Genomic DNA, 144,179 nt, shown 5'->3' with positions numbered 1-144,179 from the left:
TTTGCAAATATCTTCTCTCATTTAGTAGGTCGTCTTTTTGTTTCATTGATGGTTTATTCTGCTGTGCAAAAGCTTTTAATTTTGGTATAGTCCCAATACTTTCTTTTTGCTTTTACTTCCCTTGCCTTAGGAGACCTATCTCTAAAAATGTTACTACAGCTGATGTCAGAGAAATTACTACTTATGTTCTCTTCTAGGATTTTTAGTTTCAGGTCTTGCATTTAAGTTTTTAAGCCATTTTGAGGGTTTTTTTGTGTGTGTGTGTGCTGTTAAAAAAGTAGTCCTGTTTTATGATCTTACATGTAGCTGTCCAGTTTTCCCAGCACCATTTATTAAAAAGACCATCTTTTCCTCCATTGTATATTTTTGCCTCCTTTGTCATAGATTGATTGACCATATGTATATATGTGGGTTTATTTCTGGGGACTTCATCTTGTTTTATTGATCTATGTGTCTATCTTTGTGCCAGTGCCATAAGGTTTTGACTCTGTACAGCTCTGTAGTATATCTTGAAATCTGGAATTGTGATACTTCCAGGCTTCTTCTTTCTCAGAAGTGCTCTGGCTATTCAGGGTCTTAGGTGGTTCCATACAAATTTTAGTATTATTTGTTCTAGATTTGTGAAAAATGCTGTTGGTATTTTGATAGTGATTGCATTAAATCTGTAGATTCCTTTGGATAATATGGACATTTTTACAATATTGGCTCTTCTACTCCATAAGCATGCAATATTTTTCCATTTGTTTGTGTCATCTTTGATTTCTTTCATTTGTATTTTATAGTTATCAGAATACAGGTATTTCAGCTCTTATGATTAAGTTTTTTCCTCTGATGCAATTGTAAATGGTATTGTTATTTTAATTTTTCTTTCTGTGAATTCATTTTTAGTGTATAGAAATTATTTCTGGGTGTTGTTTGGATCCTTTCACTTTACTGAATTTGTTTCTTTTTTCATAGTCTTTTGGTGGAATCTGTAGGATTTTCCATATATAGTATCATGTCATCTGCAAAAAATGATAGTTTAACTTCTTCCTTACCCTTATGGATGCCTCTTTTTTCTTTTTCTGGTTTAATAAGCACTGTGGCTAGGATTTCTAGTACTATGTTGTTAAGGTGGTGAGAGTGGGTATCCTTGCTTTGTTCCTGACCTTAGAGGAAACGATCTCCATTTTTCACCATGGAATATGATGGTAGCTGTATTTTGTTTTGTTTTGTTTTGTTTTGTTTTCACATATAGCCTTTACTATGTTGAGGTATGTTCTCTCTAACCCCATTTTTTTGAGAACTTTTATCAGTTATCAAATGCTTTTCCTGCATCTATTGCGATGATCATATTATTTTTATTTTTTTAAAGATTTTTTATTTATTCATTTGAGAGAAAGAGACAGAGAGAGCACAAGCAGAAGGAGAGGGAGAAGCAGACTCCCCGCTGAGGTGGGAGCCTAATGTTGGACTCAATCCCAGGACCTGGAGATCATGACCTCAGTCAAAGGCAGGCACTTAACCATCTGAGCCACCCAGGCACCCCTATCCTTTGTTTTGTTGATGTAGTGTATGACATTGATTTCTGAATACATAATGCTATATTTTTTTATTTTTTTTCATAATGCTATATTTTAAATGCCCCCTCCAACATTTAGTACTGGAGAATGGTTTCAAATGCATCTTAATTCCCTTCTTTACCCTCAGTCCATCCAACTCCACTCTCTACTTCTTTTTCATCCTTCTATTTCCAGTGCTTCTATGTCCGTGTAGACCATCAGATTCTCTCATGTGAACATTGCACATTTTTCTCACTGTTCCAATTTCTCACACAATCAATCCACCTTTTAAAATATTTGAAACTTAATTGGCTATACCAATAAATGCCCTTACCTATGATCCAAACTCCTTAGGCTAGCAAACCTAGTCTTAGTGATATCATTCCTGCCTGTCTTTCTAGTCTCTCCTCCTTTCACTCCCCATACAGGCCTCATTGCCATTTATAATACAGCTGTAACAAATCATCTTTGCAGACTAAAGAATGAATACACACCCACACCTCCACACACACACAAACAACACTACCAACATCAGAGTTAATACCCACAAGAGACGGGTAATAGTGTTGTCTTCCTTTTTTTTTCCATTTTAATTAAGAAATGTGACTTTTCTTCCTTTAAACAACAAATAGAAATGATATGTTTCAAAACATATGAAGATGACTTTGTGCATGGCAATTTTGTCAGGTTTGTCCTTAGAGTTACAATTTTTTTCCCCTAAGACTTTGGGCCATAATGTTATGATTAGGTATTCCTTATTGCCTCTAAGAATATGCTTTTTCACTCCCAGTTTCTTCCTCAAGAGATAATCCTTCCCTCAAGGGTGTGGCATTATCCATAAGACATGACTACTATCTCACAATAAAACAGAAATCATAACTTTGTATAACAGGACATGCATACTTATAATAATGTGTAATTAGAGGCTTTGGGAGAACAGGTACGCATTGTATTTCTTTAGAACTATTTGCTGGTATTGCTAGAAAGAATGGAGTTTCACATTTGATCTGCTCAAAGTAATTTACTTTGCTTAAGAACAATTATTCCCACATACATGAAATATCCTTGTGTATTTTATGACTTTACAAAGACATTCAGAAGAATGGCAGAATTTTAATCACTTACATCAGCATATTCTTTTGTGGTAAAGGAACTTGAAGCAGTTTCAACTTAACTTCAACACTACAAAGCATTCCTTAAATTTACAGTTTCTGTCTTGCAGCTTTGGATAACCAAAGAAAAATAACACAAGCAAGTTTAGATGTGTTTGTTCTCCCCATTAGTGATACAGTTCACCTTTATAGAATGCTGAAGTTTCTTGTGGAAATTTTTGAATTACAGATTCCTTAGACCACCTTGTATATTCTCTGGGAACCCTTAGCCTGCATTAGGCTGCTTGGGAAGCTGCGAGTTGCATCTCTGAAAAGGTTTGATGTTTGTCAGAATAAGTACATTTTGGTGTTTATATCATAAAGGGCTTTTCAAAGCGCATTACAATGACTTGTTTGCATGTAGAACTTTTCTCTTAACTATTGAGCTTTGTGTTTAGCAGAATAGCTGGCAAAGTAGAAGTCCCTAAACACCTGTTTATTGTGAAATTAAGTAAATTACCCTCAGAATTTAGACATAAAATCACCCTCTGCAAGTTTACTAAAAATTGACACTGAATTGGATAAAAGTAGGCAGGAATAAAAGTGACCAAACTAAAAGTAGATTTATAGATGTGTTGCTTCAGAAAGCTTGGGAAACACTCAAAGCCAACCACGGAAACCAGGATGTGTACTTAAATTTGGACTATGACTACATAAAGCTCAAGGAAAGATTATCTCCATGCTTCTTCACCAAAACTGAGGGCTGAAGGTCTTCAACAGCAGTCCCTCCCTCCTAGAGATCCTGCTAAAGCTGCATTGTCCATTTAGATCCACATTAGCGGGATCCCTGGGTGGCTCAGCGGTTTAGTGCCTGCCTTTGGTCCAGGGTGTGATCCTGGAGTCCCGGGATCGAGTCCCACATCGGGCTCCCTGCATGGAGCCTGCTTCTCCCTCTGCCTGTGTCTCTGCCTCTCTCTCTCAGTCTGTGTCTCTCATGAATAAATAAATAAAATATTAAAAAAAAATAAAAACTATAAAAATAAAATAGATCCACATTAGCTTGCTATGACAAGCCAAGGCTGAATCTGGCAGGATAATTACCTAGAGAAACTAGAAGCCAGTTGATCCTAAAGTGTACAAATTATCATGGGACAAAAACAAATTCAGACACCATCTCAGCTATCAAATACAAGATTAAATATGGAACTGAATACAAGAAAGGAAGTAAACAGCCTCACGCCATAAATTCAGGGGTAGGATGTGAAATTGAAGAATTGAAAAAGGCATATAAAGATGGTAAGGTACTTACGGTAAGGGTAAGAGTTTTTCAGAGCATCCTCCTCGTGGATATTGGGTCGGCTGTGCTCAGATCCACTGGCCTGAGTTAAATACTTAGACGTCAGATGAGTATAGAGAGAGATGCCCCTAGCTGTTTTACATAAGTTAAACCTTTAACTAAGCTGGTCAAAACAAACTTTATTTTTTTAAAAGACTACATTTATTTATTCACAATAGACACACAGAGAAAGAGGCAGAGACATAGGCAGAGGGAGAAGCAGGCCCCCTGCAGGGAGCTGGATGTGGGACTTGATCCCAGGACCCCAGGATCACGCCTTGAGCCAAAGACAGATGCTCAACCTCTGAGCCACCCAGGCATCCCATCAAAACAAACTTTAAGACCAGGAGTGTTACCTGTGAGAAACAGGACATTTAATAAAGACAGGAGGGTCAGTTCATCAGGAGGACATCAAAATAATAAATGTGCAATGAAAACAATCTGTGGTGGTGGTTAGATGGGTATGTGCATATATCAATATCCATCAGAATCTACAATTAAAATCTGTGAATTTCACTTTATGACAAGTTTACCTTAATACAGTCATACAAAATGAGACATATTTGTAGCTATAATAATCCTAATAATTTAACATATGAAGTAGTATAAATGTGTTAAAGGGGGGGGAGCACAATTAAAATTTTAATCCTACCTAGAAAGGTCCCCCTGACTCCACCCCAGAATGTAAGAAACATGAAGGCAGGAACAGCATGATTTCAGTGTATTTCTTGGTCTCCAAAGCCTGGAACAGAGTCGGATGCATGGCAGTGAGTCCGTAGGTATTTACAGAGTATTTACTGACTGATCAATGTGTTGCTGCCTAGTTTCTTAGGAAAAATGGCTTCTCTTTCTTTGGATTCTTGAAGATAAATTCTGTGCTCCTCCTATGTCAACAGCAGCAGACGAATCCTGGTGTTTGATATTTTTAAAAATTTAAATGCTCATTTCATCCTTGTCTTTAAAATTTAGCCGTCCTTTTGCATATGCATCAGTTACTCTTGACCCTAAGATCCCTAAATCTTCAACTGAATGGGAAAATTTGCCATCGTATCAAGATTTCTACAATACTTTCTGAGTGTCAGAAAATTTCTTCTATGAGCTCTCACTCCCACTGTGAGAGCCATTAAATTTAGGAAGATTTAGTTCTTTTGCACTACAAAATGAATGTTTGTTTGAGGGAGTCAGTGATAGGTAGCTTTAGGCCTCCATACATTTGGTGTTTGATTCTTTTGGTTTTAATTAATCCTCTAATTCATTTATACAATCATTCATTCATTTTGCAAACATCCATTGAATACCTAAGTGCTGGAAGTACAGCAATAAACATGAGAGAATAGTCCCTACTTTCAAGAGACTTATATTGTAGTGGGTGAGTCCATTAGTGAATAAACAAATACACAGCTATTTATTTAAAAAAATAAAACTAAGAGCACGTGGGTGGCTTAGGCATCTTACTGGTTGGTTAAGCATCTAACTCTTGATTCCAGCTGGGGTCATGATCTCAGGATCCTAAGATCAAGTATGGGGCTCTGTGCTCAGCAGGGAATCTGCTTGAGATTCTCTCTCTCACTCTGTCTCTCCTCCACCTCTCTCTCTCAAATAAGTAAATCTTCTTAAAAAATAAAACTATGACATATAACATGTCAGTGTCACGTAGTGACATATGATAAAAATTAAAGTAAAGGGGAATGAGAGGGCAGGTATCTTGGATAGGGAGGTCTTGGGTCTTTCTGCAGAGGTGATATGTGAGCACAGACTAGAATGAAGTGAGGGAGTAGGTGTAGGTATCTGGAGAAGAGCTTCCAAGGCAGAATCATGAGCCAGGGCAAAGTCTCTACAACTGAAACATGTTTCCTGTATTCAGAAACAGGCACCTCACTACAACATAATGACTGGGGAAGGAGAGATGAGGAGAGATGAGATGTGAAAGGTAGCAAAGAAACAAAGGTCCAGGTCAGATCAGAACCCACAGCAAGGGCTAAATTAGGTCAAAGATCTGTTTTAGCACATCCTGATTAAAGTCATTAATGGTTCTAGATCAATGTTCCTCAAAGTTTAACGTATATAAGAACTACCTGAGGGTCTTATTACAATGCCAATTCTGATTAGATAAGTCAGATGGGGCTGTACATGGAATAAGCTTCCATGCTTAGGTTGCTGGTTCAGTCTAAGATGCAAGGCTCTAGAGTCTACATCACCATCACGTTCAAGTCCAAACTCCTTTATGTGACATTTACAGCCTTGTCCCTGATTATGTCTTCAGCTTCTTTTCCTACTACCCCTCTTTCCACCTCCAACACCCTCCTTACTTTACATGTTCCAGATATATCCTTCATTTCTTGGGCACACTGCGAACTCTCCCATCCCTTGGTCTTTACCAATCAATGTCTCTCTTAGAGCAAACATCTCCCCCTCCACCCCTCTTCACCCCGCTCTTGCTCATTGATCAGTGCCTAGTTAGTTCTTACCCTTAGCCTTTTTGATCCCCAAAGTATGGATTAGCTGCCTTCCCAAGTGTTACCAAAGCAATCTGTTCTCTATAACACTCACCTCACTGTCTGATTGCTGGGATGTATCTTATTTAGCTGGGTCCATGGAAGAGAAGAAGGGTCCCTGTTCTCACTGTTGTAATCCTTAGAGCATAGCCCAATGCCTATAATGAAACCCGATAAACATTTGATAAATAAATGTAGGATTGAAGGAATCGATCAAACCACAAGGCACATTGGCATATCAATCTACAGAAAAGGAGTGTTCACTTAAAACATACCAGGATCTGGTGGTCATATGGGCTAAAAATATAATGACTAATTCTCAGTAGAAAACTCAGCATCATAACAAAATTTTCCTGTTAATCCAGGTTAATTAATCTTTTTAATTGAGTGACATATTATGAGTTATTTTTGAATTTTCATAAAATCTGATAAATAAGGAAGAGGAATTGCTTCAATTAAAATTCTTCAATTTAAGGGCTTTCTTTGTGCATAAACAAATCATTGTCACATAGATATGATCCATAAATTTTATAGATGTATCAACTTTTTACTTTTCTAAAATGTTTCAAACTTCTGGCTACCAAACACATTGTCTATTAACCAAGTCAGCACATTGATTTTTTTCTTTTTTTTGAAGTTTTTATTTAAATTACAGTTAGCCAACATGCATATGAGAAAATGCTCTGCATCGCTTGCCATCAGGGAAATACAAATCAAAACCACAATGAGATACCACCTCACACCAGTGAGAATGGGGAAAATTAACAAGGCAGGAAACCACAAATGTTGGAGAGGATGCGGAGAAAAGGGAACCCTCTTACACTGTTGGTGGGAATGTGAACTGGTGCAGCCACTCTGGAAAACTGTGTGGAGGTTCCTCAAAGAGTTAAAAATAGACCTGCCCTACGACCCAGCAATTGCACTGTTGGGGATTTACCCCAAAGACACAGATGCAGTGAAACGCCGGGACACCTGCACCCCGATGTTTATGGCAGCAATGGCCACAATAGCCAAACTGTGGAAGGAGCCTCGGTGTCCAACAAAAGATGAATGGATAAAGAAGATGTGGTTTATGTATACAATGGAATATTACTCAGCTATTAGAAACGACAAATACCCACCATTTGCTTCGACGTGGATGGAACTGGAGGGTATTGTGCTGAGTGAAGTAAGTCAATCGGAGAAGGGCAAACATTATATGTTCTCATTCATTTGGGGAATATAAATAATAGTGAAAGGGAACATAAGGGAAGGGAGAAGAAATGTGTGGGAAATATCAGAAAGGGAGACAGAACATAAAGACTCCTAACTCTGGGAAACGAACTAGGGGTGGTGGAAGGGGAGGAGGATGGGGGGTGGGGGTGACTGGGTGGTGGGCACTGAGGGGGGCACTTGACAGGATGAGCACTGGGTGTTATTCTGTATGTTGGTAAATTGAACACCAATAAAAAATAAATTTATCAAAAAATAAATAAATTACAGTTAGTTACCATACAGTGTAATATTAGTTTCAGATGCACAATATAGTGATTCAGCACTTCTATACAACACTCAGTACTTATCAAAAGTGCCCTCCTTAATCACATCACCTATTTAACCAAACCCCCCAGTAAACTGCCCCCCTTCCCTCAGTAACCATCAGTCTGTTCTTTATAGTTAACAGTATGTTTCTTGGTTTGCCTGTCTCTCTCTGTTTTTTTTTCCCACTTTGCTCATTTGTTTTCTTAAATTCCATAGATGAGTGGAATCATATGGTATTTGTCTTCCTCTAATTTATTTTGCTCAGCAGAGTATCCTCTACTTCCATCCATGTTGTTCCAATGGCAAAGTTTTATTCTTTTATGGCTAAGTAATATTCCATTGTGTATATACACCCCATCTTCTTTGTCCATTCATCAGTTGATGGACTCTTGAGCTGTTTCCATAATCTGGCTATTTTAGATAATGCTGCTATAAATATAGGGGTTCATGCATCCCTTTGAATTAGCATTTTTGTATTCTTTGGGTAAATACCTAGTAATGCAATTGCTGGATCATAGGATAATTCTATTTTTAACTTTTTGAGGAACCTCCATACTGTTTTCCACAGTGGCTGTAGCAGTTTACATTCCCACCAACAGTGCAAGAGAGTTCTTATTTCTTCATATCCTCTGCCACATTTGTTCCTTGTGCTGTTGCTGTTGATTTTTAGCCATTCTAACAGATGTGAGGTGTTTCATTGTAGTTTTGATATGCATTTCTTGATGATGAGTGATGTTGAGCATCTTTTCATGTGTCTATTGGCCATCTGGATATCTTTGGAAAAATATCTGTTCACGTCTTCTGCCCATTTTTAATTGGATTATTTGTTTTGGGGGTGTTGAGATTTATAAGTTCTTTATATATTTTGGATACTAATCTTTCATCGGATATGTCATTTGTAAATATCTTGTCCCATTCTGAAGATTGCCTTTTAGTTTTGTTGACTGTTTCCTTCACTGTGCAGAAGCTTTTTATTTCAATGTAGTCCCAATAGTTTATTTTTGCTTTTGTTTCCCTTGCCTCAGGATATATATCTAGAAAGAAGTTGCTATGGCCAATGTCAAAGAAGGTGTCCTTGTGTTCTATTTTAGGAGTTTTATGGTTTCAGGGCTCACATTTAGATGATTAATCCATTTTGAGTTTATTTTTGTGTATGGTATAAAAAAGTAGTCTAGTTTCATTGTTTGCATGTAGCTGTCCAGTTTTCCACCACTATTTTTGAAGAGACTCTTTTTCCCATTGGATATTCTTTCCTCCTTTGTCAAAGATTAATTGACTATATAACTGTAGGCTTATTTCTGGGCTCTCTATTCTATTCCATCAAGATGTGCCTATTTTTGTGCCAGTACTATATTGTTTTGATTACTATATCTTCATAGTATATGTTGAAATCTGGGATTGTGATACCTTCAGTTTTGTTCTTTTTCAAAATTGCTTCGATTATTTGGGGTCTTTTGAGATTCTACACAAATTTTAGGATTATTTGTTCTAGTTCTGTGAAAAAATGCTAATAGTATTTTGATAGGGATTGCATTAAATCTGTAGATTGCTTTGGATATTATAGACACTTTGATAATATTTGTTCTTTCAGTCCATGAGCATGGAATGTTTTTCCATTTGTTTGTGTCATCTTCAATTTCTTTCATCAATGTTTTATACTTTTTAGAGTACAGGTCTTTTGCCTCTTTGGCTAAGGTTATTCCTAGGTAGTTTATTATTTTTGGTGCAATTGTAAATGGGATTCTTTTCTTCATTTCTCTTTCTACTGTTTCATTATTGGTGTATAGAAAGGCAACGGACTTCTGCACATTGATTTTATATCCTGTAACTTCATTGAATCATTTGAGTTCTAGCAGTTTTTTGGTGGAATCTTTAGGGTTTTCTATATATATTACCATGTAATCTGCAAATAGTGAAGGTTGCACTTCTTCTTTGCCAATTTGGATGCTTTTATTTGTTTTTTTGATGTCTGATTGCTGTGGCTAGAACTCCCACCACTATGTAGAATATAAGTGGCGAGAGTGGACATCTTTGTCTTGTTCCAGACATTACATTAAAAGCTCTCAGTTTTTCACCATTGAGTATGATGTTAGCTGTGGGTTTTTCATAGATGTCCCTTATTTTGTTGAGATATCTTCCCTTGAAACCTACTTTGCTTGAGAGTTTTTATCATGAATGGATGCTGTACTTTGTCATATATTTTCTGCTGCATTTATTGATCATATTATTTTTATCCTTTCTCTTCTTGATGTGATGTATTGAAACTGCAGTCTTGAGGCAGAACCTCTCCTAAAAACCTATTTAGGAGGTTAAGGGTGTAAATTGCTCTTAAGGGTGTAAATTGATTGGATGAGGCCCACCTACAATCCCAAGGGCAATCTCTTTTAAAATAAATTGACTGTAGATGTTAACCACATCTCCAAAATTCTTTTACAGTAGCACCTAGATTGGTGTCTGATTAAATGACTGGGTACCGTAGCCTAGCCAGGTTAACACATAAAATTAACCATCACACATGCTAAACCACAGATCTCAGCTGTCTCAGAGCAAAAGAAGCAAATGATTGGTAATGTTCCAAAGTGCAAGCCAGCAGTCACCTCTGAGTAGTAATAGGGAGACTCAGGTTTAGAGGAAGGACATCTAAGAACTAAGTAGAAGGTAAAAAATATAGCCTCTAAAAGGAATTGGAGAACATGGCAGGCACTGAGTCACTGTGGTACGGGGAAAAGGGGCAGAGGTTTTGTCACTGGATACTTGCTGTGAAAGAAGACACAGCATGTCAAATGAGCAGTTTTATTATTATTTTTTTGTATTTTTCTTATTGGAGTTCGATTTGCCAACATATAGCATAACACCCAGTGCTCACCCAGTCAAGTGCCCCCCTCAGTGCAGTTTTAAAATCAAAAAGCTCTGGGTTTATATTTCAGCTCTGCACTTACTGGGAAAGCTCTACTTTGTAAGTGTTAAATTTTCACCACTATTATGGATGTTATGAAGCCAAATGGAAGGAATATGATGAAAATGAAATACCATCATTTAAAATATGTGCTTAGTAGTCACTGCAACATGATAGGTGCTCAACATTTTTTAAAACGTTTTCTTTTCTCTTCACATGTTGGGAAGTAAAATGGGATCTGGGAAACTGAGGTCCCTAAGATCAGAGTGAAATCAACAACAAGCAACCTCAAATCAGAGCTGCAAACATTAGGCCAACAACTCAAGCCTTCCCTTTCCATTTTCCTGAGGCCTACAGCTGATTCTGCATTTAGTAAAGGAAAAGACCTGATTCTGGGAAAATCTGAGGACTTAAAGTATCCTACCACTTATGAAATTCATTGGGTCAAGTTTTGCACTTGTAAGCATTAAGATAAATTCCATATATCTCACAGCCATGAGGTCCCAGGTCATTATTTAGCACTTGCTTTGCAATCCTGTAATTCTTGTAACATCATCATCATAATAACACAGATGGTGAGCTACACTTCTAACAACCTGACTAAAAGGCTCATTTCATTGATGAACACCACTGGGGTCATTTAAGGGTTACCTACCAGAGTTAATTCCTTCAACCTGTGCCCCAGCCTGGCCATATGGTTCCAGACTTTCTGAAAGGATCCTTCCAGGGCAAATGTACAGGGTCAATTCAATTCAAAACAAAACAAAACAAAACAAAACAACAGTATCTTTATCACCTGGAGATTCAAAGTATAGTTGATTCATTAGAATACTGGTGTCAGATACAAAAAACAACAACAACAACAACAACAACAACAAAAAACAACCCTCCAGCAAATCAGCTATGATTAAATGACTTTGGTACTTGGATACAGGCATTTTTTAGAGGTTTAGGACATTTACAAAAGCCATAGAGATAGGAAGTGAGGGAGTCTGTTTCCCCACCCCCTTGAAATCTTAACCAAGTCCCCAAAAGGACATGTAACAGTTTTCACAAAAGAAGCCAAGAGCCAATCAGAAAAGTCATAGGGCAAGTAAGTGTTATTATAATACTGCAAATTAACAGAGGAAGCACAAGTATTGTGAATTGGTAAAGAAAGGATTTAAAAAAAAATGGAAACCACAATGAGATACCACTTTTACACCAGTGAGAATGGCTAAAACTAACAAGACAAGACACAATAAATGTTGGTGAGAATGTGGAGAAAGGGGAATCCTCTTGCACTGTTGTTGGGAATGCAAGTTGGTACAGTCATTCTGGAAAACAGCATGGAGGCTCCTCAAGAAGTTAAAAATAGAGCTATCCTGTGACCTAGAAATTGCACTACTCGGTATTTACCCCAAAGATACAGATGTAGTGAAATGAAGGGGCACTCCAATGTTCATAGCAGCAATGTCCACAACAGCCAAAGTGTAGAAGGAGCTAAGATGTCCCTCAACAGGTGAGTGGATAAAGAAGATATGGCCTATATATACAATGGAATATTAGCCATCAGAAAGGATGAATACCTACCATTTACATTGTTGTGGATGGAACTGGAGGGTGTTATGCTGAGTGAAATAAGTTAATCAGAGAAAGACAATTATCATATGGTCTCATTCATATGTAGAATATAAGAACATAGTGCAATGGTCCATAAGGAAAGGAGAAGAACTAAGTGGGAAAAATCAGAGAGAGGGACAAACCATCAGAGACTCTTAACTCTGGGAAACAAACTGAGTGTTACTGAAGGGGAGGTGGGTTGGAGGGATGAAGTAACTGGCTGATGGGCATTAAGGAGAGCCCATGATGTGATGAGCACTGGGTGTTATACTATATGTTAGCAAATTTAATTTAAATAAAAATAAAAAATAAAAATAAAATAAAAGTAGACTAGCTCGGCAAGAATGTAACTTAACAAATTTAGTGTGTGAGATCTTTGCTGCTTTTTTGCCAAAGATATACAAGAAGATAATTTCCTCGTTGGTTTTAAGAGAAATTTTCTGAAATATTAGGGGAAATGAACCATAATTACCCTTTCCAGATAATCTATTTGTCATATTTTGCCATCCAGTGTTTGTCTTCATACATCATATTTTAGAGTTGCAGTCAGTATAAGTACCACTTTATACTGGCAAGTCAATTACTGTGCTAACATAGCAAGTTTTCCATATGACTAAAGAGTTTTTAATGTTATTATTTTTTCTCAATACTTTCTTATTTTATAGCTATCCAAAAAATAGGAGGTAAGTCCTACAGATATTAATGGCTTATCACATCTATAAAATGTTTAGGGCAGTTATCAGGAGCACAGTGGGGCATCCCTTCAAAAAGTAAAATCATGGGCACCTGAGTAGCTCAGTTGGTTGAGAGTCTGACTCTTGATTTCAGCTCAAATCATGATTTCAGAGCTGTGAGACTGAGCCCTGAGTCGGGCTCCCATGCTATGTGTGAGCCTGCTTGAGATTCTCTCTCTCTCTCTCTCTCTCTCTCTCTCCCCCTCAGCTCACCCCCCCAAACTCTCTCTCTCTTAAAATACATATATATGTATATGTATATATATAGTGTATATATATGTATATATATTATGTATATAAAATCAAATTATTGCACAGTGCATCTTCTGACACAAAGGAGGAAGTCCAATGTGAGCAAGCCACTCTGGGTTCTGGAAGTAGCATATTTCAAGCTGTGAATACTACTTAGACATCTTTACTACAAATTTAAAATCAAAAGCAAACAAACAAAAAAAAACTTACCATTTTGAGTGGGGCTCAGAATAGGAAAGTCTGCAAGAAGACCAGGTTATTGTTTAAGAACTCCTTCCATGAGGGCAGTAAAATCTGGAAGACTCAATGGCAGATCACATAGGGTATGAGTTATATGAAACATGACTACCCTTTTAGATAGCTTTTAATATGAAAGTTTGTCATAAGATTTTGTAGTGCTAATAGTTGCTTTATGAGAATCCCAATCTACATGTCCACCTATTCGTCTAATTCCTACTTATTTCTCAGATCTAACTTGAAATGTCATTTTGTGATAGAAGACTTTTCTGATTCAATTTAAATTATTCCATCCCCCCACTCATCCAGAGATCTTCTTTCATAGACCTCGTTATTTTCCTTCATAATAGTGGTCATACTTGATAACTATATTTGTGTGTATCATTGTTTTATATTTGTATCCTTCTATATATCTATATCAATCCATCATGAGAACTCTGATCACCAAGTCTGTTTTGTTCATCACAATATACTCAGTGCCAGCATGGTGCCTAGCAATTAATAAATGTTGAATGAATGAATGAATGTTTAAAGATGTTTTTTTCTTTTCTCCTTTGTATGAAGTGTTCAATAAATAAATATGATTAAAGTTTGGCAATTTAATGGAAATGGAAGATGAACTTGTTAGACTCCTGGCTCTCATGGAGCTTTCATTCTGGTCATGGAGCCTCTGTAAGAATGTAACATCTAAGCTAACTTTTAAATTATTATATAGAGGCCTACCCTGAAAAGAGAATGGGGGAAGGGAGGTTATTATATACAAAGAGGGGAGCAAATGCAGAGATTTCATGGTGGAATTAGGTTTGGAAAATATGGTAAACAGAGAGGTGTCCAATGGGTCTATCAAGCATAGTAAGAAGATCATTATAGAAGACAAGGTTGGGAAGTTAGGCAGGAACAAAAATCAAAGGATCTTTTGAGCTTTGGTAGGAAAATTTTACCTCATTTTAAGGAAGTGGAAGATCATGGGAAGTTTTAAGCAGAGAAACAATATCTAATTCACACTTAAAAATGCCATTTCTTGTGGAAAATAGTTTGGGGATGAAAGTGGATGGAAAGAAGGGAAACAGGGGTACCAGTTAGGAGACAACTACTTAAGTATAGGAAAAATATGGTGGCTTGAATGAAAGTGGTAGTTTGAAGGCAGAGAAACAAGAGAGGACTTAGTACATTTTTTCAATTCTAACACGAATTGAGTTGATTGTGAGATAATGAGGAAAGGAAAGAAATCAAAGTTGACTCCTACATTTTGGTTCAAGACAGTAGGTGGAAAGTGGGGTCATTTATAGGCAGTAAGGGCAGTTTTGGTGGGGGGCAGGGTCCAAAATCAAACGTTCTCTTACTTTTGAAATGCTTACTAGAAATCTAGCTGGAGAGATCCAATAGACAATTGGATAGCTGAGTTTGAATACAGGGAAGAGATCAGCACTGTGAGGACACAGGGAAGAGAGGAGTCAGTATTTATAACCAGTTGCGATCAAGGGGCTGTGATTAGAGAACAAAGGGAAAAAAGGAAAGAATATTGGTTACCAAGCCCACCAACATTTTCAATTTAATTAGTAGAAGAGACACCAACACAGGAAACTGAGAGCAAACAGAATAATATTTTGTCATTGAAGCAAAGAAAATAATTTCAGGAAAGGAAGAACAATCTAGCCTACCAACAACTGTAAAACAGAGTAAAATAAAGGCCACCAGATCCGGCAAGCTAGAGACCATCGATGATCACGGCAAAAGTAGTTTTGATGGAACAGAAAGAATGGAAGCTTAATTAGAGTAGGTTAATGAGAGAACACCTTAATGGTATTGGCAGTATCATTACTTCACCGTAATACCTATTCAGCAGATTAGATATGTAATCAATAAATTCCCAATTTATTTATTCAGTCATTTCGCAGTTTTGCCTAGCTAAAGCCTAAAATTTCAAAGTAATTAAGGACGGTTTCTTTCCTTAAGGATATTACTTTTGGGACACCTGGGTGGCTCAGTGGTTGAGTGTCTGCCTTTGGCCCAGGGAGTGATCTGGAGTCCCAGGATCAAGTCCCACATCAGGCTCCCTCTATGGAGCCTGCTGCTCCCTCTGTCTATGTCTCTGCCTCTCTGTCTCTCATGAATAAATAAATAAAATCTTAAAAATAATAAAAAAAGGATATTACTTTTTAGATATCTCAGAAACTCCCAAGAATATATAATTCAGTTCTGAGCATTTTCCTATTGTAATTGTTCAATTCTGTATCTGCCAAAATATGATTTAAAATTATACACTTCCCTGATGCTTTACTCATAAGGAAGAAGGTAAGACTTGATTTAGTCATATGCCTCTTAAAATTCTTCACCCTGGCAGAGTGTTTTCATTCATTTTACAATATCTTTTCCATGTTCAGTATATTTAAAAAAATCTTTTTATGGGCTTAAATAAAGGAGAGGGTGGCTATTCATACTCGTAACTTCTTTAACAAGTTACTTCATTTGGCCTATATTCTTGTCCTAAATGACTTGGCAGTTTGAGGTCAATAAATGACTATGAATAGATACTCTTATTAAATTTCTAGTTCTTCAATAACAGCAGAGAAATCATTACAATGAATGAGTTTCTTAGTGCAATAATTAGAGAGTTTGATATTGGTTTCCCATGCTATGACAATTGCTGGCATTTCTGTGACAAAAATAACCATTATATTTAGAGAATCCTTCAAATACTGGATAAAAAAAAAGTCTGAAGCTTAAATACATCCATTATTATACCAGAAGTAGTTAAATTTTTTCCCTTTTACTATAATGCAAAGATACAGAACTGTTCTTTTACTTTATTGACCAGAAGTACAGGTTAGAATGTCTTTTCATGTTATTCTACTTTCCAAGCAGAAGGTATTTACTGTTATCACTGATGCAGGGTTGGATTTTTTTAAAAAATGATCATACAGAAATTTTTAACGTAAAAGAAATCCATGATCCCACTATCCAAACATAATTATTGTTAATATTTTATATATAACCCCTTGCAAACATCTTCTAAGCGTATATCTCTAAAATTAATGCCTAGCTGAGAGTAGATCTGGCTGGTACAGCAGCACCTCATGCTTTTCACCTCATGCTTTTCTATCTATCTGCTTTCAAAGAAAATAGTTTTTGTAGAAAATTGAAGTGCTATCGAGTAAAAAGAACCCCCTCACTATCATTACTACCAGACTCATCAGCCAGATTTCAAAAGAGCTGCTATCAACATTTGGGTGGTTATCCTTCCAGAATGCATTTGACATTTGTGGTTAGTTTATGTTAGTAGAGAGTTTGCTGTGAATAATTTTATATAAATTAAAGCATATCACCCATCCTATTCTTCAGCTTTCTTTTTCAAAAAATTGAAGTCGTGATATCTTTGAATGGCAATGAATGCAGATATGTCCTTACATGGTTTTAAGTTATTTAAACAACCACTTATTAATGAGCACTTAAGTTTTTCTCAATTATTTTTCTCTGTTTCAAGTTGCAGTGAACATCCTTGTAACTTCACATTTGCACTCTTGTCAATTTATCTCCTTTTCTACGCTTAATCTCAAAGTAGTATTCTCTCAGAATATGATTCAGGTGTTCTTGCAGTATAAATGGTGTGGCCATAAGTACATATGATGTTAATGATCTCTCTCTCTCTCTTTCTCTCAGGGTGTTCTGGCCCCCTATATCTCCCCTTGATTTTCTTTTATGAGGAAGTCAGCAGGGTCAGATGGGCTCATAAGACATCATTTAACAAGTGAGAAGGAAACTAGGGCATTGCAACCCCATCCTGTGAGACCTGGATAATTCTACACTGAATAATTCTACATACTGAATAATTCTACTTACATAAAGTTCTAGAAAATGCAAACAAAACTCTGAGACAGAAAGCCTATCATCGTTTGCTAGTGATGGTAGTGGGGTGGGTACGAAGGCAATAAGGAAGCTTTTGGAGGTGATGTTCATCATCTTGATGGTAATGTATACACATGCCAAAGCTTAATAAATTGTATAGGTTAAACACGTGCAGCTATTATGTGGGCTATATTGACAAATTCTTGGTAAATCTGTTAAAAACAAGACAAAAATAAGTACTAATAATGGACATTAAAGAGCTTTTGAAGACAAATAGTTGCAGAACTATCACCTAATATTACATATATATGTTTTACTTTTTCAATTTTTAAAGTATTTTGATTACATTTTCCCATTTGATTCTCATAACAGTTTCGTGGTGGACATTTAGTTTAGGTGGACCTTTTTTTTTTAAAGATTTTATTTATTTATTCATAAGAGACACAGAAAGAGAGGCAGAGACACAGGTAGAGGGAGTAGTAGGCTCCTTGCAGGGACCCTTATGTGGGACTCAATCCCGAACCCAAGATCATGCCCTGAGCTGAAGGCAGACGCTCAACCACAGAGCCACCCAGGCATCCCAAGGTGGGCATTTTTATTCCATTTTAGAGATGAGAAAACTGAGACTCAGAAAAATTGACTTGCCCAAGGTCAAAAAGCTACAAAGAGTTGGATCTAGACTTTCACTCATGCTATGCTGAATTTACATTATGTACAGTTTTCTATGACATCACACTGTTTCCCTCATCGGTTATACCTTAGATCCCTCATTTTCATGATCTCTAATTTGATAACATGCATTAAGCAGTACAAGAATTTGGAGCTGTGACTACGGAAAAAAATCAATATCAAAACATGTGAAGTTTTTAACCCCAAAGAATTGAAAGCAGGAATTCAAAGTGATATTGAACTCATGTTCATAGCAGTTTATTCATAGTAGCCAAAAGACAGAAGCAACTTCTGTTGTCCATTGATGGATGAATGGATGAACAAATTACTATATATACACACACAATGGAATATTATTCAACCTTAAAATGGAAGGATATTCTGACACATGCTGTATCAGGGATGAACCTTGAGGACGTTATGCTAAGTGAAATAAGCCAATCACAAAGGGAAAAGTATTGTACAATTCCACTTATGTGAAGTGCCAAGAATAGTCAAACTTATAAAGATAGAAAGTAATGGTGTTTTCCAGGGACTTGAGGGAGAGGAGAATAGAGACTTATTATGTAATGGGTACAGATTCTCATCTTTGAATGATAAAAAGAGTTCTGGAGATGGATGTAGGTAATGGTTGCACAACCATGTAACTATACTTAATGCCACTGAACTGTATGCTTAAAAATAGATGATGAATTTAATGTTATATATATTTTACTACAATTTAAAATTTTTAAACTAAGTTTTTAATGTACTCTTTATATTTATTTGAAAACTTGGAAACCCTAGAAGCATGTGTGAGCTTATTACAAAAGAAACCCAAAGTGTCAAGTATTTACTTTGTCACCATTCTCAAAATGTGCCTGTGAGACACAATATAACCCTCTAGCAAACTCAGGCTAAGTGAGCCTATCTGCAAACAGAGGTGGAATGAAATATAGCACATGAGATGTTCTCTGCCCGAGGCTGGCACTCTGACTGAGAATCTCATAATTTGGAGCCTTGCTGACTTGGAAAAGTCAATGACTGTATTTGGTCAATTCTACAATAATTTTTAACTGCAATCACCCTTCTTAGTTTTCCCTCTTGACTCCTAGTTCATTCTCTACGTAGCAGCCAAATACCTTCTTTAAAAATACATTATAGTATTATGCTAAGTGAAATAAGTCAGACAGAGAAAGACAAATACTGTATGATCTCACTTATATTTGGGATCTTAAAAAGCTGAACTCCTAGAAGCAATGAGTAGAACGATGGTTACCGGGGGCTGAAGGCTGGGGGACATGGAAAGATGTTAGTCACCTGGGAAAAATTCCAGTTATGAGATGAATTAGTTTTGGGGATCTAATGTTTAGCATAGAGACTACAGTTAACAGGATCATATATTACTTAAAAGTTGCTGAGAGGGTAGATCTTAAATGTTCTCTCCACACACACAAGAAAGGTAATTATGTGAAGTGCTAGAGATAGTAACCTTATTGTGGTGATCATTTTGCAATACATTCATGTATCAAATTATCATGTTGTATACCTTAAATTTACATAATATGTCAGTTATAGATCAGTAAAGCTAGAAAAAAAGACATCATGTCATGGCAATCCACTACTTAATGGTTTCCCATTTCATTTAGGATAAGATCTAAACGCCTTACTGTGGCATATGAGGTACTGTGCCATCTGGTCCCTTTGCAATAGCTTGTAGCTCTCTGCCTCTCTCAGCACCCCCAGACCACTGGCATTCTTTCACTTTTTGAACATGCCCAGCTCTTGCCACAGAACATACGCACATGCTATCCGTAGGCTTGAAGGGCTCTTTTCTCCACCTTTCAAATGGATGCTCCTTTGTCCTTAGGATGTCAAATACTTCCTCACCAAAGTCCCTCCTGAATACTTTATTTAACATGGAAACTTCCATTATTCTCTATCTCTTTATCATCTTTGTTGATTTCATGGCATTGAACTCCATTTGTAAGTATGTCACTTTATGTCTGATTGACTTTTTTTGTGTGCGTTCCCTCACATGAATCTGTGTTCTTGAAGGGCTAGGACTGTATTTGATTTGTTCACTATTAGCTGAGCCCCTAGCAGAAATCTGGCATATAATAGGAAATCAATAAAAATTTGTTGAACGATTGAGTGAATAAAAATCAGGACTAAATATAACCTACGTGTCCATCAATAGAAAAATTGTTTTCTTATAAAATACACTTCAATTGTTGAAAAGAATGATAGATTTTTGTGTACTATTGTTAAATGCAAAAATCAGATTGCCTAACAGTGCATTAATTACAGTAGTATTTTTATAAAAAGTGTATATTTATGTGTGAGTATAAGTACAGCTACAGTTATACACATGGGTATCTATGTGTGCATGTGTCCAGTTCTGAGCACCTATCGAAGAAACTATTAACATGGCTATAACCCAGGAAGGATATAGTACTGTGAAATTTGGGAATTGGGTGCTAGGAGGCTTTAGTTCTTATTTTATTTACTTTTGTCAGAGATCAGATTTTTACCTCTGGGTGCATATTGAGGTTTTTTTGTGTGTGTAATTTAAAAATAACCATTTTGTTGTTTGCTGATGCCTTTATTTGCTATGTTGCAAATCAATTTTGAAAATTGAATGATCAAATAGGTGTGAAAGGTTACCAGAATCAATATATGGTGCAAATAGGGATGTTATATGTAGAGATTAAGTAATTTCCAGCCCTTAAACTGAAATTGTTAGACGAGAATAAATTTTTGATGTTGGGAGCACTAGGGGGAAAACACACATTTTTGCTCTTTCAAGGAAATAAGTGGTTTGCTATTGTCATGAGTTTTAAGGCCTGAAATATTTTTTTTTATCCTGCTAAAGACACTGGAGAGTTTTATATTTTTTTCAGCAGTGTTGCAATTGATAATGAACTGAGACAAGACATCAGAAGATTTCACAACCAAGCACAATTGTAGACATCACATTTGTACATTTGACCAGCTCTGTCACAATTTCTCAATGTCTGAAAAACAAAGCAAGCAAACAAACAAAGAGTTTTGTTTCTTCTTATAGGCTCCTGGATCAATGTGGTCAGAAAGCATACATCCTTTAGGTAACTGCAAATTCAAACAGAAATGATGGCAGAAATGCAATCTAAGGTTTCCTGAAAGAACTATCATGAAATACAGGTCAAAGGCAACCTCAAGAATTCCAACCTACTTAACACGGTAGTTGACAGCGTGTGTTTTCTCACCTGGAGTAGGCACAGGTGCAAGACAGCTTCAGGTTCTCAACAATGAGCATTGGAGCAGAAAGCCTTGAGGACTTTCTCAGTGTTGAGCTTGAGGCCTCTTTTTCTTCCAAGTTCTGCCTTCATCGTTTGCCTCTGGTGTTAAGAGTCTCTTCCTGCATCACTGTCATCTTGAACATCATTGTCACCACACGTGTGCTTCTTGTCCCACCCTACCTGCAGAGTAGAGCACAGTCTCCCAAGACCCTACACTCCTTGCTTGTCCGAAAAGAGTACAGCCCTTGGGCATGAAGCAACTCAGCAAAAATACTTCAGAGTTGCAGGCGGAGCAGGAGCAGGCATGGAGAACATCCTAATGGAATGGTGTATAAGGATTATGGCATAAAACCTTGGTATAAAATTTTAAGTCTCTGTCGGTTCCAGATGGAGACTTTCCAAGACAGTCTGGATGACTGCCATCTCACTGGTATATAATTTCACCAACACAGATTTACAAAAGGCATTTTCTCATTGAGACAATAAGCACAGTAAAAGGTTTTTTTCATGCAACCCCTTATTATAAGGAAGACAGGCTTATCTCTCACTTTGTGGTCCCTGCATCTGACCCTAAAATAGGAACTGCCATCCTCTTGAAAATATAAGCAAAAATTGTTCTGTCTTTTCGTTGTCACTCATGCTCTGCAACGAAGGGAGGCCTTAACTAAATGGAAGGTGATCACCAGGAGAAAGGCCACTGACTTTCTCTAAAGATCCACTTGCCCTATGGGTTACACATATTCATTGCCTTTTCCTCTCCTAGCTCCTCTCTGTAGTAAGCCTAATAGAATATTTACTTAAAGCCGGTACTTTGATCCTTGGTTTCAAAGTCTATTTGTTAATTGTTTCAGAAATGTAAGGGAGAAAGTTCTCATAGAAATGTTCAGTGCCTTCTTGGTTTAAGTTGCAGATGGATGGATGTCTGTCTCTGATCCACAAGCTGCTGAGTAATGTGGGTGTTCGAGAAAGAAGCAGGTAACACTATAAATTTATGTAACACTGATTGAACTGAGCACAAGGAAGACACATGTACTAAATAAGCCTGACAAAAGAATGAATGAAGATAAGAATGGTTGATATTTAATGAGGATAAACTACATGCCAGATGTACACTCAACTGGTAACATGCTACATCAGCCAAGGTCCTGCAAGAAACAAAATTCCACTCAGATAATTTCAACTCAAGGGCCTTTAAAGAAGGTACTCTTTACAGAGGACTGGGCAGAGACACTGAACAACAGATGCTGAAGGGCCCAGGGGCTACAAACAGGATAAAGCCATCAATTATGGCTCTTAAACCCAAAGGACAAGAGGTAGAAGTGTTGCTAAGAGCTGGTGCAGTGGAAGAGGGGCCATGGGGCAGGAAGAGGGTCAAATCTCTTGCCATAATGTGCCAGAACAAGGACATGTAAGGAGGGAGAAAGCCAAAAAGAAAGACCAACTTCCTTCTCCTCTTCTCCTGTCTCCTGTCAGTGCCTTGCACTGGCCAGAAGCAACCAGAAACCAGCCAGCCCCGGGGCGTGTGGGCATTGCAGTGTGTAGGGATCAACATTGAGGCACAGAAGAGGGTGGAGAAGGCAGAGAAGTCGGACAGAACAGGGAGGGAGAAAGCAACCAACACGAGTGCATTGTAAGAATTATCTTTTAATTTTCAAAACTATCGTGAGAGATAGATACAGTCATTCTCATTTTTAAAAGCAAAAAAAGTGGGAGGTAGAGATGGTAAGAATAATATGTTCAGTTCCTGAGTTCAAGGGCCGAATGATGGAACTATTCTCGATGCAGCGTATGTGCCCCAAAACATTTGCTTCAATAATTAATTGGTTGAATGGGGGCTATATTTGATGTAATTAGGCACGCACTGTCTTTATAAATGTAAGCTAATTAACTACAGTAATAATTGGTCTGTAAAAAAGAGATGACTTTTCTCCCCCGAGTTACCAAATGCCACTTAATTAGGATTAGGAACAACTGGAGGAACATTCAGGATTAGAGTTGAAAGGCAGAGGAGCAGAGATTCAGTAGAAATGAAGAACTCCGTGTGGCAGGCTTCCCTCAGGCAGCCAACCGAGCATAAACTAGCTGAGCTCCCCGAAAACACTTCTGTTCATGCCTCCCGGGGGGTTCAGGCCACCCCAACAATCTAGCCTCAGTGTGCACTGTCCCGGCTCCAACTCTGAGCTGTTCCCTGGGCCTGAAATACCTTTCCTCCTTTCTCCTGATCTAGTTATCCAGCTTATGGATAACTTTCAAAGCCTTTTCCTCTATGAAGTCCTCCGGAAGGCAGGGGTGGTGTCTCACACCTCCATGTGTTCTTCATGCCTTACAAATAGCCCGAAACACAAGGCACTCTGTACTTGTGTGCAAATTAATTAAAACAAGGAGAAGTGAGAATTGGGTTCTAAGGATTGTAGACTTTGGAGGAAGCAATGTGGTGGGACACAGGACTGAAGTAGGATAGATGTTAGAAGTAGAGCAGAGAGATAGAAAATAAAGAGCCATCAATAAAGTCAAAGCCCTGCTAGAGCCAGACACTATCCCCCACAATTGGCCACAACACCGTGTGCACATCTGCTCAGAGTCCACAACCCGAAGCCTCCTTGTGTGTCTCTTCGTTTCTCTTTGAAGAATTCTGCACCTATGTCTCCTTACTTTTCTCACTTTTCCATTTTATCCTTTCTTTTATGATACACAGCTAGCATGGGCTTGAATCATTTTGCCTACAAATAAACATACATTATTCCTCCCCTAACAGAAGGGCCCCATTTTAATAGAACCTTTCCATATTAGGCATTATTCATCTCAAATTTGATTAGTCTTGAAACCCACTGTTAAAAGTTTCTCTTGCTCCCAAGTCTACCCTTCCCTCTCCCCTCCCAGATTTATATGAAGTTGATTGCTATAATATTATTTAAGGTATCACGCAAGACATGGAAGAGGCTATGAAAATGATGAAGATTATGGTTTCTGATGCTAGGAAGTTTAAGCTATAGAAGAAAGAGTAAGAAAAATACACAGTAATCTCAAAAGTAGATTTTTGAGGTGCAAAAATAATTGCTAGGGGGGTAAAGAGATGAGAGAACTCATTTCTAATACGCAGAATAGGAAGGGCTTCATGAAGAGCATAACATATTTTTATTTTTATCCAGTTTTCGAAGTGCCACAGACCTTATGTTTATGAACCAAGGAGAAGATAGAAGAATGGTGAAGGTTTTTTCCCATCTCTTTTAACGGGATAAGAAAAGAAATAGTATTCCATAGTGACAGTGACACTAGAAGAAAGATGGGCAGCATGCATGCCATGGAGGAATGATCTAGAAAATTATCCAATTCAAGGGAAGCAGAAGCTCAGAAATTGCATGACTCAGGAGAGTCATAAATCCTTTCCCTTTCCACCCAGAATTACCATGTTGTAAAACAACATGAGGTGCCATGCATATCACAGTCTATATAGACGTAAAACAGAGGGAGTCTTTTTAGATATTTTTTTCCTTATTGCCTTCTCATGGAATTTGAAGGCCACATATATGCCACATGGCCCTTTTTGTACTGTATGTATGTCTGTGCTTCACACATAAAAGAGTAAGAATTTGTTTCTTCCCTTAACCCCCTCCAATAAGAACAAACGTTCACCCTCTTGGAAATGAAATCATCTGTGTTGAGAATGTGTGATGGATAAGAGGTACCCATTTGTGTTACAATGGCTACCGGTAATCAGACCATAACGTGAATGGTTCTCCAGCTCCCTCATGGCACTTGGAATCTCCTGAGAAAGTAGATAATCATTTAGAAGTCTTGTGGCAGGTATATTTCACATTGAGTCATTTTAATTCCAATCTCAAATGTTAGTTTATCCCAGTTGACATCTAAGTCACATCATGAATAACAACAAAAGCCATTGCCAGATCCAGAGGAGAATTCTCCCATTTTTACAAAGCTAATGGAACTTTTCTGAAAAGCTCTAAATCATCAGTCACATAGGCATTTGAGTGGGTAGCAGCTTGTAATGAAAGATTAGGGCTGCTCGTACTCAGACTTTCTCACCCAACACAATCTCCCCCCACTTTATTATGTGGGCCGATTGGCCCTTCCGGATTCTTCATCTCCAGCACCTTCGGATCATTATTGGTGTTACCTTCATTAGGGCTGTTATTATGAACTGGCAAAGACTTTGAAATATCATTTGTTTATTCTCACTCCTCCTATTAAACTTTTCCATAGAAGAGGACAGTGTAGAGCCTTGTTTTTATTCTGATATGAATTGTCTCCACAATACACAAAGATATTAAAAGGTTGAAGTGGTTATTGTTCATTATAGTTTTAAGTGACTTTCTCTTCCCATTAAGGCGAGTCATGTATCATTATAGGTATTTTAGTTTAAAATGGAAAAGGCTCTATTTGGGGTTGTTAGCCAGACTCTCATCTTTCTTCCCATTTTTCAAGTATCATTTTTTGTAATGGCAAACAACAGCAAGACGCTTTCACTATTTTTTAATGGAATGATCTGTCCTGAGAATAAATTAGATTCTCAAGGGCCTATTCAAGCATAAGACTCAATGGCCACTTTCAAGTTTATTAAATATAAGGAAAATTCTCACATGGAAAACAAGTGTGGACCTTGAAACCCCTCAAGTTTCATCTAACCCTTAAGATTCCAAAAACAGTATATATATATTTTTAATACTGCAGGAAACTTGGAGGGTGTCAATGTACCAGTTTCAAGTGATAAGCTAGAACTATAGTAAATATTTCACCAGCCACTTTCCTCCCCAAAATCAGCCAGAGTCCAGTCTATACCATACCCATTGATGTCTTTTCTTGCCTAAGGTTTTGTGATATTTGATTACTTTAAGTTTGGGAGATTTTATTGCATAGTTTAAAGAATGTGTCCATATTGAAAAGAAACTCTTCTTTAAAACATCCAGTATTTCCTACAGCATGATTCCTTCCTCATTCCCTAAAGACAGATCTGATCCCATCACACCAGGCCTTCAGTAATTTCAAATTGCCATCAGCAAAAAAGTGACAATTGCTTAGCATGACATAAAAAGTCATCTCTAGCCTGATCCCATCTATATTTATGACCTCATTTCAAGCTAGCCTTTTTCTTACTCTTTCTGTATTAGGCTTTTCTAAACAAGGCTCCCTTCCTCATTTTTATGCTTCTTTGCATGTCATTCCTTCTGTCTAGAAATTAGTTACTTTCTCCTTGCAACGACCATTAACAAAATTAACAACTGACACCTCCCTTAACAAGCTCTTATATAACCAGTCATTGCTTTCTTCTCTGTTGCCATGACGTTTTGCACACATTTCTGTCACAGTTCTCCTCTGAATGAATTGCAGTTATTTGTATGCAGACTTGCTCCTGCTGATAGGCAGTCTCTCTTTTGAGGGCAAGGACAGTGTTAACTCAGTAAAATGCTTATGACATTATGCATTTATTTATTAGGCTGAACTATATAAAACTGCTGATATTTAACCATTTTTGACCTACAAAAATGACAATATTTATATTATTTATAATCTACTTTATTCTAAAACTACTTCTCAAAATCCTGTCAAAACTACACTGTGATGGGGGCACCTGGGTGGCTCAGTCACTTAAGTTTCAGCATCAACTCAGGTCATGATCTCAGGGATCTGGGATTGAGCCCCATGTTGGGTTCCCTGCTCAGCGGGGAGTCTGCTTCTCCTTCTGCCTCTCCCCACTCCTCATGCTTCCTCCTGCTGTCTCTCTCAAATAAATAAGTAAAATCTTTAAAAAAAATTCCACCAAGACAGAGTCAAAACCTTACTTTTCCTGGCTCCTCTGCCATTGCGTTGGGCCGTGAAGCCAAGTATGGTCAATAAAGCAACAAAAAGGTGAACTGAAGTATGTTACTTGTTGGCTAAAACAATGAAAATAGCATGTGCATCTTTCCAGACTCTTCTTCCCTTGCTACAATGACCAGATGGTGCAGCTACAGATGGTAAAACTTTAGCATGGGTTGTTGACTGACATATGGAGCAGACCCCTAACCTATAATGTGCATAAACAAGAAACAAACCATTGTTGAGGCTAGCCACTAGGATTTCAGCTTTAAATCTGGCTAATCTTATATACAACCAAGTTAAATAACATAGACAAGGAAATGAGGGGAAGGGACATAAAGATAGAGAAATAAGGCAGGATAAGATTAAACGCAAAGTTCAAGCCATTAATTATGTCTTCTATGTACTAAAGGCATGATACCAATTTGATTTGAGCTTCCCTGTGATCGAGAAAAAAAGATGAACCATCTCTTGCAGAGTTCAACATCTCCAAAAAATGAGAAATAACTTAAAACAATTCTTTAAATTTTACATATATTGGAGGAATAAACTTAAATCATTTTTTATGTAGATGCTATATATCAGGAAAATAGAGACAGTAACATTAGCTCTGGAAAGATTAAAGATCTTTTTTGAGAGTGGATCAGAGAAACCTCTCAACACTGTTGAACCTAGGCTAACATCAGATCAATTACCTTTCTATCTCCAGAAGTATTAACTTCAAATTTCCTTTTTTTTTAACTTCAACTTTCCAATTAGCAAATGATTCTAAGCAAAAGAAGCCTGATATTGAGGCAAACCACTCGATTTGTGCATGCATCTTTAACAAGCGCTTTTAAAAAATATTATTTTAGATAATGCTCAAATGCATATTAACAAATCCACAACAAAGGATTTTATATTAATAAATTCTTAGCTCAGAGGTGAGAATAACACTTCCAATAATTTTGTGAGAATCATAGGGCACAAAGACTGATAACAAGATAAGAATAAATTTATCCTTCAAACTTCTGGTGCAACTAAGTAATTATTTGAGTTGTTATCACTCCTGTACATATTTCCAAATTAAGATATAAAGTTAAAATGTGTATGTATATACAATATATGATGTATAAGCATTTGAATCAAAAGGCTTGTGAGATGATGGATAATTTGTATTATCTTCTTTATACTTAGACTTTTTTCCAAATATTTAAAAACTATTATTTTTACAGTCAGAGAAATGCATTTTTCAGAATATATACATTCAAACATTTTGGCATTTTGATCCAGCCTCTTCTCAATACTCTCTACCCACCCGCACTTCCTCATTCACAGCCTTGAGCTGAAGTTTCTTTAAAGACAGGGATATCATCTCATACTTACCATTTTTTACCCCTTTACTGTCTCTATCATTGAAAGCTTCTCTGAGGACAGAAATTCTTATTATAAATAAGCCCAACAGGTCTATGAATACAAAACCTCTGCATTCACACCGGCAAAATTCATAAAGAAACCTACTCCTAGTTCACTTTAGAAACTCCTGCTTCATATAATGTGTGCCAGCATCTCATCCTCAATAATGCAATGTTCTTGTTTATTTAATAAGATCTTGGGTCTGTTCTGTTGTGTCTTTTCTCAAAGCCAAAGTCATTCAAACACTTTCTTTCTATGCCCTCTTTATCCACCATTGAAGCCACACGACTCATTTCCAGAAATGCAAGTCCAGTTTTATTATTCTATTCAAAGCACATGGTGTCTCTGCACAGCAGTTAATTTCTCATACAATGCTTTACTAAATTGGAAAGAAAGAAAACTATGAGTGCTTTTTCATATTAGTTGATTTAAAATCTTGAACACCAATCTTTTCACTTGGTGTTTAATATGCCATTTTAAAACCAATCTATTAATAAATTATGCTGTATTGCAATAATATCTTGCTTTACCTAAAATTTAGGAAAGGAAATTTAGAAAAATAAAAGGAATACTTCCCTGTTCAAACCATTGGACCCTCCATGTTTTGAGAAAACAACATTTTGCGTGCACACACACACACACAAACACACACATGCACACACAACCCTCCAGGTAGCACTGAGCAGCTCACCGAAAGCCCTCATTTTGTCCTCCCAAATCTTTAGATTCACCTTCTCCTTAAGTGTAGTTCTCACAAATAATCCAAAATAATGTTTTTATATTCCCAAAGTTCAGTTCCTATTATTTCCATGATTCCTGAGACCCAGTTTATCTCCACCATAAAGGAGCTATCTGGTGTTTTCCTGAAGAAATGCAAAAGACTACATTATTAATACTTTGATAGAGCTGGTAGTAATGTTAGTTCACCTAGTCTTTTGGAGGGAAGTCTTGCAGCATATCCAAAGTGTTCAATTTCTGCATAAACGCTGACTCCAGTTTTTAACTTCTAATAAGTTATCCTAAGGAAATAATAATGGATGCATATAAAGTTTACTTAAAAGAATGCTTATTATAAAATTATGATGTTCCTGGAAAAAAAATCAACAGCTTTTATTTCAAGGTTAACAGCTTTTTATTTCAAGGTAATGTGATTATGCGTTCTATTTTCTTCTTGATAGTTCTTTTTATGTATTTAAATTTTCCTATAATAAAAATGGAGTCAGACATAAGAGTTCCAGTTTCCCATCTGAGGATAGGCCTTGTTTACAGGCGGTTGGCAGATCAAAATGACTGACATGAATAATTTCACCTTTCATGTAAGACTTTTTCCTCCAGAATCAGAGAGAGGGCTTAGTCAAAGCCAACATTCAGGAAGCATTCATCTAAAGTAAAAGGAGGGTCCTTTATCCACATTGCCATAACAAGCAAGTTTTTGAAAAAAATCACATCCCTTTTGAACTATGTGACGCAATTTCTGCTAAAGTCCTTTCTTAGCTGTCCAGTTTAATAATCTATATTTGTTTTCTTCGACAGTTATAATTCATCAGCCCCCTGGTTTAGTTTGAATTATTGAAAATGCCCCAGTAGTGTTGCAAATATAGAAATATTGCTTTCATGTGTTAATGTTCCAGGGAATAATCCTGGCCAAAGGCTGTAGCTGACACCCAGTAGCTGGTTGATGCCAGACATTTGCCAACAAATGTCTGAAACACTTGCTTCAATTCATAAAAATCTCTGAATTGCTATTTAAACTCAGGAGTTCCCTATGAAGCTGACTGGGGCAGCTGTATACTGGAGCCAGGTCAGACTTACTCATAAAACCCAATTTTTAAATATTCAGAGAAGACTCACTGGACTTGGCATCTGGAGAAAAGTTATTTAACCTCTTGGAGCCACAGTGTCATTATTAAAAAATTCAGTAATTCTTACCTCACAAGAACATTGTGAGGATTAAATAAGAAGGTGCCTGGCTCATGGTAAATATTTGCTAAATTAAGAATATGCTGGCAAAAATTGTCCATGATCACAGGAAGATTCTCCAGTGAGCTCCTGGCCATTTTCCTTTACAATGCACTTTTTGTTTTGTTTTGTTTTTGTTTTGTTTTGTTTTGTTTTGTTTGGTATTGTCTCTAGCATTTCCTGGACTGGAAAAAAACATGTTACAATAGGAATAAAAAGGACTTGGGTTTCAGTCCAAGCTCTGATCCTGTGATGTGGAGCAACATTCTCTGGGTTACAGTGACCATAACTGATACAAAGCAGGATGGTTATTTAAGGTCCCTATAAGTTACAAGATTGTATGTTCTTATTATTTCTTATCTCACTTTTCCATACAAACTTTCCTTGTGGATCAAGCTTGAACCCTTCTGGTTCTTCCATTTGTCACAAAACAGCATCTGTTCCAAAGTAGTTTTAAATATTGTAGTCCCAGCTCAGCCGTGAGAATGTAATAAAGGTTCAAAGAGACACCAAGGATGTTGTGATACAAAATGAGCTTACATTGCCAGTGAAGGAAGCCATTGCCAAATGCCACTTGCTCTCCTTACTATTGCAGTCATGCATCGGGAACTAAATGGCTTTGATTTACTGCACGTCTCCACTGACCTTGCAGCCCACTGGCTAAGCTGTGAGGTTTGCCTTGAAGTCAGTAAACCTTGGGTTCCTCTTGTTCTCAGTCCAGACCTTGGGCATCATACAGGCATCATTCACCTGGATTGCCTTAGTGACCTTTCCCTTTCACTCACTGGAGCCTCTGGGATGTTTTCTTTTTATCCTCCACAGTGATATATCTTTCACAATTGAGATCTCAGAGCCTCAGATAAGAAACCAGTTAAAGTATCTTGGGCCATTTTTCTGTACCTTGGAAAGATACTGCTATAATATATTGTTTGTTAGTATTTTCAACAGAATTTGCCTTCTGAGATCCCTGTGTATCTTCTGTTGTCTCTAATTATTCCTGATGTTGAATAGCAGCATTATAGATTTAAGGCAATAAATGATATTGGCAGTCTGTGCTAAAAGCCCAAATTGCTTTAGAGACCATGTATGTAAATTTAACTGGTACCTAAAATATATAAAATGTTACTTTTTAATTACGAGGCCAATATTTTATTTTCAATATTTATTTCACAACAGAATTTTGTGATTCACTTAAGAGGCAACCTCGTAAGGAGGAAATAACCTATTAGACTTTTGAGCTGTAAGTTGGATCCGGGTTTCTATGGGTTCCAGAAAGTCTCCATAAGAGAAACCCCTATACAAACCATGGAATAGCTTGAAACTTCTTTTTTCTAGGGAAGCTTGCATGGTATGTATTTTAAGAGAAAAAATCCAAGAAAGCTGTTGAACTACCAATTGAGGAGCAAGTACCTGAATAAATCGTAAGGTTTAGTAGCTTCTGCTACATATATAAGTGCTCTTCAGCCATTCGTTGGGGGCAAAGCTCTTGCTAGCCAAGGAAGATTTTTATGAATACCAGAGAGCTCAGCAAGATTGGTGGCTCCCTGGAAGCAGCTGAGGTTGTAGCAGTGACTGGTATATAGCAACAGAGTTATTAAGTGCAAGCCTAAGTGGAAGACATGCCCATGTGGTTGATGAGTGATGTCCTACAGATGCTGAACAAAACTCAAGGGGATTGTAAAACCATGGAGGGGTTGGCATTGAGCCTGTTGGCATTGAGACTGTAGCTCACCTGGTCCCTCATTGTGGTCCCCACAATACTATCCAAAGGTCATATGTTTAGGAGACAATACAAAATGTATGAGAGGATCTTGAGTTGTGTTGATATAACCTGAAGTAAAGCAAACAGAAATAGAGTAGTCATGGCTTCTTTTTGGTCCTTGTTGGATAGAAGTAGGTTCCAATTCTAGTGCCAACATTCACCAGCAAGAAGATTTGAGGCAAGTTCCCTCAACTTTGTAAGCCTTGCCTTCTCTCATCAATAAATTAGGCAAAATAATGTATACCTCATAAAGGCATTGTAGGGATAACATTTAATAGCATATGTAAAGTTCTTACTGTGTAACAGGTCCTTAGTTAATGGCAGCTGGCTTTTATGTTAGGCTGATGATGAGATGATGATGGTCATACTGATTTTTAAACAAATACTTATCACAGAGTTTGGAACACAGGAAAAAAATCAATATTCATTTCATTCCTTCTCAAGATTTCTTTGTTAAATATTTATAGTGCAGTCTACCTGTGACTTTTCTCTCTGGTGCCCTGAAGAAAAATGTACTGTGTCTTTCTCTCAAGAACTACTACTATTCTTCCCTCCTTAAGACACTCTATTGTGTTTTGTGCTAAGATGTGGGGAACAATGGCCTTTGGAGTCAGAATATCTGAATTTCTCCTTTTTATTTTTTAAGTATTAACGAACATTTGTGTTAGAGTCATTTTTTCTTATTAATATAGAAAAAATTAAATAATAGAAAGCTTTAATTGTACCACAGCTCCTGAATCTTACTCCATCCAAACTATAATGACCATTTGAGAACACTTATGGTATATAGGTGTACTATCTCATTTAATGCTTACAATTTTATTAAGTGAATAGTACTGCCATTCTGATTTTACAAATGAGAAAAACTTGGCTGATGAAGGTAAAATAAAACTGGACCAAGGTCACATAGCTAATAGGCAGCACAGTTGGGATTTAAACTTCTGTCTGACTCTAAAGCCTATACTTGTATCTGTTATGCCATACATCTCCTTGTCAAAGATGGAAACTCGTGGAAAGCTTACTCTCTTAGTGAACTATGAAATAATAAAAATCGAGTGAACAAAATGTCAACTTGTTCATTAAGATAGGAAGTACACACAATATAAAAATGATAAATCAGTTGACTTTTTTTTTATAACCTCAATGTTCCATGAGAAAACTAAACTCATCAATCTTCTTCCCAGCTAATCTTTTCAACATTAATAATTTCCTAAAGTAAATTAGGAACTGGGAATTAATTTAATGAGTTTTTCTTCCTAATGACATAAGCCTCATATCATTGTAGTGTCCAAAGCAAATTGCCATTTAAGTTATCAAAAGCCGAGGATTTCAGCCCTCCATGGAACTTAGAGTGAATTTAATAATTAGAGTTTCTCATTGAAGTGGACACTTTTCATTCTCAAAACAGAAAATTATGTGTGTTAACATAGATAGCAGCCTGATTTCCTTAACAACCTAGGGATGTTTGTTTCTTGTCATGTGTTACCTGCTCTGCAAAACACATGCTACCAATATAAAATACGGCTTGTATACATTTTTAAATACACGATTATAATTTTCAATGAGCCATGTACAAGAGATATATTGGTTCATGTCACTTGCATAAAATGTCAGTCAAGTTGGCAGCTAGTTCACCCTTTTGCTGTCCTTGAAGCAGAGCACAGAATGCTGAATCTCACACTACCATTAGTGATGCCAATCAGAATAAGAATCAGTCACTCACTTTTAACTAAAAGAATGAAAAATTGAATTACCTCTGATTTGTCAAATCAATCCACGAAGTAAGGATACCATTAATAAATCATATTAGTCCTACAAAGGGACCAGAATTCCCACCATAACATTTATGGGCACATCATTATATTTATGGATTAGGAGGATTAAATCAAAAGGTTTGGATATTTCTTTATGTATCTTAGTACTCAAAAAATGATCAAATAACTCGAAATATTATCTGTCCAGTCAATCTACATTTGTTTGTTTGCTTGTGCAAATATCCTCCCTGGACAAGATGCTTCTGATAAGGGGATGACAGGACAATACAAAAAGCTGAGTTATCTCTAGGCTAAAGAATGAGTAGTTCACAAAGTTTGCAGGAGAGGCGAAACCATGGTGGGAAGGGATCTTGAAACATATAAGGAGTGGTTAAGGAAACTGGATTTCCTCCGGCCTCAAGAAGATTCAGCAGAGGTCATGCTAGATGTTTTCATTTATTTGAAGCTGTCATTTGGAAGTTGATTAATAACCAAAGGCAAATGAGTAGCGGACACGAGCAGGCAGATTTCTAGTCATCATAGGAGGAGACGTAAACATTACAGCTGTGCATTATCGTTTAATCTGGTAACCACTGAAAATATTCAACAGATTGAGGTTGGGAACATTAGAGGGGGAAAGTGTACACAAGAAGAAAACTAGGTAGATGGACAGTAATGTCTCTTTCAGTCCTAGATTTCTCCAATCTAGAGAATAAGACACAAAGAAATTACCCAAGAATAATTTTAAAAGAAAATGAGAGAAATTAACAAACACAAAAAAGAAAAAAATTAAACTGAGTGTGAAGTGTAGTCACAGGTTGTCTTCCTCCAGAAGCTGACTCTAAGATGGGGTTACTTTCCTGAGTGCTTATTAAGGAGCTCCCTTAAAGGCCTCCCTGTGGAAAGGAGAAGGAAGTAGAACTGAGAAGACACATAGGTCAAGCTAAGAGGCAGCCAGGACCAATGGCAGCCTCAGGCTACTCCCAGAATTTCTCTGGAGCTAGAACACCCCTTAACAGTTGTCCTGAGTGGGTCAAGATGGCCAGGCCTTTATATACTTTTAGCAATTGTTCCTTAGATGTAGACTCCCCCAGGAAGGAACGCACCCTTGGGCAAGGTGACTCCCGGTGGTTGAGCCAGACCCTGAGTAGCCTTCAGCTGTCAATCGTCAGCACTCCCAACAGTTGGGTTAATAAGTCCTTCATTGAAGGGACTTCTGGGTGATATATGGTGTCTACAAATCACCCCTTGTTCAAGTTGAATCTACTTTTTCTTATATAATTTGGGAGCGACTTCTATAGGATTCTAGTAGACCTTTCTTCTTAAATGAATTTTACAGGGGGGAAAGTTGGTGGGACAAACTACAGACACTTCAGCTGGTCTCAGAGCCACAACTGATACTCATTATCTCCCTCCACCAGTGGCCAGCACTCTTCATTGTAAATATCCCTCCGTACCAGAATTAGCTCAATCAGCATTGGTAACTGAAAATTCATACTACTGGTCATAAGCACGGACCCTGCTGTACTAAGTCCTATTGTGTCAGGTGGGAAAAGCCAAACTAAGGAGCCAAAGGAGGAGTCTGGGATGGGGGATCTCTGGAACCTGGGGCACCCAGGTGTTTCCCATCCCAGGCCTCCCTTGCCACCCTTATATTTATATTTTCCCTTGGGAAATATAACTCCCTTATATTTCCCAAGATTCCCCAAGATTGGGCTTTCTCTGTGAAGAATCATCATGGTAGCAGCACCTTGTGTCCAATTCTGCCATTCTCTGAGCTAATGCTCGGTGCATCCCAGCCCATCCTCTCCCTATGTCTCCATTGGACCCACACTTGCTCCCCCACATACCCTAAGCCACGTAGTCCACCCTTTGGGCTCCTGTTTGCCTTCCTGGGAAGGCTCACATTCCCTTCCCTTCCTTGGTTCTGGCTTTCCAGTGTCACTCATGGTATTTAAAAGAGAAACTTTCCTGATGGACTGGCTTGGGTGGAGGGGCTATCTCCTGCATTTCAGGGAGTTGGCAGTTAGGCTGGGTAGAAAGAGAGAACAATGAGCTGATGCTGTCCTGGGGAGGGCCAGAGGAGCAGACCACAAAGGTCTCCTGTGATGAAATCAAGACATCTTGTAGCTGCTGGGAGGAAAAATTGACCCCAAGGACAGTGTAACCATGTGATCATGATGCCACAGACTTTGACCTTACTACCAGAGGTTAAGTGTTTCACCCCTGGAACCTGTGCTGTATCCTGGGACTTTGGCCACCAAGGACCTGGGCATCCTGGAAGGTGAGACTCTGGCTACTTGCCTGTGTCCTTCACTCCTTGCCAGGCCCCGGGATGAGCCATCATTACAGTGTGACTCTGATCATTGGGTTGGGGGAAATTTGGTGTATGAAAATCATTTGACGTGGTCTCCTGAGATTGAACAGGTGAGAATGAGATTGACCAGATGTGCACAAAGAGGGGAGTGTAACAGTGGTGAATTACATGGGGGTGGTGAGGTAGCTGATAAGGGACTTGTGCTTGATTCTTGATGTTGCAATATTGTCTTAAAATGGATTGTTGCTGGGCCCACCTGACTTTATGACTTGGTAAGTCTGACAAAACTGAGCTAATGAAAGGCAACTGGGGCTGTGTGGTCACTTGATGCCCCATGGCTCAGTACTCCATCTCTACGGGGACTCAGTAGCACACCAGGAGTTGTTTTTCAGAAGATATTGGGGTTTCTGCTGCAGGTGGCTGGCCCTGGCCTGTGGGTCTCTGTTGTGAGTTCCAACAAGCTGGTTTGTTTGTTTGTTTGTTTGTTTGTTTGTTTGTTTTACCACAGCTGGTAATAGCACAGGATCTGCCTGGTTATATGCTCCAGGTGGCAAAGCTATTTTCACCATACCTTGGCTTTGCTAAAGAGCTTTTCCTGTTTGGGGCCTGGCTCAAAGCTTCTATGTCACTTGTCAATGCGGTATTCCTAGTTGTTGAATACACTGCCTTCAGAATCTGAAGAGGCCTATTAGTCCCTGTTCTTCATATTAGAAGGTAAATATGTATTAATTTATCTTTTACCTTGCATGGTATGTCCTGGAATACCTGTGACCACGAAAGCACTACAATTTTACTAATGTGGTGTACTGGAGCCATCATAGGGTTTACCTTCCATGCTCTGGAGTATATATATCTTAACAAGTTCCCTAATACGTTAGCCCTTCTTGCTCCTCTAGCATAATACACATGGTGTCTTTGATAGAGTAGATCGATGTGGTATTTTGCAAGATATTTAGATGATTCAGATCTCTCTGCAATATATTATGACAGCAGAAGGAAAACTTAACATAAACCTGGAACTAAATTGTGAATATATACCGTTGCCTGTTATCTGAATTCAAGCCATTTCTGATCCCCTAAGCTGATTCTGATGGAAAAGAATACATTTGATAAATCAGTGGCTACATTTCAGGTGACCAGGACTGTTTTATTTTTTATTTTTTATTTTTTTTATTTTTATTTTTTTTTAGGACTGTTTTAAATAAAGATATTGTAGTGGCTGTAATTAGGACAACTTTTCAGTTCAATTTTCCATAATGTAATGCCAGTTTCTAGGATCCATCTGGTTTTTCCAGGAGCCAGACTAGTGAAAGGTCTGGACCACCAACCCTACATCATTCTGTAGATTAAGACTGACAGTAATTGCTACCTATCCCATGGGATATGGTACTTTTGATTGTTTTTTTGTTTTTGTTTTTTTGTTTTTTGTTTTTTACTGCTATACTGGATTTAAACCGCTGACAAGGGATGCCTGGATGGCTCAGCGGCTGAACATCTGCCTTTGGCTCAGGGTGTGATCCCAGTCCTGGGATTGAGTCCCATATCGGGCTCCCTGCAAGGGGCCTGCTCATCCCTTTGCCTGTGTCTCTGACTCTCTCTGTGTATCTCTCACGAATAAATAAATAAAATCTTTAAAAAATAATAAAAATAAACCACGGACCAGTTCCCATATTGGCACAAATAGTACTGCATAAACTTTGAAAATTGATATGTAAACTACAGCCCACAAAGGACAGGTTAAAACTTGCATGTGGACCTAATGGTTGCTGCTAAAATATCAACGTTCTCTGAAGAATTTAACAAGCTCACAACATGGTTTAAACTATGGGGTGACAGCACACTTTGGGTCAGTTTTTCGCTTGTGCTGTTTGGAGGGTGAGTGCCAGTCGTTATACATGGATTTAGAGATCTCTTACTATAAATCATTCCTCCCTATGAATGCCCTTCCTCCCACCATGCACACACTGTGTCTCCAGGAGATCCTTTCTATTGATCCTCTGGCCATTAAGCTGAAGGTTTTAGTGTCCTGTGCTATCATGCACTTCCTAGGATTGGGTCTACCTCAGCAAGAGAATGGTGTGAGGAAAAAAAGAAAAATAACTGAGTCCCATGGAGGGATTAGACCATGGAGGCTTCTTTTCTGGGTTCTCTTGGTCAAAAAGAAGGATCTTATTTCACAGTTTTAGGTGCCTGAGTGGTCATCACTGTTGTCCTTGCTAAGGACGAGACTCTTCATGGCTGGGGCTTTGCATAGGGCTGGGCTGGGGGAGTTTTGTTTTTAAAACTAGAATTCCCTTCAACTATTGGACAGGGTTTCCTTTCCTCAACCTTTGGCCAGAAAAGGAGAGAGAATTTCTTGGTGATTTTTTTCTGTTCATACTCACAGACTTGGGGAGTCCTAAAACCTAGAATAAGGAGTCCTGGGAGTAAAAACCAAAACAGGAGACTCAAGGATGTATTGGTTATTCTTTGTGTTTTAATTTCTCTCTGAAATTGGCTTGCTGTTATTTACTTTCCAGACTTCTTAGTTAGTGCCTTTATGTATTTGGTCTAGAGTTTTTATTAAGTATTAATAAGTGGGAAAAATAGGGTGGAGTGTGTTTACTCCATCCTAATTGGAATTTGAACTCCAAAACCAGTCTAAAAAATTTAGATTATTGTGAACCTCACAAAAGAATGTAAGCATTACTAAGTCATTACTATTCTGATAAATTACGGTCATGATATTTAAGAAACTCAAAAAATAACAGTACGGAACATTCAGTAGCTTTTTTTTATTAGACCATTTTTACTTGGTTGGCTTTTGAATTATCCTGTGGCTTCTGTTCTTCTCATGCATTAAATGATTTTACCACTCCTCGACATAATAAAGACTTTAAATGTTTGTTTGACAAATGGTTCATTTGACCTATTTATGAATAAACGCAGTTGTTTGTCATTTCTACTACAAAGAGTAAAGATCTCTTAATTTCTCCTTATTTTTCTTCCTAAGTGTAATGACTCCTTAAATGTTAAGGGTTTTAGTCATTTTTGATAATAAATTGCTTTATTGCAAAAATGATTTTAAGGTCTGCATCACAATAAATTATATAATAGCTTCTATATGCTCTTTGCACAACTAAAATTTTTTTAAATCGTCCTACCAGGCAAGAATGTTGACCATAGTACTGTGGCTTGGTGATGCACTAAATTAGTTTTCATGATAAAAAGGAGCAACTTAGTTTCTAATCATTGTTGTGCTTCCTAAAAATTCCTACCTTATCAAATTCTCATAAATATTTTAGTCTTGGTTGTGACATTTATATTAAAAAATAAAAACCCTTTTCTGTTCCACCTTTTACTAACCATTCTAACCAAGTTACTTCACCTGTCTCTGTTGCAGCTTCCCCAAGTGGTGGTTTTGTGACCTATTCTTTCCTCAGCGCTTCTCAGTTTTCTCTCATGTAAAAAACTTGCCAGAACAACACACTATCATTACACTGAACAAAAATCACACTCTATTCTTTGTCACATTTTTTTTTTAAATAGTGAGAGTCAGAGGCCTGCCATGCAACCAGAAAAGAATTAAGGATGCTATCTGCCCTGAAAGCATATGTAGTCCTAGCAGCTCCCACAAAGTCTCTCCGACCGGAGGGAAGGACCCTTCTATGGCAGATTTTCTTAAGCCTCTCTGCTTGCCTATGGTTTCTGTGAGTGTGTTTCGGTGAGATATTGTAAATCCCAGTCGCATCTATTCTCTCTCCAATTCCTCATTTTAATCCATATAGCTCAGAATTCTCATCTCTAAGTGTTCTAGAGGAACAAATACAAATAGAGGGTGAGAGCAAGTTAAGCCTGTTTCTAAGGGGATAGTGAGAAATAATTGAGTCTGAAATAAGAATGTTGATTAAAATATATTACATATTTAAATGTGTTGTAAACTGCTGAGCACAGCCTCTAGCCTTGCCTGACCTGGAAGCCTGGTTAGAGACCCCAGGCAGACAGGACCCGTCCTACAGCCAGGCTACTGCATGAGCCAACGCAGAAGCCCTGCCCAGCTGTGGAGCAGGGACTCCAGCCCCACCTGACCTGGGGAAACATGACTCAGGCACCCATGGGGCCCAGACTGTGGTACTGCTTCAATGCATATTTTTTCCAACACCACCAAGCAATTAACTCAATTCTCTGCAGGCACTGACCCCGTGTGTCACAAATTTAACTCCACTCTGACACTATCTACCTGGGGATGGTGTCAGATTCCACAGGTTAAGGGTTCAATCCCACAAGACTGTCCCCACTTCGGATATCAATTTCAGGTCCAGATTGTTACCTGTGTTTCTGACCACTGGTTATAAAGATCCCACAACCTTCTCCTTAAGTTAATTTGCTAGAGCAGTTTACTTACTAGATTATGGGTTTATTACAAAGGCTTTAAAGGATCTGAATGAACTGCCATATTATTACAAAGGCTTTAAAGGATCTGAATGAACAGCTATATGGGGGAGATCCAAAGGTGGGGAAGAGGCTGGAGCCCTTCCTCAGGGCAGGGAGGGAGTCGGGTATGAGGAATGAAAGTTCAGACCCTCTAATCCTGCTCTTGGTTCCCCTAGCAACCAGCCCCAACCCTTAGGTTACCCAAGGGTGGTTCAAAAGTCATGTCATTGACGTAACAAAAGACACCTTTATCATTCTCATCACTTAGCAAATTCCAAGACTTTTAGGAGCTCAGTTCCAATAACAGGGACAGGGCCAATTACAGAGGTCCAATAATCACAATATTACAAACACCCACTCTTGGGAGAGCCGGGCCTACAGCTACCCCCTGTAGCCAGTCCAGTCTAAGGCCCTGCCCAAGTGTGAAGCCAAGCCCCTGGCCCCTGTCAGGCATGGAGCCCAGCCACTGACCCCACCCAACCGTAAACCCTAGCGTCCATCCCCACTAAATTGCATGGTATAGCAGAAACCAGGTCCAAATGCAGAGCCTAAGCAGCTGTCTCCCCCTCCAGCAAGCGCTGGCTGTGGCTCTGCCCAACTACTAGGTGTACCCCATGGCCCCATCTGATCCCTGAGCACAGCCTGTGTCCCTGTCCAATTGGGAAGCCCTGCCTGCAGTCATACCTGAATGTGGAGTACCACCAGTGGGGGAGCACAGCCTGCGGTCCCACCCACCAAGAGTAACTGTGGAGCGCTATACAATTTTGGAATTCCACTGAGGGCACCACCAGGCCAGGGAACACTGTCTGCCATTCCCACCCATCAGCTGTGATTGAGGAGTCCAGTGAGGGCCCCTGGCTGACTACAGAACCCAGCCAGGAAGCTCACCAGCCAAGGAGACCAGCAAGTGGTGGTGCCCTACCAGTCCCCTACCTCAGAACATGGGTAGCATCCTCACCTGACTAGAGACCCCAAACGCAAGCCCTGCCTGCTTGTAGATGCTACTAGCTGACCCATCCAGCATCCCATGTTGAGCTGACAGATGGTCTTTCCCTTTTTTCCCCTCTGTCCTCTCAATCCCCACTTTCCAGAACCTTCTCCATTGTTTCTTCCCCCCTCCCCACATACCAGCTCTCAACAACTGCTAGCATTGGTCTTCTCTGAGGCTTCCTTGGTAGCCAGACTACCTTAGTAGATCAGTGGTAAACCCTGGTGGTCCCGTAGATGCTGAATTATAACACTCCTTATTCACTCCCTCCTTGATCCAGATCTTAGGACTGTTTCTTTCTTATTTACTATTCATGTTCTGCTTTCCTGGAAATGGAACTGTATAATTTCAACCTCAAGTCATATCCCCAGGACTACCTCCCTTCCTGATAATATTTTCAGTCCTAACTGCTCCTATACAGATATTTCTGGAGCCAACATGTCATCAATCCCTTGGGTACATGCATTCATTCTAATTCATCAAGCTATACTCTTATGATTTGTATACTTTTCTATACCACGTTACATTTAACAAGATGTTTATTAAAATAAAAAATATAAACAAAAAACAAGAGGGCTTAGTACAAAACACCAAGGATGTGGAAAAAATGGTTATATATCTTAGCGGAAATAAAATTTGGGAAGAGAAAGTCTACATGGTTGAGGGGACTGATAAACATTGCTCCCAGTGGTTGGATAAATTGATCTGTTTGGCATGGAGGGTGTGTTTGTGTGTGTGTGTACACAAAGAAGCCAAACAGCTAGAAAAGCCCCCCAAAAATTGGTGAGTCTTGCCTCTTAGTTAAACCCAGCAATGATTTTTATAAAATGGCTACCCCGTACTTCTCTGATAAGATGTTTCCAGAACTCCTTTGGGACTCCAGGTCTACCATCATGCCTGGATTTTCCTTGCTATGTCCATAACTGCCTAATTGGCATCTCCAGTTGACAGAATAAGGACTCTTCCACCCCAGAGCTTTCTCAAAAATCAGCTTGTTTCAGGGTCCGTTTCTGGAGGCGGTGCCCCACTTCCTGTGCCCTCCTGAACACCCATCTTGTATTGACCTCAATAGGCCTAAATCAGCAGCCTGTTATAGCCATGTCACATGTTTTCACACATAATATAAATGTTTCTGTTCTCTAATGTAGAGGCAGGTCATAAAACATTCAGCACTGTTATTTAAAGTTCGTCTTGATCTGGCTCCCCAGTTGACCTGGGGTGACAAAATTCAGAGCACGAAAAGGTTACTCATTTCTGTGTATCAGGAAAGCTCATTTAAATGATAAATGTGAAGGACAAGAGAAAAATTTGTCTATAGACTAGTTATAGCATGACAAGACTAAATAACCCTGAACTACCTAAACTGTGCTACCCTGGAAGAAACTTTAATTCTTTTTTCCTTTATAAAGGACACTCTGAGGTTGCTCTAAGCCATACTTTCTAAATATTGTGGAGTTTTGTTTGTTTGTAGACTTCTCTCCTTTTCACACAAAGAGGAATACTGAGCTTGAGCAAAGAAAAAGTGAAACCATATTATAGAGGTTACATTTTAAATTCATCTTGTTTGAAACGAGAGAGAAGTGAATTACAGAAGTCAGTCATAGTGTCTATCTTTGCCCAAAAATGGACTTTGTAAATGCCAATTTCCTGAGACTACCAGTTCTGTTCTGTAAAGTGTAATAGGATTTGGTCACTTTGATTACTGAAAGCTAGGTGCTAAAAATCAGCAGATGTGTGTGAAGCATTGCAGTTACTGCCTGTATTCTGAACCCACACCGAAGAAAATGGATTATTCACTAATTGTCATTAAGGTGCCAGGGAAACACAGGTGAAAATATTTTTCTTGAACTCAAGAAGTTGATGGTCTAATTTAGGATATAGAAATATAAATGAATAGATATAGTTCAGAGTCGTGAGAGCTATAATGGAAGAACTAGCTTCTTGGAAGCCTACGTGCGTGGAGAAATGCATGACGCAAAGAAACTCAGGCTCACATAGGGCTTTAGAGAATGAGTGTTCAGCAGGAAGAAATGCTGCCTGAGGTGTGGGGCGAGAATGAGCACATGCAGCACGCTGCACTCACAGCAAGGTGAGAGGGAGCCAAGGAATCCTGCGGTGGAGGCTGGTCTGACAGTGTAGACCACAGTTTAAATAAGACTGCCCTTGTAGACTTAGTTTGTGGCTAGTGGGTAATAAAATTGAGAGTTTTAAGAGTGAGATGGTCGGATCTGCATTTTAGGATACTGGAAGTAGAGTGAACAATGTACACACACAAAAAAAAATAGACAAAAGACAAGACCTGTTACCAAGCCCTAGCAAAAATCTCAGAAATAAAACTATCATATTTAACATATTTTCTTTTTTTTTTTTTTAAGATTTTATTTATTTATTCATGAGAGACACAGAGAGAGGCAGAGACATAGGCAGAGAGAGAAGCAGGCTCCACGAAGGGAGCCTGTTGTGGGACTCGATCCCGGGACTCCAGGACCATGCCCTGGGCCGAAGGCGGGCACTAAACCGCTGAGACATCCAGGGATCCCTTAACATATTTTCAGTGTTGGGAAGATCTTAGCAAAGGCGGTATATATTTGAAATGACATCTATAAAGGCTTGGAAAATTATTCATTTAATAAACACTTGTGTCAAGCATTGAAATAGCAGATATATAGGATGTGTGCAAAGATTTCTTTATAGCACTGTTCATTGCAAAGTAAGTTACAGCTAATAAAATCTGCAAATAATCAAAGGACCCACAATTCTTAAATTGCCTAAAATATCTATTTTATACATACACACTATACATATATAGTATGCATACAGTTTCTTTTTTAAAAAAGGCATGACTTTTGTACATCTTTTTTTATATAAAATATGAACAATTTCCATTATTATTTGCTATTTAAATGGTGAATGCACTCCATCATTGTGTTACCAGATAGAGAACTGGTTCCAAACTCAGGTTCAGCTGCTTACTGCTTGAAAAATCAATACCCAAGAAACAAGTGATGGTGGGAAAGAAAAGATTGCTTTATTTATTATTGATTTTTAAGATTTATTTATTTATTTATTCATGATAGACATAGAGAGAGGCAGAGACTCAGGAGGAGGGAGAAGCAGGCCCCATGCTGGGAGCCGGACGTGGGACTCGATCCCGGGATCCAGGATCGCGCCCTGGACCAAAGGCAGGCGCCAAACCGCTGAGCCACCCAGGGATCCTGAAAAGATTGCTTTATTCAGGAAACTGGCAACCTGGGAAGATGGTAGAGTAATGTCTCAAAGGCCATCTTCCCTCTCCAGGCGAAGTTTTAAAGGGGAAGACATGGGAAAACGGGAGGGGTTATGTGCAGGACAAGCAGGTGCCCAGGTGGTGAGTGGAATGTGGACATGACCCTGAACAGATTTGCTGGCATCTGTGGCAGCTGTTGGAGAATGGAGTCAGGCTCATCTTCTGGGGAAGTCTGGTCCTTCATCCTCAAAGGCCAGTGCACTGCAAATCTCAAAGACAGTAAGTTCTGCTACAGATGAAGAGACTCAGGTCAAGGAATGCATCAACTTGAAGCAAGTTAACCCGCAGAGACTAGTTGGAGGGCTGTTATGATAGTTACAGCACAGACGTAGACTGTAACATGTATGTTATAGTAAGAGTCACATATAAAAATAAATGCTCTGATGGAATGCATTTAATTATACATATCATTTTAAATTGTGTAGTAAAAGAACATTTAAAGATATGAAATTTTGTCCATATGTTGTTAAAGAAAGAATAATGTTGCAAAAACACACACCTTTAAAAAAAGAGAAAAAGAATGTATATGCCATGCATATAATGAAGTACCAAAAAAAAAAAAAAAAAAGATAGAAGTACCAAAACGTGACCGTATGGAGTGTCCTAACTGGGGAATGACAGGCACTGCAAGTGATTTTTATTATCTTTCATGTATTTTAAATAATGAACCATATATTTTTATAAAAAGAAAAACACTGTTAAGAATATATGATCCAAAAGAAAAAGAACATATGGTCAAAACTTGTCCTTTTTATAAAGTTGCAAAGGCCAATAAAAATTTGTACCATCTATTTTATGATGCGTGTATGCAGGATAGAATGTGAATGTTTGCCTGTGTTTGAACTGGTGACTGTACATGATGATTACTTATAAATCTTTTGAGCTTGTCAGGTAGCAGTATCTGAGTTTCCATTTTGTCCATGCTTTTCCTGTACTTCTGAATGTTACCTTAGCTTTAGACCAGAGTGGTTTGTACCAGACTGTGACTGTCTCCAGGTTCATGGCATAAAGGATTCATCCTAAATCCAGATCCATGGGCACCAATCGGAACCACATCCACTTAATTAACATAAATGCACACATGGAGTCAATTTGGCCTGTGAAGTTGACATTTTCTTTAACAGTATGTCAGTATATTGGGAGCTAAATTATTTCTAATTTCATTTTAATGCTTCTAATAAAATTTAAAGCCCCAACAAATTTAGGGTAGTATAATTATAATATATTATGATTATAAAAAATTTTTATTTTCATAAAATCCAGATTTGTGACCACTTAATAATTAGAATATAGACTTCTAATGGAAATGTAGTAAACGTTACTGTGCTGTATGGCTTCTCTCTTTTATGAAACTCAGTTGTACACTGTAAATCTAACCTATTTGAATTCTGTTCTGGTAGTTTGTTAAATTTAAAACTCAGGAGGAAAAACTTTTAAGTTGGGCCCCCCTGGGATATAATAAAGACTACATGCAATTAAAAAAAATTAATTCTGGTATAATTAACACACAGGGCTATCTTAGTTTTAAGTGTACAATACAGTGATTCAACAATTCTATACATTACTTACTGCACATAATGAAAAGTGTATTGTTAATCCCTTTCATCTACTTGAGCTATCACTACCACCTGCCTCTCCTTTGGTTACCATAAGTTTGTTCTCTATAGTTAAAAATCTGTTTTTTGGTCTCGTTTTTCTTTATTTGTTTCTTAAATTACACATATGAGTGAAACCATGTGTTATTTGACTTTCTCTGACTTATTTCACTTAGCATTATACTCTAGCTCCATATATGATGTTGCAAATGGCAAGATTTGATTCTTTTTTTTAGCTGAGTAATATTGTGTGTGTGTGTGCGTGTGTGTGTGTGTTGAGATTTTCTTTATCCATTCATCTATCAATAGACCCTTGGGCTGTTTTCATAATTTGATTATTGTAAATAATGCTGCAATAAAGATAGGGGTGCATATCTTTTTGAATTGGTGTTTTTGTATTCTTTTGGGAATTACTGGATCATATAATAGTTTTATTTTTAATTTTTTGAGGAACCTCCATACTATTTTCCCACTATAGTGGCTACAACCAGTTTGCATTCCCAACAACAGCGTATGAGGGTTCCTTTTGCTCTGCATTGTCACCAACACTTGCTATCTCTTACGTTTTTAATTTTAGCCTTTCTGATAGGTTTGAGGTGATCTCATCGTGGTTTTGATTTACATTTCCCTGCTGATGAGTGATATTGAGCATCTTTTCATTGTCTGTTGGCCATCTATATGTTGTCTTTGGGGAAATGTCTGTTCATGTCTTCTGCCCATTTTTAACTTGGAAGATCTGGTTTTTTGGTGTTGTATAAGTTCTTTATACATTTTGGATATTAACCCTTTGTTGGATATGTCATTTACAAATATCTTCTCCCATTCAGTAGGCTGTCTTTTAGTTCTGTTGTTTCCTTCGCTGCGCAAAAGCTTTTTATCTTGATGTAGCCCCAATAGTTTATTTTTGCTTCTATTTCCCTTGTCTCAGGAGACCTATCTAGAAAATGTTGCTGTGGCCAATTTCGAAGAAATTAATGCCTGTTCTCTCTTCCAGGACTTTTTTTGGTCTCAGATCTCACATTTAGGTCCTTAATCCATTTTGAGTTTATTTTTGCATATGACATAAAAAAGTGGCTCTGTTTTGTTCTTTTGCATGTAGCTATCCAGTTTTCCCAACACTATTAAGCAGACTGTTTTTTCCCCATTGCGTATTCTTGCCTCCTTTATTGAGGATGAATTTACCATATAATCATGGGTCTATTTCTGAGCTTTCTGTTCTGTTCTACTGGTCAATGTGTTTATTTATTTATTTTTTTGCCAGTACCATACTGTTTTGATTATTACAGCTTTGTAGTATACGTTGAGATCTGATATTGTGATATCTCAGTTTTGTTCTTCTTTTTCAAGATTCCTTTGGCTATTTGGGGTTATCTGTGGTTCCACACAAATTTTAGGATCATTTGTTCTAATTCTGTGAAAAATGCTGTTGGTATTTTAATAGGGATTGCATTACATGCAGATTGTGGACTATATGCAAATTTAAATGGAAACATTGATTTGGAATTATTTTGCTGTGTGAAATCACAAATAGGTCATGTTTATTGTGGGGTTTTCTTGTTTTAAAAGGTGATATGTATAGCATATGGTTCTCTGTGATGATTCATGACAACAATCCTCATGGATTTTTAAACTGATTAAACAGGTGTAATCTGAGAATAATTTATACATTACACATTGTATATTAAAAGGCAGCCATTCAATGTTAAACTGCTAAGCTTAGCCTAGGAAGAGATGAAGATAAAAAGTTTCCAAGTGGTGAAACCATTTAAACAGACATTGATGGGAATGGTATAATGTGGACAGGGAATGCCCAGGCTTTGGAATGATGTGACCTGCATTCAAATCTCAGCTCTATCTTTTATTATCCATACAACCTTGGCTATATTACTTAAACTGCCTGATTCTTCTTGTCACATAATAGACTTGGTACTACCTATCAACATGTTATAAGAATTAAGTATGCAAAAATAGCACCCAGTAGAGATAGAAAAGTGCCTAGTGGAGATATTACACAAATATGAACTAAAACAATTGTTTTCTGTCTACTTTATCCCATTTCCTATGGACAAATAGGACATCATGGAAGCAGGATTAAAGCCTCTTTCCCTGCAACATCCAACTAATGTTCCTGATAAATAATTTTTTAATAAAAGTATGTGATATTTTGGCACAACTCAAAGATTGATTCTACCTACAGTGCTCCATATGTTGGTCAGGTACATCTCATGGTTAACAGATGGCTTTCTTTCAGTAATTATTTTTACACTTGCATTATTTTGTAATCTTACTTAAAAAATATTTCCAACAATGTCCATTTCAGTGGTCACCATTAAACATCTTAAACTGTACCTTCCCTATTTGAGTCTGTATTTTGATCCATCCTTTGTGTAGCTGGGCTATTTATTGGAAATGTTGTTGTTGGTTTGTTTGGCTCTCCCAGAAAGACCAAATAGGTGATACTTTTTAAACTTTGCATACTAGAGATGCTATTCTATTCCTTTCTCACCTGATTAACAAATTGGTTGAATATAAAATTCATGTTACAACTTTTTCCCATGTAGATTCTAAATATCCTGATATATAATATCGTGAAGTTGTTAAAACCAGAGTTTTTCCCTTTGTACAGCATCTTTGCCAAAATGCTTATGAAATTCTTTATATTTTAAATGAAGTAATATTTATTTTTTAAAAATTTTTGAGAAAAGAGAGAGAGAGAGAGAAAAAAAACAAGCAAGGAGGAGGGGCAGAGAGGGAGAAGTAGGTTCCCTGCTAAGCAGGGAGCTCAAAGCAGGACTCAGGATCACAACCCGAGCCGAAGGCAACGCCCAACCAACTGAACCACCCCACATGCCCCTGAAGCAATATTTTTATATTATCTATTTACATTTAAATTATATATATTTATATTATGTATTTAAAGGATTTATCCATGTGTTCTTCTCTTTATTAAGCATTAAACACTCAGTGAGAACTTTTCAGCTCAAATCTTTCTTCACCTCAGGAAAATATTCATCTATTTTTTGTGTGTGTCCATTTGTTCTGGACACCTCTTCAAGAAGTAATTATTGTGTTCTAAGTCTCATTTTGGTTAAACTCTAAGTTATTTTAATTCTTTCCTTTTTCTTTGTTCTTTTCTTTTCTGTAACTGAAAGAGTACCTCATATTTTTTTCCATAATACCGATTTGATTTTTCAGACTGGTTTTAATTGCTGGTAATGTAAATTTTAATTCTATTTGCTTTCAGTGTCACCACTAAATTCTGTTCTGTTTCTTTTGATTTGCCTGCCTCTCAGCACTGTTTTATTTCAGGCTCTTGTTTCATTTAATTGAATACTGTTTTATATATTTTATCTTGTTTCATAAATACTGGGAAAAGGAATTGCTTAATTCCTAATTTTTTGAGTATAGTTTTTAAAAAGTTTTAAAGCATATTTTCTCTGTACTGTGAGTACTTTATTCTATAGATTGCAGGATCATGTCATATGCAATATTCTAGGTGATTTTTTTTTTTTTTTGGTTATTTTAACTACTAGAAGCTTCTGACAGCCTAGTGCTTACTCATATGTAGGTTATTTTTTAGACATTCTCTCTATCCAGTTTTTTAAAAAATATTTATTTATGAGAGAGAGAGAGAGAGAGAGAGAGAGAGAGAGAGAGGCAGAGACACAGGCAGAGGGAGAAGCAGGAACCCAAAGTGGGACTCGATCCCAGACCTGGGAACATCCCTGAGCTGAAGGTAGACAACCACTGAGCCACCCAGGCATCTCTCTATCCACTTTCATTGTTGTTAGAATTTTCCTTTCTCTCGATGGCTAATAAATTGCTATAAATGTGTATGGTCAGCTCAGACTAGGCTGATTTGGAAACAAAAATAGATTTAAGGATAGTTCAAGCAGAGAAATTTCATATTAGTCACTAGGCTTCTTCTACACTGAATCCGTTTTGACTTCCTTTGTGTCCCAGCATCCAATTAAGACATAAACTGTGGTTGTTCCTAGACTTTTTCACAATTTTATCCTGAAAAACATTATTTTAAATATTATGAAGTATACCACTATAATAATAATATGGATGAATTATTCAAATATAAAGAATTCATATTACCAGTATCCTGTAAGTGATTTTACATTTTAGCATACCACCTTCTAAACCTTAGTTGGTATAGTAAGGGAAAAAAGTAAACATATGTAGTATTCTTCTAAAAGCTATGACATTTATAAATAATCAAAAATTAGGAATAAGTAAGGAAGAAATCACATTTGTTTTGACCAAGAAAACCCTTATAAGGCACTGGGGACTACAGAGTTTGTTCCTCTCTCAGAATATAACTTTCCTTCTACCCAGAGGAGAGTGAGGTAGGTCAATGACCATGGTAAAACGGACTCCTCATTATCTAGACAAAGTTCACACTATATAGAAACTATACCATTCACTGTTGAAACATAAAAGTGGATACATGAGGAGCAGCAGAAAACCTGACACAAAACATTGCCTTGAATTCTTTTATAAAAATAACTGAATGGGGGTGACAAACTAATGTTCTATGTTTACAGTAAGAGTGAACCAATGTTAGAACACTTAAATCTGAGTCTTAGGTTAGAGTTGATCTGCCATATAGAGCTTGTGAGAACATGATACTTTGAGAGCTTGACACATGATACTAATACAGTGGGATGGGAATATTAATTAGAAAAGAAAGACTAAAACAGAAATTATCTAAAATGATTAGTCTGGAATAGGAATGTAGGTGGAGAAGGGAGAAATAATTTTCTAATTTATAGATCTCGATTTTGCATTTCTTTGGCTGGGCACATCCATTTTTCTTATCACTCAGAATAAATTTTTTAAAATTTAATGATCTTAATGATGTAACTAAAAATTTGAAAAGAATAGGAATACCCTAGAATAATTCTAAAATCCTAGCACTACTAATAGTACTTTTTAATTTTGTTCCACGTGCGTGGGAAAGGAAAAGCTGTATGTTGTCTGAAGCTGTATTGATTTCTTAGGAAATGGCACATAGCACATAGCCTGCCTCCATATTTTCTAATGTAACAGATCCACAAAGTGATGCCTCTCCCTCTCAAAATAACTGCTGCCTACTTATTTTGTATCCTGAATCATAGCAATTAAAAAGAAGTTGCAGGTTTTAATTAAAAAAAAAAACAACCTCATTTTGAAACCTTTTAACATCAAGTAATATATACATGCTATAAGAAAATACAAAATGGAGTGTTTTCTGCAAAAAGGAATTTTCTTATAGCACGTGTATATTACTCGATGTTAGGTTTCAAAATGAGGGTTTTTAAAATTAAGAATGGCTATTTGGGTGAGAAGTTAAAAACTAGAACTGAAAAGCTGTAAGCATGTGTTCTCAGGAAATATGTAAAAACACAGAGACTGCTAATTGCAATTCCAGTGGAATCTGTAACAAACCGCACGTGACTTAAAACAGGCCTTTGTACGAACACATTAATCTGATGTTTTTCACCCTGAATGACTCAGCGCTAAGACGGTCTTCCATTTGTGGAAGTTGCTACGTCTATCAACTTAATGTGCGACAAGATTTTCTATCTGGATTATTTGCTAATATCCCCAGTGGCATGATATCATTGATTTAGGGGACTCTGCAATAACTGTGTTTGCTTAGATTGGTTGGCATTACGCTCAAGTTTTTGATGTTTTTCTTAGAGAAAGGAAAAACATGTAAGACTCAAATTGCTCTTTAGAATATTTTTTGCTAAAAATATTACAAGGATCCAAATTTCCTTCCCAGACAATCAGGGGATCCAAGGCTTAGCCTAGCCTGGGCTATTGTTCAAGAAGCTAAGGAGTGTGGGAGTGTGGAAGGGCTTTGGGAAAATACTGTGGTTCTGGGCAAAAAACAAACAAACAAAAAAACAAAACAAAACAAAATCCTGCAGAAATTCTGGCACAGGACCTACATGAGCTTGCCAGTGATTAAAGACCAAAGGAGGCCGGGTGAAAACGTGAGATCAGGTTTGTCAGCAGGACTTGCCTGGGAGGAAGGAGAGAGGGAGTACCTGGAGGCAGGTTAAAGACACCTATTAATTCCAATTCCGTTTTGTGCATTGACAATTGAAACACCATGAATTCAAGTTCGAATATATCAAGCTTCAATTTAGTTATGGATGATGCCTTTGTGGCAAGGAGCCAATCAGAAGTGGATAGTTTCAGGTGCGTTTTCTTTTCCACTCATTTTGCCAAAAATACATGAATATCTTTTACCTGTGTCTGCAGTGTTTTTCTCCTCATTCAGGAAAATTTTAATCTTGTCTCTGTTTATTGCTTTTGTTAGAATTGTGCTAAATTTTCAAGGTTGGATCTTGGGTCCATATCCACATATTAATGATTTTTGTCACATTGTTTTTCTCCTGTTTGACCATTTAAAAAATTAAATTTATTTTTTAAAAAAGATTTTATCTATCTTGGAGAGAGCTTGAGTGGGGGAGGAGCAGAGGGAGACAATCTCTAGCAGACTCTGTGCTGAGCTCAGAGCCCGACGTGGGGCTCGATCCCAGGATCCTAAGATCATGACTTGAGCTGAAACCAAGAGTTGGATGCTTAACCAACTGAGCCATCCAGGCATCCCTTACCATTTTCCTTTCATATTTTAGGAGGTAGTTTCAATTTTTATTTTCCTGATTTCTGATTAGATTTTTTAGCATCAATTTTCCATTCACATCAGACTTGTTAAGAGGACAGCTTAAAGTAAAATAATTTTCTCAGTCCAGTCCTGGACTGCTTTTCCAGCTTCATTTTCTTTTACTGACTTATAACATTGTATTAGTTTCTGGTATACGCAACATAATGATTCAATATTTGTCTACATTGCAAAATGATCACCACAGTAAGTTAACATCCATCACCATATGTTGTTGGAAATTCTTTTCTTGTGATGGGAACTTTTAAGATATATTTCTTGTGATGGGAACTTTTAAAGATATACTTTTAGATATATTTGTTAGGAACTTTCAAATATACAATACAGTATTGCTAACTAGAGTCACCATGCTGTACATCCCCATGACTAGATATTTGTACCTTTTGACCTCCTTCACCCATTTTGCATACTCCCTGCCTCTGGCAACCATCAATCTGTTCTCTGTATCTATGAGCTTGGAGGTTTTTGTTGGTTTATTTTACATTCCACATATAAATGCGATCATACAATATTTTTCTTTCTCTGACTTATTTCACCTTGCAAAATGCCCTCAAACTCGAGCCATATTGTCACAAACAGCAAGGTTTCCTTTTTTATGGCCACATAATATTCCACTGCATATGTAATATATACACCATATTTTCTTTATCCATTCATCCATTGATAGATGCATAGGCTCTTTTCATATTTTGGATATTATAAATAAACCTGCAGTGAGCATGGGGGTGTAGGTATCTTTTCAATTTTGTTTTTGTTTTCTTCAGACAAATACCCACAAGTATGATTATATGGCAGTTCTTTTAATTTTTTTTTTTTTTTGAGGGACCTCCAAACTATGTTTTCCTTCGTTCCTGCACCAATTTACATTCCCACCAACAGCTACGGCATCTGACTCTGGAATGGTGTCAACTTTTGCTTCCTCTTTTGCTCATGCTCTTCCCAATGTGGAGCCATCACTCTATCACATTCCTATCAACAGCATACCCATTCTTCAAGGTTCTATTCAAAAAACACCATGTGTATAGATTCTTCTCAATTCATATCCTCTTTTCACAAGGCATCAAACAAATTCCATAATAATAGTAGTAACTGAATCCATCTATCTTTTTGAATTAGTGCTTTTGTTTTCTTTGAGTAAATGCCGAGTAGTGGGATGCTGGATCATACAGTAATTCTATTTTTAGTTCTTTGAGGAACCTTCATGCTATTTTCCACAGTGGCTTCACCAATCTACATTCCCCCACCAACAGTGCACGGGGTTTCCTTTTTCTCCACATCCTTATGGACACTTTTTATTTATTTTTTTGATTTTAGCCATTCTGACAGGAGTTAAGATGATCTCATTCTTTTTGGTTTGTAATTTTTTTTTGTAAAAATTCTTTTTGGTTTGTATCTCTCTGATGATGAGTAATGTTGAGCATCTTTTTATGTGTCTGTTGGCTATCTGTAGGTCTTCTTTGAAAAACTGTCTATTCAGGTCCTCTGCCCATTTTTTTTTTAAGAACAAAACAGGTATATTTCTATTGGACTACCTGATACAGAGGATAGTGTGGTATGAATGGATATAGTATGAATGACACATAATACAAATATATTTTATTTGAAATAAACAAAAAAGCTTACACAGCTCAACAGGTCACTTGGAAACAAACTTGCTTGACTGTATTACTGAGCAAAAACAAAGCTGAAGCACAAACACCCTTCTTTTTTGACATTTATTTGGAGATAGGTAGGAAGACACTACTTGGTTTTTTAAAAACTGACCTTCCCTTAAGGCCTGGTCATAGAAGTGTAAACAATGTAAATGAATCCACCATTACCAGTTATCATATCATATCTATGTCACCTGTGTATTCTAAGATCACACATTTACCTGCCAAGGTTTCTATATCACAGTTACACTTGAGTTCTTGGCAGGCAGGACTGAGGAAGAGTAATTTGGAACAAGTTTTACAACCTATTTAGAACGAATCACTAGTATTCCCTTAAATAACAGGTTACAATAGAAAGATACTGCCTGGAACATATCCTTTTCACTTTGGCTCATTTTTAGTTTTTTTGTTTGTGATTTACATAGTTGTTGGACTCATCTGCTTATAGTATAATCCTGCCACAAAGTATTAAAGCATAAGATACCTAGTATTCCTTCAACATCTGCATTTTTTAAGTTTTATACTCTACTACATCCCTAGTAGGTCAGCAGTTTTTGAATAATACAAAATAATAATAAACAGGTAGAACTCTTCTAAAAATGCAGATGTCTCTAACTCTAATGGTACTAGATGGGAAGGAGACAATGAGGGAAGAGAAAAAAAGCAAACACGTTCATGTGCAGGGAATGTGGTTCAAGTCTTTGGATTTAAAAACAACTTCCCCAGAGAAGCTGGCTATAATGGAATTTCCAGAAAACTTCCTTTGCCCTCACGAAAGGACCTGAAAAGCCCAATCTAAACTTTGAAAACTACAATTATGAGATGTTATAAATGATGATCAAAGCAGTCAGAGGGAGAAGGATGAGTGTGTTTTCCATTCAGCTAGTTTGTAGCATAGCCTCTTTAGCTGTTGTTGGTGGATCAGTAAAAACCGCTGAAGTACCAGAAGTGTTTTGAAGGTAAGCGGTAGAAATGTACTGAGCATATTACCTGTCTATATCACTAACAGGGCGTCATGGCTAGGAAAATTTTCTAAACAGTAAAATGACTCCAGGATAGGTCTGTCTGCCTGTCTCTCTTTCCATCATTAAATGTGGCAGAATTAAAAAAAAAAAATTACAAGTACATAGAGTGAAAACAAAAAATTACAAGGCAGAGAACACAAAAGAATCAAGACAATGCTATCGGTTCAACAGTATTCCACAAAACTAGAAAACCTGTTAACTCTGAAAGCCCTAGCAAAATATCACTCTTGTTTATAAATCACTTATTTATCATATGACCGCACGTTGAACCCTTTCTTTCCATGTACTGAAGAATCCTACATTCAGCTCTTAAGCATTCTGCATTTCTTTGCCAATCTTGTAGCTGAGTATCTTGTTCCAGTCGATTTTGGTGCGGGTAACTGGAAGCTGCCGGCGCAAGGCCTTGTATGTGGTGTCTGACATGGTTTGATAGTTCTCACTAATTGCTGTCTGATACTCATTTTCTGCATGCTCTATGATTTTAATAAATTCCTTGGCAGTCTGGACTTCATTCGAAACAGTTACTGAGTCCTGTACATCTTTATGACTAACCAACTGAACACTGCCATCTTCATAATAGTGAACCAGAATCTTTTTTTTTTTTTTTTGTGTGTGAACCTGAATCTTAAGTACTCCAACCACCTGGGCTGTAGGTGGTGTGATGGTGAACTTCCACTCTGATCTCCAACGACCATTCCAGAAGTTTTTAGGCTGAAACTGGTGGCTTTCAATACATGCAATAATGGTCTGTTGCCCATCTATAGCTTTAGCATAAACAGTACAGAAGCCGTTGGAATAATGATATTTCACATAGGCCCTTCAAGCACTGTCACAGGATTCTCTCCAAGACTTCAGACCTCCGTCTACGTCCTCTGGCTGGGGGTCACTTGCATCTTTCCATAAATGGTCAAACTTAAAGGAAATTTTGTTTTTTGGATCTAAAAATCTGCTATTACCCAGGTCACCGTGTTCTGTAATTAAGACCTGATCTTCATATCCTTCTATCTTCACAGGTGTGAACTGATCCATGTTATACGGGGCAAATGCATGTGCTGCCCCTTCCCTGAGGAGATGGTCATTATTAAGTAGTAGTCGGACATCATTGAACACTTCATTAAATTCTCCTGGGGGTGCATGAGTGATGAATTTAGCAGCTATGTGTACCTTCTCCTCTTCCGACACCCGATCCTCGAAGTCGGCCATCTTGGGCTGCTCTCCCTCTGCCCATTTTTTAAGAGGATTGTTATTTTTGGTTTGTTTTTTGGTGTCGAATTGCCTAGGTTCTTTATATATTTTGGATATTAACCACTTATTGGATATATCATTTGCAAATATCTTCTTCCACTCAGTAGATTGCATTTTTGTTTTGCTGATGGTTTCATTCGCTGCGCAAAAGCCTTTTATTTTGGTGTTGTCTCAATTATTTTTGCTTTTGTTTCCCTTGCCTGAGGGAAGAAGAGTTATTCTTAATATGCACATGGTGTATTCCAGGTAGGTGATCACCAAATGCCATTATGGCACACTTACAAGGTTTTAGTGTGGTGCACAGTGAAGGCAGTAGTGGGAAAAATTAGTCATGCCTCACACTAATATGCCAAAATTAAAAGAATTTGCAAGATAGCATCCTAGTCTCAATCTAAGCAACAAGTTTATTTCACCCTTCATCCACATTAGATTAAATGCTAAGTTAAACTTTTGTTTCTGTGGTGGTTTGTACTTATTTTGTATTTTTTTGTTATTTTAGTTTTATGAGATGGAGGCAAAAGGAGTTCATTTCAAAGTTTATTCTCATACATATTTAAATCTCCCATGAAAAGACTTCCCCTATAAATAGTTTTTACATTACTAAATAATGTGTTGGAAACAATGGTGTAGTTGAAAGATCATGAACTTTGGAATGAAAGAGAACCACATTCTGATTGGCTGCACCTTAACTGAGCAAAGTAACTTCTCTGAGCCTGTTTTCTCATCTGTGAGAATGATAATGGCAGCTCTGCTGAGCTGTTAAAATCAGGTCATAGATGAAACTAAGTGCAGGCACTGTATGCTTGTTGTCTTCTTTTCTCTTTATACTCAATCTATTTTGCCGTCTAAATTTTTCAGCAGCAACCAGGGAATAGCATGGGCCATAGGTTAGCAGCACAGTGCATTTTTGGTCCACTTAGCCCTCATAGAAATAATGAGAGAAGCAGTGGAAAATAAAGCTTAAGGTATTGGAATTATTTATAGCAGTAAATTAACTCATGTTCTTTTTGGTTCCCCAAAGCGGAGGTAATCAGGGTGTGTTTAACCTGCTACCTAAGGCTAAGCTGGAAGCAATCTCAGGACAAACATTTTTTTAGATATTGTTTTCCTCTTCTTCAAATTAATATGCCTTCAATCTTTAATCCAAAGTAATTAGCACAAATGCAAACTTCTAGATCTAAACTAGTAAGTTTAAGGGATTTAAAGTTTTGTATATTGCCTCCTTTGTGGCAGATTAATGACTAGACAAGCAGAAGTTTTATTTCTGAGCCCTTTATCCTATTCCATTGACCTGTGGGACTGCTTTTTAACAGTCCCACACTATTTTGATTACTACAGCTCTGTGGTATATCTTGATACTGGGGATTGTGATACCTCCAGCTTTATGCTTTAAGATTGCCTTGGCTATTTTGTGGTTCCATATACATTTTAGTATCATTTGTTCTAGTTCTGTGAAAAATGATGTTGGTATGATAGGAATTGCACCGAATCTGTAGATTGCTTTGGGTAGTATGGACATTTTAACATATTAATCCTTCCGATTCATAAGCATGGAGCATTTCCTTTGTGTCATCTTCAATTTTTCATGAAAGCTGATGGATGTGAAATAAAAACCTTTCGACTTTGGAACACAATAGAGAATTTATAAACTTTGCACACCTACAAAAAATAGAACTGGAAGTAACAAAACATAAAAGGGCTAATAATATAGATTCTTTTAATTCTTTGGAGGAAAAGTCTCTAGCATGAAATCTATGCTTATAAAATTTTACTGTGAGAATACATTACATATGTTATGTTTTACATATGTTAAAACCCTAATAGTAACTTTTCATAGTGAATATGGGTCAAACAATCTCATTTGAGTCAGTTTGCTAATCCATAGTGTGGTACATGAGCTAAATACCATGGGCTATTTCATCTTAACTTTTATGAGTTCTTATACTCTTTCATTGAGGAAATCTTGGAGACCAAGTCATTTAATAGGTTATGGACTCTAGAGTTGCACTTAGCAGTTTACAATCTACTACAACTAGGACGTGTTCAGTTACTAATAGGCAGTATTTTTAAATGCCTTATGAAAGGAGGATGGGAATAGAGAATGATCCATAGAGGTATTTTTTTAATAGAACCTTGAAAGATGGATATGCTATTGATAGGAATGGTATAGAATATTCCACATGAAAAGCATGAGCAAAAACAAAGCAGCATGCTGTGTTCACGAGTGACAATGATTGTAGATTGTGTGGCATGTGGGGTTCACAAAAGCAGCTTAGGATAGGTTGGAACTCCATAAAGTAGGCGTTAGGGGCTTAGAAGTCCAAACTGTTAAACAGAGTAGTAATGTAAACAAGGAATAATATGCAGAAAGGAGCAATGAGCTTTGAGGTAAACGTTAGAAGAAGCTTATGACCATCAAGTAACAGAGCCCATCCTACAAACCACTAAGAAAAGTTGTCTTGGGTAATATGTAAAGCATCAACCCATCAAAGAAAACTCTGGTCCTTAACTGGTGGCTAGAAAAGAGGCAGTTTATGCCTACCAATCTGTCATACAAATAAGGAATAGTAGTAGCCACAGAATCTCTCTGGATTGGTATAAAATGACCAGTGGCATCAGCTTTAGGATTAAACTGCAATCTTTGTTCTCTACAATGGATTTAAATGTAGCTCTTCTTGTTCCTACCCATGCATGGCAAGAAATAAGAGAATTTTGTCAATGCAAGGCAGAATGGGAATGTTAGTTCCAGGCACAAACACAAGAGTATACCTAACTCCTAGTTTGTTATGTTATTATGGCTTAGAGTATGGGATCTTCAGCTAGACAGTCTTAGTTTAAATCCTGGCTCCTGTCTCCCACTCCTCACGTTCTAGCTGTGTAACTTTGGACAAATTATTCAAAATTCATATCTAGAGTTGAGAATAAATATATAGTTGGAAAGGGAGTTTTAGATAATGTAGATATTCTTTCCTGGCACTAAACACAATGCAACAAGTGATTCTTAAGAGTTTGTTGCCATGTGGAATCTGAAACCCTATCAATAAAATTATCGTACTCTAACATTAAAATTAGTGTTTCTTGTACTTAGAAGGGCTATTTTACCTATGCAGGATTTTGTAGCATCATACATTGGTCATGGGAAAATACCATTTATTGGGTTATGCAAATCTTCAAAATATTAAACATTTCATAATATAAAAAAATTGTTTAATATTACCACCAGTATAATCAGAAAAGTCTTTATTGAGAAGATGTCCTGAGAAGATGTCCAGCTCACAATGACAAATAAATACAAGTTTGTCAAAATTCTAATTTTCATTTGAAAGTTACAGTTTTATTATTTGCAACAAATGTCAGGTTAATAGGACAGGCTCACTTTGTTCATTTTTAGGAAATGTCTACCAAATACTATAGACTTATAACCACAGTTTGTCTTAGTTATCTGTTCAAGTAAAAAAGAAGCAGTTACTTCAGACTCCAACTGAAAGAACTGCATTTCTGTAAAATAACCATGTTTTGGTACGCAGAAATGCTTTTTATATAATTCCCATTTTATCAGATTATGAAAGATGGAGGATGGGATAAAAAATTAACTTTTACAGCTTCATCAAGACACTCTTTAAAAGTGAGCCTGTCATTAAAAAATTCAATCAGTATTGCTAATACACTATGCTGCTCTGCCTTGGTTTATGCTACGGTGACAGCAGTTTTACCCACCCTTCATGCAAATGTTAGCATGGGAGTTGCAAATTCTTTTCAGTCTGCACATAATTCTATCAGTTCTGTACATTGCAAATAACTTCTGTGCTTTGTCTTTTCATTTTCTTAAGAGTCTTTTGAAGATATTTTTAAAATTTTAATGTTCGTTTATTTATGTATGTATGTATGTATGTGTGTGTATGTGTGTGTGTGTGTGTGTGTGTGTGTGTGTGTGTGTTCTAGGAAATCTTTCCCTATAAGGTCACAGAGATTTTGTTTTCTTCTAGATGTGTTATAACTATTGCTTTTTGGCATATGACTTATCCTTAGTTATTTTTTGTGTATGTTGTGAAAGGGGGAATGTTTTTCTGTATAAATATCTTGCTGTCAGTAACATCTGTTGGGAAAAAAAAAAAAACCATGAAAACAGTTTATCTTTTACAGATGTTATTAGATTTAGTTTGCTAATACTTTCTGTGTTTTTGCTCCATCTTCTAATTTTGTTTTATAATGTTTGGTCAAGTTTTAGTATTAGAACCCTGGTCTCATAAAACAAGTTGGAAGTGTTCCCCTCTCCCACTATTTTCTAAAAGACTGTAGGACTGGGGTTATTTCTTCCTTGAATGGTAAAATTTATACGTGAAACCAAATGGGAGGAAAGTGTTCCTTGTGGAGGATAGTTAATTATTTGAATTGCATTAATAGATGTGAGGCTATTCTGGTTTTGTCTACTCTGGTAAGTTTTGGTTGAGTTTTATTTTTCAAATTTCCATTTTGTCTAAGTTGCTGCATTTATAGGCATAAAAATCATATTTTTGCAGTCTTTTAATTTAGGTAAGAGCCACAGTAGCAACTCTTCTTTCCTTCCTGATATTAGTGACTTGTAATTTCTCCAGTTTACCTGATTGGTTTAATTAGAGATAGACTGATTTTGTTGTTCTTTTGAGAACTAGATACTAGTTTCACTATTTTTTTTCTCCACTGTTTTTTGGTCCTGTATATGCTGACTTCTACCTTTCTGTTTAATTTGGGTTTACTTTGTTCTTATTTATCTAAAATATAGATTAAATATGTACCTCTTTTTGTTTTCTAACTCTATCATTTAATAATTTAAAAAAGGATTCCTGATCGTAACATAATAAATTAAAATTTGGAAAATCCTCAGCTATCTGGAAATTAAGAAATACATTCCAAAAGAATCCAACAGTGAGAAATGTCCAGGCAAATTAGAATATATTTTGAACTTAAAGATGAAAACACAACATAACTAATCTTTTAGCCTCATCTCACAAATTTTGATAAGAGGACAATGGTAGTATTAAAATACATTCCAAAAGAATCCAACAGTGAGAAATGTCTAGGCAAATTAGAATATATTTTGAACTTAAAGATGAAAACGCAACATAACTAATCTTTTAGCTTCATCTCACAAATTTTGATAAGAGGACAATGGTAGTATTAATTGCTTGCTGGAAGAAAAGGTCTCAAATCAGTAATCTAAACTTCTACCATACAACCAGAAAAGAGCAAGGTAAGCCTAAAGTAAGCAGGAAAAAAAAGAAGAACAGAAATCAAAACTGAAAGACAAAGTCAATGAGACAAAAAAATGGTACTCTGAAAAAATAAAATCGACAAACTTCAGTAAGTTTGACAAAAGAGGAAAAAAACACACAAATTACCTATATCAGGAATGAAAACAAGTGATACACTTTCGAGCTTGAAGACATTAAAAAGATAATGAGGTAATATAATGAACTCTACACACAAATGACAAATTTGACAATTTAGATGAACTAGAACAATTCCACAAAAAAAAAAAAAAAAAACTATCACAAGTCACCCATTATAAAACAGATAATTTAAATAGTCCCATAACTATTGAAGAAATTGTGTGTACTTTACATTCTCCCCATCCTACCCTCCTAATCTCCAGGGCCAGACAGTTTCACAGGAGAATTCTAGTATTCAAAAAAGGACTAATACATTCTATATAATTCTACAAAAAATAGAAGGAACATTTCCCATTTTTATAAAGCTAGTATTACCTTAAAACCAAACAAAGCCAGTAGAAAAAAACCAAAAACCAAAATCCATGACCAAACTATTAGCAAACAGAATCTTGTAATAGGCATACCCTGGAGATATTTCTGGTATGCAGGTATCATAAAGCAAAATTTTGGGTTTTCCAGTGCATATAAAAGTTTTATTTATACTGTAGTCTATTATGTATGTGACTGCATTATGTCTAAAAGAAAGTATATACTTTAAAAAATACCTTATTGCTAAAAAATGCTAACCATCATCTATCTGAGCTTTCAGTGAGCTCATCACAGATCACCATAACAATAATGAAAAAGTTTGAACCTATTGTGAAAATTACCATACTGTGACAGACTCAGAACAAATGCTGTTGGAAAAAAATGGTGCTGGAAGACTTGCTTGCTGCAACGTTGCCACAAACCTTCAATTTGTTTAAAGGAAAAATAACAGGTAGTTATCCATGAAGCATAATAAAACGAAGCATGTCTGTACATAAAAAGAATTATAGACATGACCAAATGGGGTTTAATCTAGGAATACCAGGCTGGTTTAATATTAAAAAATTAAGCAATGTAATTCATAATATTAACAGTTTAAGGAAGTTACATGATCATATCAATCAATGCAGACAAAGCAATGAACAAAATTCAATAACCCATACATGATAAAACTGATCAAAGTAGGAATGGAAGGAAACTTCTTTACTTTGATAAATAATATATACTAAAAGCCTATAGCTAACACAATACCTAGCTGGTGAAAGACTGAATGCTTTCCTCGGAATTCTGGGGAAAAGGCAAATATGCCAGCTCTCATTAGTAATCTTATATAACACAATGCTAGAATTTCAAGCCAGTGTAGTTTAAAAAAAAAAAAAAAAAAAAAAAGGAAATAAAACACAGATCCAAAGGGAAGAAAACCTGCCCTGATTTGCAGATGACATGATTGTGGGAGTAGTCGGCCTATTTGATTACTTTATCATATTGGAAGAGGTTTCTCAAGGTTTTGCTTTTGCCTTCTTAGTGTACCTGAAATGCCCCCACAAAAAGGGGAAGAATCCTTTGCAAGTGTTTGACATTCTTCCTAAAAATAATTTTCTCACATTGTGCATACTGCTCATCCAGGTATGTCTTAAATTTATTATGTACAATAAATACAAATGTTCAAACTGTCAGAAGGGTAATGTATCATAGATTCTGGAGACCAACTGCCAAGATTGGTATCCTGGCTCTGCCTCTCTATTAACTGTATGGTCACTAAAGACAAGTTCCTTAACTTTTCTGCTCAATTCAATTTCTTCAAATATATGATGCTGATCAAAAGTACTTACCTCAAATGTGAAAACATGTGCAAATGAGAATAGCATCTGATGTATAAAAGAGCTTAGTAATAAATGTTACTCCTATTACTGTACATGTATGAAATAAATGTGCCCATTTCCCCTTCATTTCTTCCAAAGAATACGAACAACATGACTCACAAAAATTTAATATGTTTGAGCATTCTCATTAAAGAGTGAGATTATATGACAAATTAGGGGAACAAGTAGATAATTTGTAGTAAAGAAAGTTCATCTGGTAAAATACTCAAGCTCACAAGTTATTTATAAAGTGCTAGTTAAAACAGCAATAAAGTGCCATTTACAACTAGCAAATCAGAAGTAAAAATTACAGCCAGTGCTGACTAGGTTGTGGTCAATAGGTATACGACTTGATGACAAGTGTGAACTGACTGAGCTGTCCTGGCAAACAATCTGCAATACATTTGAAATGAAATAAAAAAACGCATGCCTGCCTCTTATATATGTGATATTATACTTCCTGTAATTCAACATTTACAGCTTTGTCTCCCTCTCCTCCCACAGCAGGCATGAACTAATTCCAGATTCAATCCTTTCTGATATGCCCCATTTTATCAGTTAATCTGGATGTTATCTGACATCCTCAGATATGTATCAGAATGAAGGATAAGAAATCTTAAAGCCAAAAACTATAAGCATATATTAGGGAAAGGATAATATAAAGGAACTAAGTCTTAAGGATAAAGAAGGGATGTGGGGCCCAAAAAACATACTCAAGATCAAACAGGTTAGGTCATGTGAGGGCTTTTAAGATTCAAAATTTGGAGACACTATTCTGGTGATACACTTAGAAATAATAGGAATTATACACAGTAATCTTTTAGCAGTTGGCAGTGCTTCTTTTGAGTTCTTTTGGTAAAATAGATGGATCTAGTTATGTATCTGATTCAAAGAAAAATGTGGTTTAGTCTGTTCACTCTCACATTCTCATTCACTAATAGATTGTTACTGACTGGATTATGAAAAGGCTGACAAAAGTCTCTGAAAACATGAAGAGACTTCAGATAAATGTGGACAGCAGCATGCACCACACCTTCTCCTAGGCTATTAAAAATCTATAAATACTTTTTAAAACCTTCAGATTGCACAGACCAATTACAAAGCATAAAGAAACATGATATCCAAACATGACTGAGTCTAAATCAGGGCTCTGGCACTGTATCTTCATAGAACTAACCACAAATAGCTCAGGGAATGCCTAACAGCTTCCTTTGTGTTCCTTTGTTGGTCCAGATGCTCACTTTCTAAGTCTTCCTTACCTAAATGACTTTCTTAACAGAAAACACACTAATATCACCTTAGGAATTAAACTAATTAAAAGCTGACTATCAGCTATATTTATCCTATAATTTAATTTCATCTGTTTCTTTGTATTTTTGCAAACAGAATCTACCACCAACCAGGTACCTCAGGCTCCCCAACATATATAAAAGAATTGTGTAAGAAAAAGCATTTGAGGACGTGCATAAAATCACAATCACAGTAATTGGACCACAGTTACATTAATTAAGAAAAGGGGAATCTATATTCATTTAGAAGTGATTATATAAAGGAAGAGAAAATACGGGTTAAGTAACAAAACATTACATTTTTACATAAATAAGCCCAAGTTCTTTATGTTTAAAAAAACTGGTCAAGGTGAAGGAGTAAATCTGTACTTTTAACTTCCAGATGTGGTCATTTGGGTCCTTTTGCCTTGGATGTGGTTTCTTTCGGAATCTTTCCATTTTGACACTGAGTAAATCTGGCTACTGTAGAAACACCATCCACAAACTTGGTTTTGAAAAGGACATTTGCATTGTTGAACATACCCTCCTTTAGTGACACGACAATGAACTTAAGGGAAAAAAAAAAAAAACATAAACGCTATTTTTTGTAATCTGAAGAAATGCACTGTTTATTCTGGGGTTAAGAACTGTCTAGAGGTATTCTGATTATTTCTTTCAAAGCTTGGTTCAAAGCAAATGCACATGCTCAAATCCAAGTAACAGTTCTATTATTATTAGGCACCTATATGGATTCTAGCTTTCTATATTTGGGTTTTAGGAGTCTCTTTTACCTTGAGTGCTTCATTAACCAAGTTTACTATTTCCTGCCCGTTGACTGCTTGTTGCTGTCCTCTGCAGCTGGCATCACTGTTTTGTTGCTACAAGTGCTAAATGCCCTGGTGAAATAGCTTTCCCTGTGATATTTTAAAAATATCAGAGAAGGCTACAAGTTCCTGAAAGCACTACCACTAGCTCAAGTGGAACATTTACATAATTAAGAAAAGGTACCACCTCACTGTTACCTGCTAATAAACACAGTCTGTGAGAACTATGAAAAGTGAAGCTCCCAGCGTTGGATTTTGCATGATCTACACAACCACATTTGGAAGCCCCAGTTCCTACAGCAACAGTTCAATAAAAACAAACTGTTCTTAAAGGGCTTTGGGCTTTTATTTCCTACCCAGGAAAAATGATGAGTACCCCCATCAAGTACCCTATGATTTTCTGATTTCTTACTTAGATTGTGTATCCTCTGGCAGCTAGCTAGAGAAAATAATAACGTCAACCATAAATTAATTCCAAATTATGAAAAACTTCGATTCTCCCTCATCGTACAACCAACAATGGTAATGTCTAGATCTTTCTTTAATAGGAAACCAACCCTTTTTTTCCCCTTCTCTATCCATTTGAATGTAAGTTTGTCTAAATATTCACTGTATATTTAAAGAGATACATAATACTTTAATATTCTTCAATCCTAAATATCTTAGTATTGGCCATTACTAAAGAATAGTTTTAGAAAACAAATACTATACTTAAAACTATCATGGAGACATTTTTTCTGGTTCTTACCTGAGAATGTGTGAAATGAGTACGCAGCATCTGTCCAATATTCTGGGTGTGAGAAAGGTCCAAAGCTGCATCTACCTCATCCAGGATATAAATTGGAGCAGGTTTGAAGAGGAGCATGGACAATATTAATGACAAAGCTACTAACGACCTATGAAAAGATCAGAAGAGAAGTCACCAAAACTTGATTTTACCACTCTTTACCAAAACACTAAAGCAAATCTGCTATACTCTTATTATGGGTAATGCAGATTTAGCTGAAAATCACCATAGAAATAAATTTCAAACTTCAACACTTTTATTGTATTAAAATGTTTCTTTTAATTTAGATTCTCCTATTTTCTCTTAAATGAGTTTTATTTTAACAGACCAGGTTTATATTCTTCTTTCCAATCAAATAATCAGGATAATTGGTATTTATCCTTAAGGAAAGATCATGTTAGGTTCTTTCTTTCCTTCCCCAATTGCTATTTAGGTAGAAGGCGACTGAGGGCTATATACTTACCTGTAAAGACAATAGCTACTGTCTTGGTGATAGTATAACAGGTTTAGGTGCCCTCTTTCAAACTTTTACTATGCATGCACTTATGAGTATACACAGATGCACACAAATACCCACTTTTTGTACTGGTACCATTTAAGAGTAAGCTGTATTGACTATGACCCGTTACTTCCCAATGTCAGAAGTTCAAACAATTATTATGTGGTTAATTTTGTGTGTCAACTTAACTGGATCATGGAGTATTCAAATATTTGGCTACACTTTATTTCTGGGTTTGTCTCTGAGGGCATTTCTGGGTGAAATTTGGATTTGAATTGGAAGACTCAGTAAAGCACTTTGCACTCTCCAACGTGGGTAGATATCCGATATCCTACAACTTGCTGAAGGCCTAACAGTAAGAAAGGTAGAGGAAAGAATTTGTTCTTTCCTGCCTTGTTACTTGAGCTGGGACATGGATATTTGGTCTCCATGCTCCTGGTGCTCAGGCCTTCAGGCTCACATTGAATTACACCACTGGTCCCCCTGAATTTCCAACCTGCAGACAAACTGTGGAACTTCTCAGCCCACACAGTAAGATGAGCCAGTTCTGTATTAAAAAATGATCTTTTCATATACATACACAAACATACACCCCCCGCCCACTGGTTCTGTTTCTCTGGAGAACCCTAATACACCTTATCTAAAAGCTGAGTTAGGCACCCCAGATTTTAGAGCTCCTTTTCAGTTCTCTTTTAGCTAGCCATCCCCTGTAACTATATCTGGTTTTGTTCTAATTTTGTATGAAGAATCATATAATAATTCTTACATTTTTTTCTTAAAAATTTTATTTAAAAAAGCTTTTTTTTTTTTTTTTTTTAAAATAGAGAAACCAAACTTTCTAGCAAGGGCATGTAAAAAACAGTGCAATAAACAATACTGAAACTTATATTTACCTCTAAAAGGGGAGTGGAGGTTATTCAAGCAACCTAAAATTATTTTTCATTGGCTCTCTCTGTGCCAAATGTTTACAGCACTGAACTTTCTTTCAACTTAACCTTTCAGGAAAAAAAATCTTTCACCAAGAGTTATACTGTGCTGGATATACAGCTAAAATAATGGTATATATCTAGAAATAATTTTGTATCATCTTAATTATGGAAATAATTTTCAGGTCCCAATAAGAAAATAAGCATTCATTTTAGGTTATCTTCAAAACATTTTCTAAGGCTTTGGCAAAAAAAAAAGTTAGATATTGGGATATGAACCATGGAATTCAATTTTAAAAGTCACTGAAAGGTGTCTTATACTGTTAAAATATTTAGGAATTTTATCATAATGAATTATAATCAGGGGATCACTATTATATCATAAAAATGACAAAGGATTTCATAAGGAAAATTAACAGGTCTTGGTGTTTTCTACATACATAAGAGTTCCATGATGGCATCATAGGGCACATGAGAAAAATTTAACTACTAGGACTATATATCCTGCAGGGGAAAAATGCAAAATTAATAACCATCTTTAATTATGTTAATATTCACAATTTTCTCTCAGTAGGTTTTAATTATTTGGTTCTCTACAGCAGGTAAGGATTTAGGCCACATGACCTCCTAAGTGTGCCGATTGAATCACCGTGTTAAGACTGGGAAAGAGGTCCCTGAAGCCTAGAACATGCCATTTCCAACACTATTCATTCCTTTATGTAGATCCAAATTTCCATCTGGTATCATTTTCCTTTTGCCTGAAAACTTCCTTTAACTTTTAAAGTTCTGCTGGGATCAGACTCCTTCAGCTTTTGCTTTTCTGAAAAAAATATTTATATTGACTTCAATTTAAAGAGTATTTCGAATAGACATAGAATTCTTGGTTGACATGTTTTTCTTTTATCACTTTCTAGATGTTGTTGCAGACTTCTGGCTTGCACTGTTTTTGACAGTAAGCCTGAAGTCCTTTTTATCTTTGTTCCTTGGCACATAATATGTCTTTCTACTTTTGGCTGCTTTTAAATTTTTTTTCTAAAATCACTGGCATATAAAATCACAATTTCATATAACATGGCTTTGCTATGTTAGCCTATGTGTGTGAAGGAGGGGGATATGTTTATCTTACTTAGGGTCACAGAAACGAAGACTGTGGGTTTACAGAACTCATCAAAGGGAAAATTTGGAGCCATTATTTCAAATATTTTTCTATCTTGCCTTTTCCTTTTTGAAATTCCAAGTACATGTATGTTAGATGGCTTGATATTTTCCCATAGGTCACTGAAGCTCAGTTTTATAGTTTTTTCTCAGTTTAGTTTTAATAGTTTCTATTTGCTGTAATTTCAAATTCATTAATTTTTTTTTTACATTGTCTAACTTGTTAATGTCATGCGGTGAATTTTTTTTTTAGGCATATTTATTCTCTCTAGAAATTCCACTAGATTCCTTTTTCCTTGTAATTTTTGGAAATAACTAACATAATTCTATAACTTCCTTGTCTTCCATTTTTATTCACCTGTCATTTCTGGGTCTGTTTCCATTGGAATACTTTTTTTCTAGGCAATGAGTCACATTTTCTTGATTTCTGTCCAGTATTTTTTAATCAGATGCCAGACATTGTGTTATGTTAGAATCTAAATTGTGGTATCTTTCTTTAAAAGCACTGGACTAAAAAAATAAATAAATAAAGCACCGGGCTTTGTTCTGAGAAACAACTACGTTACAGAAGGATCAACTTGCTCTCTTAAAGATTTGCAATGAACTCTGCTGTGTGTGTAAGGTAGCCTTCACTTTGGGGGCAGTATAGACTGAATGCAAAGATGTTGCTTTCTGGGGCCTCCCAAATTTTAATTTTCTTTAATTTAGTGAGTCCACTAGGCTTTGTGTGGATTCCCCTCCCTACACCTATAATCCAGAAACTTCTCCAATGGAGAAAGCTGGAGTAAACACTGAGCTGAGAACTTTTATTTTATTGCTCATAGGTATCATACTCTTGGGCTATTCATTTCCCAAAGTCTAAAAATAATTACTTTTCATATATCTCATCTAGTTTTCTAGTTGCTTATCCTTATTTCTCCTTTGTTGCCTACTACTTTAAAGGTTTATTTAGTCATTTGAGAGAGAGAACACATGCAAGTGGAGAGAGAATCCCAAGTAGACTCCCTGCTGAGCATGGAGTCCAATGTGAAGTTCAATCCCACGACCCCAAGATTATGACCTAAGCCCAAATCAAGAGTGGGACGCTCAAAAAAAAAAAAAAAAAAAAAAAGAGTGGGATGCTCAATTGAGCTACCCACATGCCCCTGTTGCCTACTATTTTAATCAAATGTTCCAAAAAATAAAAATCTTCAATCTTATATACTAAGCTCCTTAAATTCTACATATAAAGATTACCCACCAATTTTCAATTTTGTTTTGCTTAGATTATGGATTATAATAAAATAAGAGGAATGAGAAATTATAATACTGAAAAGGGATTACTCACCTCTGACCACCACTAAGTTCTGTTAGGTTTTCTTTCCAAGTATTTCCTAAAGCAACCTTGAATTCCAGACCATCCAATACAGTTTGGCCCTCTGGTGGTGCAAGCATAGCATTAGCACCAGGCAAGAGAGTAGAAAAAATAGACCCAAAGTCCTTGTTCACCTGGATTTAAAAAACAAAAAGATAAAAAAAAAAAAAAAAAAAAGATATTAAAATATTATAAAAGGCTTTCCAAGAATAGTCAAATATTGGTATGTGTATATTCAATCTAGTAGATACATTTTGTTGTCTCTTACTAACTCAGATATTCACAAATTATGGTCCATGTGATAAATCTGGCCATGCTCATTTGTTTATGTATTGTCTATGGCTGTTAAAACTAAAACAATAGTCTAGTAATTGCAACTATATGGCTTGAAACATCAAAAATACTTACCTGTCCCTTTACAGAAAAAGTTTACTGAGCTCTGCTCTAACTTCTAAGGGAAACTAGAGGCTATACTTCTAACTGTACTCTGAAATTTTGATACTCTTGTAAGCTATATTATAGGAATCTTCAGATTCCAGAATCTTCCTTCAACTATATAATATAGGAGACAGAAGTTGCAGTTGCAAGTGGCAGAAACAAAAAACTCTTGGGTATAAAATGTTCTCTTATAAAACTTGTTTTCTTTTGACTGCTTTGATGGGCCAGTGGTGATCAGCTAACCTTAAAAAGCCTAAGATCACAATGAAGTCTAAGAAAAAAAAAAAAGGCATGAAATCAAACAACCAGATCTGACATTGGATTGTCCTTGTCTGTAGGCTTCTTTTCAGCCAAAGAAGTTGTCAAAAAACAGGAACAGGATTAGACCCCAACAGGAAAGGCTAAAGAAGCTGTTTGGCTTATCCCCATCAAGCCACAGATTACCTAGAGATTTAGGGTCAGTATTCTAATTTTAATTGGGTAATTTTTGTACATACACGTTTGGATCAATGATTTGAGAATTTGGTCATTGGTCTTCAAAAAAATACACAACTAATAATCTTAGAGCGTTCAGTAAATTTGAAAGCGTATACACACACAGGCACAAACCCATGAGGATCTGACAGTCATGTTCCTTGAAGAAATCTCCAAATTCAAGCGCAAATAAACAAGAGATCTAGATACCAAGGAATACAGTTTTAAGAGTAACTGCATACATACTGAGTAATACCCTACACAGAGTTAATAGATTTTAGTTTTATCTGGGATAGATTTCTGGATCTAGGTGAGGTTCATCACAATGGAGAGGGCCACTCTCTTTTTTGGGAATGATGAAGATAGCAAAGTATTTATAAACAACTTTGGTTCTTTTTCCGTTCTTTAATTTTTTGTCCAGGTAGGAGTGAGACACTAAACAGGATTAAAACAGTAGACTGCTACTAAACTCTGAACATGACCATGGATTCCATGTGGAACCTCCTCCAAAGAGTAAAAGAGAAACTTAACAGTTAGTGGGTAAAGAAGAAGATAGTCCTATTCAAGATAGGAAATGCATTACCTTCATGGACATATATAAAGGTGAAATGGGACTGAATTTGAAAATCCAACACAGGTAAGAAGGAAACAGAAAAATAACAGAACCAATGCTGAAAATACTCTGGCTTTCTGAATTGAATGTGCTGGAACCCAGAAGTATACAATGCTGATAATAACACTACTTACCTCAATAGGTTATTTTGAGGATTAAATGAGAACATTAATATGAGAATTGTATCTAACATAATAAGCACTGAATAAATCTACCTGCTTTGAGAGAAACTTAGAAATTGGGGGAACATCAATTTAAAGAAGAAATTTGTACTTGCATTAAATGCAGGAACCATGGAGAAAAGTTCTCTAATCCAGTGTTAAATCCACACTTATACAAAGATAATGGGACCTACTTTTTGCACGCCTTTTAAAAAAGCAAACTCCATAGGGAGATGGAACACTGAAAATAAGTCATAGAGTAAGAACAAGGTGACTAAACGGGATAATTGTGCTGCCATTACTGAAAATGAAGTTTTCAGAATTCCAAATAGTTACAGAATTATTTGGAGGCAAAGTACCCAATTAAATCCCAGAGGCATAGGCTTGCTAAAGTACCAAACAGCACAGTAACTATGTTTGAAGTCTTTTGACTGAGAATCTTTTGCTAGGATGATACAGGAAAACTTCCACATAAGAGGCTATGGAATTTATCCTAAAGCAGACAAATTACATGCAGCCTAGGAAGAGAGATAATAGTAAAGAACCTTGAAATCTGCTAAAGTTGTTATGATACAAGACAAAAAAGTACTTGGGATTTTGCTGAATGACAGTCCAGTGAAAGAGAATTCTAAACTTCCTTGCTTACTGCCCAATTTTTTAAGGGCAACAGCAATTAGCAACTGAAAGGCAATCTTAACTTTGGTTCTAACTTAGGAAGAGAATACTGGTAAATCCTTCCTATTACTTTTCCATCTTTGGCTATATGATCTTAGGCTATTTCACCTTTCTAAGCTTTTATTTCTTCATCTATAAAATATGGATGGTTAACTATCAGTTATGGAATTGTTCATTAAAAGTACAAAATGCTTCACTAAAAACCTACAAAATGCATAACTATGAATTTTGAAATGCAATTAATAACTTCTAAGTGAGGAATGCCTGGGTGGCTCAGTGGTTGAGCGTCTGCCTTCGGCTCAGATGGGATCCCAAGGTCCTAAGGACTGAATCCCACATCAAGTTCCCCAGGGAGAAATCGCTTCTCCCTCTGCCTATGTCTCTGCCTCTCTCTCTATGTCACTCATGAATAAATAAGTGGTAGGGAATATGCCAATCTTTAGATAGAGAAATGCTCTGAGAAGGAATATTTGACCTCTCTGAGTCTAGGCAAGAGAAACCAAGGAAGTTAGAACCAACCAAAGGGGTCCTTGGGAGGTGCTTTCCAGTGATCAGAGCTTCCCAATGCAAATCTGAGAATGCTTCTAGCTTCAAGCAGAAGGTGAGTGGGGTATGGCAGATATTGGACAGAATCTAAGGTTTCAGATAAATAGTATTTTGAAGGTAAGAATGAAAAATAAATCTAGAAAGTTAGAAAGTTAGAAATTTAATATAAGTTAGGACCCAGAGAAGTAGACTAAGAGTATGATGAAGGAACACAAACTTATTACCTTTGCAAATCAGTAGTAGGTAAGTCTAAAAGGACAAATGCATTTAAAAGTCAAGGAGGTTTTAATTAAGGTGTGAATGTGTGTCTCATTCAAACACAAATCATTTCAAATTCATCTTAGCGTATAAACCTATTGACAATATTCTTCATACTTGCCTCATAGAGAATAAATGGCAATATTTTTGGTTCAAATACCTTTTGCCAAGCAATATTTAGGGCTTGGTTTTTCTTCTGGTCAAGGTCTTCTATAGTTGCAAGGATTTTGGATTTGTCATTTTCTACAATTCTTTTCTTCTTCATCAGGTCATTATACTAGTAAGATTAAAAAAAATCATACTTAATTAGAAAAATATAAAATTTTCCTTATATTCTAGAATTCAGTCAGGAATAGAGGTTTAATTTTTATATATAATATACATACTCCTGTTTACCAGAAAGGTATACTGCATTAAGAGTCATGATGTAAACCAAATCATGAAGAAAGTAAATATATCACCTATATGCAAAGTTAAGTTGCTATTATTGAGAATTTATAGGATGAGCTCCTGACGTATTCTGATTCCACTAATACCCCCACCAGAGCTTTCTAGCAGCCAAGGCAAAAAAGAAAATGTCTTATGTAAACTCAAAAGTAGCCCTGGCATGCTTTCTTCTTAAAGTCAGTCTCAGCAGTGACACAAAATTTCAATTCCTCACCATTATATACAAGCCCTACATAATTTGGCCCTTACTTCTCTCTGATTTTTTGGTATCCCACTTCTCCCCAGTCTCCAGCTGTATGGTCTTTTTTCAGTTCCTTGAACATAATAAGCTCATTATAGCCTTACAGCCTCTGCATTCTTCTCTCTTCCTAGAATGCTTTCTCTGTATCTGACATAATTGGTGCCTCAAGTATCATATCTTCAGAGTGGTCTTTCCTGGTTAATGTAGAAACTCACTGATAAAAAAAATTGAGGGAGGCTGCAAAGGGATAATTACACCATGAGTAGCAGCAGAACTTTCTAAAAATCCTCAATTCATTTCTCCTCAAAGCCTCAAAGGAGGTTTCAAATTCTTTAAAAATTCCAGCCAATCCTGCTCATGTCCCCTTGCTGTCTCTCTGCTTTATGGCCAAGCTCCTAAGACTTCCTCTCTATAATTTTCTCTTATTCCTTGCATAATTCCATGTAGTTTCTCATGTGGACAGACACAAAATACAACAAAACAAAAGGCCACCTTGCTTATCAACAACAGAGCCTTCCCCCCTCTGGTAAGGAAATGGGAGCTGGCAAATTCTTTTAAAGAAATATTAGACCCAGTTATCATATCTAATAAAAACAAAGAAGTGAATAAATTTCATGATCATATGCAGCTCAAATTCAGACCAGATTTTCTTCCACATATATGGCATATATTGCAAAGCTTTAATGGAGAAATAAAATCCAGCAGGAACATTTTATAGATAGATCACAACATGAACATTATTAGCCTATTTGGCATCTAACATAATATAGATTCTTTGTAGATACTAATGTCAATAACAATTACAAAAAAGACCCATTATAGAAAAATTTCTTAAAAGTAATTGAGCTCATAAGTATTACCACTTTTAAAGAGCTCTCATAATTCTATGATACAAATTCAAACAGAATTTTGCAAATTTAAAGAAGGTATATGGCATAATATAAAACTACTCAGACTGCTATTTCCTATGGAGCTGTCAAGAATATGGATTGCTTTCCCCTGTAGATTTTTCTAGTAACATGGCAGATTTTAAAAGTTTTGTCAGGGTTGGGGAGATGGATAACATTATCAAGTAAGTGAGCATTAAAACAGAAGATGCAGCTGGATTTACAAGTTAATTAATGAGTGGCTATGCATATAACAATATTAGTCATTATTATGTAATGGTTCCAGGACACCCTTGAGTCAAAAGGGAGACAATAGCTATGGAATGAATGGTAAGGAGGCAGATGGCTGAGTACACCTTATTTTTCAAAGCCCTTTCAAGGCAAGTGAAAGAAAGGATAGAAATATGAGGAGGTAACCAGAACAAACTTGTTTTTATGTACACAGAGAATAAGAAAAGGGTACAATATGTTTATGGCAAAGCCAATAGAAAAGTTATTCAAGGTACAAAAGAATATATAAATAACTGATAATGCAAAACAATGTAATACGAACTGAAAAGAGAGAAAGGGAAAACAGAAAAAAATCCAGTATCAAAGGCATCAAGCAGAAAATTTGCTAATATTTGCTGCAACGGTCACAGAGAGCCATCAATGCTACTCAGGTGGCCAAAGGAAAAGGGTTTACCCGCTCTTCAGCTTCTGTTAGAACATTCATAGCTCTCATGTTGACATTTCTCCCCAGTTTCTCCTTCATTTCTTGCAATTTCTGAAGTCTCTGTCCAGCTTCTTTTGGGTTGTTGGTTTTAAAATCATAGGCGCTATTAGGTTGCCCAAAAAGGTGTTTCTCTGCATTAATCCAGTCATAGTCTTTCAACATTTTGGAGACCTAGTTACAGAGGATAATAGAAGCATCTATCATTGTTTACAAATGGACATTTAAAAACCAGTTTCTTGGGGTGCCTGGGTGGCTCAGTTGATTAAGCCTCCAGACTCTTGGTTTTTGCTCAAGTCATGATCTCAGGACCCTGAGACTGAGCCCCACTATGGGCTCCAAACTCAGCAGAGAGTCTACTTGAGGATTCTCTCCCTCCCCTTCTGCCCTCCTCCTGCTTGTGCATGCTCTCTCAAATAAATAAATCTTTTTAAAAAAAGTTTCTTAAATATTTAGTAATCTTAAATCAACGACTCCTTCATAAAAATGAGGCTCACTGTTAATAGTAAATCTATATTTTTACCTGGAGGATAGGTTCAAAAAAAAGATGTTGTATAGAAAAAATATCTTCCTATTACTTAAGCATTAGGAGAACCAGCCAGCTCAGGCAAGTATAAAGTATATGTGAAACATTTCCATTAGAATAAAATATAAGTCAGATAAGGCTCCTTCAGATTGTATCAAACTCAAGCAATGGCTTCAAAAACAACTTGTGAGGGAACCTCAGGGTGGCTCTTTGGTTGAATGTCTGCCTTTGGCTCAGGTTATGGTCCACGGGTCCGGGGATCAAGTGCTGCATCAGGCTCCCTATGGGGAGCCTGCTTCTCTCTCTGCCTCTCATGAATTAAAACAAAACAAAAACACACAAAACTTATGAAAGTTAGGATTCTTATGGGAATACGTAAGGCATAGACTTAGTAAATTTGTGCAAGCCTAATCCTGATGAACTGATTAATTCTGAGAATTATTAGATGAATAAAAAGATGCCCTAAATGTGACTCCATTTTCTTAGCCACTCTTTTGATAAAGCACAGCAGTATACTTTATATAATATAAACAGTTAAAAATTTTAAATTATGGTGCTTAAGGAGACTTTCTCAACTAAAATTGTTTAGGCTGGTGTTTACTGGTAAAATCTAATCCTTGTCAATATGTTTATCCTTATTAATTCCAGGGGTATGGTCTCTCCTCCAGGCTCTAAAGATGATCACTTCCAGTCAAACTTCCCGCTGATCCATCAGCTCTAGGAAGTGATTCTGGGTACAGGTTACTTAGCCTTATCTCTAGTGCCTTGCCTACCATCTGATACTAGATGGTATTCAATAAGTATTTGATAAACCATATACTTCAAAGAATCCTTGACTTTTTAGCAGTTCTATCTGCAAATCTCCTTTTCACCTCCTTAACTATAAATAAAATCCCCCAGCAATCACCACTACTAGCATTTTCAATTAGCAAAAAAATGTATCTTTTTTTGTTATTTCAGGATGATAACAGTAATATTAACATTGGTAATATTTCAGTGAATCCACTAATATTAGGCTACCAGGCTAAAAGGAAATCAGTAATAAATTAGGATACTAATGATGTGGCTATGAAAAAAAAAAAAAAAAAACAACATTTCTTTTAAAACTCAGTAATGAACCTGAACAGGAACACATGGCTCTTTCAGAGGGTGGGGTAACTATTTTGTATACTCTGAGTTTTCTGAAGTTAAATCTCTTCTACTTTCAAGATGCTAACAAAGATTTAAAAGACACCAAACTATTACACACTCCTCAGAAAACATAATGGGTGAGTTACTAAGACTTCATCAGTGCAGCCTCTTAACCAAGCATGAATTTCTGCAAAAGTATGTATTCTCTTTAAAGTACTTAAGACATTGTGATACAAAGAAGGAAGAAACTTTAAGAGTGACCAAAAAACTGAGATAACTGCAAAAAGATAGCTGGTAGGCAAAACATCAGATTTCAGATGAGGCTGCAAAATTGACTGATTCTCACAAGGACATCCGGAAGCCAATGAAGTCCTTCTTTTAGAATTTGCCTGTATATGTATTTCTGTGAGTTTCCAATTCATTTTGAAATAAGGTAAACAATATATATTATTAGTACTGATCTATTAATAGGTCTATGAATATTTACAGATTAAAAAATGGTCAGTTCCATGAAAAAACACTATTTGGTGAAAACATGTTGGAGATAGGAATAAATACCTGAAATTTAGAAACAAAACATTTATCCTATTTGGTGAAAAGGAACATTGCTGAGAAGCCTTCAAAATAGCTGTAAGCCTCAAAATTATGTTACACAGCAGTTCTGCCATTTATACTGAATTCCTCATTGAGCAGTTTACCAGAATATTTCAACAACTCAGAAGCAAAAATCTGATTACGGGTAAAAATAAACAACACAAACGTGCCTTCGAAGCAGCATCTTCAGCTTCCCGTTTATGTTTGCTGATGTTGTGGTCCAATTCCTTAATTTTAAGCTGAGAATCATTGTTTTGTTCCTTATGTACTGCTACTTCGGCATATTTAGCTTTAATTACATTGTCTTGGGCTATTATCACTTCTTTTTGTTTGGTCACCTCTTCTTGAGCTTTATTTACAGACTCCTGAAACAAATAATTCAAAGACAACATATAGCAAGGTGCTGTGGACATATTTTTAGTTTATTAAAAGATCATCTAACAAACTTTTGGGCAAGATAGAAATATGTTTAGAGGCAGATGGTCACCTAACCCTCTATATTTTACATCCCCATTAAAATGACTAATTTATATACAGGAGAAAACTTGTTTTACTACTAGAAAAAAGATGGGATGCAGTATTCATGCTGGAAGTGACAAAGTTTCTGCTGGGTACAGTTTAGTTGGGATCAACTTGCAGGGATTATAGGAATCTGACTTTTGAGGTCTCAAAAAGGTGGCATTTTTTAGTAGTTAACAAGAAGACAATATGACAGATCCCCAAATATCATTTATCAAGAGTTTGCAGGTTGGTGCTTTCTACTCTTCCCTTTTATAGATATAAGCTATTTTTACCAGTGACAATGGAAGGTCATAATGTTTGGTTCCAGCACAGGGGTCAAAAGAGAAAAAGAAAAGAGAAACTTTTTTGAACAAATAGATCTGTGACACAAAGAAAAAGTTTCTTGCTTTGACTTTTATTATCCTCCTACTTCCCAAGGCTGAAGCTACTCACTCAATCCTCAAAGTGGTAATTAAAACTGCAATTCAGTCTATCAACAACCCCCTGCTCCACAAACCCCTTTCGTTCATCCTAGATCTTAAATCACATTAAATGTTTAAACCAAAAAAACCAGTTCAACTCATGTTTGGGTACAGGGAAAACCTAAGTAGGACAATCTGCTACAAGCCTCTGAGGAAGAGAAAGGTAGAAGGGTGGTTCTTTGTGATGAAAAGCACAAGTAAGGGCAGCCCCGGTGGCGCAGCGGTTTAGTGCCGCCTGCAGCCCAGGGCGTGATCCTGGAGACCCTGGATCGAGTCCCATGTCAGGCTGTCTGCAAGGAGCCTGCTTCTCCCTCTGCCTATGTCTCTGCCTCTCTCTCTCTCTCTCTCTGCATCTCCATGAATAAATTAATAAAATCTTAAAAAAAAAAAAAAGTGTAGCAGTTTTTTAGGCATGCTCATTACAAAATGATCATTTTGAGCAACAAAGAACACTTAATGTTATGGTTAGGTTATTGAATGTGCTCAAAGTGCTTTAATTTCCTAAAATGTTTAATCTGTGTCATTAGAGATCTTCTGAGGAAGGAAAATAAATCAGGGCATTCATATAAAAACCTAAAGATATTTTAGCTTTTTGAAACATTTGAAGAACAAGAAAAGAAAGTGAAAAATAGTTTGGTGATATTAACCAGAGGGAAAAATAACAGATACAGGCCTATTAACTAACACCATATCTTAAAAAAAAAAAAAAAACATGTTTATGAAGATTTTCTCATGCTTACAGGTTAAAAATTGCATTGCAATTTTGACTATTTTAATCTTTTTTATAATGATAGGAAATTGTCACTAAGGTTGAGCAGAAATGAAATTTTAGTTTTGTCTAATTATTTAGTAGGCAGTTTCTTTTCTTAGCCTCTGGGGAGTGTCCTTTGCTATTCTTATCAAAGAGAGGAAACAATTTAGAATGAAGAGCCTGAAAGAACCACCTTTAAGAACGAAGTGATCCATTCTATACTTTTCCATAAAGAAAAATGGAAATATGTATATGTTTGGACTTTGATTTCATTTAGATTGAGAAAGGAGTAGCTTATTTTCACATTTATCTTTATCTTTAGAAACATGTTATCGAATTTTTAAAAAAATTCTCCAACATGAGATCCATGAAAGACAGCATAAAATGTGGAAAATATTTCATATAAAATAAAAAATATAAGATTAAGACATATTAAATAAAATATCTTTAACAACTAAAATTTACTTTGGAGACAAAATAGAAACTGAACAAATCTAGAAAATCTAATCATCACAAAACAGAGCTGAGAAGCATTTTTTCAAAAAAAGTAGTTAAAAATGTTATTCTATTGATTTGACAATGTGTTAAAAACAAAACTTGGGTGCCTGAATGGCTCAGTCGGTTAAGTGTCTACCTTCAGCTCAGGTCATGATCCCAGGGTCCTGGGATCGAGTTGTACTTTGGGCTTCCCACTCAGTGGGGAGTTTGCTTCTCCCTCTCTCTCTGCCCCTCCTCCCCCTGCTTGTGCTCACTCTCTCTCAAATAAAATATTAAAAAAAAACAAAAAACTTGAATTAAGTCATCAAAAGAATTAAGAGCAAGTGCAATGGGGCTGTTTTCCAGATTTGTTCCTTCCATCGGAGGAGTACTTCTCAGTCCTATGGGTCATAATGGCTATTCCCTGTATCTGCTGTTCCTTTATCATTTTGCATTCTCTTTTCTCTTTAGTGATCAATCCCACATCATTCCAAATTCCTACTGTAGTGAATTTTTAATTTAAACTTTGCCTGCTCGAATTACTGTATAATTTGTCTTCAGAGTAGAGCCAGACTAAAACAATTAGTATTATAATTTCAGGACTCTTTCTGGATCACAGTAATCACTGTTTTGGCTCTCATCAAGACAAGAATCAAGAGAGCAAGACCTCTTGGAGTCAAACATCTTCTAGCCAACATTTCATAAGTAGATTCACATTTGCTATTTATCCAATATAGTAAGTAAACGTTACCTTATTTTTAGCCACCTCTACTGCCATTGCTTCAATCTGTACTTCATAGGATTTGATAGCTTCATTTACAGCTTCAAGCTGTTGTTTATAGGATGTGTGCTCTCTCTTGAGCTCTTCCAGCTCCAGGGTGATAGCTTCAACTTCCTAGAAAAAAACATTATCTACACATTCAACAGGCTATTAACTACTGAAAAATGAATACATATATCTCAGCAAAATTAGTAAGATTCTCATGCAAGTAAGACCCACAGCTTCATTATTCAACTACCAGAACACATGTAAGTGGTTTCCCCTAAAAGAGAAAGGAAATTTATTTTCCTACACTTAAAAAAAAAAAAAAATCACATATAGTTTAAATAACTTAGCATAAGCTATTTCCTTTATCCGTTTATTCCTAGAGAAAAATATAGAATTCTACATAAGAGATAAACTAGCAGAGGAAAAATGCTTTTTAAAAACATAATTATGCAATGTCAAAAAAAAAACTAGTTTCTCAATTTTCTTCTTTCCCATTAAACCTTTTAGTTCATTAGAAAATACTTTGTGCAAGCATTTAATGACAGAATATGAAGAAAAATAGATTTAAATAAAATTGTATAGAAAAGTGATTCAGAGCTGTCTTTAAAATAGACAGAAAAGGCTAGGTTCAAATTCCAACTTTGGCACTATCCAAAGGGTAAAATCAGATATCACCAGTTTACAACTGAATGGCACTTTATAAATGTGACATGCTTTGTCCTGTATCAATTTTCACAGCATCCATTCACCAAATGGATGATCACCAAATAGAAATGTCAAAACTCAAGCTGACATGACACAGCTCTACTACATAATAGAAGCTTTGGTCTACTCTTGCGCAAAGCATTTACAATAAGGTAATTTTGCTCGCTCTTTAAAATTAGCAAGACTATGCAACCCATCCTTATAATTATGACCCTCCATTACAAGGTTTTCAGCAAAATGTTTTAATTTGACTTAGAAGATACATAATTTATCTCCTAAAGAAGCATAGTGTGCTTTAGATACTGTGTGAATACTGATGAGTAAGGCCATCAAATATGCTCTACCATCTTCAGCTTTGTATTGATGATAAAAAGTTGGTTTCCACTTCAAGAAAGGTTATTTATTACCTGTTGTTTTTCTTTCATTTTCTTACTAGAAGCATCTGCTTTTGTTTTGGCAAAATCCAGTTTTTTCTGAGCATCCTTCAGTTCTCGGTCTCTCTCAGCCTCTGCATTTTTCATTTTATTCTCCAGTACCTCATATTTTTCTTCTGCTTTTTTCTGAATTTCTTTGGTGTTTTTTAAGGTCTCCTCACTTTCCTCTGTATCATAAAGCAGGCAAATGTGACTAAATGAGTTCCTCCAACAATTAGCAGTTATAGGTAATGGTTTATAAATGTCTTATTAAATTCACCTTTTAATAGAAGAAATGGTCTGAAAAATTGGAAGCTAAAATTTAAAAAAATTAACTGTTCCAACCTTATCCTAGAAATGTTATATTGAAACACAGATCCTACCTAAGAGCCTACTTGAATTATCTACAGATCCGTGAAGAAAGTACTTCCAAGCATATGAAATCTGAGTAACATAAACTTTACTTGTAACTTATTTAAAAGATCACAAGCCATCCTTTTAGTGTACCTTTAAGATGCTTCCTAAACCAGAATCAACAGTATAACTATGGTATTTTTCCTTTTACTTAGTTGCCAAAAAGATTACAGTTAATTTCATAAATAAGCTTATGTTGTATTCTTTGCTTATTTATGCCTTTTCTTAAGGTAGAGAATATGTGAAAACATGTCTAGGATGAAGCATAGAAAAAATAGCTCTAATTTATAAGGAAAAAAAATAAAAGCAAGATCAAAATGAGCACATTACTATTACAACTGCTATACACTGTTTTAGAATGTAGATACAACTATAACCCTGGAGATCATGGCTATACAATGTCCTAACACTGCTTTTCAGTGTATAATATTACTGTAAGAAATCAAAGAAAAAAATTTAAAAATACAAATGAAAATGGAAATAGGATATAAAACTTAATGGGATGCAGCAAAGCAGTTCTAAGAGCAAAGTTTATAGTGATAACTGCCTACGTCAAGAAATAAGAAAAATCTCAATCTACCACCTTACACGTAAAGGAACTAAAAACAAGCAAAAAACAAAAGCTCAAGGTTAAAAGGAAGGAGGAAAAGTAAAATGAAAGAAACCAAAAAATAATAGAAAAGATCAATGAAAGTAAAAGCTAGTTCTTAGAAAGATGGAACTGACCAACTTTAAGCTAGTCTAAGTATAAGAAAGGACTCAAAATCAGAAAAACAAGGGAGACATTATAACTGACACCACAGAAATACAAAGGATCCCAAGAGACTATTATGAATAATTATATGTCAACAAATAGAATAACCCAGAAGAAACAGATTAATTCCTAGAAACCTACTGCCTACAAAGACTGAATCATGAGAAACAGAAAATCTGAACAGACCAATTACTAGTAAGGAGACTGAATCAGTAATCAAAAACCTCTTAAACTGGAGTCCTGGACCAGAGGACTTTACTGGTGAATTCTATCAAACATTCAAAGATTTAATACCTATCCTCAAAGTCTTTCAAAAAACAGAAGAGGTGGGCACTCTGAAACTCCTAAGGCCAGCATTACCCTGGTATCAAAACCAGACAAGGACACCAGAGGGGGGGAAAAAAAATTACAGCCTAATAACCCTGATGAACACAGACCCAAAAATCTTTAGCAAATATTAGTAACCTGAATTAAATTATACATTTGAAGGATAATATACTACGATCAAGTGGATTTATCCCAAGGATGAAAGGCTAGTTTAACTTCTGCAATCAATGTGTTATAACACATTAAACCAAATGAAGAATAAAGAGCATGTTTTCGATAGATACAGGAAAAGCATTAGACCAATTTCAACAACGATTTATAATAAAACTCAACAAAGTAGGTATAAATGAAATGTATCTCAACATAAAAGGCCATACAAGACAAGCCCACACTAACATCACACTCAACACTGAGAAGCTGAAAGTTTATCCTCTAAGATCAGAAACTAGACAAGGATGACTCTTGCCATTTTTACTCAACATAGTACTAGAAGTCCTAGTCAGAGCAATGAGGAGAAAAAAAGAAACCAAACAAACGCATCCACAGAAGAAAGGAGTTAAACTATCTCTATTTGCAGATAACCCTAAAGACGCTACTAAAAAACTGTCAGAACTAAGAGACAAATTCAATGAATTTGTAGTAAGGTATAAAATCAATGTACAAAAATCTGTTGCACTTCTATATACTAATAATGAACTATCAGAGAAATTAAGAAAACAATCTTATTTATAATTGCATCAAAAAGAGTAAATTAAAAAAGAAAAAAAAGTAAATACCTAGGAATAAATTTAACCAAGGAGGTAGAAAGACCTGTACACGGAAAACTATAAAGCACTGATAAAAGAAATTGAAGACACAAATAACTGGAAAGATATGCCATGCTCATGGATTGGGAGAATATTATTAAAATGTCCATACTACCCGAAGCAATCTGCAGATTTGTTGAAATCCTTACCAAAATTCTAATGGCATTTTTTTTCAGAAATAAAACAATCCTAAAATCTGTATGGAACCATAAAAGACCCTGAATAGCCAAAGCTATCTTGAGATAGAATAACAAAGGTGAGGAAATCATACTCCTTGATTTAAACTATAATACAAAGCTAATGTAATCAACACCATATGGGATTGGTATTAAAAACAGACCACATCGATCAATGGAACAAAAGAGAGCGCAGAAATAAACCCATGTGCATATAGTCAATTTATGATAATATAATAATTAAAATATTTAGGGTGATCAAATAGATATAAGATCTAAAATATATAAAGTTAACAGAAATAGATTAAACAGAGAATGTTTTTATCTTACCAATGGTTTTTTTAAGAGCATCTAATTCTTCTTGTTGCTTATGATATGAACTTTGCTGGAGCTTGGTTTGTAATAAATCTGCCTCTTCAGTTTTCATTTCCCACTGCTGTTTTAGTTGGCGATACCTTAGAAAAAGAGAAGATTACAATAAATGATTATAACTTTTCTGATATTTGAGATACGCACTTAAACTATATATAAACTAATATAAACTCACAATATAAACAACATAAGATGCCACTGGTTACAAGAAGAGCTTTGATGACATGTTTTTGAAGCATCAAATTCAAGTCTGATTTGGTCACTTAAGGTAAATGACTCTAAATGACCAATACTGGTAATAACTATAGAAATACTCTTAATTTTAGAAAACACTAAAAATAACCTTGGAATAAATAGGTTTCCTTAAAAAGGGTCTCTCCTACTGATTTGTATCAAGAAGAAAGAGTCCACAGTAGCTCCTTACCAAAAAAATACATTAAAATGTAACAACCACACAAAACTTCAGAAATCTGGTTATCAGTTTCCATTTTCAAGTTATTAGCAAAGTTCCCTATATTTTATAATGAGACAATAGTTTAAAAAGGCACAGTGCTGAACTTTATAACATTATAGCACACTCTTCTTGCAAATCCTGTAATTCTAGCCCATTTCTAGCTGCTGAAAATTCTTTCTTTGGAAAATATTTGTCTAATTCAGCAGTAGTGAAATTTCCAGTTGGCACCAGAAATTCATGAGGTCTGAGTAAAAAAGGAAGGAAGCAACTTATATAACATAAATACTACCTAAGTATTTTTGCCTAAGAATGCTTGACAGCAATTAAAACCATAATTCTCAAGCCATTTCTCAGTTCATTTAAAAATGTGGGGTGTAGGGGATCCCTGGGTGGCTCAGCAGTTTAGCACCTGCCTTCAGCCCAGGGTGTGATCCCAGAGTCCCAGGATCGAGTCCCACATCGGGCTCCCTACATGGAGCCTGCTTCTCTGCCTCTGTCTCTCATGAATAAATAAATTAAATCTTAAAAAATAAAAATAAAAAAATAAAAATGTGGGATGTAGAAACTTGAAAAAAGATATAAGCTTTTTTCTTAATATGGTCCATGAAAGAAGGGCTTTCTACTCTCATTTTTTTTTTTTTTTTTAAAGTAGGCTCCACACCCTGCATGGAGCCTAACATGGGGCTTGAACTCACAACTCTGAGATCAAGACCTGGGCTGAAATCAAGAGTGAGACACTTTACTTACTGAGGCATCTCTCATATTTTTAAAAATCTATTTTCTAAAAAAAAAAAAAAAAAAAAAAAAATCTATTTTCTTTCCTTCACTTCAATGCCATAATCAGCCTACAAGACAATTCTGCAAAATAACTTTATTCAGTGGTATTGGATCATTTAACAGTTCTAAGTCAAGTGCAACTACAAATTCATTGCCTTGCCAAAGCTTCCACAGATCTCAGAAATGTTCTTCCCATCTTTTTCACAGAGAAAAAAGTTCATTCACTTTTTGGTAATTTATGTTAATGAAAGTAAAAGTAGGCTCTACATGTATATGTTTGAAAGTGGACATCTTGATACAATTTCTATCTTGGAATGGCCACTTTGATTATGACCCATCTCTTTCCACATATATAATATTCTAAAAAGTCTTGGCACCATTCCAACTTTTGATAATTTCAGAAGATAAATGCTAATAATTTATATATATTGAAGTTTATCTATGTACAGATTTTAACCTTTATTCAGTATTATGAATTCTGAATAAAATGTTTGATTTTAATTTTAACTCTGTTCCATTTGTCATCTTCAGACTGGAAAAAATTAGAAACTTTCAAATAATGTACTTTTTAAAGTTTGTGACATTTTCCCCCTTAGAACTTAGCATTACCTAACATATGTTTTACCAATTTAACTTTTTTATTGCATTTTCTCAGATTTCATATATATATATACACACACACACACACACAAGAAGAAGGAAGAGATTTATCGGTTTGGGTCACTGCTGTATTCCTGCTCCTAGAAGAATACTTGGCACATAGGAGACACTCAGTAGTAAATGACATTAACTGACAAAAAGAGGTTATATTAAATAGCATGATCCCAATTTCAAAAAATAAAAATATGTATTTACCCATATCATACACAAACAGAAGTAATGTTGAGAGGTACACATATATATCTATATCCACATCCATTGAGAAGAAACACTCTAAGTGTCTGACTCTTAATTTTAGAAATAGTTTAACAGTGAATTCCTGACATGAACTCCTGTACTTCCTCAGCAGGCAACCCAGCAGTCTTTAATATCTATAGGACAGCCATATGCTGCTAATGTTGACATCTGATTGATGCTACATTATATATCATTTCAAATCAGAGACTTTAGTATCCTCTGGTATCAACCTCCAGAGTATCTATGGATTTCCCTATCAATTCCAGGAGAAAGCTAACAGTATATCTTAACAGGGAAAGAAAAATATTTGGCTGATTTTTTTTCCTTCCTTGTTTAATTAGCTTTCCCTATTTTCTTATAACAGAGACCTTATATTTATCAGAAAAAAGTAAGTAACTGATAAGTTATCAACTCACAATTTATTCAGATAATACCAAGGATATTATGAGAAAAGTCAGAAATTATATTCTTTAGATAAAATTCTTTCATTTTTCTACCATACAAATCGTTGACCAAAAAGAAACTTAAAAATACAACTTAATCTGACAGAAATCTTACTTTTCAGCTGTGTTTTTAAGACCTGCTAATTCCTCATCTAGACTCTGTAGCTCATTCTCCTTGATTCTCAGCTCATCTTGAACATTTTTCAGCTCTTGAAACTTGGTTAAAATAGAAGCTGCCTGGGATCGAGCACCTGATAAAAGCAAATTTTAAGAGGACTTAGACATTGGGTTACTACATATTTAGACAATAAATAACTTTCAAAGAATTATACTTGAAAAGGTTCAATAGTAAATCTTATATAGTTAGCTTATAAAGATACAGAGTTCATTTTATCATTGGAATCTTAGGACATACATAGTCGATAAGAAAATACTTCTAAGCAGATGTGAATTGTTTACTCAAAATAATCACTGCTCCTTCTGGGCCCATCCCTCTCAGGGCCATTTTCCTCTCCGATATCAACTTAGCCATGTGATTTGCTCTGGCCAGTGAAATGGATAATGTGCCTCTTTTGAAAGTAAGCTTGAAAAAGCAGCACATAATTCACCATTTGTTTTCCCTCTCCCATTAGAAAAGCAGGTTCAAAGTAGGAGCTATTTTCCCTTCAGCCTGGGTTCCAGAATGAGAATAACATTGAACAGACATAAATGACCTACAGCTAAAGTAGTCTTACTTACGGTAGGTACTTTTTAGAAGCCATTGAGATTCGGGTGCTATTTGTTACTGCATCATAACCTGGCCTAAATTTTGATATAGCAGAGGAAGCAGGAAAAATTGATTTCACTTTATAAGCAATTGTAATTGTGTGACAAAAGATTGAGTTATACTGGCAAGAAAACTCTAGGTTTGATGGGAGAATACAAAGATCAAGTAGCAATGGTATTATGAGCACTTTGGTAATATGATACAGGGATGTGTATTTGCCATCCCTAAAGAAGGAACTTCAAGAACATCCAAATCAATGAAATCTAAAAAGTGTCTTCTATCTTACATATTTAAAAATATCTGATCTCTCTTTATCCTCCAATTACAGATACTAATCCTCTTATTGTATATACTGGGGAATTTGATACTTGCTGATGGAATTCATTTTGTTAGCTATTGTTTTCTTGGCCTAGAAAAAGATTCATTCATGTGATATCTCAACAGGCATTATATATACAGTCTCTTGGTTTGGTTAAAAACACAAACTGTGAAAACAGATAACCTGAATTCAAATCCCGGGCTTTGCCATTTACCCACAAGTTATTAAACTACTCTGTACGTTAGTTTCTACAACGGTATACTGCAGATGATAACAATATACCTATTATACAGTTGCTAAATGATGAAAGGAGTTCATTATTTAAAGCCCTAAAAATAGGTTATCATAAAATGACAGAAATATTCTATATCTGCATTGCCCAGTTACCCGTTAACTACTTGTGGTCACAGAATCCTTGAAATATGACTAGTACAATCGAGTAAATTATTTTTTTAACTCTAATTATCTTAATTAAATGTAAAGAGCCACATATGGCTACTGTACTTGACAGCACAGTCTTATAATGTTGCCTGATACACAGGGAGTACTATTTAGTGTTTGTTAGTACTTGATCACTCAACATGAGATCTGGAAACTCAATGTGGCAAATACTAGAACAAGATGATGATGATCATTATCTTATCTCAAGGGCAGATTTAATTTGTCTTACTTTTGCCAAATACAGTGGCATGTACACAATTTAGAACTCAACATTTCTCAAGCAAGGGTAAAGTAAAAATACTGAATTAAAAAAAAATTTTCCAGTGGCTAGAATATCGTAATAGGGCAAAATGCAAGAGAAAAAAAAAACAAAAACAAAAAGCAGGAACAGATTTACTTGAGAAGAGTAAATAAAGCAACAGAATTGATTACTATAGTATGAACTCCTTGAGGGCTATAACATAATTTCTCAGTTATTATTAAATAGCTGTGATACAGTAGGCATTCAAAAAGAAAATCGAATCCTTAAGTTAGGAATAAACTCTGGATTAAGTCATTCCAAACCCACAATTTCCCATTTTGAAAAACAAAAAGTCTCATCCAACTTTACCACACAGATTTTGAGGACAAAATGATATAAACTAAAACCTACCTCTGAGATTTTCGGGGAAGATGGAAGCAGAATAAGAGGACCCTAGACTCACCTCATACCATGAATACAACTGGATAACTATCAAATCATCCAAAATACTCCAGAAATCAACCTGAAGACTGGTGGAACAAACGCCACAAGTAAAGGCAGAAAAGAAACCATGTCTAAGAAGGTAGGAAGTGTGGAGATGTGGTTAGGGAGAGAAATGGCTACCATGGTGGGGTGGGAGCTATGGCCAGAGACTAGTACCTGGGGGAGGCCACATGGGTGAGGCCACACAGGAGACAAATCCCCATAGCAACTGGCTTTGAATATAAGAAATGGTGAAAAGGGACTATAAGGGAAAGTAAAGAAACTTAGTAGGGAAAAAAATGAGAGAGGAAGACAAACCATGAAGAGACTCCTAACTGGGAAAAACAAAGAGTTGGCAGAAGAGGAGGTGGCTAGGGGAATGGGGTAACTAGGTGACGGGTACTAAGGAGGGCACATGATGAGATGAACCCTGGGTGTTATACTATATGTTGGCAAATTGAATTTAAATATTAAAAAAAAAAGTGAGAGGGGCCAAATTTCATGAGTTGTGGCAATGAGCAGAGCTTAAAATCTAGTTTTAAAGGTCAATGTGCTTGGCTCTGGAAGAGCCCCAAGGGTATTGGAGCTGCTCTTTGGACAGACAGCAGGGTAAACAGCCTAAACAAACAACATGGTAACAGCTTTCTGAAGAGTGCCTGGAGCACACAGTGAGGAAGCAGTGAGCTCATCTGGAAGCAAGTCCCAGAAAGGCAGCATTCATGGAGAGATCTCCCCTTAGAACAAAGGAACAAGCACACCCATCCCTCACCCACCCCTTGTATAAACACAGAGCCATGTATGGGAACCAACCCAGCAGACATTTGCGACCTAAGATGCTTATACTGAACTCCATCTCCCATGCTCAAGTGGATTCCCCCTTCCCAGTCAGGCTTGCCTCAGTCCCAGAACAGCAGGCTCCCACCCCCAGAAGACCAGTCCAAAGCCTTGGCAAGACCATGTCTCCTGGCCTTGGAATTTTACAGGGCCTCAGTTCCACTGGCAATAGGTATCTTTTCAGACCAGAGCACACCTAGTTAGTGCTCCACATTCAGGCCAGAGACTAAACACTGCCCACAATAGGCAAAGAGAGCCTCTGTAGACGACTGGCCTAAAGGATAAAGAGGCCAGGACACAACAGAAGAGCACACGCAAGAGTGGAGTGGAGTGGAGTGATACACTGAAAGTGAATGAGAAAAAGATGCAGCCAAGAATACTCTATCCAGCAAGACTATCATTCAGAATAAAAGGAGAAAGGAGGTTTCCCACAGAAACAAAAATTAAAGGAGTTCATGACCACTAAACCAGATCTACAAGAAACTGGAAAGACCAAAAGTGACAGTATGAAGGTAGGAAACACAAAAGTAATAAAAATGAATATCTCTGTAAAAAAAAAAAAATCAGTCAAGGAATTTACAAAACATAAGGATGTAAAATATCCAAATACCTAAATGTGGGGAGGAGAGCAGTAAAATTGGGTTCAAACTTAAGCAAACTGTTTCCTAATATAGACTGCTATATGCAGAAGATATTACATACAGGGACACCTGGGTGGCTCAGCAGTTGAGCGTCTGCCTTTGGCTCAGGGGATGATCCCAGAGTCCCAGGATCAAGTCCCACTTCAGGCTCCCTGCATGGAGCCTGATTCTCCCTCTGCCTGGGTGTCTGCCTCTCTGTGTGTCTCTCATGAATAAATAGATAAAATCTTAAAAAAAAAAAAAAAAATTACATACAAACCTAAAGGTATTCAAAAACTAAAAACTATTAAATGCAAGGAATAAAAAAAAGAATGCAAATATATCACTAAAGAAAACCAGCATACCATGAAAGAGAAAAGAAGGAGGATGAGGAAAACTTCAGAAATGAAACAAGAAACAAAATGGCAATACATACCTATCAAAAGTTACTCTGAAAGTACTAATGGACTAAATGCTTAAATCAAAAGAAACAGGGTGACAGAATGCATTAACAAACAAACAAACAAGATCTATATGCTGCCTCCAAGACACACTTCAGACCTAGACACCTGAAGGTTGAAAGTGAGAGGATGGAGAAACATTTATTATACTGAATGGATGTCAAAGAAAGCTGAAACAGACATAGTTAGACTCTAACAAGAGTCAAAGACAGACACTATGTAATAATAAAGGGGACTATCCAATGAAAAGACATAACTGTAAATATTTACAAACTCAACATGGGTATCTCAAATATACACAACAGTTAATAACAAACAAAAACGAACAAATCAATATTAACAGAAAAGTAGGAGGGAACTTCAACACTTACATCAATGGATCGATTAGTCAGAAAATCCACAAGGAAACAGTGGCTTTGAAAGACACAATATGGACATACTAAATGGATTTAACAAATATATTCAGAATGTTCTATCCTAAATAGCAGAATACACATTCTATTCAGATACACATGGAAAATTCTCCAGAATAGATTGCATATTAGGCCACAAAGAAGTAAGAAACTAGAAGCTGGTTCTTTTAAAAGATGGATAAAATTGATAAATCTTCAGCCAGAATCATGAAAAAACAAGAGAAAGGACTCAAAATTACAAATGAAAGAGAAGAAACAACCAATTACACAGATAATACAAACAAATCTAAGAGAATATTATGAAGAACTATATGCCAATGAATTAAGCAACCTAGAAGAAATGGATAAATTCCTGGAAACATAAACTACTAAAACCGAAACAGAAAGAAATAAAGAATTTGAATAGACTGAGTACTACTAGCAAGGAGACTGAATCAGTAATGTAACAACTCCCAAGAAGCAAAAGTCCAAGACCAGATAGATGGCTTCACAGGCAAATTCTAACAAACATTTAGAGAACAGTTTATGTCTATTCTTCTCAAACTATTCCAAAAAACAGAACAGGAACGCTTCCAAATTCACTTTATGAGGCCAGCATTACCCTGATACCGAAATCAGACAAAGAAACCACAAAAAAGAGAATAGGCCAGTATTTCTGATGAACATAGAGATAGAACAAAAGATTTTGAAAAACAAAAATCTTCAACTCAAAAAAAAAATCTTCAACAAAATATTAGCAAACTAAATCCACAAATACATTAAAAAAAATCATTCACCCATAAACAAGTGGGATTTATTTCCAGGATGCAAGAGTGGTTCAACATTTGTGTATTAATCATGTGATACATCACATCAAGAGAAAGGACAAAAACCATATAATCATGATCAAGAGAAAGGACAAAAACCATAAAATCATTTCAAAGATGCAAAAAAAAAAAGCATTCCATAGAGCATTCATTCATGACAAAAACCCTCAAAAAAGGAGGTTTAGAGGGAATACACCTCAACATAATAATAGCCATCTATGAAAAACCTACAGTTAATATCCTACTCAATGGGGAAAAACTGAGAGCTTTTACTCTAAGGTCTGAAACATAACAAGGATGCCCACTGTCACCACTTGTGTTCAACATGGTATGAAGTCCTAGCCACAGCAACCGGCCAACATAAAGAAATAAAAGGCATCCAGGTTAATAAAGAAATAAAACTTGCACTATTTGAATTATTCTATATATAGAAACCCTGAAGATGCCACCAAAAAACTACTAGAACTGATCAATTAATTCAGTAAAGATGCAGGATACAAAATCCATGTACAGAAATATGTTGCACTTCTTTGTGTTAACAATGAATCGCCAAAAGAGAAACTAAGAAAATAATCCCATTTACAAAAGTGCACTGAGAATAATAGGATACCTAGAAATAAACTTAATGGGGTGAAAAACCTGTATTTCCAAACACTACGAAAACTGATGAAAGAAATGAAAGATGACGGAAAGGAAAAATATTCCATGTTCATTAAATGGAAGAACAAATATTGTTAAAATGTCCATATTACCCAAAGCAATCTATACATTTAATGTAATACCTATCAAAATGCCAACCAGGGTTTTTCACAGAACTAGAACAATCCTAAAATTTGTATTGACCCCCAAATAGTCAAAACAATCTTGAAATGAAAAGCAAAGCTGGATGCATCACAATTCTAGAATTGACTTCAAGTTATATTACAAAGCTGTAGTAATCAAAACAGTATGGTACTGGCATAAAAATAGACATTATAGATCAATGGAATAGAAACTCAGAAATAAATCCACAATTATATGGTCAACTAATCTCTCACAAAGAAGGAACGAATATCCAATAGGAAAAGGACAGTCTCTTCAACAAATAGTGTTGGGAAACTGGTCAGTAATGCAATAAAAACAAAACAAAACTAGACCACTTTCTTTTGCCATACATCAAAATAAACTTAAAATGGAATAAAGACAGAGCTGTGAAACCTGAAACCATAAAATTTTCCGAAGACAGTACATGCAGTAACGTCACCGACGTAGGTCACAACGATATTTCTCTAGGCACATCTCCCAAGGCAAGGGAAATGGAAGCAAAAATAAACCTTTGAGACTACATGAAAATAAGCTTCCACACAGCAAAGGAAACGATCAACAATACTAAAAGGCAGCCTACATAATGGGAAAAGATATTTGCACCTGACAAAGCTGATAAAGGATTAGTATCCAAAACATATAAAAAACTGATAAAACTCAACAACTCAAACCCAAAAAATTCAATTAAAAAATGAGCACAAGACATGAAGAGATATTTCTCCAAGTAAAAAATACAGATGGTCAATAGACAGGAAAAGATGCTCAACATCACTCATCAGGGAAATGCAAATCAAAACAATAAGGGTATCACCTCATATCTGTCAGAATGGGTAAAATGAGAAACACAACAGACGAATGTGGAAGAAGATGTGAAGAAACAGCAACTTTTGCACTGGTGGCAGGAATGCAAACTAGTGCAACCACTGTGGAAAACAGTGGGGGAGACTCCTCAAAAGGTTAAAAATGGAACTACCGTATGGTCTATCAATCACACTACTGGGTATTTATCCAACAAATATAAAAACACTAATTCAAAAGGATATATAAACCCTTATGGTTATTGCAGCATTATCTACAGTATCCAAATTATGGAACCAGCCCACCTGTCTACTTACTGACTGATGAATGGCTAAAGAGGTCACCTGTGTGTGGGTTAAACACACACACACACACACACACACACGAATTATTCAGCCATAAAAAGGAATGATATAACACCTAGAGCTCATTGAATCAAGTGCCCTCCTTAATGCCAATCTCTGTTAACCGATCCCCCCACCCATCTCCCCTTCCAACAACCCTCAGTTTGTTTTCTATATTTAAGAGTCTCTTATGATTTGCCTTCCTCTCTATTTTCCTCTTATTTTTCCTTGCTTCCCCTATGGTCATGTTTTGTTTCTTAAATTCCACAAGTGAAATCACATATTTGTCTTTCTCTTATTTTGCTCAGCATAATACCCTTTAGTTCTTTTTATCAAAAGACTTCATTCATCTATTCATGAGAGATAGAGAGAAACAGAGACACAGGCAGAGGCAAAAGCAGGCTCCCTGTGGAAAGCCTGATGCAGAACTCGATCCTGGGACTCCAGGATCACACCCTGGGCCAAAGGCAGACACTCAATCACTGAGCCACCCAGGCATCCCAATATCCTTTAGTTCTATCCATGTCATCGCAAATGGCAAGATTTCATTTTTTTGATGGTTGAGTAATATTCCATTATTTGTGTATGTGCATACATATACCGCACACTCACCATCTTTATCCATTCATCTGTTGATGGACATCTGGGCTCTTTCCAGAGTTTGGCTATAGTGGACACTGTGGCTATAAACAGGGGTGCGAGCACCCTTCAGAGCACTGTTTGTAAATTTTGGGTAAATACCTAATAGTGAAATTGATGGGTGGTAGGATACCTCTATTTTTAACTTTTTGAGGACCTCCACAGTCTTCCAAAGTGGCCGCACCAGTCTGCATTCTCACCACAGTATAAGAGGTTCCCCTTTTACTACATCCTTGCCAACATCTCATTTCCCAAGTTGTTAAATTAAGCCATTCTGACTGGTGTGAAGTGGTATTTAATTGTGGATTTGTGTTTCCCTGATGCTGAGTGATGCTAATCATCTTTTCATGTGTCTGTTGGCCATTTGTAGGTCTTCTTTGGAGAAATGTCTGTTCATATCTTCTGCCCATTTGTTAACTGGATTTGTTTTTTTCAGTGTTGAGTGTGGTAAGTTTTTTTTTTTTTTTTAAGATTTTATTTATTTATTCATGAGAGACACGGAGAGAGAGGCAGAGACATAGGCAAAGGGAGAACCAGGCTCCCTGTGGGGGGCCCAATGCAGGACTCAATCCTAGGCCCCCAGAGCCAAAGGCAGACATTCAACCACTGAGCCACCCAGGCTCTGGAGTTTGCTAAGTTCTTTATAGATTTTTGGATACTAGCCCTGTATCTGGTAAGGCATTTGCAAATATCTTCTCCCATGCCCTAGGTTGCCTTTTGGTTTTGTTGACGGTTTCCTTTGCTGTGCAAAAGCTTTTTATCTTGGTGAAGTCCCAATAGTTCATTTTTGCTTTTGCTTCCCGTGCCTTTGGAGACCTGTCTTGAAAGAAGTTGCTGCAGCGAGGTCAGAGGTTGCTGCCTGTGTTTTCCTCTAGGATTTTGATGGATTCCTGTCTCACGTTTAGGTCTTTCATCCATTTTGAGTCTATTTTAGTGTATAGTATAAGAAAGTTCCAGTTCCTTTTTACTTTTAATTCATTTAGTACAGAGTATTTTTTTGGTATTAATCTTGTCTCCTAGACTTTCTTTTCATTGCTATTTGTCTCATATCTTGTGTATCTTTTTAGATATTTATTTTTACCTCTTTTTCATTAGATTTAAGCTCCAAAATAAAGCCCCCCAAAAAATCCCACAACCCTGAAAGTAAATAAAGTCAAATCCAGGGACGCCTGGGTGGCTCAGTGGTTGAGCATCTGCCTTCGGCTCGGGTCATGATCCCGGGGTCCTGGGATTGAGTCCCGCAGAGGGCTTCCTGCATGAAGCCTGCTTCTCCCTCTGCCTGTGTCTCTGCCTCTCTCTGTGTTTCTCAAGAATAAATAAATACAATTTTTTAAAAAGTTAAATCCATAAATCTTTACACTTCAATATAAGATTTTTAAGTCATTAGTAAACTGATATGCTTAATAAATATTTTCTGCTTCTCCTTTTTTAATCTTACGTATTTCCTAGAGCTAAATGAACTAATGGTATGGTTCCTGGCATATCCTAAGTTCTCAACATATAGAGGAAAGAATCTTTAGTAACTTTTCAACATTAGCTCTGAAGTCTAGCTCTCTGAGTTAAAATACTTAGCTCTAACACTATTTGAGTTACTAAATGACTTACTAAATTTTTCGAATTTCAATTTCATTCCCTCTAAAAAAAATGGGAAAAATAATAAAACTACTTTATAGAACAGTTATAAGGAATAAATGAGAAAAAAGGCAAATATGGATAGCACCTAGCACAGAGTGAATTAAATAAATATCAGCTATTTTTATTCTTTGCAAATAAACAAGAAAGCAAGCAACCTACCTCCACTCAATGTCCCATGAGGATCAAATACCTCACCTCCTAGAGTTACAGTTCTAGTCATTATTCTTTTGTCGAAAGCCACCTTTTTTGCATTATCCATATTATTACAAACAAACGTTGTTCCAAAGACAAATTCCATTGCTTTCTGAAGTTCTGGTTTGTATTCAACCAGGGAAAGAGCCACATGAACATTGTTAGGACCAACCTGTGGGAAAACAACAGATATATCACAGTACATACTACTACCTTCCTTACATTATTTTATAAAACAGAACTACTATACTACAAGTTTAATTAACTTACCTAGCACTACAATTCCTTTTGAAATTTCTAAAATACTATGGAAAATCAAGAGTTTTAGAAAAAATTTCAGGTTTAAACAATGAAACTTTTATGGCTAGGTAAAATATTTAACTAAAGTACCAAGCATTATGAGACTGTCTATTAACAGCAGAAGGCAGCACCAAATTTCTAAATCCAAAATGGATTACTTGGACACATCTTAGTTAAAATAAAGCAACTGCTAGATCAACACAATTACACAAAATGTTTTGTTTCAATTATTAGTCATTTGTTTGTTCTAAGAAAATACTTTTTCATTCAAGTTAAACACGGGAGGGCAGCCACCTATCAGTTACAGAAAAACACAACTAACAATTGCCAGGGCAAAAAAAATGTTAAATCTCTGTTTTATTTTGATCCAACTGCCTCTTCTCAACCTTTGTTGATGTGTACTTCTGCCCATCTTTTTAAAACAATTAAGCATCCTTTAAGGAACTTAGTAGCAACAAAAGAAATCAAAATGAAGGCAGTTCTGTGTAATAAATGTTCAGCATTGCCCTCTAACACCGCAGCTACCATTAAAAAGGTCTGGTTAAGGGACCTGCGTAGAAGTATTTTTGTTGTTAGCTGAGATCCCCATTTACTTCTTTGGACTTGTCCAAAAAAATGAAGTAACTTCCAAAACCTTCCAGACCCAATGGTGATTATTCAAAGTAAACAAAATACTAACCAAAACACTACCTTTCAATTACTCTGCACTAATTTTCCTTCTCCTAAGAGTATACATGTCAATACAACTGTATTTTAAAATAATTTTCAGTGAAGGCTGATAACAAGGATTGGCTTCATGTTATTACCCAATATTACACAACTATAATTGCCTTTTAAATGTATTGCCTTGTGTTCCTCTGGAGTTTACTTTTTTGTTATTGTGTTTTTGGTTTTGTCTGTTTTTACTAATATCCATAACACTTTAGATCCACCTCAGCAGCTGACTGGATAGCCTGGTTCTCTGCTTTGCTTGTCCACAGGATGGAAAGCAACCTAGAGAAACTCACAGAGAAGCAGCCCTGTTATGTAAGGCTGATAGATACCCCCTGTAACAGTTGTTACTGTGGGCAGTTAAACTGCGCCTGGCATGAAAAAAACTGAAGAATTCTGGTATTTATAAGCTCTGTAATTCTAGCAACTCAGAGATTAGAAATGTAATACTATCATGTGATAGTCATGTAACCTGACTGAAGATTTAAAGACATTTTAACATTACAACTTTGAAAGATCAAAGGTAGTTTTAGTTTTCTACCACTGCTATTCCCCTTTCATCTAATTTCACAAAAGCCAACTCTTTTTTTGTAAGCTTAAATGTTTAAGGCATGGTAACAACAACATTTTATGGTTCTACATATGATTATGTCCCCCAAGTTAATCTCCTCTAACTAAAACAAAACAAAAAACGAAGATTTAGATAAAACACATAAAGAAGACTTACAAGATTCTGAGCAACCCTCAGAGTTTCTGGAGCAATACATCTGGCTGAAATTTTATTGAGTGGAATTATAGTGTATCGACGTTTCAGTTCCCCCTTTTCTAGTAACTTTTTTCCAGTAACCTAAAACATTGTGCATTTGAAATGAAAACATAAGATATTAATGACAGAAAACATTCAGAGGGAAAGAATGCAAGTTTAGGAATCCATAATTAAATGTTTAGTGCCTACTGAGGGAGGCACTTGACGGGATAAGCACTGGGTGTTATACTATATGTCAGCAAATCAAACTCCAATAAAAAAATATACATACATACATACATAAATAAATAAAATAAATGTTTAGTGCCTACTATGTGAACAATCAAAGGTCTAAAACTGGTAATATGCATTCTGGATTCCTGAGTAAGCATGACACTTCTTTGGGAATACAGTTAATCAAATATAATCAGTAATATAATAAAAAGCCATTAAATGAATAAATGTACCTGTAAAGATAAGCAACCTTACGAATATCTTAAAATATCGAGACATTACTCAATTCTAGCAGCTCATGATATTTTCAACTACAGAACTGTAAGTTTTCTTTAATTAAAATTAATTTACCTCTGTGTCTACTACAACATTGTAGAGCCGTTCCCCAGCTACTAACTCTAAAGCTGTGGTTGTAGAAGTATCTTTCACACTAATCAGAGAAGCTACAAGTCCTTTCACACAATTTCTATTCCAGTTCTTCTCTGGATCTCTAAAATAGAACAGTTGACAAAAATTAATCTGAAATAATAAAACAGAAAAGGTTGTATTTTACTAGGTAAGATTTCTTCCTAACAACACATTAAAAGAGAAGCTTATATGCTTTTAAGAAAAACAAAAATTTTTAAATGTTCCAGCTGACTAGACAACTATTGTTTTCAGTCAAAAGATCTTTCAGTACATACTGTTTTCAATGAAACTAAAATAACTTTGATGTTATGATCTTTAAAAAAAAAAAAAAATTTTCAGAGACAGAGAGGGGGGGAGAGAGAGAGAACATGTGAGAGTGAGAATCAGAGAGAGAGGGGAAGCAGATTCTGCTGGGCTTGGAGCCCCACATGGGGATCAATCTTGGAATCCTGAGATCATGACCTGAACTAAAACTAGGAGTTAGGTGCTCAATCAGCTGAGCCACCCAGGCGCTCCTGATGTTATAATCTTTGTAATACATATACTACTCTAAGTATTCCTTGAAAAATACCCATGTTTTGAAACAAATTGTAAAATGTTAACGTAGATATCTAAAGAAAATTTTGATTGAGATTTAATTTTCTTCATTTTGGTCTTTAGAATTCCTACTGCCAACACTTGAAACATTTCAATAAACATTTAAGAATATAAGAATAAAAAATGCCAATTAAAGGAAAACAGCTTACAATGTTTTTCATACAGAAATCCTGATGTTAATAAAATTTTCAAACTGTCTTCCAGCTTAAAAATATATCTTGGCTATTACCACATTAAAATTTAAGGTTTAAATATCTTACCTGTAGGCAAATTGAATATTAGGAAATCTGGCTAAGAGAGCTTCATATGTTTCTTTCAATCTACTGATATCACGAGATAGCTGCCTGCGCTTTTCCAGAAGTCCTTCCTCCTTGTTTTCTGAACAGTAAATCACAAGTAAATTGGCATAAAGCTTTTAAAAATGCAAACATTCTATAGTTTTAAAGAAGCTAACAGTAATCTCTATTTCCAAAGCATTCCTAGAAGCAAAATACAAATTTCTGGTATGAAATAAAAGGATGCTTAACATGAAAGGTCAAATAGACATTATTACCAACAAATAACAGAAATTTTCATTCTGAAAGCAATATAAGAGTTGAATAACTGAATGGGAACATACAAATGACTTTTTGAGTTTTCAAGTGGCACTTTGGTGACCGAAGCAGGAAATGGTCAGTAGTTGTTTTTAAAAAATTCAGAGCTGGGAAAATGGAGAATCTTAATCTCCCCATGTCCCATGGATTTAACTAGATAACAACCACATCAATGTAAATAACCCAAAAAAAGGTCCCAAAGATTGGCACAACACTCTCCACAGCTAAGTTTAGAGAAGAGACCACGTCAAAGAGGGTAGGAAGGGCATATGCAGAGAGGTTCGGAAGATACTATATACACCAGTCCTACTATGGCCCGAGCAGGAGGCTGGGATCAGGCATCTGGTCTGACTGTAGCCTCACCCACCAAGAAAAGTCTCTCAGGGGACAACATAGGGAAAGCAACAAGCAGTTCCATGCTAATCCATCTCCGGCAAACGCCTAGTCTGACTCAGCTCAAACCCAAAGCAGTCCCAGACTGGCCCACTAACAACACAGGGTACAAACCCTGTCCATGACAGGCAAAGAGACATTCCAGACAACTAGACTGAAGGCAAAAGCAGCTGAGCCATAACAGTAGGCTACACACATGACATAAAACCACTAAAGCATCAGGTTCTGATACCACTAAAGCATCAGGTTCTGGTGAACAGGAGACACTGCACTGCAGGGCACTATAGGTATTCAGCTTCATAAGGTCACTACTTTCAAGATCAGGAGATTTAGCTAATGTTCCTAACATATAAAAACAGACACAAAGTTAGTCAAAATAGGGGATACAGGGATATATCCCAAAGGAAAGAAGAAGACAAAATCATAGTAAGAGAACTAAATGAAACACAAATATGCCTGATAAACAATGTAAAGTAATGATCATAAAGATATTCACTGGACTTGGGAAAGACTGGACTTCAATGAGACCCTTAACAAAGAGACAGAAAACATTAAAAAACAAACAAACAAACAATCAGAGATGAAGAACTCAATAACCAAAATTAAAAATATACAAGTTGGAACAAACAGCAGACTACAGGAGGCAGGAGGACAGATAAGCAACAGAAAGCAATCAAGCTGAACAGGTGATAGAAAAAAAATAAAAAATGAAAACAGACTTACAGAAGTCAGCAATACCATCACGCATAATAACTTTCAGGAACAGAAAATTTGAAGAAATAATAGCTGAAAACTTCCCGAATCTAGGGAAGGAAACAGAAATTGAGATCCGGAGACAGAGCCCCCAACAAAAATCAACCCAGGGAGTCCAGACCAAGACAAAGTAGTGATAAAGAGGAATTTAAAAAATAGCAAGAGAAAATAGTTACAAACAAGGAAACTCCATAGGCTATTAGTTGATTTTTCAGTGCAAATCTTGCAAGCTAGAAGGGCGTGGCATGATACTCTCAAGTGCTGAAAGGCCACCAAGGCCATCTGTCCACCAAGGCCATCATTCTTTTCAAATGCACATGGAACATTTTCCAGAACAGATCCCATATTAGGCCACAAAAGAAGTCTCAACAAATTCATGCCATGCATCTTTTCTGACCACAATGCTATAAACTAGAAATCAACCACAAGAAAAAGTCTGCAAAGAGCACAAACACATGGAGGACAAAAACATGCTACTAAAGAATGAATCAGTCAATCAAGGGGCGGGGGGGGGGGGGAATAAAATACATGGAGACAAATGAAAATGAAAACACAATGGTCCAAAATAGTTGGAATGCAGCAAGCTGTTCTAAGAGGAAAGTTTAAAGCAATAATGGCCTACCTTGAGAAGCAAGAAATACCTCAAATATCCTAACCTTTTACCTAAAGGAGCTAGAAAGAAGACAGACAAAACCCAAAACCAGAAGAAGGAATAATAAAGTTAGAGCAGAAACAAATGAAATAGAACTAAAGAACAGAACAGATAAAAGAAACCAAAACTTTAAGCCAGACTCAATAAGAAAATAAGGAGGACAAAACAAATGAAATCAGAAATGAGGAAAAATAACAACCAAAACCACAGAAATACAAACTGTAAGAGAATATTATGAAGAAATATATACAAACAAACTGAATAACCTAGAATAAACTCCTAGAAACATATAACCTAACCAAACTGGAACAGGAAGAAATAAAAAATTTTAACAGACTGACTACCAGCAGTGAAGCTGAATCAGTAATATAAAAACTCCCAAAAAGCAAAAGTCCAGGACCAGACGCCTTCATAGGCAAATTCTACCAAATATTAAAGAACAGTTAATACCTATTCTTCTCTCAATCTATTCCAAAAAATAGAAAAGGAAAACTTTCTAATTCATTTTATGAGGCCAGCATTACCCTGATTAAAAAAACAAAGATACCACACAAAAAAGAGAACTAATAAGAGCCAGTATCTCTAATGAACATAGATGCAAAAATCTTCAACAAGGTATTAGCAAACCAAATCCTACAATACATTAAAAGAAATCATTCACCACAACCAAGTGTGAATTATTCCTGGTTAAACATTCATAAATCAGTCATCGTAATATGTCACATCAACGGGATCCCTGGGTGGCGCAGCGGTTTGGCGCCTGCCTTTGGCCCAGGGCGCGATCCCGGAGATCCGGGATCGAATCCCACGTCAGGCTCCCGGTGCATGGAGCCTGCTTCTCCCTCTGCCTGTGTCTCTGCCTCTCTCTCTCTCACTGTGTGCCTATCATGAATAAAAAAAAAAAAAAAAAAAAAAAAAAAAAATATGTCACATCAACAAGATAAGGGATAAAAACCGTAAGATCATTTCAATAGATAAAAAGCATTTGACAAAGTACAATATCCATTCATAATAAAAGCCTTCAACAAACTAGGTTTAGAGGATATATACCTCAACATAATAAAGACTCTATAGGAATAAACCACAGCTAACATCATAATGGGGAAAAAAAAATGGAGCTTTCCCCTAAGATCAGGAACAAGACAAGGATGCTCACTCTCACCAATTGTATTCAACAATGGTACTAAAGTCCTATCCACAGTGATCAGCCAAAATGGAAATAAAAGGCATCCAAATTAGTAAAGAAGTAAAACTTTCACTATTTCCAGATGGTATGATACTACGTATAAAAAGACCGAAAGATCCACCAAAAAAACTGCTAAAAACTGATAAGTGAATTCAGTAAAGTTGCAGGATACAGAATCAATGTACAAAAATCTACTGCCTTTCTATGCACCAATAATGAAACAGCAGAAAGATCTATATGCCAATAATTAGACAGCAGAAAGAGAAATTAGGAAAAGATTCCATTTACAATTGCACAAAAAATGATAGAACACCTAGAAATAAACTTAACAAGGAAGTAAAAGATCTATACTCTGAAAACTATAAAACACTGATGAATAAAATTGTAGACAACATAAACAAATGGGAGGATATTCCAGGTTCATGAATTAGAAGAACAAATAGTGTTAAACTCTCCATACTACTCAATCTACAGATTTAATGCAATCTCTACCAAAATAACTATCATTTTTCATAGAACTACAACAAACCATCCTAAAATTTGTATGGAACCACAAAAGACCCTGAATAGCCAAAGCAATCTTGAAAAAAAAAAAAAAAAAAAAGAACTAAACTGGAGGTATTACAATCATAAATTTTAAGATATACTATAAAGATGCAGTATTCATAACAGGCACAAAAGTGGACACATAGATCAATGAAATATAAAAGAGAACCCCCAAATACACCCATTATTATACGGTCAATTAATCTTTGACAAAGCTGGAAAGAATATACAGTAGGAAAAAGCCCCTACAACAAGTGGTGCTAGGAAAACTGGACAGCTGTCTGCAAAAGAATGAAACTGGACACTTTCTTACACCATAAACAAAAATAAACTCAAAATGGGTTAAGGACCTAATAATGTGAGACTTTTTTAAAACCAAAAAATCCTAGAAGAAAGCACAGGCAATAATTTCTCTGATACTGGCCATAAAAACATTTTTCTAGATAGATCTTCTAAGGCAAGGGAAACAAAAGCAAAAATAAACTATTAGGACTATGTCAAAATAGAAAGCTTCAGTACAACAAATGAAACAGCCACCAAAATTAAGACAATCTATGGAATGGGAGAAGGTATTTGCAAATGACATATCCATTAAAGGTTAGTATCCAAAATATGTAAAGAACTTCTACAACTCAACACTAAAAAAATAAATAATCCAGTTAAAAACGGGCAGAAGACAAATAGACATTTCTGCAAGACATACAGATGGCCAACATACACATGAAAAGATGCTCAACATTACTCATCACCAGGCAAATGTAAATCAAAACCACAATGAGATATTAGTTCATACCTATTAGAATAGCTAACTAAAATAAAAAAAACCCAAGAGACAACAAGTGGTAGCAAGGATGTGGAAAAAAGGAACACTTGTGCACTGTTGATGGGGATGCAAAATAGTGTAAACAATTTGGTAAACAAGATGGAGGTTCCTCAAAAAAGTAAAAATAGGATTATCATATAATCCAATAATTCCAATACTGGATATTTACCCAAAGAGAATGAAAACACGAATTAAAAAAAAAAAAATACACACTCCTATGTTTACTGCAGAATTATTTGCAATAGCCAAATTATGGAAGCAGTCCATGTGTCTATCAATAGATGAATGGATAAAGAACATATAGTATAGACAGACAATGGAATATTACTCAGCCACAAAAAAGAATGAAATCTCTCCATTTGCAACATTGGTGAATCTGGTGAGTATAATGCTAAGTGAAATAATTCAATCAGAAAAAGACAATTACCATATGATTTCACTCCTGTGGAATTTAACAAAAGAACAAATAAGGAAAAAGAGAGACAAACCAAAAAACCACTTTTTTAAAAGATTTTATCCACTTATTCATGAAAGATAGAGAGAGGCAGAGAGAGAAGCAGGCTTCCTGTGGGGAACCCAATCCAGGACTTGACCCCAAGACTCTGGGACCACGCCCTGAGCCAAACCAAACACTGAGCCACTCAGGTATCCCCCAAAAACCACTCCTAACTATAGTTAAACTGATGGGGAGGTGATAAGGGGATGGGTGAAATGAAACAAGTGGTTTAACAGTACATTTATGATAAACACGGAGTAATGTATAGAATTGTTGAATCACTACACTGTACACATGAAACTAATATAACACTGTATGTTAAGTATACTGGGATTTAAAATAAAATAAAACAAAACAAAACAGCTGTTTTATACTTAGTTGACCCTTAAACAATGGGATGGTTGTTGCGGGGAGAGGTTGGGGCACTGACACCCCTCTCCCATGAAGTTCTAAATCCATGTTTAACTTTTTTTTAAGTAGTCTCTGGCCCAAAACAGGTTTTGAACTCACAACCTTGAGATCAAGAGCTGTATGCTCTACCAACTGAAGCAGATATCCCTCAATCTGTGTTTAACTTTTGATCCTCAAACTTAAACTTAATGAACCAAACATCGACAAGAAGCTTTACTGATAAGATAAATGGTTAACACATATTTTCTATGTCATATGCGTTATATGTTGTATTATTACAGTTAAGTAAGCTACAGAAAATTGTAAGGAGGGACACCTGGGTGGCTCAGCATTTGAGTGTCTGCCTTTGGCTCAGGACGTGATCCCTGGGTCTGGAATCGAGTCCCACACATCGGGCTTCTTGCAGGGGGCCTGCTTCTCCCTCTGCCTATGTCTATGCCTCCCTCTGTCTCTCATGAATAAATAAAATATTTAAAAAAGAAAGAAAGAAAAATGTAAGGAAAATACATTTATAATACCCAGTTGTATTTATTTAAAAAAAAAAAGTCTCAAGTAGACTCATGCAGTTCAAACTTAGGTTCAGGGATCAACTGTTCTATACTTATACTAACATCCATTAATAGAGTCAAAAAAAATTCCTACTTGCTATTTCCTTTATTTATTTATTTATTTATTTATTTATTTATTTATTTATTTATATTTTTATTTTTAAGATTTTACTTATTTATTCATGAGAGACAGAGAGACAGAGAGGGAGAGAGGCAGGCAGACAGACATACACAGGCAGAGGGAGAAGCAGACTCCATGCAGGGAGCCCAATGTGGGACTTGATCCGGGATCTCCGAGATCACATCCTGAGCCAAAGGCAGACACTCAACCACTGAGCCACCCAGACATCCCTAATTTAGTTTCTATCAACAATCACTGCCTCCTAATGATTTAATATCAGGTGTTTAAATGCAAACCTTCATAATTTAGCTTCTTCATTTCAGCTTCTAGTTTTTCTTTAAGTTTCTTCACAGCCTCTAAAGCTTCTTGATCTTTCCTGTAGCCACTATCCATCTTCTTAACTTCAGCCTGTTTAGTCTTTAATTCTTGTTGGGCATGTTTCAACTTCATCTGAGCCTGTTATTGAAAATTTAATAGACTATTTGAGGCAGATAGTGCTAGTGATTAAATGACCATAGATGCAGATTGGTTTAAGAAACATCAGACTTAAAATGTAACTATTAGGTGACTTGCATTAATATTTCAAGAGATAAATCATTTCCCAGTATTTTCTCCTCAGAAAACAACTCAGTCTAGACAAATAAATGCTTAACATAAGTCATTACTTATAATTTAAATCCGTTTTTAGATACTTATAAAAGATGACATTACTGAGTTCAAAAATTATATTGAAGAATAACTGCCATTAGCTGTTAAATTAAAAACACAACAGAAATCTAGTAATCAGAACACTAGTTCTCTTCCTTTCCACTTACGTATGCCCGTTTGTTATTTGTGTATTTTTGAGTGTTGTTCAATTAACAATGGAGAAACTGTACTGAACAATAAGAAAATTCAACTGGAACAGGAAACTAACAAGAGAAATTTCAATGCCAGAAGTTTGATATTCAAATGCTAGTTTATATAACTAAGGACTGTTCCTTAAAAGCATGAACTCATATTCTGAGATCGAACTGGATGTGTCATCCAAGACTGAATAATGGTGGACTTTTCCCAATATACAGTAAGTTACAGAAAATCTGAGAGGACTAGCAAGTTTTTTTGTTATTGATCTCTTACAAATTTCTTGTGACCATCATCTTTGAATGGAAAAGTTGCAAATGCATAACAGAAATGTTGAACAGGAGTAATACAACACAGACACAAACATCTGTATTTTTAAAGAGGAGTCTTCTTTTAAAAGATAATGTGTGAAAAAATATATTTTTTCTTTCTGCCCTCAAAACTCTTGCATGTATAGGACTTTAAAAGCTGTACAACTATCTAAACAAATTTGAAAGCCTGAATGACAAGCTTTGAAGATTATGAAATCAGTGTAGGGAAATGGAAGACTAGAAAGACTAAGAGGGAGGTAGAGATAACCTCAAGGATGAAAGGTAAGGACTAAGTGTGGGGGCACAGAATTGGGCAGGATGTTTGTTGTCCTGTTAGAGCTTAAGACTGTGACTTTATGTTGCCACTAAAACAGCAAAAACAACAAACTAATTAACCTCAAATATTTCATACAATACTACAAATAGAATAAAGCATTTATTGCATTTACAATTTCAACTAATCTAGGAGGGTATTTAATGTTATAGCATCTCAAACTATTGTCATCAATATTTAGCAGTTAACATATTTGAATTTCATTGTGCTATAAAACACCTCATTTCATTAGGTGCTATAAAGCAGCAAGATAACAAATTCCTTCACATCGATCTGATTATTTTCATCATTTTATAACAACTGTCAAGGCATAGCAGCTTCTTAAGAAAAAAAAAAAAAAAAAAAAAAGAGCAATCACACAATCATTAATGTCTATATTTACCTGTTTGGCTTCTGTCTGAGCTTTACTTATGTCATTTTTACAGGCCATCATTTGACCAGCAAGAGTTGCTTCTGCACCATCTTCATTACTAGACAATCCAGCGGAAACAGCATTGAAGTGCTGCTGTGCAGCAGCCAAAGCTTCAGCATCTTTATTACTTGCTTCTTGAAGGGCATTCAGCCCATCTGTTATCTTTTTAACCTCTTTTTCCTTTGCTGCTAAAGTTCTAGAATCCTTCAGGAAGAGTTTCAGATTGGAAAATATTATGTTTTAGGAAAGATTCCCATTTTTTCTTATATACCTATGCCCTTATGTCATCAAATTTCATAGCATTCTGAAGTGGGCATGGTTAAAAGGAAAATAATTTAACCATCCTAACTTTAAAACTTTATTTCCATTTTTCAATTCACCCTCTCTGTTTTCGGGATAAATGTACCCTTATACTACCAGAAATACTTTTATTCCACATGCTACAATCTAATTCAGAAATTAGTTAAATAATAGCACAAACCAGTCATTTGAAGAAACTAAAAAATAACTTTCTAGAGCTCTAAAAAAGTAATAACCATTCTACTCCAGGCTTCAAAGTGAAGATTGTAGGACTAAGAACATGTACATGAAAATTTATAAACTATCAAAAGCCATAAAATTTAAATATTAAATACTTGTGTGAACGGCATTACTAATACTTAATACCGTTTAAGTTATATACACTAAAACACCATATACGGTAAGATAACAGCCTGGGGCGGGGAATCCAGCTATATTATTTACATGAAAGTGACCAAAAATTTTGGCCTACATGTTTAGCTCATGATTCATTAAATATTAGATATTTAACATCTACTGGGCATTGTTCTAGACATTAAAGACACAGGTCTTCAGGGACCCTATATTCTAGAGGGGAAGACATAGTAAAAAATAAAGCAAGGGACAGAAAGTGATGGGAACTACTATTTTAAGAAGAATGACGGAAGGCCTTTTTGTGATGACATTTTGAGCAGAAACCTACATGAAATAAAAGGAGTGATCATGCTGATGCTAGGGGGACACAACTACGCAAGCTCTGCAGAATATGCTTGGATGTTTGAGGAACTGTGGTTGGAGCAAAGTGACCGAGTGGAAAGGTGCCAGAAGTCCTAACATGTACAGTCTTGTGGACCATGGTAAAGGTGGTAAAGGCTGAATTTAATTATATATGTGACATTGAAACATTAAAGAACTTTAAGCCCAAGAGCGATGTGATCCAATTTATATTTCAGTTTCTGTGAAGAACAGACTGTAGAGCAGCAGGAGTAAAAGCAGGGCAAGTGGTAAGGACTCCATTACAGCATCCCTCTTGGGAGGTGACGGCCTACAGGTTAGCAGTGATGGAGGTGATGAAAAGTGGCTGTATTAAGGATGTACTTTTAAAGTCAGGAGAATTTTCTGACAGAGTTTGAGAAAAAAGAGAGAATGCAAGAGGATTCTAATTTCTAGATCCAACAATTAGGTTAATAGTGGTGCCATTTTCTGACGTGGGAAAATTCAGTACTGAAAAAGGTTTGGGTAGTTAGGGAAAACTTAAAAATTTTTATTTTGGATACATTAAGTTTTAGACTCTTTCTATGTATAAGTGTCAATCAAATAGCTGGACAAATAAATATAGAATTCAGGGAAAGAGTCCAGTTTAGTTAAAGATCTGAACATCACCATGCAGATGGTATTTTAGGGCTACCAGGCTGGATGGAACTACCTAAGAAATGAGTGCATATAAAAGAAGTTTGAGCACAAGCCCTGGGGCATGCCAACATTTGTATTTAGATTTGTCTCTCTAGATCAGATTCAATATTCCTATATTCAACCACCTAATCAACATCTCTACTTAGTTTAACAGGCACCTTAAGCTTATTATGTTCACAGTGTACTCCTATTTTCCACTAAGCTAATGGTAATGCTATTTCCAATTATCAAAGACAAAAATCTTCAGTATCCATCAGATCTTTCTTCCACTTTCAGCAACCAATCTGTCTGGACTACCTTATTGGACCTACCCTTAAAAATACTCATAAGATCCTATAATTTCTCTCAATACACCCATTTATACCGCTATCCTAGAGCTATCATTGGCACCTACCACCTGAATTACCTGCTTCTTCCCCTTATCTTTATATTATTCTCTAAATACCATGAAAGTACTATTAAAATATGAAAGATCTTGTTCTTCTCTTCTTAGCCAGCTACAATAGCTTCCCATGTCACTCAGAATAAAGATCAGAGTCTTTCACGTCTTATAAAATCATGTTGATTGCGCTCCTTTTACCTTTCTGTATTCCTACTTAGTGCTAACTGGCCACAATTAGTCTCCCTGCATTTTTATTTCTAATACCGTAGGTACCTGGGACAACTGCTCCTGGTACATCTTACCCCAGAGCCAATTTATTTTCATGGTTCTCGGACTTCCTTCAGGTCTTATTAATGAAATATCACCCTCTCAATGAGATCTCCAGTGGTTACCCAATTTAAAAATCCCTAATTGTACCCACCTCCTTTATATTCCTAAAACTCTCCCCTGCATTTTCTCCAAATCACTTATCACTATATAACACGCTATATATTTCACCTATTTTATCATCATTTTCCTCATTGGAATGAAGACCCAAAAGGCACTGGTCCAATCTGTCATTTTGTCCACTGCTCTATCTGTAGCCCAAACAACTGCACTTGGTCCATAGCACACACAAGCAATAAATATTAATGAAATGGACTTCATATTTACTGAACTCCGTATTTACTTACCTCAATCATATTTTTTTCTAGCTCTGTGCGTTTGTTCTCTTCACTTGCCAGATTTTTCTTCTTGAGATCAAAGGCACTTTGAGATTTAGTATTAACTCGCTGAGCTTCTGCAAGAGCATCTTCTAAAGATCGGAGTTTACCTCCAATTTCCTATAATCAAATGCATCCAAATCAATCAAAGTACTTATAATTTACTCATGCCATCATTTTCTTATAGGACTTCAAGACTGACTTTTTATAAGCTTATCATAAAGATTAACAAATCAATATGGAAGACTACATCCAGCGAACCTTAGTTACTATACATAATTTTTTACAGTATATCATCTCTTCTTATGTATGTCTGACCTTATCTTTTCCTTTTTCCAACTCTTCTATTTCATGACTAAGTGCTTTTATTTTTTTGTCATTCTCAGACAATTTTTCTTGAAGCTTTACAACTTTATCTTGCATTTCTTTTAACTCCTCAGCTGAGCGTTCTTTTGTATCTTCAGCCAGCAAAAACTGATAAGCAATATATAAGCGACTCAAATGTTCTATTTCCCTCATTATTTTTTGGTACTCCAAGTAAGAAGATCTTTCCTGGAAAAGAAATCACCAATAAAGTATAACTCAACCTTCATATTTTTCAACAAATTTAGAAAGACTCAAACTATAGCAACATGTATAAAACTTCCCATAACAGTTTTCATCTTCAGTTAGTGATCATGGATTATAGAAACTTAAACATTAGTGGCTTTTCAAATAGCATTATACCATCACCAGTGAATCCTATGTGGCTATTTCTTCTAATATATAATCAGGCAGTTGGGATTAACAAAGAAATGTAGATAAAAGGTTCATAAACTGAGGGTAGTAGTTTATCAGTATGACCTATACAACCACCAATAATACACTATTACATGTATTTTGTAGTAGTATTATCAAGATACCTACCCAACAATCAATTATGTAACTTATTTATAAACATATGCTTACACATTACTAACTTGATTCCATTAAGGACCTGCTAGCGTAGACAGAGTAATAATGAAAATCTCTGTAACTTACAGATGAAGAAATGAACTTGGTGTGGTTAAATGACCTAATGTCAGATTCAGAATGAATTTTGCAAAATCGGGTGTAAAACCTAGGTTTATTTATTTATTTTTAAGATTTTATGTATTTATTCATGAAAGACCCAGAGAGAGAGGCAGAGAAGACACAGGCAGAAGGAGAAGCATGCTCCATGCAGGGAGCCTGACGTGGGACTCGATCCCAGGTCTCTAGGATCACGCCCTGCACCAAAGGTAGTGCTAAACCGCTGAGCCACCCAGGCTGCCCAAAACCCAGGTTTAAACTCATGATCTAGGCGCACCTATGTGGCTCAGTTGTCTGAGGGTCTGCCTGCAGCTCAGGTCATGATCCCAGGGTCCGGGGCATCCCTGTTTGGTGGGGAGTCTGCTTCCTCCTCTATCCCTCTCCCCCTGCTTGTGCTCTTGTGTGCACTCTTTCTCAAATAAAATCTTTTTAAAAAAATAAATTCACTCTGATTTAGTGTTTTCTACTAAAACATGCCTATAAACAGGATACCTTCAAGATCACTATTCAGTCCTTCCAATAACATCCATAATACTATATGGATTCAGAAGACAACTTTGAGAAGTATTGAATTTTAATGAACATTTAATGAATTCCTAAATGCACAACTTTATTTATTTTTAAAGACTTTATTTATTCATGAGAGACATAGAGAGAGGCAGAGACACAGGCAGAGGGAGAAGCAGGCTCCATGCAGGAAGCCCGATGCAGGACTCGATCCTGGGACTCTGGGATCACAACCTGAACCAAAGGCAGACACTCAATTGCTGAGCCACCCAGGCGTCCCAATGGACAACTTTAAAATCAATACGCCCTCAATGCATTTTTTCACTGAAACGCTGATGGCGTCAGAAACTTTAAAAATTATAGAAAAATCCTGGACATGTTTCAGTTCCCTTCACTTACCAACTCTCTTGATAGCAATAATTACAGCGATAGCCTCTATTATCCTAGAAACTATCCACTCTACCAGCAGGAGTATTATGAATGTCATAAGCTCAAGAAATGTCCCACTCAATTCTAATTATTCAGAAAGTCTAGACTTCTCTTCAACAAAGTGTTACATCATTATGAATCATTACAAAATGATTGGCATATCATTTTCTGGGATCACCAGTGATCTCTGAAATCATTATGATTAATAGATATGCAGAACATGTCTTCTACAAGCAGAAGGCTGATGATCAAATATCAACTCTTTAACTCCTTATTTCATCCTACAGAAAAATTCCTGTGGCACACATTTCATCTTTATTTGTATGATCTTAAATACCGTCACCAATTTTGAGACATTCTAGCTGGCAATCCTCTATACAGTATATACCTCTTTTAATTTTTGAATGGTTGGAGTAATCTCTTCTTCAAGTATCTGGAAAATAAAGGAAAATCAAATTTTTCAGTATGTAAAGTACCATTAAAAAAATTTGAAAGGAAAATACTATGAAGTCTAAGGAAAAATTGGGAGAGGGAATTTCCTCTTTGCAGTACAGAAACTCTAAAATTACTTTCATATTTAAAAATATTTTATGTAAATTTAATTACCGTCTTAATTTCTTTCAGCTTAGCCTCTTTTTTTTCTATAGTTTTCTGGGCAGCTATTTTTTTGTATTCATACATCCTGGTTCCAGCTGCTTCTTCTATCATGGACAAAATCTAGAAAGACAATTACGTTAATGTTTTAAGAATCCAAGATAAAGAACTTCATTTGAGTTTACATTAAGTATATCATTTAAGGTCTTAACTTCACTAAATATCTTACCAAATAATGCCCCAAATGGATCAAAGAAGTACATACAAATGCATGTATTCCCCATAGCCTTAACATTCAAGAAACTTTTCTGGCCTTTACGCCAACCTAAAAATCAAACTTCATGCTACACTGAGGATGTAGAGTAAAAACTCTTTTAAAATTGAAGCCAGGAATGTCTGGCTGGCTCAGTTGGCTGAGCATGTGACTGCTGATCTTGGGGTTGTGGGTTTGAGCCCCACATTGGGTACAGAGATTATCTAAAGATAAAAATTTAAAAATAAAATTGAAGCCAGTAACTCCTCTCTCTTTTCCTTCAAATATAAGTCTAAAAATCTAAAAAAAGTAAAGGCTAACAACATTCAGTTGTAGCTTTAGAGTAATCCTTTCTGACAACAGGATGAAGTGTGACATAACATATGCATCCCAACCATGGCACTTGCTCTAAGAACTTGGGCAAGTAACTTAATTTGTTATGCCAGTTTCTTCATCCATAGGATACTTAGTATGTCACAATACTGTTGAGAATTACACAAAGTAATTTATGTGAAAACCACTCTGAAAAAGGTAAATACTCATCAATTACAATTTTATAAGTAGAACAATTTTGCCAGCACTTCTTTTTCAGAGGCTTCAATTCATCATCAAGTCTTATCTCTAGAGGATTATTTCTCTCAAAACTTTTGATTTCTATGTATTTGTTAGGTTTCAAATTAGAAGTTTCCCCTTAAAATGTTATCTAAAGAAGATATGCATAACCTACAGGTTCAGAACAGACTGGTGTTATCAATTATCAGTTTTCTCTTAGTTCTTCCCAACAGAAAAGAGTAACTTTTGTTCTTGTACAAAACACGTATTCCTTCATACCAACTCTTTCAAGGGGGTTTCAAGAAAAAAATTAAAATTAAGTATTAATACCCTAAGCAATCCACTGTATGTAATGAATTAATTTCACTCAACTCTTTTTCTGTAGGGTTTAAGTCTAACATGGAACAATGGTTGAGAAGGGCTGCTTGATACAGTCATTGGGCACATAAAATTCTTAGAACACTGGTTAATAAACTCCTTGATATTTGTCATTGTGGGGATTTTTTAGATTTGACACCAAAAGCCAAGGCAACAAAAGCAAAAACTATATCAAACTGAAAACCTTCTGCAAAGCAAATTAAATTATAAACAAAATGAAAAGGTAACCTATGAGCAGGAGAAAATAGTTGTAAATCACAAATCTGCTACGGGTCTAACATAGAAATACATGAAGAATTGTATATACAACTCAAGAAAAACCAAACAATTCAATTTAAAAACGGAGAGAGGATGTGAACACACAGTTTTTCACAGAAGACATACACAGATGGCCAATGTGTATGTGAAAGGTACTCAGCATCACTAATCATCTAGGAAATGCAAATTAAAACCATGAGCTATTCCCTCTGTTGGAATGGCTATTATCACAAAGACAAGAAATATCAAGTGTTGGTGATGCTATGGGGAAAGGGAAACCTTTACATATTGTTGGCAGGTAGGAATGTAAGTTGGGTGCAGTCATTATAGGAAACTATGAAGGTTCCTCAGAAAACTAAAAATATAACTACCATGTAATCCAGCAATTCCATTCTGGCTATTTATCCAAAGAAAACAAAGGTACTAACTTGAAAAGGTATCAGCACCCTCATTTACAATACCAAGACATGGAAACAACCTAAGTGTCCACTGACAGATAAATGAATAAAAAGATGTGACATATATACATATATACACAATGGCATATAATAAAGCTATTTAAAAAAGAATGCAATTTTGCTATTTGTGACAATGTGGATAGAATTTGAGGGCATTATGCTAAGTGAAATAAGTCAGAGAAAGACAAATACCATATAACCTATATGCGGAATCTAAAAAGAAAAAAAGAAAAAAAAAAACCCTGAGCTTATAGAGAACATATTCATGGTTACCAAAGATGGGAGTTAGTGGGTGGGCAAAATGGGTCCAGGTGAAAAGGTACAACCTCTCAGTTATAAAAGTCCTGGGGATATACATGGTAGTCACCATGTTACAGCATGAGGACCATAATTAATAATACTGTATTATATATTTGAAAGTTACTAGGAGAGTAAATCTTAAAAGTTATCCTAAGAAAAAGAAAATTGTAACTGGTTATGGATGTTAACTAGATTTGTAAGGATCATTTTGCAACATCTACATATGTTTAATCACTACATCGCATACCAACTAATATGCCACTTCTACCTCTATTAAAAAAAAAAAAAAAAAATCTGCGCCCCAATGTCCCAGGCATTTTCTTATACATCCTCATTTAATCCTCAGAAAAGACATGAGGTATGGACTACTAACTCTAATTTATGGATAAAGAAACAAAGGATCAGAAGGGTTATGTTATACAACTTTAAAAAGGTGAAGTGGTAGGGCACCTGGGTGGCTCAGTAGTTGAGCATCTGCCTTTGGCTCAGGTCGTGACCCAGGACTCCTAGGATCAAGTCCTGCATCAGGCTCCCAAGGAGCCTGCTTCTCCCTCTACCTATGTCTCTGCTTCTCTGTCTGTCTCTCAAGAATAAATATAATCTTAAAAAAAAAAACAAACAAATAAAAAAATGGGTAGGGAGGTATAGCGCCAAATAGTTTTATTTTTTTTTTATTTTTTTATTTTTTTGCCAAATAGTTTTAAAAAAAAAATTCTTTACTAGCCACTTTTAAATCAATAATGTTTCTAAGAATTTTAATGGAAGAAATTTTTAAAAATTGATTTAAAAGATTAAAACACTATTCACAATTATAATTTTTACTGTCCACAAATAGCATCCTTACCTCTGGAGGTTTCATATTCAATACTTTGGTAATTCGGCCCTGAAAAATAAAATGGCAGTTACTATAATGATAAATTAATCACCTACCTAAAGGCATACATGTTTATCTTCACTGAAGCTGTTCCATCCTAATATACCAATCTTTAAGGAGTTCTTTCTTTAATCTACATGAAAAGATGTTTCTTTTATTATATTTGAGACCAAAGGTACCTTATAATTCCATAATTTTGCCAATTACCTTTTCACTTACCAGTGATATGGTTATTAAAAAATATGAAATTAACTCAGACCGTATTTCTGAGGCAACATTAATGATATAAAAGTGTCCAATAAATATATAAATATATAAATTTTAGCATAATTGTTTAACACGTCTTTTTTTAAAGGCTACACTCCAAGATAATTTCTAGAAATAGACTGCACATTTGTGAGCCTCAAAAAGAATCATAAAATCTTTTATTTCAATGCCAGAATATCGCTACCAAAAAAAAAAAAAAAAAACAAGACAAAACCCCACTACCTAAGTCTCAGAGCATCATATTACTTAGGATTTAGATTATTTTTTTTTAAGATTTTATTTATTCATGATAGAAACAGAGAGAGAGAGGCAGAAACACAGACAGAGGGAGGAGAAGCAGGCTCCATTCAGGGAGCCTAAAGTGGGACTCCATCCCAGGAATCTGGGATCACCCGGAATCAAAGGCAGACGCTCAACCACTGAGCCACGCAGGCATCCCAAGGATTTAGATTCATTTAAAATAAATTTTAAGCTTTAAGGCTGTGATGTAGTAAAAATAAAGTTATTTTGGTCACATCAGGATCATGCCATTGACCTTGCGGATAAGTCGAGTGAGATAATATAAGGGCAAGAAAATATTAGCACTTATTTTTCATTTGAGTAAGTCTCTCAGGAAGGAAATTACTTAAAATTTAATATATATTTGAAATAATAAAATGCTTCAACCCAATACTCTGAAAGAATACATTATGACAATATACTTTAAATAATTCTTATAGGGGATCCCTGGGTGGCTCAGCGGTTTAGCACCTGCCTTCAGCCCAGGGCATGATCTTGGAGTCCCAGGATCGAGTCCCGCATCACGCTCCCTGCATGGAGCCTGCTTCTCCCTCTGTGTCTCTGCTTCTCTCTGTCTCTCTCATTAATAAATAAATAAAATCTTTAAAAATAAATAAATACATTCTTATAGTGACCATGTATTATTCTTGTAATAACAAAATAAGTCAAAGAAAATTACTTCTAGACATTCTTTAAACTTCAAATGTGTATGTTAGAATATATCAATACACATAACTAACACATACTTCTTAACAGGTACCCAAATACCAGTGCAACAGAAAATAAAAAATGGAAAAGCCAAAATGAAACACTTGTCCTATTAAAATAAACGATGTCAAAACTATTATATAAAGACCATAAACAAAATACCTGCATGATGAGAAAGTGAGGGTTGTTTACATTAAGGCCAACAGAACAGAAGAGATCTTGTACTCTGGAATTGTTTGCATTTACTCCATTGATTAAATATTTATTTCTACCACCAATAACCACCTAAAAGGGAAGTATTTTTAAAAATATAAATGAACACACGTATCTTGAACTAAAATGACAAATTCCCAAATATGTTTCACTTGTTTCTTCTGTCCAACAAATGGTAAATAAAACCAATCCTAAGTAAATAATGGAGGAAGTAGGAGGTGGTCAAAAGACTATAGATTGAATCAAGATAACCGACTTCTAATCCAAGGACTTTTGGATTATATAACCAAGCACAATCCTCCTAACCTCCCCTGCATTGGACTAGATCTCTAAGGTCACTTCTGACTTTGTTTTCAAGTACATGTGAAACGATATTCTTTTTTTTTTTCTTTTAATAAATTTATTTTTTATTGGTGTTCAATTTGTCAACATACAGAATAACACCCAGTGCTCATCCCATCAAGTGCCCACCTCAGTGCCCGCCACCCAGTCACCCCCACCCCCCGCTCACCTCCCCTTCCACCACCCCTAGTTCTTTTCTCAGAGTTAGGAGTCTTTCATATTCTACACATGATCATTCTCTGTAATTTTTCCACCCTCAGAGGTTAACCCTTCTTTCCTCCACTTTTTAATTTCCAAAGAACAGAACGTAGATACTAAAAACTAAAGACAAGCAGTTCTTTTTTAAGAGGAAAGGGAGAGACTCTTAAGCAGGCCTCATGCCCATCAGGGAGACCGACAAGGGGGCTCAATCTCCCAACTTTGAGATCACGACCCCTAATCAATAGTCAGATGCTTAACCGACTGGGCCACCCAAATGCCCCAAAGATAAGCAGTTTGATAACAATCCTTGAGAGATTCTAAAAGGAGTTAATAAAGACATGACTTTTGAATTCTTGAAAGAAAAAGAGTAACCATAGAGCTTCAAAGAACAACTTCTACCAGACACCAGCTTGTTCACACTGTACTATAGCCCTTATACTGTCACTTAATGGACATAATCATGTCATCCTCAGTATTTTGAGGTCCTTAAAAAGATGTTGCTCATTTTTCTCTCTGTATTTCCCAGTGCCTTTAAGAATGCCCAGCACACAGCAAACTACTGGATGAGTGTTAATTCATTTCTTTTCTTGACAGGAGTATTAAGCTAATAGATCATATATTAATATATTTAAACAAGAAATCTAGTATACATAAATATTTTTTAAAAATCCCTATAACAAAATTTTGGTGAAAATAAAGGCATATGGACTGCATGAGGACAGGAATTTTAGGTAGATTAGTAGAAGACTTATGAAAATTCCTAAAAGGTATCTGATGGATGCTTAATGACACAGAACAGGATTTTATCCCAACCTAGTCAATGCCTTATTTTTTCTTAAGGTTTTTATTAAAAAAGAAAGCAGAATCTACAAGCTACATAATGCTAACATAGAGAGTAAACAGGACTTAACAGAATTTTTAAAAATAAAACTGACAAAGGAACATTGTATGACTATAACAAGATAAAGGGACAAAGGTCTGGTCCTGCACTGGTTTCAAAAACCTTCTTACAAATAGAAATGGCAGTAACACAGCTAATACACATTTTAAAAATTACGGTGATTTTTAAGTAAGTTGGATATGAATTCATAATGTATTTTGAACTCTCCAATGTCATATAGGGGAAAAGAGAATCGCACTTAAAATGAAGTGACAATTCTGCTTAATCCTGTCCTAAGGAGACTAATCCTCGTAAATGCAATTTAAGGCGCCATGCATGAAATAAAGGCAAAAAAAACCTAGCGCAAATTTGTATTCAGTGGAATCAGACAAGTGAAGGAAATAGAAACAATTTTATCAGTTGAAAGACCTAGAAAGATTTAGCTTAAATATTTAACACCTCAATATTAAACCGAAATATTAAAATATGGATTATGATCTCAAAGAACCAGATTTAATATGTAAAACTTGATGATAATACTTTGGCTCACTTTATAGAAATAACTTTTTAATTAGACCTGCCCAATAACAGAGTAGATTACCTCAGAAGGTAACAAGATCCCAAGTATAGGTATCCCAGCAGAGAAGACTCAAATACCGTTCAAGATTTAAGCACAGCTGAGTGCCTGTACCGACTGACAGGTTTCCAGATCCCTTTCAATCCTCTTGGTAAATGGTGGAATTTGCATGATCAAATTTTTAAAATAAGGAAGACATTCTTAAGAGGTCGAGTCTATTTGATCAATTTGCTCATCAACTTTGCCAGTAAAGTCATATTGCCAAAAAAACAGGTCAGATATAAGTTCTTAAGTATCCAAATATTTTGTAGCCACTCACCTGCCTTGTTACTGTTATTTCATCATGAACCTCAAATCCTAAAGGACTTTGCTTTTTGTCAGAATTATCAAATGTGATTGACACTGAGGCTTTGGTGATACCAGCCTGCCCGTTTTTGTAAACTAAATCTTGTAAGTTAGAAGCCCGAACCTAAAACAAAAGAAAAGTTTATCATCTACAAAACCCCATACTGCACAAAAAGGCATTAAAAATGGGTTACTTGCTGTTGGAAAAGCACCCATGTAGTATCTGTTAAGTAGCTGAGGACAGTTGCATTCAGAAGCAAGGAAAGGAAAATGGGAAACCACCTAAAATGAGGGCCTTTCTCCACAGGACTCTTCCAACCCTGCATTGAATTGTTTTCTACTAATTTCTTAACTGAAGTTCATTTGAAAGATTTAGGAAGACAGCATCTAAGAATTTCACCGTTCAGATGCAGAGTGAATGGGTAGGAATCCAGACTCTGGAAGAAGGCTGCCTTAAACAATGCCTGAGTTTGAGTGTTGCTCCAAACATCTTAAGGAAATGAACCTTAAGCAACCCAAAAGTTCTGTTTTCTCACCTAAAAAGTGGAGTAATGACATCTACCTCTAAAGGACTGCGGTGAGGTATAATGATTTACTTAAAATTTGCTCAAAACGCAAATGAAGAGATACTAGCAATATAGTCTGTGTTCAATGTGGGTTCCCTCGAGACTCCCCAAACTTAAGATTCACGTACATCAGAAAGTTTACCTGAGATAGGTTGGAGATGCCCAGCAAAAAGCAGATGGAGTCCAATATGTTGGATTTCCCACTACCATTTAAACCAGTGATGGCATTAAAGAGGGGATCAAAACCATTGACTTCAGTCCTCTGAGCGTAGGACTTAAATCCTTCAAGAATGATGGACTTGACATGCATGGTCACCAGGGACTAGGACTGGCAAAACTTCTGCTGGGAATCAAACAGGCCGCAAAGCAGCTCTATACAAAACAGAGAACATTAAGTGGAACAGAAATCTGTAATCATAATGTACGTGAAAGACTAAAAAACATAAGAATGACAGCTTCCAGAGAAAGAAAACCGGCACTTGCCGAGCTACTTTCCTCTGATGTAAAAGACACGTTTTCCAATCTAACCAGTTGGAAGTGAATTAAACCATTAGTTCAACCTGGAAGTCACCGACTTCCTTCCCCAGGCTTACCTCATCTTTATCATTCTCTAACAGAAACGGATCATTCCACATCCCACTCCCTTTGCCCGTAGTGCCCTGTTTCCAGATACTGACGCGACTCACTCTCACGTCTTTCTTCAAATGTCACTTTACTAGGCTCTTTTTTGACTTTCCCATTTAAAAACGGACCTGTCCCCATCCCCTCACTCTTTTCCCTTCGTCGTACTTCAAGATGACACTCAACAGTATCTATTCGTCTCTCCAGACCATCGCAATGCAAGTTCCTATTGATCTTTGCTGATGTCCACCGCTTCGGCCCCAGACTCCAGGGCGGGGGGGGGGGGGGGGGGGGGTCAGTCAATACCCTCCAGGTTGTTTCGCACTCGGCGTGTCCCCGCGCCCCACCAGGCCTTTCTACCAACACCTGTTTGCCCTCCTCCCGGGCTAGAGAGAAAGGAGCCACTCCGCCAGGGAACCCATCAGGACTAACATTAGCTTGAGGTCGCTTCTCGCGAACCCGTCTCCCCCCTACCCGCCGCCCCGCCGCGCACACACAGAAACAACGCGTCCTCCTCGGCAGCCGGGACTGCCCGACTAGGCCCCACCTGCCGCGCGGACGCACCCGCCTCCCCGCCGCGCCAAGCCGCCCGGGTCTCAGGTGCCCTAGAAGCTACTCCTGGTTGCAAAAGCAGAGACCGGCCCACTCTGCCGGGCTTTCGGACGCTACCAAGCAGACCCCGACATAGCGGCTCCGACGCACAGCCCGCGCTCCTCAACCCGGCCGGAAATATTTATATCTTTGAATTTCGGCGCGAGCAAAGGACCCCACCTCCGCTGCCTAGTTCATTGGCCGGTGCCTAGGAGATGCCTGACTTAGAGGTTACATTTTTCCCTCCCGTCCAACAGTAAAAGCGACCAGGAGGTAGGAAAGGGCGTCACGACACTGGCAGCTCCGGGGGTGCGACGGCGGGGGCCTGAGGACTAAAGGAGCACGCGGCTTGTGTGGAGCCCGGCGTCCGGCATCCCGCGGGCAGCCCCGCACCGCAGCCTGGGGGCCTCGCGCTTCGCCGGCCCCGCCCCCGTTTAGGCCCCATCTGGCCTCGGGCTGCCCGGAGGCCCCGCCCCCCGGAGGCCCCGCCCCCAGAAGCCCCGCCCCCGAGTCCCGCGATCCTGGCGGGACTCGCTGGTTCGCGCCGGGGTAGTTGTAGAGCCGTGGAGGCGGGGAGGCGGGCGGCCTCTTTCCCCGTGTCCTCATCGTCCTGCAGAAGCCTCAGAATTTACCTGATTATTTGGCTCAAATTTATCAAAATTGGGAGGCTGCGCTTTTTGGGGGGCTGGGGAAGAGCGGAGTTTGGGAGGCCTGGGGGGCGCGTTCTGGCTCCGCCCCTCCGCGCTCCGGACCCTGGCGGGCTTTTTCTTTTTTTTTAATCTTTTAAAAATCTTAAAATCTTTTTAAAATTTCATTTATTTATTCATGAGAGACACAGAGAGAGAGAGAGAGAGGCAGAGACACAGGCAGAGAGAGAAGCAGGCGCCACGCAGGGAGCCCGATGCGGGATTCGATCCCGAGACCCCGGGGTCACGCCCTGGGCCGCAGGTGGCGCCAAACCGCTGAGCCCCCCGGGCATCCCCAATTTCATTTCAATTTCATTTTCATCTCCAATTTCGCGTCGGGGAGGGAGGTTGGTACTCGGGGTCGTCGGGAGCTGTGCGGCCGGCAGCAGGGGGTGGCCTAACAGGTGTTCCGCTCCCTGCACTTATAAAACGGTGGCAGAGCCAGCATGTCCGAGAGTTTCTTTGGAAACCCGACAGCTAGTATTTGTTGAGCCTCCGTGTGTCAGGCTGGGTTCCCAGGGCTTTAAAATCCTGCAGCATCTCTGAAACCTGTGACGTTGTTCTCCTCTTACAGGTGAGCGGAGAGGCTGGGCGTCCAGCCCCGCAGCGCGTCCTCGTGATGGTGACCTACCGGTCCTCTTCGTGATCGGAATCCAGTACCGCTCGTAACCAGGGTCTGTGTTTATTAGCGTGTCCTGTTCTTAACCAAACTGGCCACTTCAGCCGGAGGTGAGCATACGGATAATAACCGTCCTTTAGGAAGGACGGCCTCAGAGGGCACTGTCCCCAGGTGATGCAGAAAAACACGGTGCACCCGGTCCCCTGTGTTATACCACGTATTTAAAATGTCAGAAAGAAAAAAAAGAAAAGAAAAGAAAGAAAAAAAAGAAAAGAAAAGAAAAGAAAAGAAAAGAAAAAGGAAGGAAGGAAGAAAAGAAAGAAAAGAAAAGAAAGAAAAAGAAAAAGGAAGAAAGAAAGGTCTTTCTTTGGCCCAGAATGGCTTTGCAGCATTGGGCACCAGTGGAACTACCAAAAATTACCAAGAATGGGCCTATGTTTTGAAATTCTTTCCTTACTTTTTTTTTTTAAATTTTTATTTATTTATTTATTTATGATAGTCACAGAGAGAGAGAGAGAGAGAGGCAGAGACACAGGCAGAGGGAGAAGCAGGCTCCATGCACCGGGAGCCTGACGTGGGATTCGATCCCGGGTCTCCAGGATCGCGCCCTGGGCCAAAGGCAGGCGCCAAACCGCTGCGCCACCCAGGGATCCCTTTCCCTACTTATAAAGGAACAAAAAAAGTTTTTTTGGGGGGGTTTGGTTTATTTACTAAAGACTCACTTACACTCCTATCCCACCCCCTTCTGTAATGTCAATGGTTACTAGCCTCACATCTTTTAACAGCTAAGTATTTCTCTTTGTCTATCTTGAATCCTGCAGCCCCTACATTCTACAACTCCTATATTGGTTCTATTCAATTTTCTTTTTTTTTTTTTAATTTTTATTTATTTATGATAGTCACAGAGAGAGAGAGAGAGAGGCAGAGACTCAGGCAGAGGGAGAAGCAGGCTCCATGCACCGGGAGCCCGTCGTGGGATTCGATCCCGGGTCTCCAGGATCACGCCCTGGGCCAAAGGCAGGCGCTAAACCGCTGCGCCACCCAGGGATCCCGGTTCTATTCAATTTTCTATTAAGTTTTTTTATTTTAATTCCAGGATCGCTAACATGCAGTGTGATACTAGTTTCAGGAGTATAATATAATAATTCAACACTTCCATACAACACCCAGTGCTTACAAGCCCCCTCCTTAATCCCCGTCACCCATTTAACCCAGTCCCCCCACCTGCCTCCCTTCTGGTAAACATCAGTTTTTTTCCCTCTAGTTAAGAGTCTCTTTCTTGGTCTCTCTCTGTAGAGAGTCTGTTTCTTCATTTGTTGCTCTTTCTCTCTCTTTTTTTTAATCTTTGCTGGTTTGTTTTGTTTCTTAAATTCCACGTATAAGCGAGATCATGTGGTATTTGTCATTCTCTGACTTACTTCACTTAGCATAATACTCTAACTCCATCCCTGTTGTTGCAAATGGCCTATTCAATTTTAACATACATTTACTCTCAACTATGTCCCCTTCATCACTTTGTGAGTAGAGCATTTTAATTTGCCAACAAGCCCTGAAGTGGGTTTTACCAGGTTGTGAAAAATAAACATTTTTGAGGAGTGAAAATGGACACTATTAGCCTTTGCCCTTAATAATTAGCTTATATATTTAAGTCAGATGGATGAAAACTGCAAATGCACTTTTGCTGGATGAGCACTTCTGAGTTGTTAAAAGAATATACATACCTACTTCCATTGCAATTATTTCCTAAAATGAATATTGCTTATTAAGGGAGAGATCTATATCAGTTTTAGTCTTCCAGCATGCCAGGTACATAAGGAATTTCTGTGAAATTGGATGGATTTGAGGAAACAACTAATGGCTGACTTATAGCCCCCTCCTGAGATCATAGGGAAGTGGGGAAGACCAAGGCACAAAGCCACTAATACCTCCCTAATTTGGAGAGAAAAGGGCTGGAAGTAAGGATAGACCATAGGGTAAATGTAATAAAAATAGAGCACTGTTCTTGTTTCATCACCATGGATCTTGTGAAAGGTTCAAGATTGGCAGGCTGGTAAAGTTTTAGTCCTATGTCCAAATCAGCAGCACCAACAAACATACTGATAAAGCCATAAGGAAGGACTTAGGAAAAAGATTTGGTCTACTCTTCCAGGGCACTGGGAAGAACCCTCTATCCCTGGGTGCATATTTCTAATTTTAGACTTCTAAAGTAGCCCTTGAGACCTAGATGATTCCTTTCTCCCCGCAACTTAGGACAGAAGAAATAATGAAAGGACTTTACCTTCCCTGCAGACGTAAGGAAAGGTTGATTCATTTTGTTGAGATTAATTTGGGGTTCAAAGGAATGAATTCATAATGATGGAAGTTCATATTGTAAAATTGTATTGCACAGGAGCTCATTTTGAATACACCAAGTGTAACCTGTTTGACAAATATAGCGGAGCATAATCCAAAATAAGGAATGGTGGGACGCCTGGGTGGCTCAGTGGTTGAGCGTCTGCCTTTGGCTCATGGCGTGATCCTGGAGTCCTGGCATCGAGTCCCGCATCGGGCTCCCCGCATGAAGCCTGCTTCTCCCACTGCCTGTGTCTCTGCCTCTGTGTGTGTGTGTGTGTGTGTGTGTCTCATGAATAAATAAATAAAATCTCTTAAAAAAATAAGGAATGGAAAAGGAGATGACTATATTCATTCACTTATGGGATCTGGTTAGACCCATTCATTTTCATTTCGATGATGAAACTGCAGTATGTTCTGTTTGGTTCTTTGTGTATTCTTTCGTCATAATTTCTATTATTTTGCCTCTTTAATAAAATAACTTTATTTTCTCTTTCAGGTACTCCAGCTTTTGAGTTCCCAACTCTACTGTTTACAACATTTGCTGAATTTTACTCATAGTGATTTATATCCTCCCATGGTGCTGTTCTGGGATGGGGTTGTTTTGTTTAATGGGAGTCTCTCATGCCCTGAGTTGTGAAAGAGTCCCTTCAGAACAGTTATGTATTTGTTTCTGCCAGGGTTCTTTGGCTCTTAAATATCCTGGGGCATTTGTGAATGATTATTTCTCAGCTTGTGGTTTCCGAATTATGCAGATATTGTAAATTTATATCTTGCAGGCCTGGGGTTTTTATTTCTCACAGGTACCTTTTGTTTTTAACCCCTATGCAAAGCCACAAGCAAAGAACAAACTTCTTTGCCTCTTTCCCAGACTAGTAGGTTGAATTTTTCCAGGCCCAGTGACTGGCAGTTGTTTAAGCCTCGAGGTTTTACCTGAGGGCTTAGTTCCTATTCCTCAGCCTCACTGAGGCGCTGGGCCTTGTGCTGCTTGTGCACGGAAACCCAGCTACTGGCTCCCGAGCCCTAAAGCCAAGTATAAAATGTGGGAGGGCTGCAATTTATCAGTTTGTTTCTGGCACTGAGAATTTCCTGTCATGTTTTTGCTTTTTGTTACTGAGCTTGGCATATGGTTTATATAATAATTATTACATCAATTTTTTTGTAATTTAAATTCAATCAACATATAACGTAGTATTGTTTTCAGAGGTAGAGATCAGTGATCCATCAGTCTTATATAATGCCCAGTGCTCATTACATCCCGTGCCCTCTTTAATGTCCATTATTACCCAGTTACCCCATCCCTCCATCCCTCTCCCCTCCAGCGAGCCTCAGTTTGTTTCCTCTGATTAAGAGTTTCTTATGGTTTGTCTCCCTCTCTGATTTCATCTTGTTTTATTTTTCCCTCTCTTCTGCTATGATCCTCTGCTTTGTTTCTTAAATTCCACATATGAGTGAGATCATATCATAATTGTCTTTTTCTGACTGACTTATTTTGCTTAGCATAATACCCTCTAGTTCCATCCACATAATTGCAAATGGAAAGATTTCTTTTTCTTTTTTCCCTTATTTTTATTTTTTTTATTTTTATTTTATTTTTTTTGATGTTGAGTTGTATTCCATTGTGTATATACACTACATCTTTATCTATTCATCTGTTGATGGACATCCGGGTTCTTCCCATAGTTTGGCTATTGTAGACATTGCTGCCATAGATATTGAGGTGCAGGTGCCTCTTCAAAGATACTATTATATTTTATCCAGTATTACTTTATAAAGGAAAGTTCAGTCAATCATTTTAGAGGAGGTCTTCATGACGTAGTTTTTGAATGCGTGTGAGTTGGTGTTGGTGGGGTGAGGTCTGGAGCTGATGACCAAGAAAGAATTCTTGAGATGTCTATGGCGCAAATTGGTGATTTTATTAAAGCACTGTGACTGGACTTGTGGGCAGGAGTTGCTTCATCAGGATTGTAAGGAATGGCTGATTATATATACTGAGGAGTTGGGGGAGGTTAGGGAGAAGGGAGGTTTTCAAAAGAACTTTTATATGCTAAAGAGGACCTACCAGATATCGGAGGCTTTGTCATTGTCAAGGTTGTGTTTCCCTCTAGCAAAGCATTAACATTAAGACAGTTGGGAGTTTCCTGGATGTTATACTCTGACTATCACAAGTCCTTGTCAATGGGCTGCAGGTTATAAGGAAATTTTATTTTTTTTATTTTTTTTATTTTTTAAAGATTTATTTATTTATTTATTTATTTATTTATTTATTTATGATAGAGAGAGAGAGAGAGAGAGGCAGAGACACAGGAGGAGGGAGAAGCAGGAGGAGGGAGAAGCAGGCTCCATGCCGGGAGCCCAACGCGGGACTCGATCCTGGATCCCGGGATTTCAGGATCGGGCCTTGGGCCAAAGGCTGGCGCTAAACCGCTGAGCCACCCAGGGATCCCCAGGAAATTTTATTTTATTTACATTCCCTTCTACCTTTGTTTCCCACATCTCTATGGATGGGCAGGTGTTGTTAGGACTCCAAGAAATTGAGTCTAAGGGTCTCTGAAAGTTAGCTATTGATAAGAATGCTTTTTCCTTGTAAATCACTAAGACTTTTACACACTCCTGTCTTGAGGGACTGTGATCTCTATTAGTTAAACATTTGTTTTTTGTTTTTTCCTTTTCTTAGTTTTAGGGCAGCCAGGAATGCCTGAGGAATATCACATATATCCCACCTAGGAGTGGCGGTGGGGGTTTGTGGGGTGTCAGCTTGTGCTTTGTCCTCAGCTTGCCTTCCACTCCCTCATCATTCTCATTTACTTTTCATGAAGAACATCAGTGATCTCTGTTTTGCACCGGCAAGCATTGCTTTCAGATTCTTATATTCCATATAAAGTAGCTTTTCCTAAAAAACAGAAGTCCAGCACCAACTAGCTTTTAAGAAAATATTTTCACATAATACTCATAAAATCCAAGGTCTTATTTCCTATTTGTAATTGCAGGTTTTCAGCTCTCCTTGACTTTTATCACTTCCATATTGGTTTATAGTTAAAACTACTCCTTCTCTTTTGCCACACCCCTTCCTTCATGGAGATGATTACTGGATCCCCTTTCTCCAATGTGATTCTCATTTCATTGTTCTCTTTGTCATGATGGTATCTTCTTTTTTATTTCAAATCCATGCACATCTGCTTGATCTTCTTCCAGTGGGTTCCCTTTTATTACTGTTAGTTCTTACTAGATTCAAACAGACTTTTCACTCTTAGATTTTTAGTTCACAAACTCTGTCCCTTCTGTAATTAACATTTTCTGTAGTCTTCGACATCCTTCTTCAGTCCTCTAGTCACAAGTATTTCTTATTCTTTGAATTCTGACTTAAATTCCTAATTCAGCAAATACTTATTAGTACCAGTCTCTACCCTCTCTAAAGTTCTACAAAATACTTATGCTTCTATATCAAAAATATGATATCTCTACACTCTGTATAAATACTTGGTGGAAACTGCCTACAGAATTAATTCTAGTCTCTTTAAGGTGACATGCCTGGCCTTTCATAATTCATTCTCAACCTTCTTTCCCAGACTCATCTCCTGTTTCTTCTTTAGATTGCCTTGTTTTTTTGTTGTTGTTGTTGTTCACTACTGTGAACCAACCAACCAACCAATGACAAAAGATAGCATGCCAACTTTGTTAATGGATAGATGAATGAATGAATTCAGAAGGCATTTATAGAATGCCTACCTTATGCCAAGAAGTGTGTAAGGTGTTGGGATATAAAGATGAATAAGATGTGGACCTGTCCCAAGGAGTCCATAGTTGAGTGGAGATGATTTGTATAAAGACATAACCAGAGAAAGAGTAAAAGGCATTATAAATAGAGTAGATGGCACAAGGCATAGAACATAAACATAATGCTTGATGTAAAAATTATCAAGATTTAGAACAGGAGATCACAGAAGCCTCAGATAATATAGTATTTTGTATGCCATTTTAAAGAACTTTGTGTCATTCTTGAAATGTTGATGTTCTTCATCTCTGTGTCTTTGCACGTGCTAAACTTGAAATGCCCATCCTCTCCATATCTCTCCGCATGTGTATTTCTATTTCTATGTCTATTTCAAAACCCAGATCTAATCCATTTCTGGAAACATTCCTCCTATTCTCTTCTTTAATCTCTTAATCCTTTCATCAGATTTTTCTTCTGAGCTTTATTCATATAGTGGCATATCTTTGTGACATACCTCAGGGCTTAGCACACAGTGGACAATAAATACTGGTTGAATATGAGTAAGTTTAGGGAGTTCATTTCCTGCTTTCTGATTAAGGTAAAGGAAAAGAATAGGTTAGAAAGAAAAATGCAGAAACATTGAAAAATGCAGATTATTGAAATACATAATATATTCCTCAAATTATTCAATATTTTAAGGCTCAGCAAATTAATGGTAGTGATTATTTCCCATTGATATAACATTGAAACATTTTTTTTATGCCAGCTAGCCATATTCTCTTTGTGTCATACCATCAGTGACCAAGTGATCATCACAAAGCTGAGTAACCTACCATAGAATATCCATCCTAGCTTTTTTGCTTCAGAGGCTGTCAGCCCCATATACTTTCCCCATCCTACTTTTTTAACCTGTAAAGTAAAAACAAGCTTCTATTATGCCATGGAACAGCTGCAGTTTCAGGTTCAAAGAGTACGATTCAAGTATCACCAGCTCCCAGTTGCTGCCCAATATAATTACTACCCCTCCTTTGTGCTCCTTTATTACATACACAGACTCCTGTTACATGTTATTATATTTATATACATTATAAATTATATACATTATATACATTTATATTCTTGTTTCTCCTCACTGTGAGCATTTTCATAGCAGTGGTCTTGCCTTATTAGTGTCTGTATACTTAGCATCCATCCCAGTTCTTTGACAGAGTTGTGCTCCATAAATGTTTACTGAACTGAGGAACAACCAGAAGAACATATAGAACATAGTATAAAGATGGGCATTCTTTTGAAACTAGAGAACACGCATTCTGTTTTTTAGATTTTTCAAATGAACATTGGTTGTTGTTTTGTTACTTTTATGCTTCTTAAAATTCCTAAGTAATTACCTGCATACTCCATCAAACATTAACATGCACAGAAACTCAGGTATACCTTGATCACTCTCTCTCCTCCCTTTCCAACTCTGACCTTATCTTCAAACACTAACTTCTGCTCCACTTATACCCCACTCCGGTTGGGTGGCAGATAGGGAATATCCAGCCCTCTGGCTATTCTTCAGTCTTCACTCTTCCTATACTCTATTTTCCTATTTTCCCCAAATCCCACTCCTACCCAAAAGGGTAGGATCCTGACCTTTATTTCCCAAGGGACTTCAGACCAGGATAATGTAACATCAATACATTTTTAAGAGTTTGAGGGTTTTTTTTTTCCCCTTCAAAATACAGCATTTGTGGGACATTCATGGCATAGCTTATTGCAGCTTCAGCAATCCAGATCTAATTCTCTTTATATCTTTTGTCAGTGGGCATTGAAAATCATGTCTGCCAGTCTTTTTTGCCATTTCTAGTTCTCCTCTCCCAATCTTTATGGGTCACTACTTGGAAAAAAGAAAATGCTTATTGACTTCTATAAGGACAAGCAATAAGGTACAGGCATAGACTACTCTAGATCCATACACAGTAAAGAAACATGTTTTTGAGAGAAACAGATTTTGCCTACGTTAATATAAATATGTTACTATATTAAGGAAAGCTCTTTATTTTCTTGGTGCTATATATCTAAAATCTAGCAGAGAACCATTGCTCAATGTTTGTATAAACTTGAGTATCCAGATGATTCTCCAAAAACAAAGGCTTTTTATGCCTAAAAATTTAATCCTTCACATTTTAGGGGAAAAAAACAGGGTTTGCAACTTTCAAACAGTTTTGCCCATCATTGCTGTTCAATGATTTAAAATAATCTCATTTAAAAAACACCTCATTTATGACTTAGCTTGTCATCTTATTACTTTTACTGCTTAAAATATTGATGTATACTAGTGCCAGGTTCCAAACGCTTTTCCTAAGTTACTTTATGTAACTCAATAATTATTTATTTTTATTTTGTTTTTTAAAGTAGGCTCCATTCCCAGCTTGGAGTCCAACACCAGGCTTGAACTCACAACCCTGAGATCAAGACCTGAGCTGAGATCAAGAGTCAGATGCTTAACCTACTGAACCAATTATCTCCATTTTATAGATGAAGAAGCAGGATCACAGAACTAGACTTTGATCACAGAGAAAAGCCAGGACTAAAGTCCATCCATTTATTCAACAAATGCTTGGGTGCTTACAATGTCAGTGAAGAGTACAACAATTTCTGCCTCACGGAGCTTATACTACAGTGGATATCAGTTCTTATTTTATTGATTACAAAGCATAACTTCTTGCAGTAATCTTATAGTGCCCTAGAAATAACTAGCAGTCTTAATGCCTCTGGTAACTTTCTTTTCCATGTTACTACTGAAGCCCTCAAGTCATTGAAACCCCAGCTGACCTATTTCACCAGATGCTGGACATTCTCAGTCAAGTTTGGATTTATAGTGGGTACCCAGGTTTAGGTCACAAACGTAAAATCTTAACAACTTCTTTGTGTTCAGGGAAGTGAAGAAGAAGTAGTATCTCACTAAGAATAAATGACAGGATAAAAGGTAGATTTGTAAAAAGCAGCTTGGATGTAGCATAGGTCAAAGTGCTGAGCAGGGACAACAGGAGGAAATGTTCCTCACAGTTCCAGTCAGTGGCATCTTTTTATACAAAGCAATATTGCCAGCATTCTACTTAATTTGCAGTAATATTTATTTTGAATATTTTTTATTAATTAATGGGATCTAGGAGTATCTGGTGAGAATTTCTCTACAAATGGCCATTGGATTAGTCTTATTCATGAAACTCATAAATCCATGAAATTCAACATTTTATGTCTAGGAAAAATAAAACTGGGGTCATGCTGTTTAAGAGGGTAAGGGAATTTAACGGAATGCTGGGGTATTTATGGCAGATTTATGACAAAAATCTAACTGGAAGCTTAATTGTGATTTAAATTACAGGTCAAGCTGTGCAATGTGTTTTCTTTTTAGGGGGAAATCTTTGGGGAGGTAGAGTGTACTTGTTTAAAGAAACAGCAAATGAGAAAAGATTGCATTTTCTGTTTCTCTTTTAAAATTTCAAGCTGCAGGGCAGCTGGGTGGCTCAGTCAGTTGGGTCTCTGCCTTTTGCTCAGGTCATGATCCCAGGGTCCTGGGAACCAGCCCCACATTGGGCTCCCTGTTCTATGGGGAGGCTACTTCTTCTCCCTTTCCCTTTGCCTGCCACTCCCTCTGCTTGTGCTCTCTCTGTCAAATAAATGAATAAAATCTTTTGAAAAAAAAATAAAATTTAGAGCTGCTTTAGGTCAAATTGCCTTTGAGTTCCTAATGATGGCTGTTGTGAAATTTCTTTGTTTTACTTTCTTTGTTATTCTCACCCTCTGTTCCAGAGCAGTTATTTCACTTGACAATAACAGAAAGATGTAGGCAGCATATCTGCCAACAAACTAATATGGAAACCAGAGATAAGGTATTCTCAACCTTTCTAGAATTGTGACATCCTATCATTTTAGGGACTCACGTAAAATTAGTAAGTTCTGCAGACAGAAGAGCCCTTGAAGAATTATAGCCACTCATTTGGCCAATGGGAAAATTAACTCTTCTAGTGATTTTCCTAAATTTACTCTTTATCTCAAGTAAATTAAGGTCTAATGAAGAAATAAAACATGCGTATGAATAATTTTAATTCAATGTAAAAGAAATTACTTCCCTGCAAAATAAAAATTAAAACATAATCAGAGGTTGACTCTGCAGGGAAGAGTTCTGCTTGGAAAAAGAAGAGGAAAACCTGAGAACTCAGATTCTTACTCTTTGATATTTCCTTCACCCTCAGCAAAATTCTTCAATACTTAACATCACAACCACCATGCAGGATTCAGCCATGAATGGGGATGGGGTCAGGGTGGGGAATGGGGACAAAAGGCCTTGAAGTGACCTGCTCTCCCTTTAAGTCTCTGAAACAAGGCCAAGTCAAGAATGGAACATTTATACAACCTTCTACTGAAGCTTTAGAATAATGGGGAAACAGTTCATAGAATATGGTGAAAGAAAGAAGAACCTAGTTTACAAATCATGACATGGAACAGCAGATATTCTGGGACTCCCAGGCTTAGGGTCATTGGTGTGAGACCCCAGAGAAATAAATGGCACTGAAGTATCCTATCTGAATTTCTCATGTTATCCCCCGCTACCATCTACCATCTTAGTTTTTCTATGCCTCAGGTTTGAGGAGCAGCTTCATAGTCATTCACTTAGTGGATCTTTTCCCCATTCAAAGCAAACTTGTAATACAGGTCTGGTGTAGAGTGCCAAGAGAGTACAAAAGAGGAAGGAAGAAATCATGGCTGAAAACAGCATCATTTCCTGGTAGGTTTTTCCTAGATGGTGTTTGAGCTGAATCCTTAAGGGTAATATGCTTTTGACATTTGGATGTAGGGAAACAACGGTTCAGGTGGACAGACCATTGTGGGCAAAAACTAAGAAGCAATGGTTTCCATAGGTGATAACCTGGTACAGCCTCCAAAGATTTTATTAGGAATCTATATTACTCTTGTAGTGGATGCTGTGTTGTACCACATGGAATCCCCTTCAGGACAGAGGCAGAATTTCCCTCAGCTGCCAGGAGCGGTGGCTGCTGATAGCACACAGCTAAGCCTCTCCTCAGACACTGCTCTCCCATGAAGAAAGCTGCCGAGCTGGAAATTATACCTCCTCTTCTGTGATCAGCTACATCCAATGGTTGGTTGATGCACAGACACAAAGCCCCTTTGCTTCAACCAGACAAATATAAAGGGTCATCTAGACAGTTCCCTATACAGTCAGCAGGGACCTGGTGATTGCATCTCAGTTCAGCATCTCCCTGGGGCCTTTCTCTTTTCTGCACTTGTCACAGGTGTTCTGGACCGCACTCCCGAATTAACTTTCTGCATAGCAATCTCTTGAACTCTCTGTATTCTCTGGGGAACCCCCTAAGGAAACTCCAGATATAACTAGAGACACTATAGGCTATTTTAACAACATTTAACATAGAATTTGGAAAGCCTAAAGAGTATATGTGATTAGAAGTGCTGGCTTTTGGTCTCTGTGGTAACAAGTTGGCACCTCAAATTAAGTGCTGAATTACTAGACCAATTTATATTCCACTGACAAAGACCTGGAAAGGAGAGAAATTGTACTTAAGTTGCGATGCGGCTGTCCTCAAGCTTTGCCAAGCCCATCAATCAGTTCTGGTCACTAAGTGTTAGGGGCTTTATCAGTAAGATTATAACTGGAAGATATGTGTGGGAAAATAAAACAAAACAAAACAAAAACAAAGATACTCAAAGGCTTAAAAAGCAATGGCTTATTTCTTGTTCATGCTATATATCCGTTGTAGGTCAGCAGAGGGAAGAGGTATTGCTGCTTGTTATAATCACTAAGGGAGGTAGTCTACTGGAATAGTCCCTCCCTTAGAACCTTATATTTCTCAGGCACCTGGGTGCCTCAAGCAGTTAGAGAAATTAAATAAATGTGTATGTGTGTGTGTAAAATTTCTCAATTTAACCACTTGAGAGGTACCCGGGTGGGTTAGTCAGTTAAGCAACTGACTCTTGGTTTCAGCTCAAGCCATGATCTCAGTGTCAGGATATTGAGCCCTATGCCTCATCAGTGCAGCGTCTGCTTGAGATTCTCTCTCTACCCCCCCCCGCCCCCCGCTTGCTCGCATGCGGGTGCTCTCTAAAATAAATAAATAAAATCTTAAAGAAAAAAAGAATCTCACACATCTCTGCCAGAGGGAACATGAGCTCTGGACTGGTCTAAAACCAGAATTTAAAAAGCTCCACCCAAAATAACATTATTTACACTCACAATTTTCCACAACTATTTACCACAGGGGGCTCACGAAGTGCAATCCCAACGATGCCTGGAAAATCAAGACAGCCACAGGGGCTGGAATAATTGGCAGACTGCACTCATGAAGCCTCGGGGGAAATCTTGAAATCTAGAAAATAAAAAATCTAAAGAAAAAATCTGGTTAAACTGGTAGCTGAATTCTCATTTTCAATGAAATTCTTAAAAAGCTTGGTAGTAAGTAATCACTGATCCTTTATTGACTTTCAAGTCATATTTGCACTGTTTAGATTTTGTATTTATTTTATAAACACCTGTTAGGTACCTTCTATTTAAAAAGTGCTATGATTGTTACTCTTGGAGCATAACTATGAAAAATCTCTGGAATGTTTCCTTAAATACACTTGTATCTAGTTGGAGATAACAGGCATTTGAAGTATATAGGAGAAGAAAACAAGGACAGGATACAGGCTATGTTAAGTGAGTGCGAAGGAGGAAATTAAGTGTCAAGTTTGAAGCTAGGCAGGACAAATCTGTGCCATCTACAAGTGCACTTGAGAACATTCTTCTGATTTAACCTATGTAGAAAAGTTAGATAAGGAAAAGTGAATGTCTTTTATTGTTTTTAAACCCTTCTTGATTTTCATTTCCCCTCCTCCCATTTAAGACCCTTCTATTTACATGTAAAAAAAAACTTTTTTCCATATATAGCACCACAAATCTTTATGTGCTTAGGATAAATTATAATGAACTGAAAGCTAGTATTACTGCTCCTTGAAATCAGAAGCCATGCTTTCTTGGTATTCTGTATACTGTCTTCCAAGTTAATGATGATTTATGGTGATAATTACAATAAATTGCATGTCCTATGCCTCTTACAGCTTATAAAGCAAGTTTACATAAACTATTAAAGTTATTTCCGCAACATGCTCATGAGATAGGTCCAGGTAGTTTTAATACAATTATTCCCATATCATATATAGAGAAATTGAGGCTGAAAGAAATAAAATGATTATTGTTGCAGTTATTTAATAGCTGTGAACAAACTACCTTAAAGTGGTGTCTTAAGATAATGGCACTCATTTATTTTGCTTATCTGAGAACTGACTAGGCTCAGCTAGTCAATCTTTACTTGGGACCATGCAATCATGTGATCACCAGAGCTGTGGTCACCTCACAGGTCTCATTCACATGCTTGATGCCTGGGCTGGGATGACTCCAACATCCAGGATAAAAACTGCTGGAGCTTCTCAGGCCTAGCTCTCTCTGTGGCCTGCCCGCAATCTTCCTGCTTTGGATGAGGGCTACCCGAGGAAGGGGTATGAACTTAGCAGACACAGTTCTCTGCAGCTGAAGCAATCACTGAAGGTGGTGACAGCTGAATACTGTCTGCCAACAGGACTCCCAGAAGCTGAGGCAACAAGTTCTTCATTAAAGGAAAATTACGTTGGCTCCAAGTCCATTGCCCTCCTATTATCCCATACTGTCTCCACTAGTATAACATCACTAATCTGCAGACATTAATAAATGTTAATTGTGAATTAATTATACAGTAAAAATGTATAATCACATTGGGACACTTGGTTGGACAAGGATATGGCATTCTGCATGTACATTTATTACCAGAACATACCATACCTTACTAAGGTTGGAGGTATCAATGATATCACCTCAGCACTAGCACTCAAATCTTTTTTTTTTTAATATTTTATTTATTTATTCATGAGAGACACAGAGAGAGGTAGAGACATAGGCAGAGGGAGAAGCAGGCTCCATGCAGGGAGCCCGATGTGGGACTCGATCCTGGGACTCCAGGATCCTGAGCCAAAGGCAGGCACTCAACCACTGAGCCACCCAGGCTTCCCTAGCACTCAAATCTAACTTGCTTCAAGCTCCCCACCAATTTCTCCACCAATTCCAGCTCCTTTCCTTTCAGAGTAACCGTCCTTGAACACATATGGGAATGCCTCTAGGTGGGATTTACGGACTACAAGTCAGTCCAGAGGGCCAGCGGCAGTCAGCCCGTATTTACTGCTCCAGGCTGTACTACCAATGTTCCTATCCCTAATTCCAGACTTGCTGCATTGGAGAGTCACTGCCGTGATCCAACTTATCCATCAAGCTTCAGACTCCCTTATCCAACTGCTTACTCAACATTTCCATTACTATTGAGTCCGCATCTCAAAATTTGCTTGTCCAAAACCAAATACCTGATTTTGCCCACTAAAACCCCTATGCTTCTATATTTCAGCAAATGGCATAAACATTCTCCAAAACCTAGAAGTCATCCTTGACTCCTTTCTTTCTTATCCTGAGTATATATACCTGAAATTATATTACTTATTTGCTCATCTCCTTATTTTCTGCTTCTTCCTCCTAAAATTTCAGCTCCATGAGAACAGAAAATTCACTTGTTTCCTTCCCTAGTGTATGTCCAGCACTTTGAAAAACTTAGGTTCTATGATTTACATAGAGTAGGCACTAGGTGAATATATGATAAATAATTGAATAAATTAACTAATTAAATTCTTTTAACTAATATTCAATAATCCACAGCCACCAGCCTCAACAATGCTACAGAGATACTGCCCCAGGAAGATACATGTGCCCTAAGCAGAGATTGTTCTTAGTGGCCTTAGAATCAGGTCATCTCTACCACCACTACTTACTGAATACCAGCCATTTTCAAGATTTGCTGATGTCATAGCCAGGATCACTAATATCATGGAGATTTCCCAGGGGCTGGCCTCTAAAACTGCTTTGTCTTTATTTAATGGCACTATGTCCAGTATCCCATATGGCATAAGCCAGCATTACTGCTGCCACTATGCTAATACCTCTGCACTTGTGAAGTATGTTATGTTCAGGTGTAAAAAGAAGTATTCCACAGCAGAAATATTTGTGTTCCAAATCATTACTGAGTCGAGTGAAATAGAACTTTCAATTGATACACGGCTCCTTTCATTCTCCCTGGACCTATACACAATCATAGCTGGGTTAGGATGGATACAAATAAAAACTTAACATGGAAAGGGGTCAGTTTCTTTTCGGACTAATTCTTCCCATTCTTAAAGACAATTCTCTTGGCAGAAACTCTATTGTCCATTACAGTAGTCTGTTTCCAAATTAACACAATCCATCTTTTCCTTCCTTCTTTCTCCCTCTTTCTTCTTCTTACTTAACAAATGTTCACAGAGCACCTATTCTGTTAAATACTGGGGAAACAAGGATAAATTAGAATTTGTAATCCCAAGGTACAGACATATCCTTGGAAAGGTACAAAAAATTATTTCAGGTTCATAATATATATATATATTAAAGCCACAGTAGGTCACAAAGATAGACAAGGCCAATTATTAGTAATTAATAAGATCTTAATTCAGGAGAAGAAACAAGTTATATCTGAAGATATGGTTAAGCTTCTTCTTTAGGTGATAATGGAGTGTTGGAGGCAAAAGAAGAAAAGGAGATAAGGCTGTTAGGACAGCACAGGTAAAGCCAGGAAGAGGCAGCCTAACTCATGATATAAAGTACTAAATCAGTCTAAGTTGGACACCTGAAGATTTGTCATTGTCTTCAATTTAAAAAAATGTATTATGTTTCATATATAAACAATTCACAGAAGGGAGAAAACATCCCTTCATTTTCCTTTTATGAATTTTCTTATTATAAAAGTACCATAATTCATCCTGGGAATTCTGAAAAGTACATGATAAAATCCTGGTATATTTTCTCCTAATGTAAATATATGTTTGTTATTATATACATATTCTTAATATTAACATAGAAATTTTTTATTTATAGCTAAGGTCATATTTTGTAGACCTTGTCACTTTTTTTTTGACCTTTAATGCACACATAAATCTAACTGCTCAAGATGAAGATGTGATTGGGTGTGTGGTGGAAATACTTCCACTGAACTGTCTGTTCCAGGACATAATTACTTTTGGGGTGTGGCCCAGTAGGATGCGAACTCCTAAGATAAAATTATGTTTAACATAGCTCAAATTTCTGATTGATCTGATAGATCCCTTTATAAAAAAGGGAGACTGAGGGCACTTGGGTAGCTCAGTCCGTTAAGCATCCAACTTTTGATCTTAAGGTCAGGAGTTCAAGCCCCATGTTGGGCTCCACACTGAGCATGGAGTCTACTTTATAAAAAAGAAAGAGAAACACATACATATTTTAAAAAAATATTGAGTATCTTATGTAGAACTATGTGTATATAGCCAAATAGAATACACAATGAAATATAAAAGTATCTTTCCTATTATAATGAACCACACAGTCTGTGTTTTCACTTAGAATAGTTATGCTTTATCAAGCACAGATTATTGGCAGATATTGTTCTCAGTTTTCTCATGTATTACATCTAATCCTCAAAACTATTCCCCTATATTTACAGATGGGGAAACTGAGGCTCAGAAAGATTAAATAATTTGCTTAAGGTCACATATCTAAAAAATGTCTAGAATGAAATTAAACCCAAGTGGATTACAATAATAATTGTGGTATTAAATTAATATTCAATTTAGTTACCTATTGTGTTAATGGGTACTTTGATTAAAGAAGCAGACAATGATATTTTAATAGTAGTTATCTCTGTTTGGTAGGATTTTGTAGTTTAGTTTTATTTTATTCTTTACTGTTACAATCAGAAAAAAATACTATGACTGTGGCTCTGCCTGTTCTGAGCAGGAAAACACTGGGCAATACCCTCTTTATATTTAATTTTTCATCTCTGTTGTATCTGGAAATTGAGAGTGTTGAGACAACTTTTTGAGGATCCCTTCTTGCTCTGAAATTCTATGGCTTGTAAGAGTTGACAGGGGATAGAATATTCCATGCAGAGGACCTATATAATACTGAGACTAAAGTTTATGTTTACATAATATTATTTCTAGAAATACATTATAAACGCAATTTTCTCAAGAAAAAAAAATATGTATATAAAAGCTAGACCAAGCCAAAACAAAACCAACCCACAAAACTCAGAGGAAAAACTAGAGAACGTAAAGGGAATCATTTTGGAAGAATGGTATAATAGAAAAAAAGCATTTTTCTAGAAGCAGGACCAAGTTACATTTCAGGATTTGCTACTTTCTGGCTATGTTGAGAAAATGCTTTCCCTCTTATTCCCAGTTGCTTTTCCTATAGTAAATTAGGCAATTAGAAATTGAAGGAGTTAATGTCTTGCTGTAACCAGGCAAACTTGATGCTACACAGAACATAGGAATCAGATCAGTAGGCAGAATCAGTTTATCACTTTTGGGGGATAGGGGGAGATTGCAAATGTTGCTAACTCTTGGACAGTAACACAACACATATCGAAGGTGCCTCATTCCCAAGACAAAATGAGCTTTTCAATATAAGGCTTTCTAGGAGAACCTGGGGGTAGATAGGTAAGGATGTTTAGTGACTCCCAGGCTACATAGTACCAAGAGTCTTGTCCTGTGAGATCTGTGTGCTTATTTGCAGAGGACTCACCTGGAGATAGTCCTTTACTCAAACATTTCCTTCATATGGGATCAGAGAGAGGTGCCCCTACTCAGCATTCCTGATTTCTTCCTCCCACAGAATGAAATGTCTTCCTTGCTGCAATTGTGGTGGAGGAACTGATATGGTTCCTCTCTCCCGTGTAATATGATCCATGATCTTGATGAAGAAAGAATCTGACAGTTACATAGTTGAGTATACCCTGAGGTCAAAGAGGAAAAAGGATCATAGTATGTTCCATGACAATGAGAAAGCACATAACTTACTTTAGAAAAAAAAAATGTGGATAAAGGGAACTCTAATAAACAGTGAATGAATTGTAAATTGGTAATATCTAGTGAAGTTGAAAGTGTATATTCCCTACAACTCAGCAGCTTCTTTTCTAGGAGAAATTCTGATATGTGTATAAAAGGAAATATGCTCAAGATTTATGGCAGCACTAGTTGAAAAAGGGAAGAATTAGAAACAATTGAAGTGTCCATCAGCAGGAGAAAAAATAGTGTAGTGTGATTTTGTCATAGAATAGAATCTTACAAATATAAAGCAGTCAAAATAAATAAAACAGAGCAAAATATATATTAATACGGATGATGATCACAAACATAATGTTAAATAAAACAGAGCACTTTGCAAAATAATACCTGTAATATGATACCATTTATATAAAGTTTAAAACTCTGCAAAATTATAATATATATTGTTTAGAGATAAATACAAGTATAGAAAGAGTAGAAAACCTAATTAAAAATGATAAATATTGAATTAATGAGACTACCTCTGAGAAGGAGCAAAGGTCATGGAAATGCAAGTATTGTAGAGAGAACCCCAACTATAACAAAAGCAAATATGGAATAATGTGAAAGTATGATAAAACCAGATGCTACACACATGATTTTTATTATGGTATTCAATATTGTTGAGTTTTTTTTTAACTACTTAATCTTGAAACACTAATTTAAAAAGCATTGCATATTCAAACTTGTATATTTTTTAATGAGTATAAAAATTGCCTTTAACATGTATAAAAGATAAGATGCCAATCAAATGTTAGAAACATTGAATTAGAATTTCAGGATTCTGTAGAAACATCTGAACCTGTAAGAGGAGATGAATTAGGGAAATTATGGATTTCATTATTGTAGAGGATTTTATCCTCTTATTGAATGAGAGAAATTTTATCCATTTGTATGAGTCATATTCTGGCTCTGAGTTTTACCACATATATAAGCACAGGTATTTCAATTTTCTGTAATTTACCCATTTCTAAAATTGACATATTTGTTTTTTTCAGATTATTGTTCCAAGCTCTTTGACAAAAAAGGTAGCTTCTAAAATTGTAAGTAAAGTCAGCACATTT

General features: G+C 36.6%; 1 protein-coding gene, 2 long non-coding RNA genes and 1 pseudogene across 8 annotated transcripts in view; 1 reads left to right on the top strand and 3 right to left on the bottom strand.

Annotated features, from left to right (window-relative positions):
- Positions 1-55,022: 55,022 nt before the first annotated feature.
- LOC144322570 (F-actin-capping protein subunit alpha-1 pseudogene) lies at positions 55,023-57,328 on the bottom strand (annotated as a pseudogene).
- On the bottom strand, positions 55,023-123,935 carry SMC2 (structural maintenance of chromosomes 2). Of its 3 annotated transcripts, none has more exons than XM_077912756.1 (25): positions 123,918-123,935; positions 122,668-122,897; positions 121,934-122,083; positions 119,564-119,686; positions 118,118-118,156; positions 115,087-115,197; positions 114,869-114,913; positions 112,813-113,046; positions 112,465-112,614; positions 109,687-109,920; positions 108,113-108,272; positions 101,555-101,672; positions 100,641-100,779; positions 100,038-100,157; positions 98,267-98,471; positions 88,619-88,754; positions 85,891-86,015; positions 83,078-83,271; positions 81,948-82,091; positions 79,156-79,350; positions 76,708-76,908; positions 74,608-74,724; positions 71,256-71,416; positions 67,310-67,457; positions 55,023-66,305 (listed from the first exon to the last, which is right to left on the bottom strand). In XM_077912756.1, exons 2-25 carry the CDS (start codon positions 122,833-122,835, stop codon positions 66,147-66,149), a joined length of 3,576 nt encoding a protein of 1,191 aa, XP_077768882.1. In that variant the 5' UTR covers positions 122,836-122,897; positions 123,918-123,935; the 3' UTR covers positions 55,023-66,146. The 3 variants fall into 3 exon arrangements, with proteins under 3 accessions (XP_077768882.1, XP_077768880.1, XP_077768881.1); XM_077912754.1 differs by lacking the exon at positions 123,918-123,935 and adding an exon at positions 123,694-123,887; XM_077912755.1 differs by lacking the exon at positions 123,918-123,935 and adding an exon at positions 123,711-123,887.
- Positions 123,936-124,237: 302 nt separating this feature from the next.
- On the top strand, positions 124,238-134,807 carry LOC144322567 (uncharacterized). 2 transcript variants are annotated; one of them, XR_013388184.1, is made up of 3 exons: positions 124,238-124,770; positions 124,998-125,152; positions 133,486-134,807. It is a non-coding gene; the product is annotated as an uncharacterized LOC144322567 (long non-coding RNA). The 2 variants fall into 2 exon arrangements; XR_013388183.1 differs by having other exon boundaries at positions 127,873-134,807.
- Positions 134,808-138,338: 3,531 nt separating this feature from the next.
- LOC144322566 (uncharacterized) overlaps positions 138,339-144,179 on the bottom strand; it is an 11,322-nt gene continuing 5,481 nt past the window's right edge. For 2 of the 3 annotated variants that reach the window (XR_013388181.1, XR_013388180.1), the window contains 3 exons: positions 143,598-143,651; positions 142,814-143,024; positions 138,339-138,837 (listed from right to left, as the gene is read on the bottom strand). This is a non-coding gene — a long non-coding RNA (uncharacterized LOC144322566). The remainder of the gene's footprint in view (positions 138,838-142,813; positions 143,025-143,597; positions 143,652-144,179) is intronic. The other variant, XR_013388182.1, reaches the window with a different exon arrangement.

This window comes from Canis aureus, chromosome 10 (genome assembly GCF_053574225.1).
Source record: "Canis aureus isolate CA01 chromosome 10, VMU_Caureus_v.1.0, whole genome shotgun sequence".
In the NCBI taxonomy this organism is placed as follows: Eukaryota; Metazoa; Chordata; class Mammalia; order Carnivora; family Canidae; genus Canis; species Canis aureus.
The sequence above is the reverse complement of the archived record's forward strand: the minus strand, read 5'-3'. Positions and strand labels throughout refer to the sequence as shown.

Coding starts and splice junctions, on each gene's coding strand:
- SMC2 (XM_077912756.1), bottom strand. CDS start 122,835: ATGCATGTCAAGTCCATCATTCTTGAAGGATTTAAGTCCTACGCTCAG. Junction 112,615..112,812: donor TGGAAAAAGGAAAAGATAAG/GTCAGACATACA, acceptor ATTTGATTATAG/GAAATTGGAGGTAAACTCCG. Junction 109,921..112,464: donor TAGAAAAAAATATGATTGAG/GTAAGTAAATAC, acceptor CTCTTCCTGAAG/GATTCTAGAACTTTAGCAGC.